This window comes from Cygnus olor, chromosome 1 (genome assembly GCF_009769625.2).
Source record: "Cygnus olor isolate bCygOlo1 chromosome 1, bCygOlo1.pri.v2, whole genome shotgun sequence".
In the NCBI taxonomy this organism is placed as follows: Eukaryota; Metazoa; Chordata; class Aves; order Anseriformes; family Anatidae; genus Cygnus; species Cygnus olor.
Window position 1 is genome coordinate 195,017,644 of NC_049169.1, and position 144,179 is coordinate 195,161,822.

The following is a 144,179-nucleotide window of genomic DNA, read 5'->3' on the forward strand; positions in this document are numbered from 1 at the left end:
ACTGCATCATTTTCATGGCAGTATGTGATTATGTCAAGCTAAACAACTGTTCTGTACAGGCACATTTATTTGCCAGAAAAGGTTAAATGTTAGCAATAGTTTTTGAATTTTAAAGAACTTCTTTTGTTAAGGCTCTAATTCATTAATCACTATTTATGATACTTGTTTATCCTTTTACTTTCTTATCCTTGGCAGAGCTAGACATCAGATCTCCAAGATGAGTACCACATATTGATCCTGTAAAGTATTCATGTAAAAGGATTCCATATATCACATTCTAAACTTCTATGATAAAATTAAATGACAAATCAAGATGCTTTGAACCGCTGGAGCAGTACACAGAAGTTAACATAGTGTCTGGAGTGAACATGTAACTGATAATGAAAACCTGTTATATTCATTAAATGGACACAGAGTAATTGAAAATATTGTATTTCTTTACGTGCATAATGACAGAAGGTAGATACGGGAAGAACTCTGATTTTGATCTCAATTATACTGATTTCATAATGCTGTACTTCTATTGATTTCACAGCATCACAGAATCACAGAATGGCTGAGGTAAGAAGGCACCTCTGGGTCCAGCTGGTCCAACCCCAGCTCAAGCAGGGACACCTAGAACAGGAGGCCCAGGACCACATCCAGGCGGTTTTTGGAGATCTCCAAGGAGGAGGCCCCACAGCCTCTCTGGGCAGCCTGTGCCAGGGCTCTGTCACCCTGCCAGCGCAGAAGTGCTGCCTGGTACTCAGAGGGAACCTCCTGTGTTCCAGTTTGTGCCCATTGCCTCTTGCCCTGGCATTGGGAACCAGTGACAAGAACCTGTCTCTGTCCTCTTAGCACCCCACCTTCTGGTGTTTATAGACATCGATGAGATCACCCCTGAGCCTCTTCTTCTTCAGGTGGAACAGTCCCAGCTCTCTCAGCCTCTCCTCATAGGAGAGATGCTCCAGTCCCTTCATCTTCTTGGTGGCCCTCCACTGGACTCTCTCCATTAGTTCTAGGTCTCTCTGGTAGTGGGGGGCTCAGAGATGGACACAGAACTACAGATGCAGCCTCACCAATGCTGTGCAGAGAGAAAGAATTGACCTGCTGGTGATGGGTAAAGCAGCCAAGATTACCATTAGTCCCCTTACCAACAAGGAAACATTGCTGACTCATGTTCAACGATGTCCACCAGGACCCCCAGGGCCTTCTCTGCAGAGCTGCTTTCCAGCTGGGTGGCCCCCACCATGTTCTGGTGCCTGGGGTTGTTCCTCCCCAGGGGCAGGACTCTGCACTTCTTCTTGAGCTTCATGAGAGTTTTGTCAACTCACCTCTCCATCCTGTCAAGGTCCCTCTGGAGGGCCCTCTGGAGGGCAGCATGGCCCCCTGGTGAGTCAACCACTCCCCCCAATTTTGAGTCATCTGTAAATTTGTCAGATTACTCTTGCTTTCATGGTGTACTTGAACTCTTGAGCAACATCCCTTTACATATACACTCTTTTTGGAAGGTTAATACTTTTCTACTTCCTTGGAAACTAGCAAGATATTTTCCACTTAATTCTATCTAGGTTTGACTTCAAACATCCTCCTACTCACTTAAAATACAGAAGGAGTATCTTATTATCTGTAGTGGAAATAGGGGCTTGATGACTTGTAGTGTTCTTTGTCTTTGAGCAGCATGCCTCAGACTTCTAGGTTGGAAACACAGTGTTTATGCAAAACCCACAGAATTATTTGTAATAAAACTGCAGTGGATTTAATGACAATATTTCACTTGCATTGACTTTTATAATGTAGATACAGTATAGGTGGGCGTTAGTGCATCTTTCAAATTTCTAAAACTAATTGACAACAATTAATTACACCATGTAAATTGAGGCAAATGTAGCATGACAGACCTTATGTGAAAATGATTAGAGAAGAATTATGTATTTTTGACAGCAAAAAAAAAAGTATAATGGCTGAGTGGGATCCTGTAAGTCATGTGTACCTGATCCTGTAAGTACATGTGTATGTGATGGAGGTGGAAGCATCCCTGGCAGTCCCCTGGCAGATAAGGATGCTCCTAGGAATCTCTGTTTCCACTCAAACTAGAGTCCTCAGTATAATTGTACAGGTAGGAACACATCCTTAGTAAATTCTTTCCTTCTCATTCCAGACCTCACTTCTTGCCCCTCTCTCTTACAGTTCCTCAGTGTCTCCTGTCCCTGAACACCCCAGAGTCTCCTTAGCCAAGGCATTTTGGACAGCTTTTGAAACATTCTTGTACTGTTTTTGTGATCCAGTGCTGGTGCTATCATTCAGGTGCCAATAGCCACTAGCCATCTGAGCATACCTCCTCTTTGAGGTCTCCTTGCAGGAAAAAGGCCCAGCTGCCATTTCTAACAGTGGTTATAGTTTGTAAATAAATCAACTGCACTTCAGTTTCAAAAATGTATCCATGCAGCATTCAATGGGAAGAGAAGGAGTACAGGTATGAGAGAGAGAAGTGACAATGCTAGGGAAGATTTTTAAAGAAAAAAGAGAAGTTTTCCTGGTGGCAAATGATTCTGTCCTCACCCACATTTAGACAAATGCATACATGAACTGTGATAAGAATTAGAAGTTGTCAATGTTTTTGTTTGTTTGTTTTGTTTTTTCATAGAGTGAAGAAAACTACTGAGTAACAATGATTGGCTTTGCTGGCCTTTCAAAAGCAAATCTTGAGTCCTACGTTGTGCAACAGGAAGGAACTCCAGCAGGCAGCTTACACATCTTTCACACCTCAAACAATCCAGCGTTCCTTTGCTGTTGAGCATACTCCTCTTTTTTCCAGAAGATGCTCTCACCCACAGGAATGACACTGCTTAGCCATGGCACCATTACACTGAATTGTTCCTTTCCTGGGTATACAAGCCTATCTTTGATAGTTTTCCCTCTTCAGAACAGAGAGAGCTAGGAAACTATGACTGTGGTGTGTGCTGGACTACCTCTGTTAGTACAATCTAGCCAGCTCATGTAAGACTTTGGTTAAACTCAAGCATCCATGCATCATTCTATAAATCTTTTAAAATTTCCTAGTTACAGGTAAAGGTTGGTGTCACTTCCTTTTTTTCCAAACAGGTTTATATTAGTCTGCAAGGGAAAAATAGAGTTGCACCTATATTTTCCTGTATGGAGATAACCTTTGTATGAATTTTTCAGTGAGGCTGAATCATGGTGCTGTTGTGTTCCACATAGGTTCTTTTGCAGCTTTCATTGCCATGGTACCCAAGTGATTTCCAGTAGTGCATTTAAGCAATGTGCCTGTCACTTGTCATGTGGGTTCACTCCGTCTCTCATTTTCTCCCTGTATAGAGAATAGGAGCTTTCAGTTTCTGTTTTTCATCTTTCTGAGCAAAATATCTGTCACTATACTTTATTGAGTGAATGATGATGGAATAGTTTGCAATGTGCTATCTGTAATAAAACCAATTAAGTCAGCTCTAAACTAACCCTTCCGTTTCACACTAAACACATCACTGCTTTTTATTCAGGGAAACAGATGTATTTTCAGATTATGTAATTACAAAGATGAACATAGTTAAATGAAGAAATACTGCATTTTTTTTTTTTTTGTGTATCATTACTCAGGGTTATAGATTTTTTATTTTAAAGGAACAAAAAGTTAATATGTGTACAAGTCAGGTAATGATTCGGAACAAACAGGTCTTCTGCCTAGTTCTGTATTCAGTCTGATTTAAAATACATCTGGATCAGAAGGACTGCAGTGAGGATCTGATAACTTTTTCTAGAACACGTACAGCAATTTCATTGTAATTCAATTTGCAGTTTAAATGTCTTATGAAACACTGCATAAACATCAATAATAGGCAATTCTGTAAAATATATCATATGTTGTTTATCTTTGAAACAGAAACACCAAGTCATTAGCAAAGACAGAATAATATATAAATATGATTGTGTTGTCGGAAGGACCTTCAGAAAGTGTAATGAAGTTAAAATCACACTCTCTGATAGGAATCTCTTTTCTTCTCTTTCACAGCAGGAAAAAACCCTTTTTTGCTTCTTCATCCCAGCATCTTGCCATCCAAAATAATTCTCTGTAACCTCATAAGCTTCCAGATACTTGCAGAATGGATCATCAACCCTAGACTATTACTCAAACATGAAGATAGATTCAAGTTCAGTCCTTCTCTATCCTGAACTGTTCAGACACAAAGGCATCCAAAGGATCATAAGTACAATACGACACATCACCTTTGGCTAGGGTTTCCATCATTTTGGGACTTTTGTAACACCCACTGACATCAGAAGATGCGCACTGGTTGACTGTCAGTAAGCACCACAAAAAATGTTGGTGTAGGCTTCCCCACTGAAGTTGGTTGATATTCTCATGGCTTGTCAGTTCTGCGGTGTGCATGAATAAAAACACCTTATTGTTTTCTTTCACTTTTCATCAGTACCATGAGGGTGATATGATCTGAAAGAAACCATGAGAGACATTGCTGCAGTTCATGAGTGTGTCTTCAGAAGTTGTGGAAGATTTAGGATAGATTAGAAAGTAAGAGTGCCTGGGGTGATATGAGCTTACGAGGCTGGAATGAGAATGAAGACCAATGAAGGCTTTGGATCCAGGAACCGGCTGAGAAAATGAGAAATGTGAGCTGGAAGCTGAGAGAGATGTAAAACTATCATGGTGAAAATGGGCATTAATCCTAGGGGCAATCATCAGTAAGCAGAACTTTGAAGGAAGCAGCAGAAGAAAACAGAGAAAGGGATGAGCAGGCTCTGAAATCAAAGCTTCTGATAACCTACTGGAAAAATAGGATTGTATAAATTTTGGAGAAGAAGTAAACATATGAGACGTTGTGCAAGGAAGAACAGTGACAAAAAAGACCTAGAACCTAGACCTGGTTTGAGACACCAATCTAGTATCAAACAGAGCAGTTGAAATAAAAAATACCTGTATTGGTATTTTGGGAATTTACAAAAAAGACCAAGGAGAAACATTTTATGACAGAGCAGGAGAGGGGAAGCGAAACTTCCATGAACAAGAGCAGTGGAACACATTAGAATTCTCCCATCACAAAGTACTCAGTTACTGGTCAACAATTTTCGTACAGTAAAAATGTGAAATATTATAAACAGCATATTTCTCAAATGCAGAGCCTGCCCATAGCTCTATATCTCTTTTTATAGTCATATGAAATAAGAATCAGTATGAGAACTATAAAATACACATTATAGCATTGGTACTAAACCTCCTACTTAAAATATTCTTAACCAGAAAAAAAAAAAAAAAAAGAAAAAAAAAAAGTTTATCAAAGAAAGGAAGACTTGTAGAACCCATTAGAGTTTAATTTTAAGAACAGTAGCTATGAGGACAAAAGAAACTTCAGAAACTTGGATCGACTGTGGAATTGTCTTTAACTGTGGGTACTTCAGAGCCTGGTCATGACCACAGACATAATATTGTAACTTCAGCGAGCTCTGGATCTCCCTGTGCATCTCTTCCTCTTGCACTTCAGTAGGTGAGATGAATCAGTGGCTCAGGCAGTCATCAAAACTAAGACATGGCAAAGAGCAGCAGGCAGCATGGGCTGTGTCAGCCAGCACATATATCTTGTACAGGATCGTGCTGGGTTAGTTGCCTGGCTAGCACTCAGACGACCACCAGTTGGTGAAGGTGTGTGTGCTCGAGGAGTACAGGGACGTATACTATACAAATACCAGCAATGATTTTGAGATGAGAGCCTGGCTAGGGATGAGAGAGATATTTTATTCAAATACATTCATTTTACCTGTACCTTTACAACATTTAGTTATAAACATTACTGTGTGAAATAGTAAGCCTATTATAATGTTACATAATGTGAAAGGTGACTAAAGATCAGATGCTATTTCTTCAATACATTTTTTCAGAAAATTTTGTGTTTAGTATATTTAAGCTATTATGATTTGTATTAGCAAAATAACACCACCACCAAAAGACAATGTTACAACTGAAACAGGATACATACAAGTGGAATGAGTTTTGCTAAACTGTTGTAACCAGAACACATTATTATTATTATTTGGCTAAGAATGGCAATATTTTGCCCCTGCTGTTATCTGAAGTTATTGGAGGTGACAAAAACAGGTTCTGTTTGAAACAGGTGAGGCGTTTATAATGGGACACAAGCACCACAAACACCGTATTTCTAACCTAAAAGAAAACAAGAAGTTCCAGCCCCGTGAAAACCGGAGCTAACAAGTCCCTGTGTGTTTGCAGTCCCGCCGAATTTCCAGGGGAACAGCTGTCAGTGCGATTTTGCTCAGATCCCCGCGGGCCACGTCGTGTGTAAAAAGCGGCTGAAGGTGAGCATCTCTCCTCCGGGGGTTTTCCTTAGAGTACAAACCCTTTTTTTTGGGGGGGTGGGAAGGGTATTTTGGAGTGATCTCTTCAGAAGACCAAGCCCTGAAAGCCAAAGGACGCAGGCCGGGCAGCCCCCTCGGGGGGTCAGGGGTGTGAGGACAGCTGGGGGTCCGAGGGGAGCCGGGGGTCCGAGGGGAGCCGGGGATGTGAGGGGAGCCGGGGGTGGGCTGGCGGCGGCGCCGGGAGACTCCGCGGCCCCTGAGGGGAGGCGAGCGGCGCCCGCCGCCCTCCCACCTCCCGCCCCTGCCGCGCTCCAACTTTGCTGCCTCTCGCCTCCCAACCGGTTCCTTCCCTCCCTCCCTCCATCCCTCCCTCCATCCCTCCTTCCCTCCCTCCGTCCCTCCCTCCCGCCGGGGGCCCGCGACGCCGTGAGGCGGCAGCCGCGGTGTGGCGGGGCGGGAAGGGCGGCGCCGAGCGGGCTCTCCGCGCTGCTCCGGCGGCGCCCTGAGGGAGCCGGCTGCCCCGGGCGGGCTCGGCGACGACGACGACCCCGTCTCGCCGCGGGACGCTATGAGCCAGGCTCAGCCTTACGCCCCGAGGAAGGGCGGCTCGCCGGGGACCGGCGCCCGGCGGAACGACAGCCAGGACTACCTGCTGCTGGACGCGGAGCCGGGCGACGACAGCGCCCTGCCGCCCTACGCCTTCTACCCGCTGTGAGTGCCGGGGCGGGCTGCGGCGGGCGGGCCGGGGCCGCTTTCCTTCCTCTCCCCCTGCAGGGCAGCTTTTTTGCTTTTAAAAGGCGAAGAAACAGCCGCGGCGAGCGCCCCTCCGACCGGCCGCAGCCCGCCCCCGGTGCCCGCTCTGCTGGGAGAGGGACCCCAGCGCCCTCAGGAGGAGTAGGAGGAGGATGATGATGGCGATGAGGAAGGCTGCCGTTTGCTGCCGAGCCCGCGTCGCTCCTCGTTAAAATTAACGCTGTGTTTGGTGGGTTCAACGTAGTTACGGAAATAAAAACTCGCAGAGTGAGCGCACATCGCGGTCGTGTTCGTACAGCCGCGGTCCTTCCCTTGCTGCGTTCTGTCAGAGGCGCGTAGCCCGCTGTAATTTGATTTTCCAAGTTTTGCTGAGTAGCTGTTGTCATTTAAAGTAGGGTGGAAGGACATATGCCATGAAAACTAAATGAAACATAAACGACAAAAGTTCCGGGAGCCGCAGTTTTTAAAAACCAGGTCAGTTAATGCTCACTGTTTACACTTTCTCCCTGGTTCTGTACTGTCAGCATGAGTCCCATAATTATCACTTGTTAGAGCTTCTGAGGAGAAGCTGTCCCACAGAGGAGGAAAATGGGTATTAAGCAATGTGAGATGAGTCTGAAAATCCCAGGTGATTACTGGAAGCTCTGTACTTTCTTTTACACAAATTGGATTTACTGCTTAACGGATGAACTCCAGTTGTGTACCTCTTCTAGTTTTTTCAGTTTTATCTAGGAGGAACTTACCAGCCATTTGTCATCTACCTGGATGTAGAAAAGGAATAATTGCAAGGAAAATGGTAATACTCACAGTGTTTGATTATTTATACGCTCAGTTAAGAACAGAGTTTTCAGAAATCACAACTATATTGCTCTTCCTAAGTGTTTTTTGCTGTAGAGTACTTACTAGTTCAGTATGATCATGTAGCTATAGGAGCATATATTATTGTACACTGGACTTAAACCCCGTGTCAATATCTATGAATGTATCTCTCTAGTGAATGATTTCCTGAGAAAAATCTAATGATGAGTAGTGCAGGGACTGCTTCTGGCTAGGTGGACTTCAGCTCTGAACTGATATGCCAATTGTTGCATTTTTTTTGCTGTGGACTCATTCAGAATGGTTGTCCAGCTGCAAGAGGATATATCTTGCTTCAGTGATTTAAATACTATCTTAAAACAAGATCTTCAAGAGCTGTGGGATGCTAATGCTTTCCCTTCAGCAGTGTGTTAGCAGCTCTTGGTCCAGCACACAAGTATGGAGATCATTTCTCATCATCTCAGAATGGCTTTGAGGAAAGCCTGCATCCTAATTAGGTTGCTTTGTAGAGCTTGGGCAGCACTAAACACAGGATTTTATCTCAAGTTGTGTCACGTCAAGGTCTTAGATGGCTGATTCTGCTGTACAGAAGCCTCTCCCTGTGGATTTTTTTTCCTACAATCTTTGAGAACAGACAGAGGCTACTGATCTGAGTGGCGGATGTGAACCTGAGGACTGTGCCCATTCTCGGTTTTTATATAGTTGCTACTTAAAAAGGTGCTCTAGGGGACTTTGCTGTTGCTGTGCTTGTTTTTTAGATGCACATTAGGCATGGGAAAGTTCATTTGGGGCTTCTCATCTTCTTCTAAGGAGCCACTTTATGGGCACCTTGTAGACATTGCCTGCACAGAACCACTTACAAACTCTAACTAAGCTGGCAGGGATGAATGCAGTGAGCACAGGCTCCTCCAGGAAGAGGTGATGTCCTAAGTACAGGCTTTGAATTTTACTGCCTAAGGTCCACGTGCATCAAGTTTTACATACCTTTTGTGCTGTCTCTTGAGCTGGAAGCCAATAGTTTTACCAGTGGCCTTCATATGGCCAAGAACAAGATCAGAGTGCTGGTGTTTGGGATATATGATTTATAACCTTTGTAATCTGCATGTGCTAAGAGCACTTTTCTCTGCTTTCTTTTGAAATCTTCAAATGACCAGTATTTCATGATGTTACGGTGGAGAGTATTATGTGAATCTTACCTTGTATCCATAGAGTCATAAGGTCTCTGAAGATCATGAAGATAGTGTTGATGAAGGCCTGCATTACCCAGACAGTTAAATTATGTGAAATCAGTTGTTTGTGTGCTGTGAAATCTACTTGGGCTCAGTGTGCATGCCTTATCAAGTCTGTCCATATGTGTGCTATTGATGTTTATTCTTTAGCTTCTTCTCCAGCAATGTGGCAGCTTGGGGAGCTGGTCATGCTGTAAGGTGCCATATTCTTCCGTGAAAGCCCATGGAGGAATCATTGGTGGCCATTGGATTAGGAGTCTAAACTGAGGGGTCTGTGGGTCTGTCTATTGAGAAAGAGCTGTATGTCCCTTGAAACTGAATATTGTGTCTATGATTCAATGCAAACACAATAAAATAACCCTCCAGATTGCATCAGTGGGTGTTTAAAAAATATTTTTACTAAAACTACTTGTGTTTCACTTATAGTATTTCCCGATGCATCCAGTTGCTAAGGATATTTTTGTCAAACTAACTGGAAAATGATATGCATCATTTGCACAGGCAAAAATGCCCCAAGAACATCTTGTGTGATGGTGATTAATGCAGAACAGGGATGCAGAGTACAGCTGAGGTCCAAAAAATCTGCAGTGTACCTCCTTTTCAACATTGTGAGGGAGTAGCATGCTTAATGGTGGCTTGGTAAGACTGTCATTTGACATGCGGGCTGATACCAAGGAATAGTTTTCTTCGAGTGGTCATTTAGAGCTGACGTCACTGCCTGTGTTGTTTCTAGAACACGTTTTTCATGTGTCTCTTTGTGATTGCCTTGAAGTAGTGTAATGGCTGGATTCTAAAATATCTTTTCTAAGAGAACCATTTTTTGTATTTGCAGCTAAAGCTCTAATCCATCAGCCACTGCTACTTTAGTTCAGTAGTGTTACTTCTGAACCTTCATACACAGTCCCTTTGTAAGAGCAAATGATTGTCTATTTAATAAAACACTGAGGTTGCCTTTTTTTTTTTCTTTGAGATGATTTTTCAGATGATTCATTAATTGTAAAACAGTTCAGTTATATTAAAATCGGAATAATTGCCAAACCAACTGTCTTGAATTTGTGTCAATGAGTTCAACAGCACTGATTGTATTGTTCTCAGGTACGTTTAGGCTGAGACAGAAAAAATACTTTCATATATGTATGTCTATATATAATTAAATAATCATTTAATATTTAAATACTAAATTACCTGTAGACTGGACAAAAGTTTGAAATATTGTCCTGTCAGTGCTAACTGACTCTGTGAGTAGTAAGAGAGCTGACAGAATTACTTACATATTTGAGGCTTTATCCGAGTTTCAATACAACGTACTGAATGAGCAGGAATTCAGTACCACTCTTTCTGAAGAACAGCTTTACTGTCTCTGAGGTAGCTGCTACCTTCCTTGCACACAAGACAGCCTGGGCTCAGCAGCCATATCAGACAGGGTCACAGGCTTTTTTTGGTATGTGTATAAAACAATCTTACTTTTATTTGCAGTGTGGTACAAAACAAAATTCTAATGGGAACTTGTGCTGAAATATCTTGCTTTTCAGAACCTCTGTTAGGGGAAACACACTTCAGACAATTCGCAGAATTTGTTATTAAATGGTTTCCAAAAGATTCGGTTACTTTCTTAAGAATTTAATAACTGTGTTTTAGAAATGTTATGTAAGTAAACACTCTTTCTAGTAATCTTCTTCCATCTAGTTATCAAGTCTGTCCCCTAATGTACCAAAAAATTCCATTGCCACATATGTCAGAAGATTGCCTGCTGAAATACAAAAGCATGGATAAACTCTTCCTCTTTTGCAAATATTTCATTGGCATAGAGCCCCTAGTTTGTAGTTTAAAAGAAGATGGGAAGTGCATTTTAAGGTGTAACCCCGAACGTGAGCACTGATTTGCAGTGGAATTTGAAAGTGATAGTCCCTGTATAAACTTCCCTGCTGAAAACATGTTATTGGAGAATAGATTGCCAGCATATGGAGATAGTCAGAATGCACTAATTCAGTCAGACATCTGGTTATATTGCTTATTTATACTTTGAAATATTTTGCATTGTGAAAAAGAAATATATTTTCTTATACATGTCAGAAAGGACAATTATGCATTAAAATGTCAGTTGTAAAGTAAATGAGGCACACAAATTATCAGATGAAAATGGGAAAGAAAAAGGTTCTGATGTGCATAACTGCCTTGAGGCGCAGATTATTCCTTGGCTTCTGTGGCTGTTAGATCAAGTGTTTCTCAGCATTAGCAAACCCAATACATGCTTTAAGCCACTTTCTCTGTTAAATAATATACTTAATAATTTATTTCCTGTCTCTAATATAGCAGTTTCTGCTGTTGGCATAACATCATTTTTATCTGCATCCTCAACTATCTTGCTTGAAATGACCTGTAAAATTATCTTCCAGACTCTTCATTAGACGTAATCTCTTCAGGGAGTAATGTGCAACATGGCAGCTGTGCTTCAGATTGCTAGTCTCTGCTGAGATGCTGTATCCTCTGAAAATCTCTTGCAGTGGTTTTGTTGACAACAAAAAGGTGGAAGAATTAGTACGGGGAAAGGGAGGTTGTTTCCTTTTATAGTGTGGTGGATAGAACACTTCCCTGTGAATTGGGACTAATGGATCTAGTTCCTACTGGGCAGAGGAAAAAAATCATGCCTGAACTTCTCATATTCTGGGTGACTGAATTTAATCCTTAAAGTCTTGGGTAAAAAAAAACATCACCATTATGACCAAGTCCCTGGCAAAACAGCTTTTAGTTCCCTCTTTATTTTGTACAAGTATCTATAAGAGAATGCTTCACTTTGAACTAGAGATATGCTTGATGTTGAGTTCAGCTTTTTTTTTTTTTTTTTTTTTTGTCTGAGTGAAGAATAACAAATACTTCCTTTGAATCAGAAGGAAATGTGTTTATTTGATATTACAGTGTTCTAATGTTTCCTGTCTCATCAGAATTTTTGTTTCTCATCAGAAATAAAGAAAAAAGAAACCAGAATCATGCTTTTTGGGGTTAGGACATTCAGTAAAAGTTTATTTTAAAAACCAGCAGAGCAGACCAACAGTCTTTATTTCACTGTGGATAGCTGAGGTCTGTTGCTAGTGAGTACTGCTGTAGCTTAACCACACAAAGTGAATGAAGCTGGTCAGGGATAGGTGGTCTTAAAAAAATTTTGGTGGTCTTCAAAATGCTCCCTTCCAGTACATCCCCAGAGCAGACTCTATTCCACAGGTGAGGTTTCCTACTGGGTTGTTTTGTGCTTTGAAGCTGCTAGAAATACAGTAGGCTTATGCTGAAACTGGTACAAGACCAGTAAATTACCTCTCAAAGGTAAGCTGAGCTACAGACGTTCATTTTTTGCTGAAGACTTACATGATTTGTTGGTTTTAGTTGCTAGGCTCTTGTGTATTCACTGCATATGTTCACTAATGTAGCAGCGAACTTCCTTTGGTCAGCTGCATTACCTGAGCAATGTCCTGTGGTAAGACTGTATAATCCGTTTTGCTTGACCTGTAGCGATATTTCTGTAGCCTTATTCGTACACATTCTTAAGAAAAAGGGTAGATCTGCAGGTCACTCTGATGCAGTTACTGAAAAAAATAAGTTACCTCCCTGTGGGACCTAATTTTATAAAACTGGAAGCTTTCCATTTAAATCCAAGCCATTTGTTGGATTTACATGCTGAAGGTGGAGTAGCGATAAAGAAATGTGTGGGATATGTACAGCATACTTTTCATTGCAAATGTTAATAACAAGTGTGCTCTTTGTCAAACACCCTCCCAACAGCATTTGCCACTGCGGAAGCTGTGGGTTATAATAACTGGCTACTTGAAGAATTCCCACAAAATGTCAATATCCCCAAGTAACAATGAATTGGCATGATGGGTCTACCTCATCAGGCTATGTTTAGGCATTTGAACTCAGCAAACATGATTAAAAGAAAATTTTGGCAGTTAAACTATATTCATCAAATTCTGCTTGGTTTCTTACATCAAACTGTGCAAGGCAATGGCTTAGCAAAGGGCTACAATTTGAAAGTGCATAACAATAGTCTTATATGTACATGTGCACATGTGCACACGTACTTGTGAGTGTAGATGCGCACATGGAGTCTTCTCAACAGGAGGCTTAAAGGATTTGGCTTGATAAGCTGAATTTAAATGTAAATTTTGATAATTAAATGTGGACAGAAAGCTTAGCGATAATTAAATTACATACAGTTTTCTCTGGAATGGATTAATGTTTTAATCTTGCAGTGGAATGGTTGTTGTTTGTTTAGCAGTGACAATTTAAATGCATAATCAAATATATCATCTTCAGCAAAATAGATATGGAATATATATGGAATATAAAGGGAAGATGACTAATTAAAGTCTGGGTTTATTTTCTATACCTGTTTCTACACAACTTCACCTTTTCATACCATGAGAACAACTGACAGCACACATTTATTATCTCACCAACATAATATGTATAAATAGACATTTGTCAATAACCAAAAAATAGGAATAAGATATGGGAGATTGGGTACAAAAAACACAAGTAAGTGGAACAGTGTAGAGGAACTGCACATCAAGAATTGTTGTCTTGGGGGCGTTCTCCAGGTTATGTGGGAGGTGTAGATGGCTTGCTTTCTGCAGCAATTGAATGTTATTTGCTTTTGCTAAAAAACAAAAGCCAAAAAACTAATTTGAAAATGGCAGTGTAGTGGATGTGGATTTGGAGGGTCAAGACTTTGCTGTGGATGGTCTACTTTCTTTTAAAGTGGAATTGTATGGAATTGTAGTGATGAAGTAAAAATGACAAATAGTAATAATGATAGTAATTGTGAACCACTGAGAAGTAGATGTGATGCCCGCCTCGTCGCTCAAACATGCCTTCAGTCGTGTCCTTAGTCATACTGCTGTTAACATTAACACATCATTAATTAAAAACAAAACCAACCTGAACTTGCCCATTGCCAGCTCAGAAGAATGTGACTGGTGTTACTCGTTTTTGCCTTAGAAATGGAATAAGTACTGGTTTTGAAGTAGCATTTACCTTAGTGAAATGATTAAAGAAGTGAGGTTCTTTTTAATTATTTGATATGTGAAGTCTTCCCATGCAGGTAGAAGGAAGGATGATGAACCACAAGATGGTGGTGGATGCAAATTGGATTGAAAAACAAACAAGCAAAATGGAATACAGATCACAAGGTTTGGTGATGCGGTACCGACAATTTTAGAGAATATTCAGACTGGGAAATTTCTATGAAACTTGTCTGCTGCTTTGTTACCAAATTTTGAATGAAACAGTGCGTCTCTTAAAAATGGCATCACATACTCATTTGAGTTAAGTCCTTCTGTCATTGAAGGTAGTGGGAGTTTTGCTGGATAGCCCAGATTTTTAGCAGGTTCACATTACAATTTTACTTTAGTTGTAAGTGAGCAGCAGCAGCTCCTGCTGGCCACCTGCAGAAATACCTGCTCAAACAGATTTATGTCTTGCTTTGTTGTGGTTCGCTGACGTTTGTGCACACAGCAAGTGGTAATCTCTGGGCTGCATGGGACATCTCATATATTCCTTATCAGGCTTTGATTAATCACTACTAATAAAGGCAAACTTTCGCTTTTGAGCCTGCTGAGTTCTTAATTCCAAAAGAGAGGGCCCTTGATTTAGCCATGACCCGTAGGGACCTACCCGATGCAAGCAGGCAGCGTTTAACACAGAGCTGGACAATACTTGTCCTGAGAGCAAGGAGGTATTTAAAAGGCTGCTAGCAGCCACAGCCATCCTGGCTCCTCTGGAATTTTTTTTTCATTTTTAATCACGTCCTGATCAGCATAACTAGAAAATAGGTATGTGCCCAACAGACTGATAATGTGGGCTAAGGTGCTGGTCTGGTGCCTCCTGTCTTCTGTCAGCACTGATAATTCAGATGATTGCTGGGTTACTGATTTTTCTCTTGGCCCAGTCTGGATTTTGCCTTTTGTGTGTCTTGGCTGGATTTAGGAATTGTGACTGGCTGCTTAGAAGCCTTTCAGAAGGGCAGATTCCCTCATCTTTGAGGAATGATGTATGTTTTCTTTCTCATCTGTAAGATTTTGTCTTTGGTGTACGTATTTCACGTATTCTATACATGATTTTTCCCTCCTTTTTTAGAACAGGTAGCCATATCTGACTGCTCAACTTTGTTAGGCCTATGATGTGTACACGTCTTCGGCCTGCCAAGTGGTAATAACCCAATACTTGGCACTTCTTGTAAAGCCCTTTTAGTGCATTGCAAACAGGCACGTCGCGCAGAGTCCAGCTGTCAGCCTTCCAGACACCGGGCATTTGGCAGCCGAGAGCAGTTCTTAGCACAACAGTGTTTTAAATCACGGTCTGTGTCAATTAAACACCTCTACAGCACCCCACATATCGCAGCAGTAAGTAAAATGCTTCAAACTGAGGTGCAGTTTGTGGACGGATTCTTTGGCAACTAGCATCACAAGGCTCAGAAAGTCTGTACTGTTGAGACTCATTGCAGTGAATGTTGCAATTATCATTTCTCTGCTCATCTCAGGGTCCCTCCCAGCTTCCCCTTAGCCCCACGCATGTGCAGGAGCACATCCATGAGGTTGTGATGGGGCAGGTGCCTGATACATCTTATCACTTAGCATCCATCCCACATGTAACAGCACAAGCAATGCTGAGCTCTGACAAGGGCTGTGTTAAGTCACAAGCCCCGCCAGATAGGGACCTAGAGCCAGGAGAGATCCAGATGTTAGCTAAAACAGTAGTTTTTGCATTTTTTTTTTTTCCCTAACCATTTGCAGTAACACCTCGTTGTTCATATGTGCCAAGATTTACAGTCACATTCTGTGAGCTTCTAATCGTGTTTAGTGATTTACGTAGGATCAGAACCATTGTACTGATCTTTTCATTTTGATAATCCTTTCAGAAAATGCAGTGAACCTCTTTGAAAATTGCTCCTAACCAGCTGTTCTTCATGTTCAAAGCCTAAAAAACAATTTTCCCTTCCATTTTGCAATGCAATAATTGATTTTCTATATTAGTTTAGTTCCGCTCTGCTAATCTTTGTTTTTATGCATAATTTCCTTAAGCTAATTTAAAATTACCTTCAATCGGAAAGTGTTTTCTTAAATTTATTAATGAAATATCACAAGTGCCTTAATTTTCTCATCGATTATCTGCACTTGTGGGGCTGGTTGCATTATACATGAGTTGAAGATATATTTCTATTCTTTTTTGTCATGCTAGATTCATTAATTTATATTTAATTGCAATAAACCTAATACGATCCAAATATATGAAGTAGAAAAAGATTTTGAAATGATCATTTAAAGCTTGTGGAATTTTTATCATGTGCACATGAGGGAGAGTAATCTTGTTAGAAGTTGATATAAATATATAGTGTGTTAGTTGCACTTATTTAAAGGGAAATCCAGTGCTCTGAGAATTCCTGAGCCTCTCATAGCTCTGACATGAAGAATGGATATGCATGTTCATGGGTTTCTTGGCAGCAGTGGATCTCATGGATCTCCACTTCCTTGCTTTTGTTTTCCTCTTTGCACTTGGCTATGGGTTTGTCCTGGCAGGAGCACATAGGCTAGGACGGCTGCTAGGAGGGTTCAGGCTCAACGTAGGCATAACACGGACCAGGGAGGTGAAATTAAATCAGCTCCTGTGCAGCAGGATACTTGAGGATATTTGCAGTAAAACTTCTAAAATTTCCACTGAGACATTTAAGTCCTGCTCTGACTAAATTATCTGACAGATCAGATGCAAAGAGCAGGCAGCTGGATGGCAGCAATTACTCTTCCTCTGTAGCTCTTCTTTTCCTCTGCCTCTAAAAACAAGTTTCCCATTAATTTCTTAAGACAGTTTAGGAAGACTGCTGTTTTCTTAGTTTTCTCAAGTGAATCTTAGAATCTTACAATGCACTATTTCATTTTCATTTCTGTCTCTATGTGGAGAAATCCACATTAAAAATGCAATGAAAATTCATAAATTGGATCTAAGTGTGGTAACACTAGCAAAAGTTAGTTAAGATAACTCCACCTTTAGGCAGTGGGGATGGGATGAAATCTTCTAAGGCTACCAGGTATTTTGTATGGCCTGCCTTCAGTGTTCTCACTTCAGGATCTTAAAAACTAAAACCACACAGCATCAGAGCCACTGGGAAGTGTGGGCCACAGTCTATGCTGCTGTCCTGAGCCCCAGTGAGGCCAGCGAAGCTGTCAGAGTCTGTAACAACTTCTGGCTGTCCAGGAAAGATGAAGGAGTTATGGCAACAAGGCAGATACTGGAGAGGAAGAACAGCAAGTATCTTGAACTGGCATCTAAGCAACAAGCAAAACAAGCAAAAACTAGACTGGGAGAGGAATGTGAGTATCTAAAGAAAAGGTCTATAGTATTTAAAACATTTTGGAGAGCACTTCTAAGAAAAAAGTCAGCAATAACAGAATTTCCAGAAGGTTTGCAGAGTGAACACTCCTTGCTGTACAAAGCAGTACAAGTGAATGTTCTCCGCTTTTCTTCAGAAAAAAATTTTAGAGGGTTAGGTCAGAAAGCTATTTAATCAGCAGCATATGTTGTGGGCACATTGGTAGGTAAACAGCAACTGATGCGATTCTGAAATTTCAGCACTGCTTTGTATGATAAAGTAATAACGATCTTACTTAACAAGTTGATATATAAAATATATACTGGGATTTCTTTCCCCACAGGCGCTTCCAGCCTAAAATCAGCAACAGCGTTTGAAAACAATGCATGCGATGAAGGGAAATGTAAAAAGGAATCTAGGCAAACATTGCAGAGACAGCAAGGCTAATGGCTCTAGTCTTACAAAACTGCCTGAGGATCTTTAATGACCCAAGGTTTCTATGTTATTGATTTTACATCAAATCAGAAAAACAACAGAAATCTCTATAGCTGTCAGTGAGAGCATTTGATAACAACTTAGAGGGAAAGAATATCCCTTGTGGACTGACCAGCTTCAGCCTGTGCAGGATTTCTGACCTGTCTGCAGGAATCAATGAGGAAATCGCTGGTACAGGGTTAGCATCACTGCTGTGCATGTGTGCCTCTTCTGACTCTGCCTGTGCTTTGGTTCTTCCTACCAGCGCACAAAGTCTTGATCTATCCAGAGGGCCAGAAACGGCACAGAGGTGCATAGTGAAGAGGAGGGGAAATAGGAAGACTCACCAAGGGGAAATACAGTGCCCTTCCCATCTGGATTTCTTTTTCACTGAAACTTGAGGAGGGTGTGAGAGGGCTGCTGCATGTCCAGGTATCTCCCCAAAGGCAGCATGCACGCATATGTGAAGGTGCAGGACCTTGGGAGCACTCCTGGTACTAATAATGTGCGAGCAAATTCCAATAGCTTCTTGTTCCTGAGTTTTACCTCTCTTGGAAGCAGATTTAATGAGTCTTGAACTGTAAGGTAAGGTGCTAGGTATTGCGTATTGTGGATCAAGCATACAAGAATTGATTGAAATTTCACACCCATCCATGGTTTGTTTTCAAATTCTACATTTAGTGAAAATGTCAGCATCTCTGACATCTTCATTTGGTTTTGATTTAGACATGGGATTTGGGGTTGGAATGTGGAAATCCTTCTTGTGTCTCTTTCATCTCTGTGGTAGTCATCAAGCTTTCCCCTTAGTTTAAGATGCTGCCTGGGTGGTGGAGGTGGCAGCAGGTGCAGGAGAGGCTGAGGGCTTTGGCTGGAATGAAGCAACTAGTCTGACATCGTGTGGGCTCCTTCCATCCTCTATGGAGGAGACAGGCCCCTTCAGAGCATAGTTCATCAGATCTGTTCCAGGACTGGGTGAATCACACTGATGACTAAAATATGGTAGAATGATTGTTGATGAATGGCACATTTATATTCCACAATGTGCAGATGTATTGCTGCTGACTTCAGTGGGATTTGAATTCATATGCCTGTGTGGAAAATATTATCCTCAGTCTTTAATATTTGTGAATATGTCTTTTTGACTGTATGTTTTGCAAAGTATGTCAACGATGGTAATTTAAATATGGAGGAGAAGATGATGTATTTCTGGAACAGATTTCAAAAATGAGAAATATATGCAGTGAAAAACAGTATGTAATTCTTTGACTAAGACTAAATTCTGACCCATATGGATAGATGTTCTGACCTTTGAATACTGAACTATGCAACATTTAGATTGACTTTTTTGGGGGGGAGAGGAGAGAATTAAGAAGAGAAATATTTTGCATGTTAATTGTCTGCATTGCATTAGAGAACAGAGGTAGGAAGAAGAACAGATACTAATGGGTTTATCTTGTAACAGAAATATTTTTTTTTCTTTCTAATTTAAATTCAAACATGGGCCAAGCAATATCTTTCATTTTGATTAGAAAGTTAGCTTATAATATGCAGAAGTATTAAATCTAGTTATTTCAAAAAATAATTATAACAATCAATTCCATGAGTGTCACAAAAGATTTTGCAGAATTTCAGTTCCTCTCTTTCCCAATTTTCCTCTTCATTGACATCGATAAAGTAGAACTGGTAGTGGTGGTGTAACTTTGTCTCAATATAGAATTTCTTACAATTAAGGCTGTTTACCAACATTCTGTGATATCAGACCATGTTCTCCTCTCTGAGTTACATGCATGACTCACTGATATCACCTTTAATAAATTTAATGGTTTTGCAGTCTGCATGCAGCCTAGCACAGGCTGGATTTGAGAATGTACTTTGGTTGTAACCAAGATTTTGCTCTGCAGTTTTTAGAATGGTAAAGCATGAATAATGTTTACACAAAAAAACGGAACATTTTCTGTTCAAGAACAAATAGAAATCTGCTTTTTCAATATGTTGGTCACCCGTGTATTCATCCAAAATTCTTGTCGTCCATCCACAAACAATTTATATGGGAAGGTTTTTTTTCAAGTGACTAGCAACTGCCCTGGGAATTTAAGGAAGGATCCTGCCCACTGATGCTTGTAGGAGAGCATGCCATTTTCTCCTCAAGGCACCAGAGGTGAACGAAGAACAAAGACGAACAAAGCTAAGACAGCTTTGGAGAGTCTGGATTGCATGAGAGATGCAGCAGCAACGTATCTTTTTTGAGTGATAGGTAATTTCTGAATATATATAGCTTTATCTGGAACAGTCCTTTCGAATATATCAATATTATATTGTAAGGGGGAGAAAGTTGCCCCAGGTAGGAATTACTGGCCAGACATCCCCTGAACAGCAGCACAGTATGGCTGGCTGCATTTCATTGTAAGAAAAACAGTACAAGTTTTGAAGCATATCATTCTCAAGTTCACAGCCTCATTCAGCAGCACGCTGCTGCTTCTTGGTTTGGAAAGGGCATGGGGGTGGTTTTTCTTGGGGTGTTCAGTGGAGCGTCTATCTGCTGAGTTTGTACTGTGGGTGTTTTTTTTTTTTTTTTTTTTTTTTTTTTTTTTAAATTTATGACCTGTTAGCATGAGTGTAGAAGACTGTCATTTCATCCCATGGGAATCTGAAAATTAGAGATGTCACTAAAGTTCTGAATAGATTAGCATGATCCCATTTGGCACAATCTGGTAATCTTTTATAGCCTGGGCTGAAGAGTTATATTGAGATCGTTTTACCTCTTGCTCTGCTCAGTAAGCCCTGAGCTCAAGGCTGGGACACAAGATGGAAGAGAACAAGAAAGCATCTACTGCTGCTGTGTATACCAAAAATGATCAGTTCTGAGAATATAAGAGACAATGGACACTAGAGCACCAAATTATGACTGCTAGTTACCTTACAGAAAAGGCAGGGTGCTAGAAAGAATATAATTTGAAGGAATATTTCAAAGGAATGTAGAAAGTTAGGGGTATAGAAAATGAGAAGAGTAACTCTTATTAGCACCTGTCTCCAATAATCAATCAACATCTTCCTAAAAATTCATGGTAATTTTCAGAAAACAGCAAAGCCAGCTGAAGCTGCTGCATCTTCTTCACCCTGGAATGGAACTTCAGTTTGCCCAGGAACTGGACGTGGCAGAATGGGGAATAAGGACAGTGAAACTATTTTCATGATATTTCTCATGTGCAGCATCTAGATAAGCGATATGTTGACTAGGCTAGCTTCATATCCCAGAGATGATTTCTGCATGAGAGCAACTTGCTATTCCCTGCTCTTCTGCACTGACTGTTACGTATACTGACAGTGACTGGATGTATACCACTTACAAGAGGATCAAGGGGAGAAAAAACTTCCAAGTAAACAACAATTGCAAGTAGGGCAAACACTTTATTTATTTATTTGTTTGTTTGTTTGTTTGTTTGTTTCATTCTCGGATATCATCTTGTGGACTTTGCCAAAAAAAAAGGGAATATGGTTTTCCCATTTTGCCAAATCCTATGTAAAAGTGAAAGCTTAGTAAGTTTGGAATTTCTTTTCACATGATATGTCATTGTTTTTGTATCTGTTTTCATGCTAGAATGGTTAAACAATTAAAATCCCCCCATTTTTTTCCTGAGCAACCCTTAACAACTCTCTTCTCAGAAATGTTCACCATTTACTCTTTGATCAGATTGTTTCTATATGTCTGAAGTAAAAATGTTTAGTTTGGGTTTGTTGAAGCCACCTGCCATCATACACATGTCAAATCAATATTAATTGCTTTTGTTTTTCTTCCCCGTGGCTGATTGTATAGAGGACAGTTTCAGCTCTCCCACAGCACATGTGATGTGACTGCTGTGGCAGATGGCAGAATTCAGAGTGTATCTGTGCACTTGTGCATGGCGGAGGGCATTCTCTGGGGATACCAGCCCCTGTGAGACCGTGGTGACCAAGACCCCAGATCTGTCTCTCTTCATCAGGAAAATGTAGTGAAATGGTCTGTGGAACTGATGCAAAGTGATACACTTTTCATCAGTTACAAAGCAGCCCTCACAAGGCTTTCTTGTCCACGATATTAGGGTTTGGATCCGAATAACATCTCCCCTGCTCCCTTCTCCCCTTAATTTTAATGTATTTAGTTAAAATCTGAAAAGTGAATTTGGACAGTTTAGACAAGCAACAAAAATACCTACTGAAAGATTTTGCTTTTCAGAACCTTTATTTGCCACTGGATAACGAAAAGGCCACTTTATTTCTAACTTCTGATGGCTTAGCTTTTCTCCATCAAAAGAGTTTCCATCCACCCCAAAGAACCAATGTCTTAAGGGTCTTAACTCTACTACTGTTTGTGGGATTTCAGACTAAAAAAATGCCTTAAATTGTTATTCTGCTTTGATTCACCAAATTTTCTGGATGTTTGTGTTAAGTGATAAAGAATGATGTCTCTGCATAACTAAAAGTTTTAATTACATTATGATTCTTCTGTAGAGTATGTTGCAAAAAAAAACAAGAATAGAATTTCTCTTGACAACAAGAGGCAAGCAGGAAATAGGCTCAGTGGGTATTTGCCATTGCACATAATGTCGGTGTTCCAAAAGCTGTGTGTTAATGTGTCAGTGTGAATAAATGCCTCTTAGGAAGATTTCTCAATTCTTTGTTTCATCATAGCAAATTATTCATTGGTAAGCCACGTACTTGGGATGTCCAAGACTGAGTTGCAAGTCCTGTTTCAAGTCAGGCAGAACAGAAATCTCAGTCCAATGGGAACTGGTGTGAGTGGGCAGATGCTTCTTCAAATCTTACTGATCTCAGGAAGATATTCCGCAATTATGAAGTTAGCTATTGTCTCATTTTATGTCTTTGATATCTCAAATCGTGTTTCTGTTTTACATTGTGCCATCTATTGGAATCCTTATCACACCTCAGGTCTGAGAAAGGCAAGCGATCTTTTCATGCTGGAATTTGTTGCTTGACTTGCTACCAATTCTGTATTCACTGAGGTCAGGATGGCAAGTACTTTCTTTCCGCACAGCAGGGAACAATAAACATCGTCATTGTTTCTTTATTCTTACAAAGTAATTATTTTTTAATAACAGTAATTACAGTGATTAAAGTAAAACAAAACCATTACTTTTAAAAAAAAATATTTTTCCCTTTTAAGTAAGCACATATTGAAATGGAAAACATTTCCTCAGTAACACTTTATCCTGAAGTTATATTGCACTGTTTTTAAGTAGCATTCTCATTTTTTTTTAAATAAAATGCATGTTTCTTCAGCCTACTTTGTACCAGATAATGGGTAACATCTACAGAAATAACTCTGTTCCGTTCTTGTTTTCATGGAATTCAGTTTCATGCTTTTTATCTATTTTTATTTTTCTTGGGTAACACCAATCAGCTGTTCCTTCTGTTGGATATCACTGTGTTTTTTAAGCACTTGTAAGGTAAATTCTATCAGATGCCTTGCTTCTTATTTCATATAATTAACTATACATCACATTTGCATAGTAAAGATAAGACACATGTAATTCTTTTCCCACAAGCGGGGGAGGAAGAAATGTCTGCTGTACTGAAACTATCGAGGATTTTTTTTTAATCCAAAGAGGAAGAATTGGTTTAGATGTATTGTTTTCTCTGAATTTGTTCAAAAGCAGAACTCTGGGAAACAGAATATCTGGGAAATTCTCATTTTTGTAGAAATACTTTTAGACAAACATATTAGCTGATGGATGCATTTCACTGTGTTACAAATTATAATGAATTAAGAAGTGGATTAAGTGGCCCTTAGTCAAGCAGTCAAATATGACTGCCAGAATAATCATACCTGCCATCCTTTTGGAATTCTCTTTGTTATATTATTGCATATCTCTTTTATCTCTGGGCTAATTTCTGTCTTTAGTATAATTAGATGCAGGTTTTTAATTTTTTTTTCCCCCGAGCATGAATGACTTATAGTCTGTTCTTCCTCAGATACTGAGTAGAGCACGTTCTTCCTGCTCCTGCAGAAAGGAGTTCTGTGCCACCAAATTCTAGTCACTCCTCTAATGCCAACAGGTTCTTGTGTCGATACTTCCCTTTTACACATTTAAAAGACCTTTAATGCTTTTTCCCTTTTTCTTAGTAGTCCTGAGGTTGTTGGTTTAAAGGTCAAGATAAGTGAGAGATACTCAAAGGAGGATATCTTGAAAGATTCTATATTTTTAAAAAAGAAAAGAATCTGAATGATATATGAGGATGAAAAGCTCTGAATTTAGGGTCTATACTTAGAAATTTATGCTCCTCATTAATATTTTAGGATTGTTAAATTTCATATCTGCAGTACTCTGAACAATCAAACATCATCCATGGAAGTGATGAGCAGATTGGAGTAATTTCAGTTGCATTTGGTGTTGACAGTCAGATTTTCAAGAAATAAGAAAAGACTGAATAAATCTCTTGAGTAATCGTTTGGTTTTTGGTTTCAGTCCAGAAGGTGACAAATATGATTAAATCTCAATTTATTCCCTTGCTGGAGCATTAGCTCAGTGCTGACTACGAGGCATGCTGAAGTTCTGCCATGTGAAAGTTCACTTCTTTGTGCCATACACCACAGGTTTTATGTGTAATCCATACAATTGTGTTTCCCCTCATTAAATTAATCACTTTTTGATTTTCTTCCATGCTTTGATATCTTCACCTGCATTGTAGGTGAAAATACTGGCATTGCTCTCGTCATCAAATTGTCACTTGTCTGGAATTCATACTTTACCACATGATGTTTTTTATTGTCAACTCTGTGCTATAGAAAATGAAAAGTATTCTGCTGAGGATTTTAGTTTTTATGCATGTTTTTCTTGAAAGATGCCCAGTAGTTTCAGCTTGGGAAAAGCAATAGAAAAGATGCTACCAGCTAAAATTAATCGTTTTACAAAAATAAAATTAAAATATCTTATTTAAACTGCTAACCTTTGGCAAGCATGTCTCTGGCCAAGTAGCACAAGAAGCAGCTAGCAGAACTGCTGGTCTTCTCATGTCTTATTTAGACTTTTTAAGTTACTTTTAACATCCGTTTTGTGATCCTCTCTAGTTTTTCTCTTGGAGATGATTTTTCTGTTTCTCTGACCTTTTTGATGATACCTTACCCTATTGCCTGGGACTACAACTCTGAATAATAAACTGTGGTAAAGGTAACGATGAAAATTGGCTCTGACTCATGCCAGAAGTAATTCACACCACTAGAACAGGTAAAGGAAGACAAGACAACCTTGTGAGGTGTCTTGAGGAGAATTCTGCGCCAGTGTTTTGCCCTGTGCTCCAATCTCACTGTGCAGTTGTTGAGCAGTGGTATTATGGTTGGGTCTAGACACCCCAAAGACTGCAGTGAACTCATTAAACCGCGCTCTGTGATGTATGTTTGTTTTCCCTTCATTTATAAACAGATATATAAACGTATATCTGCGTACACATTCATATACATTCCCTTTCCACTTTTTAAAAACAGATGGCATCAAAAGGAATTTAAGGGAATTACCCCTTGTCATTAAATGATCAAGGCAGTGAGAGCTTAGCAGAGCTCTTGGCGGCTGGAGTTATTCTGTCAGCATAGCGTCATTTTCTTCCTTATCTGCTGGAGAGGTCCGGGAGTAGTTGTGGCTACCCTTACATGGGTATGGATTGTGGGACAGGAGTCATGCGTGGCTTCTCCCGTCCCATTGCATGGTCTTATTGAGGGGGGTTACAGCTTTTCAGCTGTAAGCATTTCCTTAGCAATAGCAAACACTACGGCGCTTGCCATAATATGGCTAAGTGCCGTGCGCTAGCATCTGGCAAGTAGTTGCAAACATAAGCAGAGCAGTTGAGTCAGAGCACGGCATTTTCAAACAAGGCCCTACAGAGCTAAAGACAAATATTTACTGCTTGAGCTTAAGTCCATTGTCCGGAAAGAGGAGAAGACTCTTGAGATTTTATGTTCAGACTGGGCATAAGGTTGGCTAAGGAAAAAGCTAGAGTCTTAGTAAGTGTTACCGCAGATGGCTCTTGTTTGCAAGCCTGAAATGCATTTTACTTCCTCTGTTTCAGTGTATACTGGCTAATATTTTCATGCTTTGTTGTGGTTGCCAAACACAAGGTGTTATCTATGCAGCTCCCCGGGTTATTATAACTGGGAAAGGGTAGTGCTCCTTAGAGCTCACCTACTGCTGGAAGGTGATGACATTAATGGGACAGTTAAAGTAAATACTGTTTAAATATTGGAAAATAAACATGTGCTGAAGATGTAGACAGCTGAAGTATAAGAGATGCAGCCTGTGATTTTTTTTTTTTTAAGACAAACTTACTAAACATGGACCTGCAGTACAGACAGAATGCTATAAAATCCAGTTTGATAAAAGCAACTGTAGCTTTATAGCACAAATGTTAAAAAGAGAGAGCCACAATTGTCCATCTGGCTTGGCCACTTTCTGCAGTCTGCTTAATCACAGATGCCAGCCAGAGAGTTTTGTGTCTGGGGAGTCAGGAGCTCAGGACTGGGAAGAGGGCAGGCACTGCTAGAGGAGGTTCTGCCTCTTCTGAGGCTGTCTCTGAGTATGGGGGCTCCCTTCAAACAAAATGCCGCTTCATGTCCAGCTAGGAAAACTTGAACGGATTGTTAGTAGTTTAAAAATATGAGAGGACTACAAGGCACTTATTTATTTCTTTTTTTACATTAATCTGAGGTTTAAAACAACTATTAGTTTTGACAAATGTGATTATGTGTGCTTAAATCACAGCTCCATCCAACCTTCTTTTTCCATACACAAAAGGGGTAAGGAGCAGTAGAAGTAATATGAAAATATAAATTACCTAAGCCTCTCTGTAAGGTTGAACACACACTTAAGATTGCTTCAATTCAGCAAACACTTGAGCAGGCAATTAAGTCTTAATGGTTTTAATGGAGCTAAAGTGTATTCTTAAGTGAAAACCACAGAGCCTTTTTTTCTTTTTTTTTTTTTTTTTTTTTTTTTTTTTAAACTGGATTTAGGCTTTAGCTACAGACAAGGAAATGAAAAGAACCCATTCTAATATTTCACTACTTTTATGCTCCTACAAAGGTATTTTTTTCTAGTTCAACATCTGTATGGTATTTTCATTGTAGAGTTTAAAGAAAAAGATAATTTTAAATATGTTAAATTAACTCTTTTTTAATTTTCCTGGTGTATATTTTACGTCACATTCCTGATCATGATTCTGGAATTGTGTACTAATATTTAATTATGCATTTTTATTTTATGATCTGTTAAATTGGAAGCAATAAATTAATTTTTGGCAGTATTTGTTTGAATAGTGATTAGTCGTTTGTCCAAATTCATAATAAAAATGAGTTAGAAATTTCCAAACATAAAAAATTAAGTTCCTCTATTTAACATCCATGAAAAGTCTTCATGTGGTATGTTAGAATGATGAGTAGAGAAAGTGATACTATACATACATATATTGAAATAACTTGTTTGTATATGTTCATTTGATAAAGCATGTTATAGTGCTTTAAAGCATTTGTTAGGTTTTCAAATATAACAGGGGTTATTAATGTTTATGAGTTATTTGCATAAATAGAGATTGAAAGATGATTTGGTATAGCTGAGTGGTAGGACTTCATCTGCTAAGAGGTTCTACAGGTTGTAAGGTATTAGAATGAGAAATAATTTTACACTGATGATTTCTTAGAATCATAGAATCATCTAGGTTGGAAAAGGCCATCAAGATCACCAAGTCCAACCATCAACCTGGCCTACTGTGTCACATCACTAAACCATGTCCCTAAGTGCCATGTCCATGCATCTCTTAAATACCTCCAAGGATGGGGACTCTACCACTTCCCTGGGCAGCCTGTTCCAATGCTTTGCCACCTTCTCCATGAAGAAATTCTTCCTAAAGTCCAATCTAAACCTCCCCTGGTGGACTCTTTCCTCACATCCTACCACTTGTCACCTGAGAAAAGAGACTGGCACTCTCCTCAGTGCAACCTCCTTTCAGGTAGTTGTAGAGATTTATCATTTCTCCCCTCAGCTTCCTTTTCTCCACACTGAACAGCCCCAGTTCCTCAGTTGCTCATCATAACTCTTGTTTTCTAGTCCCTTCACCAGCTTTGTTGCTCTTCTCTACACACACTCGAGCAACTCAATATTCTTGGCTGTAATCAAGTGGGGAGTGTTTTATTTTGATTTGAGAACCTTAAACACTTCCTCAATTTATATTTTTAGCAATGAAGGGTGATGGGATAATTTGTACCTGAATTACATGCAAAGCTACAAAAAAAAAACCTTTGCTTTCTACCCCAGTGGTTTCTGATTCTCTCTGCTAATTACAATATGAGTGTGTCGTTTAGTTCATGTGCCTTTCCCACATTGTACTTACTTATATATGATAGTTAGGTAACCGTATAACAATGAAGAGCATGGCATATCTCAGTGGTGGTGTAACACTTTAATGTATACATTAGTCATGTTTAAATTCATCTTTCAGGGAAATTAAGCATCATATCTGAACTTGCATAAATTTATTCCAGCTTCCCAATAGGAAGGCTCTGTCTTGCATTTTTGTATGAATAATGAAATTTCAAGGTATCATGTAGGACACTCATCTAGGGAATCCATTAAAATCAGCACCTCTTTCATCTTTAAACAAGCTTGAACATCTTAAGTATGCTTAGTAAGTAGAACAAGGCCTATAAGAGGCTCAGCTCTACCATTTTTTGATCCATTATGTTGGCTAAAAATGGACATACTGAGCGGTGTCAGTTCTAATATAAACCCTTCATAATCTTTTTTTATATATCTTTACATTTTGATTGTGAATCCTTGCTGAATAATTCAGTCTTTTCTCTCTCTCTCTCTTTTTTTTTTTTTTTTTTTTTTTTTTTTTAAAAAAATTAATTGTGAAAAGAAGCCCAATTGCAAACATCTTCTTCAGCTGGAGGTTAGTGAAGATTGATGTGAGCAGTACATTAACTATTTTGGGTTTCCTAGAATCATCCGCTGTAGCTTTCCCTTGTGGTAGAGCAGTGGACCAAAACTTGCCTTAGTTCCTTGCTTTCTGTTAATGTGTTTTGGAATAATCTCTGACTACTCTTCAGGCACCTTCACAGACACCTTCAGTCAGTTGGAATTTCATTTTGTCCCCATGCTTTATGCTTTTGTATCCGTTTTGGTCTTTGCATTCTTTCTTAGCAAGCTGTGATAGTTTCTCTTTCCAGTACTTTGATGTATTCAGAAAGGCACATGGTTTGGTCAAGATCTATTAATCTTTTGATCTTCCACAAAAGAAAACCTTATATTTGTCCCCATAATATTGGCTTTTCTTACCTCCTAATTCTCATTAACTCCTTTACTTTTAGATAATTTTCCAAGATCTTATTTACACTTTCTCTGAGTTTCTTGAAATGTACTTTGTTATATTCCACTATATTTACTTTGCAGTTATACTTCCTTCTCGTATTATAACCATTTCCCTTTTCAATTATTGTCAAGGTTCTCATTTTTTCTACTCAGGCAGTTTGATCTGAAATACGTAAAATTAATTTCCTGTTGCTTTCCAACTATTTTGTAAACAAACAAACAAAAAAGGATAGATGATTGAAATGAATTTGTGAAATATGATTGATAAAAATAAGCTATATTTCAGTCAGATATAGACTAGCAGAATAGTTACAAGACTGTCTCTTAAAATGAAATTTCATGTAGGTATAGGTGATTTAAAACATAAAAAGAATAGGGAAACTATTACAACCATTTTTTTCCAAGGCTAACAGAAGCTTTCAGTTTCTAAAGGCAATCTTTCCTTTACTATTTCAGTTCTTAATAGGTCTTTCAAATAGGGGTGATATTTCATAACTGATGAATGATAGATGTTCTAAACCTGATTTAAGAAAAATGTAGCGGAATGGTACACAAAGTTTTCAAAAAAAAAAAGGAAAAAAAGTCTAGACAAATTGAAATGCATCACAGGCTAATAGAGGACTATATGAGTAAGAAGGACAATAAAGTTAATTTATCAGAACTCAATAAAGTATTTGATATAATGCCACATGGGAAAATATTTGTTAAATAATGAGATTGGTTTAGTTGAAAAAAACAGGTTTAATGGAAGGCAATAGCATGTTGAGTTCTTGTTGCCAAATGTCTAACTTTTACAGCTTTCCTTCATGTAACTTCTTGCCTAGTCCAAGGGAAGAGTTACTCCTTTCCTCTCAGATGCATTGTCTGTGTGAAAACATTTTTGTAGAGCAGAAGCCTTCCCAAATTGAGAACAAACAATCCAGTTCCTTCTGTCTTTTCTCAAGAGCTCTTTTCTTGGCCTCTATTAATTTACTGCCACATTTGCCCATGATGTTTGCGTCACTTTTCAATCCTTTGCAAAAGAAATTGACTCTAAGAGTTCCTGCTTCTTAGCTTTCTATGTTTCCAGAATATACTCATGTGTTCATTTTCTAGGTAGAAAGGTTAGGCTACCTCTGCAGTGGTAAAGGAAGCAGTAAATGAATTTCCAGTTCCTGGAAATGTTGCTGGGTATTGGAATGCACTCATTTAACTTATTACATTGTTCGTAGTGTCACTGAATCATAGAACAGCATGGGTTGAAAGGGGCCGTTGCAGGTCATTTAGACCAACCCCATCCTCAGGGAAGGTCCAACTAGAGCACGTTGCTCATGGCATTGTTCAGCTGAATTTGAATGTCTCCCAACAGTGGAGATACCACAAATTCTCTGACCAATCTGTGGCACAATGAGGAATTCTTTCTTTATACCAAATCTTAATTTCCTGCTTGTAGCAACTTCTGCCTGTTACATCTTTTCCTTTCAATGTGCACTTCTGAGATGAGTCTGGCTCAGTTATCTTTATGTCCTTTCAGTAGGTTGTTGAAGAAAGCAATAAGATCTTCACCTCAGCCCTTTCTTTTCCAGGCTGACCAAGCTGATTCCTTAGTCTTTGCTTTCATCTCCTGTGCTCCAGCACATTGAGCATCTGCTGGACTTGCCCCAGTATGTACCTGTCTTTTTTGTCCTGGGTAGTCCAGATGTAGATATCACACTCCAGATGTCTCCAATAGAGGCTCACCAGTGCCTCTTGTAACACTCCAGCTGATACAACACACTACATGGTTGATTGCCTTTCCCACAAAGGCACATTTCTGAGTTCTCTTCACCTTGAGGATCTTCAGATCCGTTCTGGAAAGCTTCTTTTTATCCAGTAGGCCCCCAGCCTGTTGCAGGAGGTTAATCTATCCCAGATATAAGACTTTACAATTGTCTTTGATGAAATTCATAATGTTCCATCTGGCCCATTTCCTCAGCCTACTCTTCAGTGTATCAAACACTCCCACCATCTTGATATCATCCAGGGACTTGCTAAAGGTATGCTTTGTCTTATCATCCATGTCATACATTAAACACTATTGGTGCCAGTATCATTCCTTGATGGTAACCAGCTGCAGTTGGACTTCGTGATGCTTATCACAACTTTTTGAGCCCAAAGGTCCAGTCAATTTTCTGCTCAATTTATCATGTTCCTTGCCAAACTATATCCTGGCAATTTGTCTGTCCCACTGTGAGATCATGTTGAAGGCCTTGCTAAAATCAAGATAATTGGTAGCCATTGCTCTCCCTCAGTGCAGCGAGCCCGTCATCTTGTCACAGAAGGCAAGCAAGTTGGTCAGTAAGTGTACTAAGTTGACCATAGTAAATCGATGCTGGCTCTTACCAGTCACCTTGTCCTTCCTGTACTGGAAAGGTCTTCCAGGAGGATTTGCTCTAAAGCCTTCCCAAAAGTTGAGGTTGGGCTCATTTGCCTACAGCTCCACATATCCTACTTCTGGGGAAGCCTGCTTTGAAAATAGGTGTCACGTGCCTTTTTGTAGTCATCAAGACTCAGGAACTTTTCTCAATATCCAAAACATTTCAAAAATACTAGAGGTCAACATTGGGATGGTATTGGCAAGCTCCCTTACCAGCTTTGGATGTATCAGATCTGGTTGATTGGACTTGTATACCCAATTGGGTTAAATATTGCCCAACTTAATTTTCTTGTAATGTAGGTAGTGCTTCACTCCCTTCGGACTCTGATAGCTGGCTTAAAGATTTGAGGAGCTTGATGGCAAACCTTGCTGGTAAAGACTGAAACAATCATAGGATATAGAATCATAGAATCATAGAATATCCCAAGTTGGAAGGGACCCATAAGGATCATCTAGTCCAACTCTTAGAAGAAAGCACTGAGTATCTCACTTATTCATGTCCTTGGTCACTAGTTTCACTGTCCCATTGAGTAACAGCGTGCTCTTTAGACTTCCTTTTGCCACCATTGTATTTGTAAAGGCCTTTCTTGTTGTCTTTCACTTCCTTGACTAATTTTAAGTTTACTCGAACTTTGGTTTCCTTAACTCCATCCCTGTGTGGTTGGACAATGTATTTGTATTATTCCTTCTTCCACTGATCATTTCGAACTTCGTTGGTCATCCATGCTGGCCTTTTATCATAGAATCATGGAATGGTTTAGGTTCAAAGGAACCTTAAAGACCATCTAATTACAACTCCCCTGCCGTAGGCAGGGACACCTTCCACTAGACCATGTTGCTCAAAGCCCCATCCAACCTGGCCTTGAACACTTCCAGGGATGGGGCATCCACAGCTTCTCTGGGCAACCTGTTCCAGGACCTCACCACCCTCTGAGTGAAGAATTTCCTACTAACCTTTAATCTGAATCTCCCCTCTTGTAGTTTAAAACCATTACTCCTTGTCCTATCACTACACTCTCTGACAAAGAGTCCCTCCCCAACTTTTCTGTAGGCCCCCTTTAGGTACTGGAAGGCTGCAATGAGGTCTCCCCAGTGCCTTCTCTTTTCCAGGCTGAACAATCCCAACTCCCTCAGCCTGTCTTCACAGGAGAGGTTCTCTAGCCCTTTAATCATCCTCGTGGTCCTCCTCTGGACTCATTCTAGTACTTCTGTGTCCTTCTTGTGCTGGGGGCCCCAGAGCTGAACGCAGGGCTTCAGGTGGGGTCTCACAAGAGCAGAGCAGAGGGGAAGAATCACCTCCCTTGTCCTGCTAGCCACACTGCTTTTGATGCAGCCCAGGATACCCTTGGCTTTCTGGGCTACAAGCACACATTGCCAGCTCATGTTGAGCTTCTCATCAACCAACACACCCCCGTCCTTCTCCTCAGGGCTGCTGTCAATCCATTCTCCACCCAACCTGTGTTTGTGCTTGGGATTGCCCTGACTCAGATGCAGGATCTTGCACTTGGCCTTGTTGAACTCATGAGGTTTGCACATGCACACCTTTCCAGCCTGGCCAGGTCCCTCTGGGTGGCACCCTTTTCCTCCTGCATGTCGACTGCACCACACAGCTTGGTGTCATTATCATATTTGCTGAGGGTGCACTCAATTTCACTGTCCACGTCACTGACAAAGACGTTAAACAGTGGCGGTCCCAGTACTGTTACTGTTACAACACCACTTGTTACTGATCTTGACCTGGACATTGAGCTATTGACCACAACTCTTCGAGTGAGACCATGCAGCCAATTCCTTACCCACTGAGTAGTCTGTCTATCAAATCCAAATCCATGTCTCTCCAATGTAGAGACAAGGACATTATGCGGGTCTTGCTTGCTCAACTTTCTGCACATTACAACAGGCTGATTTCATATTTTGAAGAGGCAGTCTCTGAAGATCAACCAGTTCTCCTTGACTTGTTTGCTCTCCTACAGGATCCTGCTACCAGGTCTTTGAACAAGCTCATCTTTGCTCTCCTGAAGTCAAAGGCTCTAATTTTGCTGTTTGTCTTGCTGTCTTCTCTCAGAGCTTTGAGCTGCATAACCTCATAGTTCCTGCAGAGAAGGCTGTCACTGACTTTTGTATCTTCAACCAATTCTTTGCTTGTGAATAACAAGTTGGAAAGTTCGCTGGCATGATTTTTGCCTAAGCCACCTGCAGTCTCCCAAACAATTCCCCTCACAGTCTGAGAATTAAGAGTGATGCTGGAAGTGTTCCCAGTAGTTGGTTTCCATGCACCCACTGTTCTTAACATCAAGAGGTTTTACTGGAAGTGAGCATAGCATCATGGTTGTGGACCACTAGTAGGCATTAGTGACCTGAAGCGTTCCTGGGCATTTTTACTAGTGTGGATATAGCCGAGGAGTAGTCCTATAGGCCTGAAATGCAAACAATTGACTAAAACTGTGAAATACACCATACCAGTTAGTACCAATGAGAAGAGCACATCTCTTTGTTCTGCAAGAACAAACTTTCTTTAGCTCCAAGAAGAAAGATGTAGAACAAATGATTGAGAAATGTAATTGTTTCTGTGCGTGTGTACATGGTACTTCAAGCACAGTCATCCAGCCCTGACCTGGGAAAGCTGTAAATACAGAGTCCCTTGCTAGTAAGAGACAAGTGGTCTGTCTGATATCCCAGTACCTCAGTTGCTCTACTGTTTTTTGTCACTCCCAAAGTCTTCCATTGGACTTCAGTTTGCTCTATGCTTGTTCTGCAAGAAAAGCCTAAAGAAGTTGTTGGTACTCTTTTAATATGTCTAAACTGGTCCATGAACACTTCCAAAGTCCCGCATCTAAACATGCTCTGGAAGCTTCCAGGGTCATCATATTTAGCCTTATGTCCTTCTCACCCCCCAGTTCCCCACTTTCTGCACACCACACCTGTCTCCATTTGGTTTTATAGAAAAGAAACTCTTAAATGCAGTTTGGGAGGATGCCATAATCTCCAGAGTTTACTCAATGCTCAGTTTTAAGCTTAATAAATAGATCTCCCATGACAGTTTAATTTAGGTGTGTATTATAGCCACAATACAACCATTGAAAAAAAAATCATCTCTGACAATACAATGAAAGGGAATTTATTTATAGTTTTATGATAGAAGAGTAAATGTGTTCTTGAATCCTAATACAATCAAAATGTGTCATCGTAACAAAAAAGAGAAATTATCCTGAGAAACACTTAAGAATTTAGTGTATGATGATATTTCATTGAAAGATTATGCACGGTGTTCTGGGTTAAACATTTTTTTTTAAACTGTTTGTAGTGTCTCTAGTGGATATTATAATTCCATTAACTCCTGTATATGATACTTCTTAAAACAGTAATATGGCACACTTTCTGTAAGTTTATTGAAACTACTTAGAAATTTTTTGCATAAGTAATGCTGAAGTTTAAATCTGTGTATTGATGTGGTTCTGTAGCTCCACCTCAGCCACGTCAGTGTGAAAGGAGGTGTCCTTCAGTGCTGTGGCTTGCACCGACCTGGAGCTCGTAAGCCAGGACTTGTGCAGAATGACCATCTCGGCACCAGTCAGCAGTGCTGGACAGAGATAACACCTGGATACTGTGTGTTATGTACATACTGGGCCATATTTGCTCCATTGCTGAAATAAATTATTTCTCATGCGTCCCAAAGTGCTGGAACATTCCAGGAGTCCTGTGGACTCAATAACTTCAGTTTCTTGCCAGCATGGTAGTGCTAGGCTGGCTTTGTGTAGCGCAAGCTGTGTGTCCCTGCACCATGCCCTCACTGTGCATATTGTCACAGCTTTTCTTTTATCTTTGTAATCCAAGAACACCATTACACTGCTAGTAGAAGGCTAGCTGCATTAACCACGTAGAAATACTGGTTTGCAGAAAACTAAAATTTCTTCTATGCAGAGGAATGAGATTTCCTGCAGCAGCTGATTCATGTCTGAATGATGGATCATCCACAACTCAAGGTGCATGTGAGGTTCATGAACTGTTTCTCTGTGTTTTACAACAGTTTCTTATGAGAATTTTTGCTTGTCGAAAACAGATTATCTTGTTACTCTTGTGCGTCATATGGATTTTCCCCTTGTTAAAACAGGTAGAACTGAAAATATTCTGAAAGGGGATGTAAAGACACGTCACAATTAAAGTCTGCAAATATTAACAGAAACTAGGCTTATCAGTCTAATGTTCAGTTGATCCTGGAGGATACAAAAACTTGCTGGATGAATAAGGGTGAGTCTTGAAAAGCCCCTTGAGAGCACCGAATTAAGCCAACTAAAACAAAAAAATTACCCATCTTATTTAATCTGAAAAGTAGATGGCTGATGGCTATCACTATAACCAACGAACTTTAACAGTGAAAGTCATCAACTTCCTGGATGTGGCAGTTTCACACTGATGGGCAGCTGAACTGCAGCACACCACTCTCACTCCCTCTCTCAAGGGAAGAGGGGGAGAAAATACAATGGGAAAAGGCTCAAGGGTCAAGATGAAGACAGGGCAAAACAGACTCAGCGTAAGGGAGATTCATGTAATTTATGGCCTATTACCACCTGCTCCACCGGGGGCTCCTCCACGGGCTGCAGCGTGGAGATCTGCTCCATGTGGGACCCGTGGGCTGCAGGGGGACAGCCTGCTCCACCAGGGGCCTCTCCACGGGCCGCAGGGGAACTTGTGCTGCGTGCCTGGAGCATCTCCTGCCCTCCTGCTGCACTCACCTTGGGGGCTGCAGGGCTGCTTCTCTCTCAGTTCTCACCCCTCTCTCCCAGCTGCTGTAGCACAGCAGATTTCCACTTTCTTCAATCTGCTCTCCCAGAGGCCCAACCAGTGTCGCTCATGGCTCGGCTCTGGCCAGCGCTGGGTCCCTTTTGGAGCCATCTGGAATTGGCTCTGATCTGACCTGGGGCAGCTGCTGGGCTTTGCTCACAGAGACCACCTCTGCTACCAAAACCTTGCCATGTAAACCCAGTACACCTAATCAATGACTTGCAATGTTACTATCAAAATTCAGACCAGTAATAGAGGCATGGAGGTGAAGAAGGAAAACACAGAACTTAAACTGCAACATTTTCTGAAGAATATAGGGGAAGATAAATTGAAGATAAGACAATAACTTTTAATATCTAGTAAAAGCTACAGAGCAGATAAACAATATTCTGTAGAAGAAGTAAGTGGCATGATGTGCCTCCAATGCAAGCTATGTATTCTTTTTGTTCTGCTTTCAGAATAGTATCTGGTAGAGAAGATTGCTATGATGAGGCTTATATATGGCTTTCATATAGCCATACTGTCTGATTCCTTTACTCTTCTTGATCTCAAATGCTGGGTGCAGTGAGTTGTTGGATCATGGGAAGGTTAACCATCAACCTCTAGCACATTGGATTCTGAAGAGAACAATGGGCTCCAAGTGCCTACAGTACAATTAATTTATCTTGAAGATGCTGATTCCTCCCTTTTAATGGTGAAAACAAGAGTTGGAATAATTATTTTATGCTCAGAAAGGGACATATTATTATGTAAGTCTATAGAGGAGCAATGGCACATGTTTTCTGCTGCATGCTCCATCATCCTGGTCCTGTCACTGTCCAGACTGAAGACCTGTCTGGAGCATGCTGTGGTTGCCTTCCAGCTGGCACAATCATTTTCTTTTCCTGGAAACTCGAAGATGTTGAAGCAAAATTTGAATAAAATGATGCTTTCTTGGGTCATGTTCTGATATGGAGTTAGAATCTCAGTGGAATGCACGTCTAGGAAGTGGGAAGAGATCTAAGGCTGTATCTACACTAAAAAATGAAGTGTGCTGGGGCCACTGAAGTGAATTGGCACTGAACAGTCCATTAGCATTTATTAAATGGTCATGTTACCAAAACAGGATGGCAGTGTTCAGACTATCTAATGGAAATTTTCTATGGCCTGGGTTAACTCCTGAGTACTGTGGGAATATTTGGGAGTGCTAGTTGGCTGAGTCCAAACGCATACCAGGGGGTCTATGCTAACAAATTAGCCATACAGACTGAGTTCTACTACCCAGGAACATTCCCTGGCACTTACTCATTTATTAGTACAGACATAGCCTAAGAACTCTAGTCCTTGAACAGGAGCCCTTCATGTGAGATGCTGTCCAGACACCTAAGAAAACATTGTGCCTTTGTGATCAACACGTTTACAAAGGAGACTCAAAAATATAAATTTCATTGTGATATCCAGCACCTATTGATTCTGTTTGCAGGTGTTTTGTGACACTCCGGAGTGTTTGCAAAAGGTTGGAAAAGGCACACTGGGTCCTGAAAGAAAAACGTGGAGAGAACAGATGCCCAAGAATAACCCTAATAAAGCTCTTGTGTTTCCAAAACAAATAGTAAACCTTGCATATCCCAGGAAACATGTCTAGTTGCATGACAAGATTTTGTTTCTCCATATATTCCCGAAGACAAGCATGAAACAGAACAAAGAGGAGGAAAGAATGCTCTGGTGGTATTGATGGACTTGATAGGAGAGGGAAGCAAAAAAGCCTGAGGTGTTAAAGTCATTATGAATGTATAATGTTCCCAAAATCACAAATTTTTTAAATCTACAGTTGTTAAATTATACGTTAACATACTTTATGAAAAGTAGAACCTAAAAAACTAGTTGGAAAACTGCAGTTTGAAATTAAAGAAAATTTAAAAAAAAACAGGATGAGAATATTTCATAAAGTATTTGAAAACCTCTTCTACGGGGCTTGAAAGAGGGTATTAGATGGCTTCTCATAGTGGAGGTAATAGGGTAGTGGTAGAACATGATTATTTTAAATGTTAACAAAAGATAGACAAATTGATTGTTTCATTGACAAAATTTTTTCTCTTGCTGATTTGTGTTAGCTATCGGATTTTAACTTTTGTTCCAAGAAGTCACTTGGAATTTGTCTGCTGTCTTTGCCTCCTGTGGAAATCTAGTGAAATACATGCCAGTAAGGCATTTCAAATCAGTAAAACTGTTAAAGCTCCAGTTATCTATGAGCATTTATAATTGAATGGCAGAGTTGAAGTCTAGCATGCAAAAAGGCAATATGCAGAATTTTTCTAAATTTACACAGATTAAATTATATTTTACATAGTGCAGCAAAGCAGAATGCATCTGTTTTGTGAGATTTGTAATTCTGATCATAGCAAGTCAAACAGTGAAATTCCATCCTCAACAGACTGAGCAGCAAAACTTTGGATGGTGTGAGAGTTTTATTCCCCCACCCCCCTTATTTTTATTTTTTTTTCACCTTGATGTTCTAACACAGTGTGGTAACTAAAGTAAGATGGCCGCTTATTTTAATAGTGATTTGTCTCTTCCTAACAGATAGTATTACTTGATATCATCACAGGACTTTTCAGGCCCTTTTTGACCATTAAAGGTCCAGAGCAGTTCCCACACAAGTCAGTAACACTTGGATCTGATCCAGAGATGTTTGGCTTTATCTAGCTTCTGCTTACATGGTACAAATGCAGCTGCCTGGGGGTTTTTCACAGCATTATTTGACCTTTTGCCAGAGCTTAGGCTGAATATCAGAAAACTATGCTCTTAAGAGGGCATTTGTTCATATTTGAACCTCTGGGATCCATGCTTTAAATCTAATTTCTGATACAACTTCAAGCGTAATTCTCTGTATCTTACTTTATAGACAGATGTCCAATTTGAAAAATGAGTATACTTCGGGTTCCAGAGGCAATGTTACTATAGTCAGAGTGATTTAAGAACATTAGCAAAGATCAAGTGTGTAGATCTTTTTGGACCAATTATTATAGACCTGAGTAGGAGTATGAAAAAGTCTTTGATCATCTCAGGTAACTTTAGTGATGTAGATCTGGTATCGACATCTTAACTAGGCATGCTTAGCCCATTTTATAATTGGTGGAGATAAACAGGCACTTCTAATAAGCAATTCAGTGTAGATATTTACTTGGGGCATTGAATCATGCTGTGGAAGGGCTTATTTCTGTCCATCAACTGTGGTGAAGGTTTGGGGTGCCTCACTCGGCTGCAGATGTCTGCATTGTGTGCGTCTATATTTAGTCAGATCAATCCCATCTGATTGTATCACACATAATGGGTATGATTAGACATTATCTTATTTTCCAAGTCAGTTCTGGTGTCAACATGAGTAAATATTCAGTCTTCATTCCATTAAAAGTCATCAGATTATTTTCTCCTGTGCTGGTGTTTAATTTTATTGAGGAAAACTGCACCGTACAGACACAGAGTATATTTCTTATTAGGGGATTTTTCGTGCAGCTGAAGTTAGAAGGCTTGAGTGTAGTAACATAGACTGCACACAACAGGAAACAGCATGTTTGACAGTGGATTTCCCTCCAGATCTCTTTAGTAGTAGAAGCATGAATGAGTCACTGTTCTGAGTCATTTCTGAGAGGATTTGGAGATGCCTGCTGCATTCTGCTCGGGTGTGTTGAAGTCTGAGGACCAGTATGAGGACCAAAGGCTAATTTGGTTCTTTCAGGTGGAGTCGCTGCCATCCATACTGTCCCTCAAAAATTCTGCAACTGTTCAAAACAATGTGAGTAAAGATTAGTTTGATAAATGCTATTAAGGACATGTAACAAAGAAAATTAAGTCAGAGGTGGTAAGGAACTTGTTCTTTGGGTTGTAATAGAAAAAAAATGAAGCATTAATTTAGAAATAAAATTTATGAGTTTGTGGACTTAATCATAACAAGCTCTGTTTAATCAAACTTGAATTTGATTATGTATTCAGATGTTTTTCCCAGATTATTGCCCAGTGTCTGGGCTTTAGTGTCAGGGACCAATGCAGTACTTGTTCCCTAGACAGCAGCTTTACGCCCTGATTCTTGCAGGCCCTGCTAACACAAATGCATACGCATTGCTTTCTTGTGCATCTCCCCCATCTAGAACTGAAAAGGTTTTAAAGAAATGAAGTAGAATTCATTGTTGAACAGAATTTTCCTATGACCTAAAATGTGTTTATGTGATAGTTTTAGCAAGGAGTCTTTCTCACAAAATGAGTGAATTTTATTTAGTTATGCATAGTATTTCCATATAACTTTCATCATGTCATTGCCTTCAGTGTGCATTAAATCAATATGAGTTTTGATTCTGGTGTAGTGACCAAAGGGATTTCAGTGCACGCAGTGGTAACTGAACATGTCTGCCTCATGCAAAAAGCGGTGGCTGCCCACCACAAAAGCGATTTCAGAAAAAAACCTGTATAATAATAAAGGAAATAGAACATGAAAAGTGGTGTTTTATAAAGTATAGGAGCCTTATTACTTTTTTACCAGGGACAGCACTTAGTACATGCTTCTTTAATCCTAGCAAAACAGGCGATTTAGGAACATTATTTAGCTTCTGGCAACGTTCAGCAAAAAGCTGCTCTAGACATAGCAATGCCTACTGCCACATAGATGTAAGGGGTTACATTTTTCCTCTGATTTGTTTCATGATATTAATTATTCAATCTGTAATAGTTTTGCTTTTGCAAAGCCTGAAGAAAAGTACACTGTTGCTCAGGGTTCTGGTGACACAATGACACTGTTTCCAGAAGTGAAAGCAGGCAAAATTTAATCTCATTATGTCCGATACCAAGTATGAGATGCTAACACAAGACTTATTTTTCCTTTTAAGGTACAAAAATAGTAATTTGGAAACAAGCTTGTGACCTTGAAGATGGGAATTTCAATGTATCCCTTTGACCCCAAGCAAACCATTTAAAACATTTTTAGGCTTTGCATTCATGGGCCTGCAGAGAATTCCAAGTTAATTTTCAGGTTTTGCTCCATGCCTGCAATCTCTAAAATTTCATTTCATTCTCTTTCATTTCCTCACTAATGAACTTCAGGATGAAAAAGGAGTTCCCCAAGAAAATAAGCTGCTTCATCCTTTATCTTCACTTCCTTTGGTCCTATACAAAAGATGTTAACACCGATGGGAATTTTTCCTTTGTTGCCTGCAGATTTTGGATTTGAGTTGCTACTGCTTAAAGGGAAGCAGAATCAGATTAGCTTGTTACTCTTTTGACAGAAACATAGTTATCTAACAGATAAAAAGCCTAATGGATTATGGACATCCAGGTCACTTTCAAGTAGTGATATCTACAAGTTTTTTTCTGACAATTTACTTACTTTTTTTATTCTTCTGAAAGACTAATAGAGCAGGGAGGTCAGCTTGAGGGTGTCCAGTGTTTTTGTGGAAGTGTTAGCAGGTAAAAGAAACTTTTCCTGGGTTCAAGGTAATGTGACTTTTGGGAACCCAACATGTTCAGGCTGTTTCCCTGTGTGTTGTAGATGTAGCCCATGATTTCTTGGGGAAACAATTACAGAAATCCTTCACTGTGTGCTATTTCACCTACTATTTTGTGCTGCACCCAGCAGAGAGACCCAGAAGGGTAGCAATACAGATGTAAGTGAGCTGGCGTAATACTTTTATACAAGAGCGGGGACTGAAATTTCAAACAGGAGCTGTATATTCATTCATTTTATTGCAGTCCATTCATCCAGAGGGATTCCTGCATGCCTGTGCAACATGGCTACTGGAGAGTGGCATTTCAAAGATGTACAGATGTGTAAATCTTGCATTATTCTGAAGCAAATTTAGGAATTCAAGGATATAAAAGAATATAGAATATAGAATATAAAATATTTTTTATTTTTTTTTCTTTGTAACTCTGTGGCTGTTTGGTGGTATAGTGTGAGAATTCCCAGTGTTCTGAATATGCAGGTGTGAGGAGTTTGGACAGGGAACTTTCACCAGCATTGAAATTCAGTGAAATGCTTTGTAGGGCATAAGAATTCACAAAGGAACACAAGAAACATGAGGTCTAAACAGAACAGACCAGGGTGTTTTTCTTTCTTTCTTTCTTTCTTTTTTTTTTCTTTTCTTTTTTTTTTTTTTGTTTCTCTTTGTTGAAAAATGTTGATTTGGTGATGCAAAACGAGAATAGGGACGTGCAGCTGGAGAGGGCCAGGCACTGTGCTCTCCTGGAGTGTGTATGATCCAAATTCAGGCCATCTGACACCAATGGATTTTAGTTTTGCAGAGAAACATCCAAGATCATATACTGCTTCAGGAAACTGTGTTTGTATTCTTGAGTAATTTCCTGACCTGAGGTCCTGGTTGTTAACTTTTCCTTGAATTTTCTCATGCTCTCCCCTATTTAAAGAACATTTTTCCACTTTGGCTCAACTGACTGCCATCTTGTCATTTTTTAAGTGCTTTAAATAATCCAGGTGCCAGCATGAGATGTATGTTTATAAGTCAGATTTCTTACATTATTTTCCTTCTTGTCAGCAGTGTTTCCTGATACATCTGTGGAATGATAACACAACCCTTTTAGGTCATTCAACCAATTTTTTTGGGCCAGTCCAGCAAGTCCTACTCAGAAGACTCTGACTTCATTCAAAGTTTTTTCTTTCTCTAGGAAAAACTCTCCAATCAAGACTTAATGTTACTGATCTTGTTTCAGTGATATTTTTCGATATTTGATATTATTTATTTTCATATTTTATTTCAAATTTAAAGTACTTTAGAAATATTTTTCCTTCCCTGACTTATTTTATTGTTTGTTTCTACTTTTTGTTGTTGTTGTTTTTTGTTTTGTAATTTAAATAATTCAGATCAAAATCTGAAAAATTATGCCTTAGGGGCAACAGAAATGAAAGGAGACGTAGTCTCTGTCTTGGGATTGTTTTTCTCCTCTCGTTTATTTGTAATACGGTTAGCATCCTTTCAAGAAGTTCATTATTGCTATTGTCAAGCTGTCTTCATTGCTCTAGCAATTACTTGTAAGCAACAACTTCAACACAGGTACAGTGTACATGAAAAGTTATGCAGAAGAACACTGAAGAGTTAGACCATGTTAAACATTGTTATGGTTGATGATACAGAGAAAGGGAATGTAACGTACTAAATGTATCTTCTCCCTGCTACAGCAATGAAAACACATTGATTTTCTTGGAAAAGCTGAGGTTGACACAGAATATAAGCATACCTTTCTTATTACTGACATTTCTATAGAGTGAAATAAACACCAAAGAAACACAACAAATTCAATTAAAGTCCCTGGCCTGAACTTCAGAAAGTTTATAGGACTCACAGTTATAGGCTGATGTAGAAAAGATAAATAGAAGGAACAAAGAGTACAACTTGTACATGAAGGCTTGAGAACAAGGTCCCTACATTTTGTATTTGTAAGTAATTCTGCAACACTGTGCTGTTCTCCATAGAAAATACGGAGTTAATCGGAACGAAGGTAAAATTCAATGAATTTTTATGAGGAATACTGAGTATTCATTTCTTTGTGTCTATTACTTCCATTGTTTCAACTTTATTTCATCCTTTCCTTTTATTCAGTTTTGAAGTTATTTTTATTTTGCTCTTAATTCTTAATTCTTCTTAATTCTTTAACTATTTGTGGAAATTTTCTCATAATGGACAATAGAAGTCTCTGCTTTTTTGCATGTTTCTTCTCAGACTGTCTCATAATGCCTGCCTTTCTTTCCCAGTAATCTATTCCACTATTATTCTGAGAAAGAGAAAACACAATATCCAAATCATGCAGACCCTAAAAAAAAAAAACAAAAAACAAGAGCTGATTTCATCCATCTTATTTTTAACTTCTGTTAATGCCAGGAACTGCACAGCTTTAAGGGAGCACAAAATGTGCTTGAGTAAGAAATGAGTTTATTCTGAAACTAAAGGTTGCATTAAATGAATCTATCCACTGTTTTGGATAGCTGAAGTAGTTTTTGTACAGTGAACTTGGCCCAGATGCTTCATATCACTATTACTTATTTATAGGTAAAATGTAAAGTGTTAGAGAAAAGAAAAAGCTCATTCTTTGCTTACGGGAATTCTTTATTTAGGTCACATAAAAAGAAGGAAATGGGAAATTTTATACAATATACATGAAATGTGGATAAGGAAATGTAGTTCTGACTGTGTTTCCAAAGATACGACTCCACATTCAAGCTGCAATGAAATTTGTAGCAAGTTAAGGAGAGGGTAGCACACCAAACGCTAGCTTCTTTCAACTAAATTCAGCAAAGCTTTTGGTGATCTGGATTGCTTTTTCTACTTCCACAAACAGAATCATTCGATAGTTATTTTTTCCTTTCTGTATTAAGTACTCCAGTGCTTTCACTTTGGTATTCTGAGTAGAGATCATTCTCTGAGTAATGATATTGCTTGTCTTGTGTGTGGAGATACCAGACATTTCTATAGAAAGGTTTTCTTTTGGGCAACATGCAGTTGGTATATGACAAGATTTTGATTTTTGGCATAATAAACTAAAGTTTCGACTTTGGGATGGTTTGCTTTCTCTGCTTGCTGCCAGGATGGGGAATTTAGATGGATCTGGGCAAGTAAATAGCTTAAATAATGTAGAATGAGTCAACTAATTTGGTTAGATATCTACTCAAAGTTGTCCAATGCATTAGCTTAATATTCTTTATCAGTGGGGAAATGAAGCGCTGCACAAATTCCTAGAATAAAAAATCAGAATTTTTTTTCCCATTCTCTCTTAGTGGAATTACACTTTATTATTTAACCATGTCAGACTGCCTCCCATCCATTGGTTTTGTAGAGTAAGGAAGTTGAACCAATGAAAGATTCACAGATTCACAGAACTGTAGGGGTTGGAAGGGACCTCAAGAGATCATCGGGTCCGACCCCCCTGCCAAAGCAGGTTCCTTGGAGCAGGCTGCCCAGGTATGCGTCCAGACGGGCCTTGAATATCTCCAGAGAAGGAGACTCCACAACCTCCCTGGGCAGTCTGTCCCAGTGCTCCATCACCCTCGCTGTGAAGAAGTTCTTTCGCATGTTGGTGTGGAATTTCCTGTGATCCATTTTGTGGCCATTGCCCCTTTGTCCTGTCCCTACAAACCACTGAAAAGAGGTTGGCCAAATCCGTCTGTCTCCCGCACTTCAGGTATTTATAAACATTGATAAGATCCCCTCTCAGTCTTCTTTTCTCAAGGCTGAACAGACTCATGTCTCTCAGCCTTTCCTCATAGGGAAGATGCTCCAGGCCTCGTATCATCTTTGTGGCCCTCCACTGGACTCTTTCCAGGAGATCCCTCTCTTTTTTGTACCGGGGAGCCAAGAACTGGACACAGTACTCCAGGTGAGGCCTGACCAGGGCAGAGTAGAGGGGGAGGATCACCTCCCTTGACCTGCTGGCCATGCTCCTTTTAATGCACGCCAGGATCCCATTGGCCTTCTTGGCCACCAGGGCACACTGCTGGCTCATGGCCAACCTGAAAAGGCCAACCAAAGCCAAAGCTCTGTGCTCAGCAGGTCTGCCTCTCTGGCTTCTGCTCAAGCCACGTCTTCTGAGGGGAGAGGTCTGGACCTGTGGCACCCCTCTCCTTAACGGAACCTTTCTAAATATTTAAGACCATGTTTGGTGAGAGCTTCTATGAACATAATCGCATTACTTCATCCCAGTCTGTTACATTATTTGTTCAATTGTGGATTTTTTTCACCATTCTTGGCCCAAAGCATAAGTTCACATCTTTATTTATTCCTGAAAGATCAAAATTAATGTAGATTTTAGGTGGACTTATTATTTGTATTGTGAGACAGCTTTTCAGTATATTATAGAAAGAAATTCCCTAAGCTGAACAAAGCTGGAGATAAACAGGAATTTAGTTGTTCTCAAACACAGTTTAACCTTGTCACAACCTGAAGTACCTCAGAGAGCCTTTTGCTTGCACAGGTGACGTTGAAATAATTCTTTTCAGTCTCCATATGCATATTTCATCCCTATATAAGCTGGGTGTTCACAAAGTATGTTCATGATGATGATAGGTAAACTTGGGAAGATCCAACTAAAGGCCTGTCATGTTCTGATTCCTCTGCATCACGTCATCTGTGAAAGCACAGTCAAAAAAAGCAAGAACACTTCATATTTTTCAAGGAGTGTAATAGGAGTGGATTTTTTATAAACTTAATTAGTTCTGAGCAATATTTAACTGCTTGAGGTGGTTACTAAACCTGATGAAGACTGATGTTTGTGGTTCTTTTTTTTTTTTATTTTAAATTTTTACTCTGCAGAGAAAGTAATGATTGGCTGTGCTCAATACAGTATTACCCATGTTATTATGTAAAACAAATGTTAGTTGGTCAAGATTACCTACTCTTTTAGTGGGCTTAGCAAAACTTGCTATAAAACGGCTGAATGCAAAGTTAGCACTCTTGGGAATAGAAGGTGAATCCAGACTCCATATGGCAAGTCCATCTAGGCATATACTTTCTGTTCCTTCTGTGTTACGTCCAGGTCTTGTATTTCAATGGCCATCTTTCATTCTGTTGCTGGTTTATTCAAAGGGAAAGAATGTGGAAGAGTAACTCTATACCACATATATTATATATAATTATGGTATTTCAATTTGATAAATTATTTGTTATATGAAAACTCTGAGCTTTCTGTGGATTGAGGAATCAGAGAATCCCTGAAAATAAATGATTTATCTATCAATAGCCAAGAGAGTTTGAAAACAAGAGAACAAGCCCTGTTAATTTTCTGAAGTTCTTTTTAAGTACCATAAAAATGTTGCATCAGATAAGTGATAGTCACTGGAGTATTTATATTTTCTGAAATCATTTGACAAGATTCTTTGCTGAAGATTATAAACTGTGGTAAAGTGTTGTTGAGTGTAAGATGAAACAGGATATTGGCTAATTCCCAGGAACCAAAGAACAGCCATAGATGGATCTTTTCATAATGGAAAGGGATAAGAATGGAGTAATCTAGCAGCCTATTCATGTGAGAAGAGAAATTCATTACACTGCTGGGCTTCTCCTTGTCTCAGAGGTGAAAGACAGTTGGAAGAGTGGTAACAGCACAGAGAGGAGATGCAAACAGTCTCCTGTGTCCTGAAAAAAAATCATACCATGTGCTTTGGGAAAATAAGCTTACCCTTTATATTTAAAGAATCAGAAATTAAATTGGTAGATGGGCTTTTTTTAACCCAAAATCCGATCAGGTCTGGATTGTCGTCTGATTTTAGGGATAAAACTTCTACATTTATTTCTTACAATTACAAGGCAAGGGATTTTGAGCCCTGATTTCCTGGGAAGGCAGTTGTCTATCTGCCGGAATCTGGTGTATCTCTTTGCACTTTGTGGATCTTCTCTGTGCATATTCCATGGGGAAGTTCAAACCAGGCTGCCCTTGCAGTATGTTCTAGCCTGGTTGCTTGGTATCAACATCTGTCTTTTAAGCTCAGACCATGTAAAGTACAGTCAATCTCTGTCCTAAACAGCTTGCATTTTACATATAACAAACAGAGAACCTAAAGGATTGGGAAGAATGACGGATCATTTTTCATTTTTTATGCTAGTATTTAAATTTTATTGTATATTAATATTTCCAGGCAATTTATAAATATCTGCTGGCAGATTTTCAGTATGGAGAAAGTAGGTGGAAATATTCTTTCTAAAGAATATTGATTTAAAAATGAATGAAGGAGGAGTTAAGAAGGTGCTTGGGGAGAAGCATTTAACAAATGAGGTTAATTATCACATATGTCAGTAAGCAGAGTTCAGTTTATCAGAATAAAACAAAGCAGAATGAACACAGACTATGATAAAAGGTAGAAAGGTACATTAAAATTAAATAGCAATATTAGCAAGATTATGGAGTTTCTCTGCTTTTAAAATGTCTTCTTGAATGTGGCAGCTTTACAAGCTGAAGTGAAATTAATCTTTAAACAAGCAGTTCCACTGTTATCAGAAGACCAATGCCTCAGGACCATAATAGGACATCTCTTCATATCCGAGGCATAACTTAAATATATACTTCCCCAGCATTGCTTGAATTTTCTGCACTTTCCCCCTTCCTTTTTTTTTTTTTTTTTTTGTCAACAGTATTCGACAAGGACTTTTTCTTGTCCTGCTGTGCAGTCTCTCACAGATCTGCCTGTTCTAGCAAACAAAGAGAACACTGTGTGAGCTAATGTTATTGAAGGCTGCTCAGTAAAGTTTGTCCATTATTTCACAGATTTAGGCAGTCTTTTGCAAGTTGCACCTACCTATAGTGTCCAGCTATGGTCATCTAGTGTCATGTCCCCTGCAGTTCCACAGCTGGCATTTTGCTGGAGCTTATAAATGCTTAACTGTACTCTCTCTTTGCCCATACTCTTTGCTTTGGACATATGAACCAGAGATCCCTGGTAGTGTTACTCCCCTGGCTGCAGACAGCCTGAAACTACAAGAAATATGAACTGCCCAGTTATTCCAAATTAGATACTTGAGTTTTCCGGCCTTTTTTCCAAGGTCACGCAGTCCCACCAGCATTAAGCCTTACAAGTAGTAGAGCTATTAAATGGGATTGAAATGGGATTAAATGTACCTCACTGAAATCTCATGTGGTTGAATCTTTTATTTATTTATTTATTTATTTTTCTTTATTTATTTATTCTTTATTTATTCTTCTTATTTATTCTTATTATTTATTCTTCTTATTTATTCTTATTTTCTTTATTTATTTTTCTTTAAAGGTCAAAATACACTATGCAAAGTATTCTTCATACATTATTATGTGTGCTACTCAGAAGAAGGTAACTACTTTCAGAAAAAAGGTTCTGAGCTATGCCATCCAATACTTTAAAGGACTTGAATTTCAACCTGGAGTTCTTGGATGACACAGAGGAAAATCTTCCTCAGCTGTATTTTTTTCAGTTAATTACTCTCATAGAAGTTAATCAGCTACATCAGAATCATCAGTCTTACGTCAATGGTTTTCTCCAGCTGTGAGCCATAGTTGTATAAAGTTTTGCAAAGGCAAGAAGGGTTGGATGTGGAGGAAGATAGATGATAATAAAGTGAATTAGTGTTGCTTTAGAGCTTATGTGTGGTTGCTGCAGCTTCAAGAGTTCACGCTATTGAACTTTGACATTTCAGCTCTGGAATTTGCTAAAGAAGAATACTGGGCCGCTACAGAGCTAATCAATTAATGGCTGATCTCCCTGTCTTTCTGACACATTGTACTCAGATGTACTCAGATGCTAAAGTATTTTAAACCTCTTGTTTAATTTCAGACATTAGAAAGGAGCCTAAATTATGATCAGCTGTATGAACATGTTAGTCCTTCAAATTCTAAAGAAAAGTTGCATCTCGAGCCAGCTAAGTATAAGTCCTTATACTTATGTGCACTAATCTCTTCAGTGTATTTTTCTCTTAAGCATGAAGTGGTTTTATAAACATAAATCCATTACCTATAAAGTACCACTATACTAAATCCATTCCATGTATCTATGGTAGAATTGTGGCTTTACTCATAGAAACAATGCAAATACAATTTTGTCTCAAGTGTATAGACGTACATCCTGTTGCCTAATTTAATTATCTTTATCCATACTCAGGTTTACACACTGTTCATACAGAAAGGAATTTTAATTAAGCTATGCTGTTACAGCATGCACACATTTATGTGATACTTACAAATATAAAAATTAGTGAGCTACATCCCAAACTATTCTAAATCCTAGAATGAGAGAAGAAATAGTTGTTTGAGGAGGTTCCTGTGCTTTTCTTATCTATGGGGCATCAAAGGAATGTTGTTTACATGTCAGGGTAAGCTCAACAGTCTCAAAACCCTAGAAAACATGTCATTGCTATGTGCTCTTTACTATTGTGGGGATCAGAACAGATTATAACAAAAGTTGTTGGAATCTGCTTTGGGCTTTGCAAATGTCTATGGGTACAGGAACAGGAGTACCTTTACTGAATCTTTCTGCCCAGTGTAAAGGATTGGAAAGACAGACCTTTAGAATCAACTAACTATATATTATTATATATATGATTATATTTGTATACGATTATAGATATAAAAATATATATACAGTGGTTAAGTTACAGACCTCGCAGTATCGTGTCTCCAACGGGGGCCTAAAAGAATATGACTCAGGAAGATGATGAGAACAGTGAAAGGAAGAAGCCATACTTTCCTAGCTTCCTGCAGTTACTGCTCAGAGACTTCAGAAACTGTGCGTTTAATACCAATGGTGGCTTTAAGTTCTCTGAATTTCTTTAATTCCCTGTTGAATCTATTGTTAACTGTTACCATGCACAGCATTGTGGGGTGGGTTCCACATACCAACTATGCAGTATGAAGGAGTACCTCCTTTTGCTTGTTTTGGAACAATTATCTGCTAATTTCACTTACTGCTCAATTTTCTTCAGTTTCTTTTGTAGGGGAGAGTTGCAGGCTCTGCTTGTAGTTATTCTTGGGAAAAAAAGGGAGAACATGCAGTATAAGTCATCGTCAGCTGTCTCTCCAGTGCTATTTAAAAACATGCCTATGTGTGGTCAAAATAAAAGCAGACACGACAGAAGGAAAATACACACCATGGAAGTGCAATGTTAAGTTGCCAGACAATTTTAAATATGTTGTTCTGTCAGTTCATAAGCATATGCTCTCCAGAGGGAAAGTGTTTGTGTGAATGGGGATTTGCTCTTTCCAGTCTCCTCCTGATCTTTCCTGTGTATTGTCAGTAGCAGATATTTCGTCTGTTTATGATGAAGCAGAGGTTTGAGCAAAAGACCTGTGCATGAGCAGTCCTGGGGGCAGGGAACCAGTTAAGGGAATCACAAGCGTCTGCACTTGTGAACTGTGGAAACTGAACAGATAGTAAAGCATGAAACACTGAGAAAATATCCTGGCCCTTCTGGACTCATAGGTTTCAACTTGTTTTATGTTAAGTGAATCAGAACACAAAACTCGAGATGTAATTCCTTTCAGGCTTTAATGCAGATCAGCTAAGGGACCACCATTAATGACTTAAATAAGAGTAATATAGCCAGGTTCTGTTTATGACATGGGCAACCACAATGCAGAGCCTGATAGAGAAAATCCACTTGAGATTACATTGTCTGCTTTGCTTTTCATCTGTCTTCTAGACCATCTGCCTATTCACTTCATCATCACCACTGATAGATCATCATTGCTGAGTGAATACAAAATGTTGATTAATACTTGTATATATTTTCGTCTTAGCCTACTGTGCCAAATAATACAGCTCACAGTATGGATGTGAAGTGAAGCAAAACAGGCTGGTGCAGTGGACAGAGGGAGATCACAAGGAAACAAGGAGGTCGTACTAAGCAATGTGAGAATAGTTTTTGTGGCACAGACCAGTATAGCTGTAGATACTTGTTAAGCAGCCTTAGTCTTAAAAATAGTAAAAAAATAGATTTCCTTACACTGCAGTGTGACTTTAAAAAGCACTGTCACCAAAAGGATCAAGCCTCCGTCTCTCCTCATTCCCCATTGCTTATTCCTTGTCCTCACACCACCTCCTACCATGGGCTAGCACAAGTGTTTCTATCTGTATGATAAATTGGGTTGAGGAGCTGGGCTTAGAGTAAGCATTTTTATTCAGAAATATTGTCCTTTGGTTAAGCTCCTTGATTAAGGTCAGCCTGGAGTTGCCCCAGCACTTATGTCAGCATAACAAATGGCATGGTGCGGGAGCAGAGGGCAGGAGGGTTTCTGCAAGAATGTGCATGAAACATCCTGACCTGATTCACTAAGTGGTTAGCAAAAATGTTGTGTCAAATAAATTGCGACAATATAGGAATGAACCTGTTAAACTGAATAGAAGTCAATTTTAACCCTTTTGAAACAAACAAACAAAAAACCATCTGTATTTGTCTCCATGAGATCAACAACTTTTGTTAACCAGATTTGGTGTGGAGAGATGAAACACAGAACCTTGTCTGTAATTTATACTTTGAAAGTCAATGTCTCTTTAAGAATCTTAGAGTTTCTACCAGGGGAGTACCAAGATCAAGTTGGTTGTATATCATAGCAGATTGCTTTGTTTGTATTCAGTTTTAGCATTGGTACAAGTATCCATCCTCTATTTTAAGTGCTTTTATTTATAACCAGTGGGACACAGCACTAAGGCACATACTAAGCAGTAGCATAACATTCCAGAGGTCTACACAAGAAGTGGTTTTTGCTTTTATTTGAACCTCCAAAAGAACTGTAATAGAATAACAGGGGATATCTTGTTGATGTCTGCTACATCATTACTAATGTGATAATGTTTTGTTTATAGAGGCATGTTTGTCATGGGCAGCCAGCTGTGTTTGCATTATAGCCATTTTAGTGATTCTGAAAGTTCTAGCTGGACAATGCTGAAGCTTCACTTAAAAAAAAAAAAAAAAAAAAAAAGAAGCACAACAATATGACCCACTAGCAAAAGTGATTTTAGTGCAGAAGTCTACAATTCATCAAGAATAATATTATGATAGTAATAACAAAAGAATATTAATAGGAAAAAATGACATTAGGAGAGTCTGGGGAATGTCAGTGTTGGACCTGATATGAACTAGATAAACCTGTTCAGTGGTCTCAAACCTAGGTAAACAAATGGATCCTAAATTACCATCTCAGGCAATGTCAGACCTTGAATTTTTAGATTGCTAACTTATTATCACAGAGAAGCTTGCTTGAGGCAGCAATCCATCTAGCAATTGTGAATCTAGAATAGTCTTCCGTGATAGCAGCTACTGATAGTCTACTCAGAATGAGGTGAGTAATGAAAGCTGATAACTCACCACAGATAGCAGAGCAGACAGCTTGCAAAACCTATACACTGTACACTATTAGTAGCTTTGGAAAAGGCACAATTTGAACTGGACAGTGAGCACTTGACCAGAAGACCGAATTTCCCAAAGGAGAAATAGTTTTCAGTGCTTATAGAGGAAACTGCAGAAACAACCATCAACCACAGTGACGAAGTCAGACACTGCCTAGCTAACTGAGGAGTAAACAAGACACAGGACATTTAATTTTGCAAAGCATACAAGCTCAAATAGGCCTATAAAAATTGTTTAAGGCTCAACTCCAAAGGCATATAAATACCTCCAGAATCACAGAATTACTTATTTAATCTGAAGATAGCTATACATAAGGCTGTAGGAATAGATACACAATTTACATAGCCCTCAAGATATGCTTATAGTAAGGTATGAAAAGCATGGCAACATAGTCAATGATATACCTTAGGTGTCTCAGAGAAGAAACCCAAATCAGTTAGCAATGTAGCCAGTTATGAAATTTACTTCAAAGTCTTTTTTTTTCCCTATGTATTTAACTTGCTTTTAATCTTTTTTTCCATTCATGTAGCTAAAATCCTAGCTTTAATTTGAATAATTAAGACTTTTTGATTGCTGTTTTGCTATTGTATAGTATTGCTGAAACTGATAAATTTTGGACTGTACACGTCCAGAGAAGCAGAGGATGTAAGAAAATTATGTGGTGAGGCCCCTAAAGACATTTCCAGGAAAACGTACAGAACTTGGAGCTGTGAAATTGTTTTAAGAAGCCAAGAAAGTTGGAGACTGATGTTACCAAGTGCCAGGCTTAGTAAGGAGTTCCCTCTGGTGGGCACATACCCTCTGCAAGAAACAGGAAAAAAATGCACTTTCTGGCTTTAAGCATCCTCAGAGTATTGCAGTGAAACTGGACAATTACACTTTAATTAAAGTGTATTTCAAAGGGTGAATGCATTCAGCATTTTCTTACAGTTGAGAAAAAATGTTTTAGCAGATATGCATAAATACAGATCAAGTTTTGTAGACAGATGTTATTCTGAGCAAGAACATCAAGTACAATTCAGGTTTTCAGTGGTGACCCTAAAATTAGACTTCAAAGCTTATATTTAATGTCCAGGCTTACCGTTAAAAGTTTTCGGCAGCCAGCATGAAATTACATATGTACTCAGGTACAACAGGATCTTCAGTCCTACAAAAAGCAGTTCCATGGTAGTCATCTGAAGCTTAAAATTACACTAATCCTCAAATAAAAGGAAGATAAAAATAATAAGCTCTCTTTTGTCACACTATCCTAAGCAGTCTCAACTCATTTCTTAGTGTCATCTGTCCTGCCTTACCATCTTACAGTGTTTAATCTGCTGTTTTCTTTGCCTTGCAAGTATATGGTATTGTATAAGTATTGTATATGAGTTCTAGGCTGGTAAAGCACTTGCTTCTCTCCTTTTCTTAGGAAGGAATTAACATCCCCTTTCTTCATTTGAAAGCTACCAGCAAGCAGAGTTCTCTAACCTTGTACTTGTTGTTCCTGACAAATCTTTAAGCAGATTCAATTAGTTTTCCAGATTGCCTTTCCTCCTTAGACCATTTTTCTGCAGACACTATTTTCTTAATAATTTCCCTAAAGTTTTCTATTTCCTTGTAATTCCCTTTTCAGTGGTGGGCATCTTCTTCATCAATAATAATCCAACTTTCTTATTTCTGTAGTGAAAGAGCCAGCGAGAAGCAGGAAGAATGACAAATTAAATGCGGAGCCTGGGAAATGGCTGCTCTGTGTTGTGTGCTTTCTCTACATCAGACATTGAATTGCCACTGAACTATTTTTCAGGGGAGAGAGGAAAATCTTCTGCTGTTCCCTGAAGAAAACGTTAGTCAGACCATTACCCTTTCAGTTTCGCATCAACAGATTTGAACTTTTCACCAAGCCATGGACAAGGAAATACTTTCTAAAATCAAATCGTTTTTAACTGCTTCTGTACAAAAGCATTTGCACAACATAGTAAAGCAGAATAGAGAATTGCAGAAGGTGCATGGCTACCGAATAACATGTTCTGAGGGGTTTGTCTTCCCTCATAAAACAAGTATGTCCCTGTTAATGACTTGCAGGGCAAGTGGACAACATGGCTAGGAGAGACATGGAAACTGGACATCTTATCCAATTCCTCTTCACCAAGCAAGGTCAGCTGTCCCATAGCCACTCCTACCAGGGCTTTATCTTAGCCGTTCTTCAAGACCTCTGGTGACTGAAAACTCAAGATTTGTACAAATGTTTGTTTCCAGCCAGTAGCTGTCTTTACTTTTAAAATTTTAACCTAATATTCCTTTCTACAGCCTATCACTTTCTGTCCTGTAGCATGGTATAAAATACAGTTTCAGACAACATGTCTGTCTCAGCTCACATCCTATCTCTGGACTAAGTATATAATATTTAATATTATATACATATTATATAAATATATTTTTATATGTGCATTATGAACTGCATATTATATATTGTTATATACCAGATATGTTTATATTTACATATTTTATATATTCATATGTATAATAAGGGAAAGTAGAAGAGTAGAACATCCAAGTAATTCTCTCTTCTCTAAATGCCTTCTCATCAACAAGTTTTAGGGTCTTCAGAGGTGCAGGGTGCCTACCAATTCCAAACCTAAATAGAGATAAATTATTCCCCCCTTACACCATAATTTGAACACTATCTAAATTCTTTCAGTCTTCTCAAGATCAAACAAAACCTTCTCATACTTTATTTCACATCTTCCAGGCTTTTGATCGGTTCTGTTGTCATCTTCTAGACTAATTCCAGTTGGTCTATACTGTTTTTTATTTTAGACCACTTCTTGTCAGGCCCATTCAAAATCCTGGCATTGCTTTCCTTCTGTTTTTGATTCCTCCCAGACTAAGTTCCTGTGAAAATGTAAAACATGGAGTTTCTACTCTATCATCCAGGAAATTTATTGAAAATACTAAATAATACCACATCTAAGTCAGATTTTCCGAGCAACTTGTCTTTATAACCTTGGATTGATAACTACAATTTTCCAAGGAGTTGTGCTCCCTCTTCAGGGTTTCATTCAGCCTCTTTCTTTAGTTTGCATTTAGAATGTTATGTGTGACAGCAATGAAAGTCTAAAGACCTGCAGCATATACAAGGGTCCTGCCTGGTTCAAGATGATTTATTCTTCGGTGTTTGCTGTTGATGGCCTTATTTGGTGCTACTTGTATGTGATCTTGTAGCTAATTACTAATTATTGGAAGTTCAGTAACATTTTATGAAAATCTGAAAATGATTGATTTCATTTACATCACCTTTTATCTTTGTTGTTGATTAAAAAAAAAAAAAAAAAAAAAAAAAGAGGCCTGTGGCTCTTTCAGGTTTTCTAGAAGCTCACCCAGAGAGGTGATTCAGAGATGATTACTATGTTTTTGACATTGTTTCAGCCAGTTACTTGAGTTTCAACAAGGAGTGGATAAAATTCTCATGCTAAGTAATTGGCTAATTTTCATAATTCTTGAATTTAGGACATTGAGTAACTTGTAATTAAGCCAATGCGGCCACATACTGTACTTCTTCCACTCCCTTTGCTCTGAGAGTATTTATGTCTATAATATTTTTATTTAGGATGCTGTTGGCAGTCGCTACCCTCTTTTTTTCCTTAGCCATGCTTCCAGCCCATAGATTTGCATTACACATTTATTTCCTCTTCATGAGAACTATGATCATTGTGTCTGTTTGTGCATGAATTTACTTAAGTTAATAGCTTCAGTGTAATCTCTCTCACTAAAGCATGGTCATGAAGGCAGAGACATAATTGGATTTAGTAAGTTTATATGTTCTAATTTCCTAAGAAGCTGTATAATCTTACTCCAGAGGTAATAAAATTTTGAAGTTAAGCCAAAGCCCAAGTTAAAATGAGTTAACAGAGTACTCTTACACAGTATGTAGTTAAGGTCTTCAAATTTTTGAATATAATAAAGCCTTTTACATGATTGAATGAAAAAGAGGAGGAGGCTGTGCTATCACCACCCAAGATCATTCAGCCTTTAGCTGCTATTACAGACTCTCCTAAAATGCTTTTTACTTTGAATTATGATGCTGGAGATGCTCACAATTGTTTCCCACCCCCAGACTTTCCCAGCTCGACAGCTCTTCATAGGGAAAGTCAGTGTCCTTGAAAAGAGTTGTGGTTTGAAATAGGATCTTTCAACACAGTTCTTTCAGTTCGTAAATTAAACTCTCACTTCCTGAAAGCTGATTAAGGAAAGTCAGCAAAGGCAGGAGACTTATCTCTGTCCTCCAGAAGAGTCATTAATGCCCATATGATGTCTTGGATGTAAGTGCACCAGTGAGATAGCCAAAGATGCACATTTTAACACAAAATGGTTGCTAATCATTTTACTGCAAACATTGATGTGGGATTACTGTATGGTTTAGGAACGTGTCATTGAGTGGGGTTTTATTCTGTGGCAGGTTTAATGCATGGAAGTAGCAGGAAATGAGATTAGCTTGATTTAGCTCAGCAAAATAAAGGTTGAGAGTGTGTATGATTGCTTTGTATTTGTGTCTTGCAAGTAAACATTGTCAGGGGAAAATGCTACTTAATTTGAAAGACAATTCTGGTTTCCAAACAAAACCAAATAGATATAAATTGGCCATTATTACATTTAGACTGAAAATTAGATGAATGTTTCTAACTGCAAGAACAATCAAATTCAGGATTAGTTTTTAAGTGGGATTAGTGAGAGAAAATAAAACCCCAGCAAAACAGCAATTTCCTTTAAGACAGAACTTGATATATTCATGGGAATTTTTTGAGATGGTTTCTGTGCTTCGTGGCTTTCTGTGTATGGACTTGACTCCATGATTCTTTGGTGGTCCACATTCCTGCTAAGTTATATCCATTAAAGGAGGCCTTAATCTCATCTAATCAGCTAGGATCCTTTTTGAATAATTGAAAAGTACAGGTATTCCGCATGAATATTTATGTTATCCTAAAATAAATACTAAAGGTAGACAGTAGAATTGTCTCTTCTTTATCTAGAGAGTAAATCAACATTAATCTATAAAAGAATCCTACTGTTCCTATAGTAGACGTAAGATGAGTTGAATATGACCCTTTATAATTCACAAAGTCAACTCTGTTTTGCTTTAAGTGAAAAATACAGTGAAGGCTGTGTGACTCTGCTCTCTTGTGTTTCATTTCTTATTTTATAGGACTCCTTCCTGTAATATGGTACCTAAAATGATGCAGGTATTCCAGGCTTGGTCTTGCTGGCTCTCAGACATAAGTTAGTACTGTCCTTTAGACTACATTCCCCCAAAAGTGCATTAATTATCTGTTTCAACTAACAGTCATTCAGTATCTTGTAAAGGCTGATATTTCATGTTGCTTCATGAATTATGTGGCCAGAGTCTGTGCCAATAGGTGCTAACGTAGGTAACTTCTTGATAAAATTTGAATGAAAAGACCCTAGTAATGGTGAAATAAATTTAAGAACATCAGAGCATAAGACTGAACATCCTCTTCTCAATCAGCAAGTTCTTCTCCCTGCTTTTGGAGGCAACCAAGTATCTTATACCTTTCTTAACAAACTCCTGAATTAATTTTTACTGTGTGCATCTAATTAAACAGAAATAATAAAGAATAATAACTTGCTTCCTCTGTTACGATTAAATATATTTAGAGTCTTGTGCTACAAGAACCAGTTTTAATTACAGAGCCTTAACTTTAATTAATTGCAATTGCAAATGGGCAAAACAGGAAATTTACTTCATACATATAAAATATATTGATGCAGGGAAAAGCTATTGAAAATGGATAACACTGAAATTCTAGAGCTCTGCATCAGAGATGTGCTACAGCGAACAATACAAAAATATTCTATTTCAGTCTGTAATAAGTTCTGCTCCAGAAGATGAGCTACTGTCTAGGGAATGTATGTATTTAACTTCCCATTTAAGCAGTGATTTTCTTATAAATTCAGGCAAGGAAAGAGGAAATGATGCTGGACAAACAAGCTGATTCTAAGTATTCTTTACTAGCAATGATTACTCTTTGTTTTGATAAATCATACCGAATGTGTTGCTGGAATTGAAACATAATCAGTTTCTATTATTTAAAAAATGAAAGTGTTTAATGAACTGTAGATTTTTGACAGTTAACTGAAGTTCAGTTAGCCTGTCAGTAAAAAAATTGGCCAATCCTGTAACTCAAGGGGTTGTTTCCTTTGACTTTATAAGGATCAAAAGCTAGCAACATCATTTAATAATGGATTATTTTTGCAAGGCAGGTGAAAATATGTATTTTAAATCAGTGATATAAGATGCAGTAATTTACACTGAATATACCTCTATTTTTGAAGGAATTTTTAAAATTATGATATTTTATTATGGTCTGAATTTATTGTCTATTCAAATAATGTAAGTGTAAATTATTTAAATAATGTTTAGCAGAAAATGATGCTGCACAGATCAAGAAGAAAGAAGTAATTCAAGACTAAGTATCTAGATTCAGTTTGCCAGAATGCTGCTCAATAAGATGGCTTATATGTTTTCAGATTTTTCTGCTATTGCAATTCAGTGGTTAGCTTATCCAAAACTGAAAAGCCAATGGGGAGGTAAAAAAGTTGTCAAACTTGTTTCCTATGAATAAAAATTCCTCTAGTCACTATGCACTTTGAGAGATGATAGAGAGCAGCTTTGCTATGACATCTGTCAGCTCCCTCTGTCCCCTGGATGCAAGGTTTCAGGATTGATGTATATCTACATCGCTGAATGTAGATAATGCTGCTTGGCTTGTGCACTTTCGAGGTCTAGGCACAGACTTTCCTGGTAAAAACTGAAGCAGAGAAAGCATTGAGTACCTGTCTGACCTATGATGTCCTTTGTCACTAGCTCTACCAGCCTATTCAACAGTGGGTCCACATGAATTCTTTAGCCCTCTTTGTGCTGCTATTTATTCTTAGAAGCTGTTTTTGCTGCTCCTCAATCATCCTTTGCTACTTTTAACTCCAGCTGAACTTTAACTCTCCTAATGCCCTCACTGTGTGTACATTTATTCTCTCAATGTTTCTGCCAAAAGATAGAATCAGAAGGATAAGGATAAGCAGAGGAGATATATTATCATGACTTGAGCAGATGCAGTGAATTTAGGCTATTTGTCTTAGGCTAACATAAACATAACATATGTTATATGAATGATGATAGCTATGCTATACTCAGTACATCATCTATGAAGAGATGAAATTCGTGCTCTGAATCCTTGTGTAATGGTTTCTATTTACCTTTATCGATTATAGAAGCTGAAGTGTTTAAACTTATTAAATTGATCTTAGTCTTTGTGAACACTTCCCTTGATATACAGGAGAGGCATCATGTCTTTTTGGATAGTAGATATTAGCAGGAGGAGTATTCATGTACACACTTGCTGCACATATGGAAAGAATGAGAGAAAAATGGATGGAGTAAGGTTTGAGGAAGATACTGTGATACCAGTTGGAGCAAAACAGCAAATATTTCTTAAAAGAGTGTGGTTTGGGTCTTTAGAATGAATTGATGTAAATTAAGATTTACATCAGAGAATGTGAGTCCTCTGGCAAATTCTAAGGTGAGAGGTGTTGCAGTGATTGTACTTAGAAGATGGTCATCACTCGTAGTAGTTGATATGCTGACATATATTTTCATTAAATAAAATCTCTCAAAATCTTTCCTTTGCTAAACACAAGAAATAGATTAAAGATCAGTACACTGTAGACACTTGTTACTTACTGCCTGCTCCTGCTGCCTGTTGAGTCAGGCAAAACTTGCACTGAGAAAACACCTACGATGCCTTTTACTGAGCAGAGTAAAGAAATAAGAAAGGGGTTAAAAAACTGCATGGTTTCAGGACTGATCAAAATATTAGAGAATTTTTACTTTAAATTTGTTAATTGGTCTGGAAAATCAAACTTATGTAAGGTATAACTAAAGTGCTCTATAACGTGTGTTGTATTTCAGTCAGAGTTCTATGAATCTGTAACAAATACTGAAAAGAAGTATGTTTAATTTCAATAATAAAACTTTCATTTTGTTATTTTGAGCACCTGGTTTCTCTGCTTAGATGTTTCTTTTCTACCAGTTATGTCCTGCATTCAATTTAGCACACACATTTCCACTAAAACACTTGCAGGTTTGTCAAAAAACTGTCCTCTCTTTAGTGAATTTCTGTTTTTAGCACCAATATTGTCAACAATGCCAGTTACGTTATCATTATTTTAGTTTTCATGTTTTCTGTGAAACCTCTTCAAAGGTGGACTTTTCAACACGTACAAATATATACATATTTACGAGATATCTGGAAATATGAATGGATTTTTTTCAATCAGCAATTCACCTATAAGACATCAGCGTATATATCCATGCTCTCATGTATGCTTTGAACCAAAGGAACTGAGACAGTCCTTAACAGAGATCTCAAGGAGTAGAAGAGGATGGGGTCTAACTCTATTCCATATCATGACATATACTCAAGAAAGGCTATAAACTTGCGATTGTAGTACATTATCAGTACTGTCTGCATATTGAACAATGTTATAATTGTCAATTTTGAGTTACTCTTTATTCCATACCTCTAATTATCTTGCAAAAGAAATTGCTCTATTGGATTTAAGATAATGACAATTCAAAGCATTTCCAATGATGGGAAGGACTATATCTCTGGAACAGAGAATGTAAAAGGCAGGAAGGAAATGTATAGCAAGGTTAAATATAAACAATCTAGAAGATTATTATTAGAAGATATTTTATAATTTTACTTTTTGTGAAGAAGTTTTGAGTCACAGATTCAAGTGATTTTTTTTTTTTACTCTGTCATTTAAATACTCAAATTCATATTCATTGGTATGTATTTAATAAATAAAATGTTGCTTGCGGTTATTATTTTTTGGAAATATTGAAAATACTGAAGTGTCTGTGAGCTCACATATGTAAAGAGTCATAAAGCTACCATTCAAAAAGGAAAAAGATGAAGTTGTAGTGAATATTGTGTAGTTTAACAGTAATTTCAGGAGAGAAAATGACTTGCAATTGAATTTCTGTTGAGGATCAGGATCTCAGTTCTGAGAGTGTCATGAATTAGATTTTCTTCTTGTTAAAAAGAGTGTATCATATTTTGCCCTGAAAAAACACAGCAGGTAATTCAACATTCCTCAGCAAGCTTAGTTTTGAAATTGTTCATTTTATGTTTTAATAATTAAATAGTTAATGAGTAAGACAAGTTAAGTGAGGGGTGAGGGATTCAATGGTAGAAACAAAAGGATGGTTCACATTTCAGAGCTGTCATTAGGCAAGAATTGGCAGGATTTTAAGGCAAGCCACTAAGTGGATGAATTAATAGGAGAATATCAAGGTTATGCACTGTAATAATGAAAAGGATTGTGGAGATGTGGACGAAGAGATGTCATACAATGTAGCAGATACATTTTTGTTGTGTAGAGATTCAATTTATGACTGAGCAGCCAATTCTAGATATCATAAAAACATCATCAGGGCAAAGAGGAGAAATCAGGCTCAAAATGTAGGCTAGACAGTAGTACTATTATCAGTAGTACTGCTGATGTAGTGATGGCAATAAAATAATAAAAATAATTGAAGTCTGCCTGCCTGCTTTTCTGAGGCAGGTGGCACTTTGGAAAATTTCCATGTTCATGTGTCCTGCTGTGTTGTGCAATCCCTCATTCCATGGCTGCTGACCCCTTTCACACCACAACTTAGCTTCACTCTGAGCTGTGACCTAGCACTAAAGTAGACCAAGAAAAGAGCTTGGGGTGAAATGGCATTCCAGGGGACTGGTGGCTTTCTGAAGGGCCACCTAGGGACACCGGGACTGGTGGCTTTCTGAAGGGCCACCTAGGGACACCTGTGTTCACTGGGACTCCTCCTACCAGCTGAGCAGACAAAGGCTATTTTCTCTACAGTGTGCTGTTGATACCATCAGTGTCTGAACTGAGGCAGTCATTGCACGTTACCTTTCATCACTGTTCTCCAGGTCATCTCTGTATTTAAAATATATGCATTTAAACAATGAACTTGAGATCTGATATTCTTTTTTGCTACTGAGCTGTTACAGTGAAGGTCCTCAAAATATCCCCACTAGGGCAAGCAAAGATGTCATAAAGTAGTACATTCATCCAGCAGAATGTAATTTTGCTTTTCTTGAAGCAATTCACAAACTTAGCTGAATGCTTTCTGGTGAAAATATTCTTCTAGCCAAAAAGTGAAATCTTAGCATGTACAAATGTTATTATAATGCTATCTTCTTTTCTAGATTGAAATAAGAAGCGCTCTTTTCATGAAGTGACTATGCATATTGGAGGGAAGCGTGGGATATGAGACAATGCCGAGAAGATAAGTTTGTGTAGATAGAAAAGTACGAGAGAAACAGAGGATGGTTTCTGTGTAAACCTGGAAAAGAACCTTGCCTATAAAACTGTTACTCTACCTGTGTAATAAAAAGCACAGTCCAACTTCACTGAAGGTTATGCAACAGATGTGGAGGAAGAAATAAAAAAAGAAATGTGCTCTTAAATGACGATTGACTAGGGCTTTCTCTTGTTGAAAGAAAGTGTAGCTCACTATGGATTCCAGATCTGTGTAGTGACAGTGGTTACAAATGCACCAAAGTCAGGATTTCTGGTCTTCATACTGCATAAAAATATGCTGCAGATAAATGATGAAAAATGTTTTTATTAAATATTATTTAAAATGGACATGCCCTTGCATAAAGCAGAATTAATATTTTCTTTATTTCCACCCAGCAGAGGCAATGAGAATAGACTAGCGCTACGACGACAAACCATTCTCCGGGAGAAGGGGAGGAGGCAGGCCAGTCGAGGGCCAGCGTATATGTTTAATGACCGCTCAACAAGTCTTTCTCTTGAGGAGGAGCGCTTTTTGGATGCAGCAGAATATGGAAATATCCCGGTGATTCGCAAAATGCTGGAAGAATGCCCCTCACTCAATGTGAATTGTGTGGACTATATGGGGCAGAATGCCTTGCAGCTAGCAGTTGCCAATGAGCACCTGGAGATCACAGAACTTCTACTGAAGAAGGAGAACCTGTCTCGGGTTGGGGATGCCTTGCTTTTGGCTATTAGCAAAGGTTACGTTCGGATAGTGGAAGCCATCCTAAACCATCCCGCATTTGCCGAAGGCAAGAGGCTTGCATTAAGTCCAAGCCAGTCGGAGCTCCAGCACGATGACTTCTATGCATACGATGAAGATGGAACACGTTTTTCCCATGATGTTACACCAATCATCCTGGCTGCTCACTGCCACGAATATGAGATCGTCCACACTCTTTTGAGAAAAGGGGCTCGGATCGATAGGCCACATGACTATTTCTGTAAGTGCAGTGAATGCAATCAGAAACAAAAGCATGACTCTTTCAGCCATTCTCGGTCCAGAATCAATGCCTACAAAGGTCTGGCCAGCCCTGCTTATCTGTCTTTATCCAGTGAAGACCCTGTAATGACTGCCTTAGAGCTCAGTAATGAACTGGCTGTGCTAGCCAATATTGAAAAAGAGTTTAAGGTGAGTAGAGTGATACCTATTCTGACAGACACAGAATTATGAAGTTCAGCCAAAGGATTTTCTCCTGTTCCTTGAACAGGAAGACATTGGCATCTTCATTAATCAGAACAATAACATGAGGAAATGTGTAATTGTTTCATGAATGGAACATTTAAATTTCTGGGAACTTCTTTTTGCTCTATGCTGATTGTAATTCATGCTGTGTATGTAGAAGGAGTCAGTGTCACACCCTGTCAGGCAGTATAGTAAAGGAGGCTAGTAAAGGAACTCAGTGAAGTTAAAGGCTTTTTAAGTGTTATACAGAATTTATAATGTTACACAAATGCATGATTTTGAAAAATAACCAGCAGACCCACAGATTCAATGCCCATTAAATCCTTGGAGCATGAGTGTTCCTTTTTTTTTTTTTTTTTGCGTTTGTGTGTGGATGCACTGGTGCACAGCCTACAAAAATATGTACAACAGTTTATTTCTGTTATTTAAGACAGTAAGAATCACAGCTTTTTGCTTTCAGTAACTGCCACATGGGCCTTGTTTGAACATAAGGACTGTTAATTTTGACTTACTGTTGTGGTTTAACCCCTTTGGTTAATTAACTAACTAAGAACCAGCTAAGAACCCACAGGCTCTCTCTCACTGCCCCACCAGTCAGATGGGGAGAGAATTGAAAAAGGTAGAAGTGTGATAACTTGTGCACTGAGATAAAGACAGTTGCATAAAACAGAAAGAAAAATAAAACAAAGCAAAGCAAAGAAACAGCAAGTGATGCACAACACGATTTCTCACCACCAGCTGACTGATGCCCAGCCTGTCCCAGAGCAATGGCAGCTTCCCCGGCCAACTGCCCCCAGCTGTTATTGCTAAACATAACATCATATGGTATGGGACATCCCTTTGGCCAGTCTGGGTCAGCTCCTGGCTGTGTCCCCTCCCAGCTCCCTGTGCACCCCCAGGTACCTCGCTGGCAGGGCAGTACCAGGAGCTGAACAGTCCTTGGTCTGTGTGAGCACTGCTGTGCAGCAACTAAAATATCAGTGTGTTATCACCAATATTTTCCTCCAAAATCCAAACACACAGCACCATACAAGCCTCTATGAAAACAAACAAACAAACAAACAAACAAACAAAAAAACCTCAATCCCAGCCCAAACCAGGACACTTAGATTAACTAACATCACTTGGACTGGGACCCTGTTGAAAGAAGGTGCTAATATATAACTGTGACACAGCAAGATATCTAGACTTCTCTACCAGGAGATCAAACCCTCTCCAAAGCATTAAGAGAATCATTTCCAACATTGTGTTAGGAAGAGTGTGAAGTTGTCATGATCAATATTTAATGCTAATCTTTTAAACACAGCTTCACAGCTTTTGAGCACAGTTCTCAAGGCCATGAACCTGTATTGGCTCAGCTAACCTGAGCTGAGATGCTGCAAATCTGAATTAGTTGCTCCTAACTCATGCTTGCGGTGTGTCTTTGTGGCACCAATCCATATATAGGAAGCTGAAATCTTTAAGAGGGAAAAAAAGGAGGTGGAATGTGCAAGGGGAGCTAAAAAACAGGAGCTAAACTGCTGGATAGGAACATGGGTGAATTTTTATTTTATATCAATAAGACCAAAGTCTGGAAAGAACATTTCAGCCTAATGGAGAGGATAAAAGTCTGCCCCATGAAGTCCCTGGTAGAAATTGTTAGGACCTCAGGACTGACATTTTATCCAGTGCTTGCATGTACAGTTTAGAAAAGAGTATTTAAACCACATACTCTTGTTTCTTTTGCTTTAGCAGCTGCTGAAGATATGAACAAAAGGACTTGATTAACTTAAAGGGGAGTAAATTTAGAACAGAAGAGAAAAACATTTTTATACACCATAAATGCAGCCAGTTAAGTTCACAGCTATGTTGAGATCAATGGCATGTCTGATTTGTAGGGACCGTATAGCTCCGTTTACCACAGTTGGAGCGACACAAGTTAAGATTGTTAAATAAAATCATCATCTGGAACTGTCAGCAAGAATTGTTCTTCAAATGTGTGCTGCAGTACAGAACTGACGGGATGAACAGGGGACACAGTATTTGTCCCTGGTGCCACCAGGGCCCGGAAATGCAGCACAGGTGTGAGAAAAGATGGACTGGTTCAGACAACAAGCTTCTGCAGCCTGTACTGCTGTGCCATGAGGAGGACCTTACTCCATGTGACATGGCTCAGCCCCGAGTGACCTTTAAAAAAAGTTCCTCTTTTGTTGCTGTTGTCTTCTTTAAAATTAGAGCTCTGCTTACAGGATAATGTTGTGTGAAGAATTGCAAATGAGATTTTGAGGTACTGTCACTCAACAGAAGCAGGAGGCTGGACAAGAGGCAGAGCAGCTCCATATTGCTGAGCATACATCAGCCAAGCTCTGCTGGGGACACATATGGGCTTTAGAATAGGGTGAAAGTGAATAGGAACAGTGAGGAGCAGGTGCACAAGGCAACACAGAAGTTTAAGTCTCTGTTAATTTAAGGTTTAACCAGGAGCAGTCAGCTGGTAACATAAGGTCTTTCAGGAACATTTTTGTGGAACGTTTTTGTAAGTACTAAAATCATATGGCCATTCTGGATAAATATTGAAGACAGTGGAATATATTTATATGTACACTGACAAGTGTTAACATTTACACTGTACATAAGTAGTAACATTTACAATATCTAGACAACATGGGGGCTTGACTGCAAACTACCTGGCTTAGGTTCAATGCAGACAGTACAAAGGTTTTGTTTACAAAGCTGCAGGAAATGGACACCGTCATCTATTCTGAGTCTGGGCTGGTCTGTGATCCTGCCAGCTCATATCACTGCTCATATCCCAGCAATTTATCTAAAAAATTGTTACCCTTACTTTCTTCAGGAGTTGGCTACAATTGTCCAGATAGACTGTGAATAAAAATGTGGATTTGGTTAAAATGTGTTACACATTTGTGTAATCAAAGTATATTTTCTATGCATGGATTAGCTGGACATGGTAAATCTTTAGCTCCACCTAGGGTTTACCTGAGCCATTTGAAATATTCAAAAACTTTCCTAAATGAAAATTGAGCTCACTGGCAATGCACTGTTTTAAAATTCACCTATTTTTCAGTGCTGATGGAGTATTATTTGAGATAACACTGACCATGAAACTGTGATTCAGACCCAAATTCAAATCCCATAGTCAGCAGAAAGCACTATTCTCTGGAACAAACTCCTTTCTTTGCTTCAGACATCTGTAGGAATTGTCCTTATACATGTTTTGGAGGATAATTCTTTAAATACAGAAAAAAGTAGAGGATGACTGTCGAAGAAAGAGTAACTAGACTGTTGTGTGTAGTATTTCCGTACCAAGCACACAGTTAATTTAGGCTTCCCAAGTAATTTTGAAATCTGCAAGATTTTCTGAAAGCCATTTAATTTAATTTTGTACAACATAGCTAAGTGAACAGCTTCACAAGGTTTGATAGTATATGAAACCTTCTTATTTGGGGGATTGTGTTCATATTTTCTTTCATCTAAATTCTTTGCCCACCCTAGAGCTAATATCTCTGCTCTGTTCATGAGTATGTAGATGATATCTGACAAATGTCCTGCAGAGATGTGGCCTGGAGTTTTGAGAGGGACAGCTGTGGCCCAGCGCTGTTCGAAAAGGATGAGATTTGCATTGCATGCAAAGTTCTCTGCAGCTATAATGGCAACACACTGTTTTATTGTATAATGTGATGGAGTGGAAAACCATATTTTTTTCAATAAATGTAGATGCGTTGCTGTTTGGTGTAAATTAATACCCCAATAAAGTCTTCTGAGTTTTCTTTCCTGGTGAGAATCAAAATCCAAACTATCATCTCAAAGCCCGATTTTCTGTTTGTTTTCAGTTATACAACCCCTGTTACAGAAATAAGGTCCCAAGTCTTGATTCTGGGTATTCTTAGCTCTTTTAAAGAAAAGTTACCATCACCTTTTAGAGATGAAGACCTGAGACATGGAAGGGGTAAAGGCTACATTTGTAAGGGGGATAATATGTTTGTCTACCTTCTTAGATGCCTAGGCCCAACATTTAGGATGCACTTGTGTTAACAAGGTACTGGTAAATCCTAAATCCACCAGGAACCAATGACTTTTCACAGGAGGCAGTGTGGAGAGGGCTCCTTTCTTCTGGGAGGAGAGGCTGTGGTGATGCCAATGGTGCTGTCCTGCTCATGGGGTCAGAGGTGAGGCAAATGGCTGGCCCAGGACATGGCTGGCCCAGTGGCCTCTTTGCTCACTTACTGGGGACACCAGGACAGGCAGCCAGGAAGGACAGGTGACATCTCTCAATGGCATCCACTGCCTCATTCCTCTGCCACCAGGGTCCTGTTCCCCCGATCCCTTTTCCACAGTGCTCACCCCAAACCTTCACCTTCCTTTTGCAGGGTGGGAGCAGCCTGGGGTGCTGTTCCCTCAACCTTGGTGTGCCAACGTTTGGCAAAGTGGAGATTTTCCTGAACTGCAGAGAAGCCCGGAACCAACTTTGGCACATACATAAAATAACACACCTACCTGCTTACAGAATTAGGGGCTGATTCTTTTGAGCCTCTAAATGTAAATTAATTGCAAACTGTCTTTTTAAGTCTTGTAGGGCTACTTTTTTAATTCATTGTTTACAATTTGCAGAAAAAAAAAAAAAAAACAAAACAAAACAAAAAAACCTTGTGGAATTCTCTATGTGCCATTGGCTATTTTAGAAAGTGAGCTAAGCCAAACAAATTACCATTTTCTCTTGGTTCACATTAATGGTAAGAGACAGGAGAACTGGAGGGGAAGAAGTGTCTGTGCATCTGTGACTGAGACAGTGAGACGGTGAGAAGCGTGTATTGCAATTAACCATTTCGGCTGTTACTACGCATTTAAGTGGACTGAGGAAACAAGGGACACAAGGCAGCCCACGCAGCAATCTCTGCAAGTTAGCAGGCCTGATTTCTTAGAGGTGAAGTTCCCTGGCTGGAGCCACCTTCCCTTGTGCTCAGAGGCTGACAAATCTTCCTGCAGCAGTTTAAGACATCATCCCTCCTGTCCTCCATAATCTTCCCTAAGAGGAAAAACTCTTCATAAGGGAATATATCTCGAGACAGCAGACTGTGAACTGGAGTAGGGCCGTGTGTCGCCTTTGACTGGCTCTACCGTGTTACAACCCTCTTGTGCCATGGTGGGATGGTGATGGTGGTGTTTCATGGGAGGGGAAGCTGCTTTATTGCTTTTGCAAATGAGAAAATAAGCTGATGGAGTTTACTGATGAATTTATGGGGTGCTAAAATATATTATGATACTGTGTGAAGAGCTTATATTGCAATGGGACAGTTCTGCAAAGTATGACTGGGGGTGTCCAGCTGTTTTCATGTGTCCATTTAGTAGACATTTTAGTAAAAGAAAAAAAAATATATTTTTAATTAGAGTAAAGAATTTTACTTGGAGAATGGCCAAAGGCATTGGAGTCCACCATGGGGTAATGGTCTCCTCACATACTGTTTTGAAAATCTATATCATATCTCAGTCACCAGAGCTGGCAAGTACTGGTGAAGTATGTGCTTGACTGTGCATGTATATGTATTTATCACATACCACAAGATATGCACATACCAGTATATTACGAAATAGTTACTTATAAAGACTAAATTATTTCATTCATAACTTTATTTTAAAATACTCATTTTTTTTCATTTGATGTTCAAGTGTCAGATATCAGCCTAGAACTGTTCATTGTAACTAATTGTAAAAAGGTATATAGGTTGATTTTTGTTTTTCCTTTGCCTGGGAATCTCAAAAGGCTGCTTTTCCTCCAACTCTGAGAATATTTCAGTATTAAAATGATTGAATAGTAAGTCTTATCTTAGCCACCAGTACAAAAATGAAAGCCAAAGAGAAGGTGATATATTACTCTCAAGAAATGTCTTTCTATGTTGCCAAGAAGTTGGGATTTTGGTTAATCTCTATAGTTATTCATTTGAATAGAGGAAAAACAAATAATACAACAGTAAAATATACAACATGTCATGAAAAAGTTAATTTTATTATTTCGTTTCTGTCTTCTCTGCAGAGAAATGCAAAATTCTCTGACAAATCTGAGCTATCTTGCTTACATTACATTATTAAACATATAAATCACAAACACTTATGGAGTCCTACAGTGGTGTATGTATGCGTCTATGAATGTTTGCATCCGTATAAGTGAAGTGAAATGTAAAACTCAGATGCAATCCTTTAATATATCCAAGTAATAAACTCCTGCTATGTTGTTATGGTTAATAAAGAACAAATATATATGAATTACACTCTCAGCAAATAAATTAGGACATTCTGCATACTACAGATAATGGTTTGTATTCCTGGCTGTGCATTAGTTGGCAGTTAGTATAAGGAAGTATTTTAAAAAGGGACTAAACAGAAAGCAATAATGGTAGAAGAGAGAATTGTATGAAAACCAGACCAGAAGAGGGAGAAATGTTCCACTGTAATAACAGTGTTTGTAGAAAGCTACTTTGAACATGAAACTAGAGACTGCATGAGCACTTCTGTATGACTTTTTTGTTGTTTTTTGTTTCATTCTTTTGTTTGGGAAAAATGTACAGTAGTTACATCTTTTTAAGACTTCCTAAAAATCAGTAAAAAATAGTAAATTAAAATTATTAAAAAATTATTAAAAATTAAAAACATCAGAAGATTGTAACATATGAATGAGAAAATTTCTCAAAAGAACTAAGCAGGGGGTAATAAGTCTATACACATTATTTAGCTTTAGATTTACATCTCTGTCTGTATGCATCTATCTACGTAGCTACCTAATTTAACTTTTTTGACCCAAACACAGCTGCGAGCAAGTAGTGGTTAATGAATTGTGGGTTACAATGATCTCTTTTCTGTTTTGACTTACACCTTTTGGTAAACAGTGACTGAGAAAACTAATAGGTAGTTAAAGCAATAACCAGCTGAACTTGCCATTACAGGGCAACATTTTGGCTGACTCACCAAAGTCTGTTGTCAGATATTTGATCTAGAGAGTGTTGAGTTGAAGTTAGAAATGTGGTATCATTGTGCTGTCTGTACCACTGCTGGAAAACAGTGATGAAGAACTGTGTTTGCAAGGTGAAAGAGATGTTGGAAAATGAGAGAGAGTTCAGATAAGATTTCAAAGAATAATTCAAGACTTAAGGAAATTAAATATAACTGTGTAATTCTCAAGAAGGTTGGGAAGTGGTTTAGTCTTGCTCTCTATAGGACACTCGTCCAATTTTTAATATCTACAGTGTAACTTTCTACATTTGAACTAATTGTCTAGATTTCTGTTATAGTGAAAAATCATTTCCTCTGTGCTATTAGTATCTCAACTTGAACTAGTCATTAAAATACAGTATTTCTAAAAGTTTTATTAAACTTTTGATTGGCTGTAAAGCAAGTCTTGAGAAGTAACTTAGATGTAAAACTTGATGATCTAAGTGACCAACATGAGATGTATCCTAATCATTGTGAACATTCAGGGGAAGTAAATGCTGGATAGAAAAGTGCTGTTAACCTACCACAAGAAAGCATAACAAGTTGCGAAAAAACTATTGATGCTCAACAAATGTATAACTGGAATGCAAAAGTATTTCTCTGTTAGTTCTAAACATCAAGTCACTTTCTTTCTTCCTTTCTTTTCCAGAATGATTACAAGAAATTGTCTATGCAATGCAAAGATTTTGTAGTTGGACTCCTTGATTTGTGCAGAAATACAGAAGAAGTGGAAGCTATTTTGAATGGTGACGTAGAGATGAGCCATAATAATGGAGAACATGGTCGCCCCAGCCTTAGCCGCTTAAAACTTGCCATTAAGTATGAAGTAAAAAAAGTAAGCAATTATGTTGATGAAACATAGATGACATCATGACGGCATTAAATTGTGGGATTATTGAATGTTTATGGTATGGTAGCTTCTGACATTTAAATGAACATTTGGGCCCTTCTACCAACTGTATATTACAAACAAAAGAATACTCGCCCCAAATAGCTAGCAATATGAACAAGAAGCAGATATGCAGGGTGGATACTGGCCACAGTGAGTATGCAACTTAATTGTTCTAAGAAAATACTAGCTGTATGCAAATTTTTTAGGTATTAACTTGGTTTTAGTTTTAGTGTATTTACAAAAATAAAAAGGTGGAAGAAACTTGTACTAATTCTGAAGCCTGGGAAAGTATAAGATTTAATAAAAACCAGAGGATAGCACAGCAGCCTTGTGCTATTGATACCCGTTTTTGGTCAGGCTGTTATGACTTAGAAAGTTGAGAGAACTTAATGAAACTATGTGTGTCACAGAAAATGTGTATTTTTCTGTATGGATGATTGGAGACACAATCTAGGAGTAAAAGTACTACAGTGGGCTCTAGGCACCAAGCAGTGTTGAAAATATGACTTATAATCACTTCTTTGGCTGACTTTCCATTTCCATTGCCAATTTAAGACTCTGGTCTGCACTTGAAATGTACTCAGTGAATAGGATCAAGCTGAGTTAGTGGCTACACCCAGACCTTTGAATTACCCAGAAGCTTCTTTTGGATAATATAGGTTGATAAGTTCCAGGTGATGTATATATGTGAGCCAGGAGAAATTATTTGATGAGATTTGTGCAAATGAGGGACACAAGGATTTAGTTCAGGAACGGACTTAGAAAGCAGGTTAACCAAAAGTAGGGCTATCTCATCTCAGAGCAGAAAGATATTTGATAAAATTTCTATATAATGAAACAAATCAGATCAATACAGTGAAAATAATCAATTTCTTATTTTAATGAAAAAATAGAAATGGAAACAGAATGCTTAAAAATCCAGTATGGACTGAATATACAGATATAATTGTGCGGGAAGAGCTGCAAATTTTTTTATGGAAATGGAGTTCACATCTCTGGGGCAAACCTTAAAAATTGATATGTGAGCAATATTTACAGTGTTCATGAATGAAAGAAAAGAAGAAAACCTTTTTGACTGAGAAGCACCTACCAGCAAATGAACACAAACATGCAAAACATTAGGAAAGCAAAGTTACTAAAGAGACCTGAAAAAACTTTCAAAGGGAACATACAGCATTGACCATGTCCTTCACAGTGTTTGAGTCTTTATCCTGCCTTAAATGGGAACTTGCTCTCAACACTTTCCATTGCCTGTTATATGACATTTCTTGCACCTTCAGCCAGTCACATAAAAGACAATAAAGAGAACTCTTACAGAAAAATCTACTGGATTCAGTTAAACTTTTAATTGTATTTCCATGTCGAGACTTAAAATTTAATGCACAGAAGAATCCACCATTTATTAATACTACCATTTTAAGATGCTTCTTATACTCTTCAGAAGTTTTGACAGAAAAGAGGTTTACAGGTCAAACTTTTCAGTTTTGCAGTGTATATCTAAAAGATTCCATAACCAAGTTACAAATAGCCCTTCCTCGATTTCCTGCAGAAGTGGCAGTGGTATTCTTATGTCAGCTGAAAAAGTGATATTTTCCATCGTGGCATGTGAAAATATGGTGTATTCTTTCTTTCATAACTGAACACTGTATAGCATCGTTTGCAAAACAGAAAGACTTAAAGATTTGGAATTTCTGAGGTAGCAACATGAAAATTAGAGATGTTGGAAGCAAGTGGAGTTTGCACAGATAGAGTTGATGGATAATTATGCTTAGATGGAAATTAGTTTGTGATGGAACACTGTTTTTAAGTTAATGTATTTATTGTTGCTGATAGCAACAAGCCAATTGCTGGGAGATTATTCTCATCAAAAAAACTTTTTCTTATACCCCTGTTAATGCTCCTTTGAATATTAGCTGAGTTTTTGCTAATCCCACAGTCCTAAGACACTTCACGTCTGCTATTTTAATAAAAGGTATTCTAATAATAATATTCTTCTGTCATGTTTGTTTTCTTTGTTATAGTTTGTAGCACATCCAAACTGCCAGCAACAACTTCTCTCAATCTGGTATGAAAATTTATCAGGTTTGCGGCAGCAGACCATGGCAGTGAAGTTTCTAGTTGTTCTCGCCGTTGCAGTAGGACTGCCCTTCCTTTCAATGGCTTACTGGATTGCTCCTTGCAGTAAGGTCAGTTGATGGAATCTTATAATGGCTGTTTATTAACATTTATAACATCTCCATGTAGATTCCTGGCTGGCAAAGATGAAGCATGGGTATATGTATAAATTGCTGATGTGTTCAAATAATGCTTCAGAAATGTGTTATTTTAAAGCTGAGTTAAAATGGAATGGCTACAGTATTACATGTTCTGATAATTGTGACAGGTAACTGTATAGTGTTAAATGCAAAGTATATTAAGTTAAATTACCATAGTTGAACAAGAGTCATCTTGTAGAAACTATAGAAACAATGAGTCAAACTGTTCTTCATTTAGTTGCTGCATTAGTGGTCAAGTGCTGACTACTAATCCTCATTTTCCATTTTCTCAGAGATAGACTAAGTTCAAGCTATGGGTTGACTCTAATTACCTCGAAGGCAATTTTATTTTTGACGATTGAAAATAAGTAGATAAACGTCACAAAATCATGAAGCCAGAAATTAGCACAATCATCATTGGTTTCCTAGAAGTCAAGGTGAATTTTGTTGATGGTGCTGAGGCCCATTGTATTCCTGAGATTTTTAAAGCAGCCACACAGCCTCCCCTGCATCCATTTATAACATGATGTTGTTTGGATTTGGGTGCTACCACTTTATCTCTTTGGGTGACACATATACTGTGGAAAGCCTTTCCACTGCGGACAGTTTACAGTCTCTAATCTCTCCAAACTTTGTGTTGAAACTCTGTTTTAGTTAGTTACCACTATCCATTGCAAATGGACACTGATGGAAGCTTTCCTTTGAGAGCATATTAGAAGGAAAAAAATGGGATCCTATAAGGATCTTACAGGACACAGTATAATATTTTGGCAGGCTGAATCCAGTGTACATATGATTCCAGGGAAAGAGGAAGGTTCAGAGAGCATTGAAGTCTTTTTTTTTTTTTTTCTTTTCTTTTATTGTTCTGTGAGAGGGAAAAGGTGGGTCTTTTCTGTTTTGCTGTATTTTTCATTTCTTTCAGTATGAACAATAAAAAATCAGTTATATCATTTTCACTTTTCTATATAGTGACTAGGATTTTTATGAATGTTTTTGTCTGAAAACACACCCTGAGATTCAACACTTTAGTAATTGTTTTTCAGCTATAGCAGTGACTTGTCTATTTGTCATTTCCCTTTTTCAATGATTTATTGGATCTTAAAGTCATTTTGAACAATCGTACATTCTAGAAAAGCTATTTCAAAGTAGCTTTTTAAAGTCAAGTTTCAAGGGACAACATCCATTAACATTTCACTTCGTCTGTTCCTTTTCAATCATCTCATCCTGTGATCTATATATTGGATGTTTCATTATATTCTGCAAATGTAAAACTTAATCCATCTTTTTCAACAGCTGCAATTTCTTTTCTTGTACTTCACTCATACTTCAAAATCTTTTTTTTTTTTTTTTTTTTTTTTTTTTTTAAAGACGATAATGTTTACTGTTTAAGTTCAGGATAGGATTGCTCCAATAAAGAACATTATCTATATCAATGGAGTTCATTCTGTGTATGAACTGATGGAATTTTATAATTCCTTTTTCCTACCAAGATAAATTAGCCATACTTTTTCCAGATATGGAACTGTAGGGCACAGTGACAGAAGGAAGAAAAGACGGTATGTATGGTGAAAATAACAGCTGGCATTGAAGTTATTCTGATACGTTTCTTTAAATTCACATGCCATTCTTGAGAAAGGCAAAAAAAGGTGCAGCCTTATTGTCTTTGCAACAGTTAACAACATCTCAGACAGTTACTTGTGCAGCTATACACTTTTCTTTCTAGGAAAAAAATAATTTGAGCTTGACACACATATTGTGAGTTTCACATCTGGAAGAAATTTCAGAGAAAACTGTGGACAGAGTCCTGTTGATTTGGCAGGAATTCACCAGTGTTAGATTTTGAAAGGAGTAACAAATAGCCTCTTAGTGAGAGATCCACTCACCTTAGCTGGTGATCCACTTGGAGGCACTTCACAAGTTTTGTGAACTATTTGCTCTGGTTTTCTAGCTGGTAGTTTAGTTTGACTACAGACATAATTAACCCAAACCTTCTCAAATACTATTTAATCACATGACATTTTGAAAGACTAAATATTATTTTCTGTTTTCTAGAAGAATCTGTCTGAGCTGTTCAGTTACAATTAATAATAGAATTTATATTGATAATTTTATGAATTTATGCATAATTCAGTCAGCCCCTGGCCAAGATGGGGATCTGAATTTGAAATTCAGTCTTCTTTCCCAGTTCCCAGCCCGCTGGTGTTGGGATTTCTGAAGAAGTAAATTCGTCAGTCCCTATGTGTTTTTAGAAGCGTTCTGAGGGCTGTACATATTCTTCTATTTCACTGGGTGGAAGAAAAGAAATTGAGTGTTATGTCCAGTACATGAGTAGCTTGGAAAATGTTCCCCCTTAAAAGTATATGCATTATCCCTTTTTGTTACCAGGCTTTTTTCCTTTGTGACAGATGTGCTACCCAGAGTCCTATTTTATCTTCTCTGTATCAATGCCATACTCCATAATGTTATGATATAGACTGTTCTTGCAGATTCACATGGAAGGAATAACATGAATCACTGACTTCAGTCCTCAGACACTTCAGGTGACCCTATGTATGGGGTATATACAATATAACTAACCATATCTTGTCCTAGAATCATAGAATCTTAGAATGTCCTGAGCTGGAAGGGACCCATGAGGATCATCAAGTCCAGCTCCTGGCTTCACACAGGGCAACCTAAACCAAAACCAATATATAAAAGTCTGTCTAAACCATAGTACAAAGGATCAGAAACCATCAAAAGCACTTAAGTTTAAAAAAAAAAAAAAAGAGCATTTAGAACATCATGTCGTTGGTCTCTGCAATGGGAAGGAATTTATTAGGTCAAACTGTTAAGTGAAAGTGTATTAAAGAAGGACTCTAGCTTACAGAAAAGTCTCAGCATCCTGAAAGATCATGCAGTGTTTTATATTTTTCTCTTTCTTGCTCAGAGTCCTATTTTCTGACCTATATCCTCTCCATAAAGAGATTCAGGATTTAAAAAGTGCCATTTCAAAATTTTCTTGGATCACTTACGTGTACCAATGTCCTAGTAACTTCCAGCATTTGTGTGATCAGTCAGCTGTGGTCAGTTCCGCCTCCAGGGAGTTTTTTACTACATTATTTTGCTATTTTTTCTGTTTTGGAAGGGGTGGGGGTCGTCTAGGAGTTCAGTTTGTGATCAGGAGGTATATTAACACTATTTTCCTCAATATTTTTTCTTTTTTTCTGGCTATGACTCTTTCTGGCATCTGTCTCCTAACCCATCTTCGTTTGTGAACACAAGGTTAGTGCATTTAAAAGGACACTGTCAAGGTACTTTATCTTCCAACTCTGCTTTATTCCATGTTGTTTATGACTGTTCCTTGCTAGACTGAAACAAAGTATTTTCTCATGACAAATATCTGCTCTTTTTGTAGTTAACACAAAATAATTGGTTGTTGAAGATTGTCTCATGAGGCTGAAGGAGTATTTTATTAAAAAAAAATCAGTTTATTGAGTGAGAAAAAATGAATGGCATGGGTTTGCAGAATAATGTATAAAGGAGAAAGAAGATCAAATGTTGTGCCTACTAACCTTGACAGTGTTCCTTTAAGAGTACCTTCTTTTTATATTTGTCTAATTTTCTTAATGTTTTCTGCGCCTGAGACCTTACCATTGCATCCTCTTATTCTTTGTTTCTGTAAAAGCTGATTGTAAAGTTGGCAAAAATCTGATTTTGATATTGAAACAAGTGTAGCAAAAATACTTATGCCAATAATTCATCTTTCTGCGTTCCCTCCTTTTTTCCAGACCACAAATAGTCATATATTTCACCTGGGACCTGTGACACTTGCTTTCAATTCTTTCCATAAAATTTTTGCCAAGATGCTATAAGAGTATTTTTCTACAGCTGCCAATTCAGTGAACTAGCTAAGACTTTTGCTATTAATACAGGCACTCTTAAGACATCCCCTATAGTAAATAACTGCTAAAAGTTCAGCCTTGTGTGAACTTGTATGGAACTTTTTGGTTTTTTTAAGTGCTGCGCTAAACTGTTTTGAAGTCATGCTTAGTCATCACAAGGTTGAGGATGTTTCCATTAAAGGAGTCAGGAAGGAAATTAAGACACTACACAACTATAAACATACCCTCCTGAGGCCTAACGACATTTTTTAAAAAAGGGAGTAAGCTGGAAAAACTGCAAAATAGCTGTGCTAAGTGGAGTATCATGTCAGTCAGGAAACAGAATTCTTTATTCATAATGCACTCCTGGTGATAATTTAATGCCTTTAGCAAGTGTCAAAATCCCATTTTCTTTGCTGCCTCATAAAGATCACTGGAATGTAAATCTGAAAAATATTTAACAGCTATAATAAATATTTCTCTTGATTACCTATAATAGACATAAAAATGCCCCAAAAGAATTATAGAATTATTTCTAAACAGCGAGTTAAAAATACATACATGGTGAAACTGAGAATCAAAATTATCCCTCTGAAAACAGCAAATAAGCAGAAACTTTTAAATGTGATTATCAGTATGGCATCATAGTACAATTTGTTTCCAAGTCTTTGTTCCTTTGTGTTATTGAAACATATATTTCTCTGTGTTTCTGTTCTTTTTATACATTCTTATTTTGGAAGAAGGCGATGCAATATCTTTTTGTTTTATAACCTCTGTTGCAGCTGGGGAGGATAATGCGTGGACCATTTATGAAGTTCGTAGCCCATGCAGCTTCTTTCACCATTTTTCTTGGTCTGCTTGTCATGAATGCAGCTGACAGATTTGATGGCACCAAACTCCGACCTAATGAAACAACAGGCAATGTCAAACAGCTATTTAGGATGAAAACATCCTGTTTCTCATGGATGGAGATGCTCATTATTTCTTGGGTAATAGGTAAATATTAGTTTTTGCTTAAAATTGTCTTACTATGATTTCAATGAGGCTGGACACAATTTAGTCCTTTGCTATTAAAGTTACATGTAAAAATTGCATCAAAGGGAATTTATTCAGCTAGCTGCATTCCCACATTGGCCTCGTGTTTCTTACTGGATGTCAGCAGGCCTTCACATGTGCTTCGTTACACATATTCAGGTTAATCACAAATATTTGGGTTAATCACAATCACAAATATGCAGGATAAGGACGTTGGCGAAATCTGCATCATCTGAATACGAATGAATGCAAGTTTATGAATGTCAAAGGAAATTGTCTACAATTTTTTTTTGAGTCAGACGGAGTGTCAGCTCTCAAGGGGAAGGATTTCTACATCATGGGCCAAGGTTTTTGTATCCAGTTGTCTCTTTCTGATAAGATTTCCTTACTTTGCAAGTATTTCTTCAGAATTAATGGTATATAGCTTAGTGCATTGTTATTTGACAAAAGAGAAGCAGCATATAGATCCCTCAGTATTCAGCTGTAGATTTTTCCATCCCAGCATAGGGATGAAGTGAATACTATGAATAGTACTTTGACATGACCCATTCAATGCAGCAACTAAGTATTACTCCACATAACTTGAGCACAGACCCTCAAAAATATCTTATCTCTATGATTCCTATTTGCAAGTCTAATTGCATTTATTTCAGTGAAGTTTAGATTCCCAAATATTTTAAGGATCTGGGTTTTGGTTGTTAGTTAAGTCAGTAATATGTGAGTTACATTCAAGCTAAGGAATCTGCTTCCAGCTTATGCATTTAAAAATTTTTGCTTTTATGAGCTATTTGTGAATTGGAGCCATTTGCACATCAGCTGAATCATACAGCTTTAAAAGACATCGACAATTGTTATTTATTCCATCAGATAGCTGTATAAATGAATATAATTGTGTATTGTGGCAATAATGACACTTAGATTTCCAAATATTCTATAAATATGAATGTTTTAATCTGATAATAAGGGACTAAAAAATATTTTTCCAATTTAAATGTATAGTTTGCTAATTTAAGCTATTCTTATTTATTTATTCTTATTTATTTCAGCATCATGCAGAAGCAGGTAGTGATTTAAGAAAAATTAATTCAGTGCATACAGATATAGCATTGAATTTAATTATTGTAATTAACATTATAATTGTCCTTATCTGAAAAGTGATGAAAAGTTCTTTCAGATGATTCGATAAGTACAAAAAACGGTGACATTACAATTTGTTTTTCTCTTATTAGCTCTCTTAAGAATTTGAGAAACTTAGTTTATGATTAAATAAATTTTATCTTGAAAAGGAAAAGGATTTGCTCAATAAAAAGATGCCATAAATGATACTGTATTCCTAGATCTTATTATTTTTATTTTTATTTTCTATTTAATAATTAATATTATTGATTAGGAATCAAACAGATACCTTTGCCCTGTTGACAAAGTATTGGGTCTGATTCCTACTTGCATGCTCATTTATCATACAGACTATATACCCAGGGTCCTCTGCAAATGGGAAAATGTGACTTCTGCTATGAGTTGTGCTACTGCAATACAATCATGCCAGAGCATTACTCCTCTTTCAGTCTCATTCTGTGTTTATAACAGATGGGAATACTCCCCGTTCTTTCTTTGAAATCTTTTGGAGTTGAACAGGCAAAAACAGTATAAAAGATTGTTATGATTACTCACATGAAGTAGAAGTAGTGGCATATATATATGTTACATATATATATTAATTAGCAGGTTCAAGGATTTTAGTGTGTGTGTTCAAAGTCCCAAAGACCAAAATGGTTTTGAGTTTGACTGAAACCAAGAGCATATTCTAAACATAATACAGTATCACATAAAATGAACATGAAGCTAAAAGAACATACTGCTTTTTCTGTTTTGTCTTTCACAGGCATGATATGGTCTGAATGTAAAGAAATTTGGTCTCAAGGTCCAAAGGAATACCTTTTTGAATTATGGAATATGCTTGATTTTGGCATGTTAGCAATTTTTGCAGCATCATTCATAGCAAGGTTTATGGCATTTTGGCATGCGTCCAGAGCCCAGAACTTGGTTGATGCAAATATGAAAGACCTGTCAAGTCCAACACTGGAGCCCAACATAAAATACTACACCTTGGGTGAGTTGATTGCACATGGTTAGAATGTATTTCTTGGGCCAAGAATTGTTTTTCTGTAATTAGTACATTAGTTCCACAATGTAATTGTTAAAAAAATTCCCATCCCTGCTTTTCTTTCTCATCTCTACTACTTGTTCACAGTTCCCTTGGCTATGCTCATACATCTCTTTGGGGATTATTCTGGGCATCAGGCACTGAAATCATTTAAGTTCAAAATAGCCCCACTGTCATCACCCCACCCATAAAGATTCTCTTCAATATCTTTATCAGTGATCTGGATGAGGGAATTGAGTACATCCTCAGTAAGTTTGCAGATGACACCAAGCTGGGTGGAAGTGTTGAACTGCTTGAGGGTAGGAAGGCTCTACAGAGGGATCTGGATAGGCTGGACTGATAGGCCAAGGCCAGCTCTACGAAGTTCAACAAGGCAAAGTGCCAGGTCCTGCACTTGGGGCACAACAACCACATGCAACACTACAGACTGGGAGATGAGTGGCTGGAAAGCTGCCCGGTGGAAAGGAACCTGGGGGTATTGGTTAAGAGCCGGCTGAATATGAGCCAGCTTTATATTCAGGTGGCCAAGAAGGCCAACAGCATCCTGCCTTGTATCAGAAATACAGTGGTCAGCAGGACTAGGGAAGTGATTGTCCCTCTGTACTCGGCCCTGGTGAAGCCACACCTCGAGTACTGTGTTCGGTTTTGGGCCACTCACTACAAGAAGGAGCTGGAGGTGCTAGAACGTGACCAGAGAAGGGCAATGAAGCTGGCGAAGGGTCTAGAGAACAAGTTCTATGAGGAGCACCTGAGGGAATTGGAGTTGTTTAGCCTGGAGAAAAGGAGGCTAAGGGGAGACTTCATCACTCTCTATAACTACTTCAAAAGAGGTTGTAGTGGAGTGAGAGTCGGTCTCCTTGCCCAAGTAACAAGCGATAGCACAAGAGAAAATGGCCTCAAGTTGTGCCAGGGGAGGTTTAGGTTGGATATTAGGAAAAGTTTCTTCTCTGAAAGGGTTATGAGGCATTGGAACAGGCTGCCCAGGGAAATAGATGAGTCACCATTGCTGGAGGTATTCAAAAGATGTGTAGATGGGATGCTTAGAGAATGGTTTAGTGGTAGGCTAGGCTAATGGTTGGACTTGATCATCTTAGAGGTCTTTTCCAACCTAAATGATTTGATGATTCTGTGATTCCATGATTATTTTAATCCAGGTCATTTAAACTGTTCAGTCACACAATGCTATCCTGCAAACATTTGCGTTGGCACAACTGAGAATGTGATGTATGGTAACGCAGGGGCAGAACTAAGCATTGAGATGCAGAAACTTCTTAAACCTTCTTTGCCAACATAACCAACGTGTTTTTCACTACAGCCTAAATCTTTGCTCATAGACTCTATTGTATTATTTTAGTACTTCTCAATCCACTTTCTTTATCAGTAAGAGAGAAATATGTTAATAAACTTGCTTGTCATATATGAGAAGTGAGTAGAAGCTATTTCATGTGTATGCATGTACACCGAAGCCTGCTTGGAGAACATCTTTGTATGGTAATACTAGCATGGATAATATTAATAGTTAATATTTAATGTCATAGGTTTTGTCATAGGCTAGCAAATATAATACAGCTCATCTGGAGACCTGAAAGACATCTGACTACTAACCCATACTGAAACATCTGCTGTCTTTGCATCTAGTTATCCATGAAATCTGAGGTAAAGCTAACACAGCTATGTCTGCTTATAGAAAAAAAGGCACAGTATTTTGCCATACAGACATTTTCTCATTTGAATGTAGAGTGTAGTTTTTCAGTAAACAAAAGAATATGCACATACCTACAAGAAAAGCATAGTGGCTAGCAAGACAATGATTGTGCTAACTCAGCCTTGTTATGCCTAAAACCACAGTCATTCATTACAATGTCATGACACATGAATACTGCTATGGGAGTAAATTCCTTGAAGAATAACATTTTCTGACATATGATGAACATTCTGAAGCATTGTTGCTCAACATCACTGTATATGGATATAATATATTGCTGTTCAAATAACTGACTTGTGTTAAATGGTTATTTGTTAGTTAACAGCTCAAAATAATATTTTTACAAAAGGCCAGTGGCTGCCTTCATTGCAGTATAAATTATTTGTTTTATTTTCTGGCATTTACAGTAGAATAAACACAGATGACAACACTCCCTTGGGATGTAGGAAAGCCATCCCAGGTTGACCTGTTCTGTTTGCCTGAAGCACAATCATGAATTGAACTTAAGCCTCCCATCTCATGGGAGAATGCCATAACCTCCAGCTAGGAAGCATCCTGAAGGGTATTACTTTAGGTTTCTCCTTCTGACATTTTTCTATAAAGATTTCTTTGAGTAGAAATTCAAACCTGAATGTTTCCCCTCTTCCGTTGAATATGTTCCCTATGAAACAGCAATAACTCATTCACTCACTGATCCAAATGACATTCAAGCAATTTATCCAAGTGAATTAGCTTCAAAAGAAGGGATTGGTAGACATGATGATAGAAAAGATGATGGAGATGGGTGTTTGGTATGTACCAGGAAAGAGCCATTACCATTTTACTATGAGAGATGGAGTAAATAGAAAAACTAGAGAAGCATTACTGTTCCCACAGTTCTGGAGTTACGGAGGGCACTTGATTTTAGATGCCCAGGTTGAAACAGTTCATTTTAGATAGTTCAAACGTACCCCGTTCCTAATTTAATTTGCCAATTTTTTATCACTTAACACTATAAGCTTAATTTTACTTAAATTCACTTGTGATTCAAGTCCCAGAAATTTGCTTTAGTGATATTGCAGGCCATTTTAGTTGCTTGCTTTTCCTTTATAATCAATGGATATCTAATCAGTATAAGCAGAGCCATGAAATGGAGGTAGCACTACCTGGCTGAATGCAATTGACCAAACATAAGGGACTAGTGCCATTTGAGTTGCCTAAGGTTTTCTCCCTTGACTCCAGCTGCTGCCCTAAAAAAAAGACCTCTATCCTATATCTCGGATAGCCTGGGCATCTCAAATAGATGTCTTTGTTCAGGTGTCTGAATTGAGCCCAGGCATTCACTAGGCTGCACTGATTGTACCTCCTATTTTTATACCTGTTTGCAGCCATCTTAATTTCAAAATGAATCCCATTCATGGTTTCTTGCTAATAAAATGATACTTCTGGTGAAAGTGTAAAAAGAACAGAATAAAACACTAGTGAAAAGGTAAAACATTTCCCCACTCCTGAGCATAGGAGATGGACTAGTATCCCACATCTGTGTCAGTCTTAATGAAGTATCTTCCCTTCTTTCACTTTAATTTCTGTCAGCATCTTCATGTAAGAAATTTACTGAGCACTGGGAAGTAGTAGGCAACCACTGCTGGCACTATTTGAGCAGTTATACTTGGCACAAGGAAGTCAAATGAATATCTAAGCACTTCACTCAAAGGAGGACATTGTTTTTCTATGTGCTTTTTAAGTTCAAAAGGGTAAAAATTAATGGCTCCTTACTTTTAGGCAGCAGTTTTATACCTTTTTACTAATGAAATAGTTCAAAATTCATGATGCAACATACAGTAAAGGAAAACACGTGCAGGATGTACTTCGACTGTTTCAGATTTGCATAGCTCCACTTAACTCAATTCTAACTTACAATGACTTTGGTTCACTATTACCTCTCCCCTAAAGACAGCACTTCTGTGAACAACCCAGGGTGGACTTCAGAATGCTAACAGAAATTCTTATCTTTTGTTTCTAGCTAGAATAAACTGGGATCCGTCCGATCCACAGATCATATCTGAAGGCCTGTATGCTATTGCAGTAGTATTAAGTTTCTCCAGAATAGCCTACATCTTACCAGCCAATGAAAGCTTTGGACCACTGCAGATATCACTTGGCAGAACTGTGAAAGACATCTTCAAGTTCATGGTGATATTTATCATGGTGTTTGTAGCTTTCATGATAGGCATGTTTAATCTCTATTCCTACTATCTGGGGGCAAAACAAAATGAAGCATTCACAACGTAAGTACTACTGATTTGACTGTAATAATTGTGAGCTATTTTTATGGGAAGATAGTTGCTTGCATTGTATGTATTAAGTTTACTAATAGTTTTATAAGGTTTATATCTTTTAAAATACCTCTTTGTGTTGTATTAAGTAGTAATTTTTTTATCATATATATATATACATACATACATTATATTATACACTTGAATCAGCAGATGAGCTCCTGATCCCAACAGTACTATGATAAATCGTGAAGAACAGGCTGGGAAGGTGAGGAGTAGTTGCAATTTATGTGAGTGAGAAGCAGGAATGCCTGTGCGTCTGCTTAGGGATAGATATGAGCCAGCAAGAATTTACAGGTCGGGATTAGAAGGTAGACCAACATGGGTGATTTTCTGGTGGATGTCTGCTGCAGACTGCCTGATCAGGAAGATGAAATAGATGTGGCTGTCTTCAGACAACTGGGAGAAGCCTCATGCTTGCAGCTCCTGGTCCTCATAGGAAATTTTATCCACCTCGATATCTACTGGATGGGCAACACAGCAGGGCACAAGCAATCTAGAAGGTTTCTGGAGGTCATCGACAATAACTGCCCAACATAGGTGACTGAGGATCTGATGTGGAGAAATTTGCTACACCCGACTTTTACAAACAGTGAAGAATTGGTTGCGGATGTGAAGGCTGAGAGTAGCATTGGCTGATGAGATGGTGGAGTTCACGTTCCTGAGAGGAGGGAACAAGGCAAACTGCAGGACCACCACTGTGGACTTCAGGAGAGCAGACCTTGTCCTGTACAAAGAATCTCGTATGAAGAGGAGGTCCTGGAGGAAAGGGAAGTCCAGGGGAGCTGTTTGATTTTCAAGAATTGCCTCTTCAACACTCAAGATTGGTCCATAGTACTGGGTAGAAAATCAAACAAAGGTAGCAGAAAGTCTATATGGATGAACAAGAGTGACTGATAGGTTGTAATGTCACTCAGAGGGACCTCAGCAGGCTGGAGGAATGGGCTGACAGCATCCTCATGATATTCCACATGGGAAAATACCAAGTCCTGGCCCTAGGGTCATAATAACCCCAGGCACCAGGGCAGCCTAGGGCTGAGCAGCTGGAAAGCAACTTGACAGAAATAATTGCTATTGATGCTCTTATGATATCTTCCTCTTTGTGTTCCTGTTTATCTGAAGGTCTGGTCCACGTTCACTTCCAAGATTCCTGAGCGACTGGTGTTTCCTATTCGAGCCTGCTCAGTAATCAGTGCAACCCACTTACTCCATGTAGCATCAGTTGTATGCTTTTTTGATTCTCCCACCATAAGAAGAGAAGTTCTGAATTTACTCTGTCAGGAGTTACTTGGTATACATTTGTCATGCCATCTTATTGCTAGCCATGATTTTAAGATAAATCACCTGAGTGGATACTCATTCTTTTCCATGCCCTGCAGTCCTTGCCCACTTAATTTCTGACTGTCATAGTATTTAAACTATAGCTGTTATGAGGCTTGCTCAGCCAGGAAACAAACTCGGCCAAGAAGGAAAAAATTGCTACTACTTTTCTTCTTATTATTAGTTCACACAATAGATAAAGTACCTAAACCAATTCACAGATGGTGTACTGATAAAATATTTTATGCAGAGAGGTAGATTCAGAACTATAACTTACCAGTTTCTTTTGACTTTTTCTCTTAATGATAATGCAATAAAATTGAAAATGTGCTTTGCAATGCTACTACATTTGGGTCATGGGGAAATAAGTTCTATTCATCAAAGCAAGAGAAAATATGTCTACAAGGAGGTGAAGATAGGAATAGAGTCCCCAGACATTTGGACTTATGTTTATGTGTGTGTATGTGGAGACAGAGAGAGAGAGAAAGAGAAAGATATATATATATATATATATATTATCTAATTAAGAGGAAATACATGTATTGAAAAGAACTAACCTGAAAAAAAAAATAGTGTCACAACACCATGGCTTATTAACTTTATCCTGAATTTGTGGGAACAGTGAAAACTGAACTTCAGGATTATGGTCTTGAAGCATTTTTGAAAAATGTTGCTTTGCAGTCAAACAAGCTGCTTTTTTTACAGTTTCAGAATGTTGATCATATTAATGGTATAATACTTAATAACAATTGAACTATTTGTATAATTATAATGAAGTATTTACAGGTTATTTTTTGTTATTTACATTCACATTACAGGCAAGTATGTTGCATGTAGAATAAAGTAGTTTATAGTGATTCATTGTTATATTCTTCTGAGGCTGTAAATATAATTCCTAAAATGAATCAGATATTTTTATTTTCAGTCCTAAATATTAGGACACGTATATTATGGAACAACATATACGTGTGAAATTAGATAGTCTACTTCTTCTGCACAATATTGCTCTGGTACAGGTGTACATTATGACAGTAGAAAATTTTGTACACTGTGTAAAAATGGTTGCTGGCAATTTATACAATAAGACTATACAGTTCTTGTTCAGTAGCATATGCATGTGTTCAATTTCTCCTTTTAGTGTTGAAGAAAGTTTCAAGACATTATTCTGGGCTATATTTGGACTCTCAGAAGTTAAATCAGTTGTCATCAATTATAAACACAAATTCATTGAAAATATTGGCTATGTCCTTTATGGAGTCTATAATGTTACCATGGTCATTGTCTTACTGAACATGCTTATTGCAATGATCAACAGCTCATTCCAGGAAATTGAGGTAAAAATTCCATTTATGATGAAATATCACCTAATTTAATGTTATATCTAATTGTCTAAATATCTTGGAAATCCTGTTTTCTTGTCATCTTATATAAGCAAAATAACACAGAGAATTTTGGAATATATTACCAGAAAATATTCATTCCACTGTTCATTTTTATTACAAATTACCTGGCAATTACTCAGCTGTATGTGCTCGCAGTAGTAAGAACCACACTGAACCAAGAAACTGCTGCTGACCTGTCTTATGTTCCTTATAATGATATGCTGTATTGTGTGACTTCATGAATCTTTCCTATATCTTGTTTGTAGTTATTATTTGAGCAGTGTCCCTCTTGTGTCAAGGATGTTGTCATTCCTATGCCTCTTGATCTTGGAAGTCTAAAACACGCTGTTTTCTTATTTTTATTTAAACAATCATTGCTTTAGTCCTCTGCATTCAACAGAAATTTATCTGACAAAGTAATCAGCAGGGCTACAGAAAATCAGCATGAACTTTTCATGCCATGCAATACAAAGGGCTAAATCATTATAATTGATTAGGAAAAAAAGAAAGCAGAGCTCCAGAAGCTAGGCCATCCCAGGCTTTCCTGGGTGATGCCTTACCACAAAGCAGCAGACTCAGGTTGTTTGACACTACCAGTTTCTGGGCATTGGCTTGGGGTCACAGCCATCATCCAGCTTGATTAAAAGCAGTGCACATTCTCCAGTGCACATTCTCCAGATTCGGATTTTTCTGACTGAGAAGACCACAGAAAAAACAATTAGGTTTAGAGCAACGAAAACTACACTGTTATCCAAAAGTATGGTGACTGAATACAAACAGCTTCTAAAAACAGCTACAGCATATTTGAGCCTGACCTCAGTCCTTTCTGCAGAATTGACTTCCCTTGATCTTTACAGGAATGAGTAGAATGAGCATTTTGGCCATTGTAAATGTTAAACATAAACCATGGCAATGATAGCATACCTGATTTAATCATATATTAAATCAAGTGGAAGGAATTTGATAAAAATCATCTAATCCTCTTTAACATCATGTTTAAAGTAATAAAGTAAAATTCTTATTTAAAATTCTGATGCTATTTCTTTTTCAAAAATAAGATTATAGATGAAATTAATTGCTACAAGAAGAGATCAGTAAGATAAGAAATCAAAGCTTGTAGTATCATTGAGGGATTTACCTTTTTGTTATGTTAGAATAAGATTTTTCCATTTTATTTACTGAGCATGACAGTGTTCCATGCAAGTGACTACTTGACCAAGCCTGAGAGGATGAATTTGAATGTTGCCATGAAGCTTTACATTAGGCATTGTATTGCATGCTTTTAGGTCACCACCATAGGATTATTAGTCTCATCACAAAGAGCACAAGCCAAGAAGTCTTTGTGATGCTGTATTGCAGACTATTAGCACTCATTCTGGAGTAACTAATGTCTAAAGCAAATCCACTTTGTCCTTCTGTAATTGCATTGTTTTAAATGGATTAATAAGAACAATTCTATTAATTGAAATGTGGTTTTCACAGATTATAAACAAGCTCTTAACCTGTTTGAAATTAACTTCAGCCAATTACATCGAAAGCACATATAACATTTAGCTAGAGCATCTTCAGTTGTCCAGATGCCATTAATAGTGTATTAATAGAAATGTTTCTGCTTTGCAGGATGATGCTGATGTAGAATGGAAGTTTGCAAGGGCTAAACTTTGGTTTTCTTACTTTGAAGAAGGGAGGACTCTTCCAGTACCCTTCAACTTAGTGCCAAGTCCAAAATCTTTGCTGTATCTCTTACTCAGAATCAAAAAATGGATTTCTAAACCATTTCTGTGCCAAAAGAAAAGCTTTCAGGAAGATGCAGAGATGAATAAGGTAATTTAACAGTGCATATATTAACTACTAATTTTAAAAGATAAAAACATGTTTAACTTTTCATTGTTAGTGTTGACCCATTTTTCTAATGAATTTCCTTATCTGCTTAGTCCAGACTGAAATCAGTCACTAGGTACAGGTTGAAATTTACTTTTTTTTTTTTTCTAACATAAATATTTGTCCACATCTGTAATCAGTTAAGTTAAAAAATATCGTTGTAAATTTACAGTTCTTCCTGCTCCCTGTCACAGAATCAGAAAATAATTTAGGTTGAAAGGGACCTCAGGGGTCTCTTGTCCAACTGCTTTCTCACAGCATGTCAGCTCTGAGGTCAGACCAAGCTGCTTAGGACGTCATTCCTGTCCAGTCCGGAAAACCTCCAAGGACAGAGACTTGACAACCTGCCTGGGCAGCCATGCCATTCATTGCATTACTGTTCTCAGGGGGAAAAATGTCTCCTATCCAGGCTGAACCTCTCTTGTTTCAGGCCAAACAAGCCCAGCTTCTCCAGCCTCTTCTCACAGGGCAAGTGCTTTAGCCCCCATCATCTCTGCGGTCCTCCACTAAGCCTGACAGGAGTATACTCCTGCATCTCCTCCAACATCTGGTCATTGATAAAGATACTGGAAACCAATAATGAGTGGTGTCCCTCAAGGGTCCATACAGGCACCAATGCTATTTAATATCTCTATCAATGATGTAGATAGTAGAGTTGAACGTACCCTCAACAAATTTGCAAATGACAGCAAGCTGGTGCTGTTGATATGCTAGAGGGAAGGGATGCCATCCAGAAGGACCTTGACAGGCTTGAGAAGTGGGCCCATGTGAACCTCATGAACCTGGTCTGGGGAAATCTCCAGTATCAGTACAGTTGGTGATGAATTGATTGAGAGCAGCCCTGCAGAGAACGACTTGGGGATACTGGTAGATGAAAAATTGGATATGAGCTGGCAGTGTGCACTGCAGCCCAGAAAGCCAACCATAATCTGGGCTGCATCAAAAGCAGCATGGCCAGCAGGTCGACAGAGGTGATTCTCCCCGTCTGCTCTGCTCTTGTTGGACCCTATCTGGAGCCCTGCGTTCAGCTCTGGGGTCTCCAGAGCAAGAAAGACAGGGACCTGTTACAGTGGGTCCAGAGGAGGACCTCAAAAATTATCAGAGGGATAGAATACCTCTCCAATGAAGAAAGGCTGAGAAAGCTTGGGATGTTCAGCCTGGAGAAGAGAAGGCTCTTGAGTGACCTTATAGCAGCTTTTTAGTACTTAAGGGGGGTTTATAAGAAAGATGGAGAAAGGAATATGGGTAATGGTTTCAAACTGAAAGAGGGTAGATCTAGACTGGATATATGGACGAAATTTTTTACCTTGAAACACTGGAATAAGTTGCCTAGAGAAGTTGTGGATGCTCCATCTTTGGAAGTGTTCGAAGTCAGGTTGGACAGGGCTTTGAGCAATCTGGTCTACCGGAAGATGTCCCCACCCATGGCAGAGATGTCACACTAGATGATGTTTAAAGGTTCTTTCCAATGAAAACCATTATATGATTCTGTATTAAAAAGTGCAAGTCCCAAGACAAGGCCCCTTACTACCCTCTGAGTACAACTATCCAGCCAGCATTTTGCCCAGTTGTCCAGGCTAACATCCTAAGGTAGGTACAAGAATATTTTGGGATACAGAGTAAAAACCCTTACTAAAATCAAGATAGATTACATTCCCAGTTCTTCATTCATCTGCAAACCCAGTAATTTTATCACAGAAGGCCATCCGGAGGGTCAGGCAAATTTTACCCTTTGTAAATCAACACTTACTGTTGTTCTCAGTCACCATCTGCTCTTCCATGTGCCCAGAAATGTTCTCCAAGAGGACTCAGTCCATTGTTTTCCCAGTTACCAAAGTGAGGTTGAGTGGCTTGTGGTGCCAGCATCATCATTTTGGCCTTTTTTGAAGATGAGTTTGACATTTGTCTTTCTCCAGCCTTTGGAGATCTCTCCCAGTCTCCACGATCTGTCAAAGACATTATCATCTTTGCAAGTTCTCCAACTGCTCTCATAACCCATGGATGCAACCCATCAGATCCAATGGACTTGCCTGGGCCAAGTTCTCTCAATTAACCTCTGACTTAACCCTCATCCACGGTCGGTTGTTCGAAACCCTCCTCAAACCCCTTCACTAAGCACAGAGCCCTGGTAGACTGTTGGTGAAGCCTGATGGAGAGAAGGCATCAAGTCTCTCAGCCTTACCTGTATCCAATGTCACTGAATACCCTGCTCGACTGAGCAGCAGGCCCATGTTTTCCCTGGTCAGCATTTTACTGCTATTGCAGTAGTAGTTCTTATTGTCCTAGCAAAAGTCAGCTTAAGGTGAGCTTTGGCTTTCTTAACAGCACCCTCACATGCCTGGGCAGTGCTTCTGAAATCCCCTTATGCAGCCTGTCTCTGCATCCACCAAGAAAGCAGCTTCCTTTTATTCTAAGCATTCTGTTATGTTTTATACAAGTACAATAAAAGGCACTTGAGTTTATTTATTGCTGTAACTAATGGTTTTATTTAAGGAGTTTATAGTCAGTCTGTTTTTCTTGCAGTGGTTTGGTATAAATTAAATTAATTGCTTTACAAGAACTAGGGCTTAGCACATGAGTTTACGTGGTGGTAGAAGTGTAAAGACTAGCACTGTTGTAACGCAATATGGAAGAAGAGCTTTGCAAGACACCTAATGAGACTTGCTAAGTAGAAAGGTGAGCATATGGTAACACTCACACACACAAAAAAGAAATTACAGGTTTGTCTGTGTGGCAGAATCAAATGTGTCATTCATGGAACTTTAAAAAGTGAAGGGTCGCTGTTAAAATAGGCAGCAGACTGACCAGAGGCCTCCTCAAGGTTAGTAATTTTTGAGACGGTGGCTATAGTCGTTAGACAGGGGGCCTGTGAAGAAATTACTTGCCTCTGTCAGTTCTCAACCAATCTGATAAACACTTTTCCCATCACAGTTATCAGCTGAAGAGTAAAAGAGAAAATAAACTCATTACTATCCTAGAAGGAAAAAATGGACCTATATGGAAAAATAGTGTGCCTCTGACAAGCCTCTGCCTCTGGTTAAGTTCATAATGGTTTATAAAAGGAGACAGAGACATTATGAACACTGCCAACAAAGTCAAGCATGTTATTAATTTCAGATGTCTCGTGTGTGCTACTGATAAACTTTCTAGCCTTTCACAGACCTCGTGTCATTTTATTTGGAAAATCTAATACTAATGTATTTAAGACCCATCAGAGATAATATCACATTTGCTCGAATTTTCAGTGACTCAATATTTTCAAAACTTTTCATCAAGCTGCTTGATGAAAATTGATTTCACAGCTTCAGTGAGTGATAAGGTCATCCTGAAAAATGGACTTTAAGGAGATGCATGCAAACTTCAAAATGGGTGATGGTGAGAAACATTTGTGACTTTGAAATGTGCATAAGTAATTTAGAAGCTTATTTTTAATGATGGTTTTAAAAATGAAATTTCTGATCCAAAACAACTTAGGTACACTTGAAAATCTCATTCTTGCAATTACAATGGATTTTTATCATTCCTTTCCAAAATTATGTTCGTACATAGCAATTGAGATAGCTAGAAAGGTGCTTTCTACTAGCTGCAGATGGTAGAGTAACAAATGCTAAATTATATGTTCTTACTTTGCAATCAAAGAAGCTATAAAACTGCAAATCAAATTAAAAACAAACAAACAAAACAGTACCTTACACTGAAAACCATAATGCAGCTGGAGTTGCATCTATTCTTTTCTCAGCCTTTCCAGCAAGGTGATTGATATTGCCAGCTGATTACATTCTTCCTTCCCTTTTGCCCTGCCATATGCCACAGAGCTGACTTTATTTGGATCTGTCATGTGCTGCCATCCTTTGCACTTCTAAAAATAAACTAAAATGTTTTCATGTCCACTATTGATGATACATTACTGTAAAGTCTGTTTTATGGCATCGTCTCAAAGAAATTCTTAGGCTCTGGGGCTTTTAGTTTTGTTCTCATCCCTGTGTTAGGTATGTTGTTCCAGCTGTGGCTGCCAAGCTGGCCATCCTTGCATGAGGAGCTGCTGGAAGCACAATGAGCTGTGTGAAGATCAGAAGAGATCTGGCAAGAGCAGACCCAAGATTTGGTGGCTGTGGCTGTGCAAATGCAGGACTCAGGGATGGCTTGGCCCTATTCAACTAGCTTTGCCTCCCAGTAGGGTTGCTGCAAGTGCTTGTCCCCAATCTGTTCCAGTTGCTAAACTGCAAGGGAGAGAGTGAGTTCCTCTAGCGCAAGTCATGCTGGGGAGGTCTCCGAAAGTTTGCCGAGAGATGCCTTTACATTGCAGTGCCCAGAAATATTAATGCACGCTTGAGTTTACTGACTCAGGCCCAGTCTGAGGATCTTTCCCAAAGCCAGTGTCTTCTCGGTGCAAAAGCAGCAGCAGCACCAGAGTGAGTGTAAAGGTGAGAAGGAAGGTGGGAAGGGGGGGATTCTGCCCCTGAAGCTAGCTCTGCCTTTATTACTGTCAGCAGAAAACAAAGCCAGATGCTGATAATGCTAAATGGCTAGTATGGATAATATTAATTAACATAGCTGCATTCAAAGTGTAGCACACCGGAAACATGTCTTGAGACATGTCTACATATAATAATGAAGACTGTGAAGATGTTTTCTTACAAGCTGTTGTTTAAGACCTGCAGATTTCTGCTGTAGGGTAGGATTGCTATTTTAAACATCAGATAAACAAGAAAGAAAATCCAAAATAAATAAATAAATAAATAAAATAATAATAATAAAAAAGGAGTTTTAAAGAAACCTTCTTGGAGTTTTATTCTAAATCAAAACAGTGCCTTAGGAAAGACAAAGTTTATGTTTTAAGAGTCACAGAACCTGTTCATCTTCCTGAGCAAATAGTGGCAGATAACCTATATAAGGCATTTTTTCAAACCATGACCTTTCAGAAAAGAAATAAGGAACTAATTATTGAAATAGCTTTAAACCCTGACTCAAACAATGAAAAAATATGTTACTTTCTCTTTCCTAGAATAAAACAGTGATTCTGAAATTTGCACGAGGGACCTCTGGTTATGAGAGCACAAACTGAATCATTTTCTGGGAACCCACACTCCTGGTCTAAGCACATGCAGTTTAATGGCATTCCACTAAAGTCATCAGCTGCTTCTGAAAATTGGGATTTAAAGACATTAAGAAAGTGCTGCACAAAACAGCTACAGTCATTATAGATGACTGTTATAACTGATTGCACTGAAATTTAAGCAATACTAGAGAAAGATGTGATGTGAAACAAGTTTAAACAAGAACATTTTTTTCTAAGAGCAGTGCTTCATGCATGCTGCATTTTTCTTTCACACAACACTCCCAGAGGAGAGTTATTTTTGTTAGGGTTCATATGATTGTTGTATTTAAATTACTTTTTCTTTCCTCTCCAGTTACTCATGTGTGGATTCTTGGTAGATAATAACTTAAAAAGACGAAAACTATTTCAATCATTAAAGTGACAAGCTGAGTTTACTCTATTAGTTGTTTTCAGGAGAGGACAAAGCCATACAAATGAAGCTTAAAGAGTTTACAGATTTTGTGTAAAAATGAAGTTATAATGAAATCTTGACAATCTCTGCCACCAAGTGGCCACTCAGCAGTGTACAATAAATGTACATTGTGTGAAGCACACAAATGTGCTTCCTGCAGAGGAAGCAAACTCTTCATTTTATTCTACCACATTATTTCCAGAAATTAGGAAACCAGAAGCTGATGAAAAAGTAAGATTTTTTTTTTCTCATTTAGTCTAGTAATGAAGGTGAGGCCCAGGAGAATACTTGTTAGTTTTAAAACCCTCAAAGACATATTGATTACACAGTCATGTAAAATCACTAGCCACTATTTTTTTTGTTATAAATCTAATGCATATTTTAAGTTAAAATATATTTAGATAAGCTTATGTTTTCCAATGTATATTCAAAGAATTTAAGGTAGCTTTATTCAAGAAAAAAAAAAAAGGCAGCAAAAGATTTTGCACATCTTTAATTCATTTTCCATCCAAATTCTGCTTAATACGTTACATAAATATTAATTGTGCTATGTATCTCTATATCTTGTGAATTTATTTTTGCTTATTTCAAGTAAAAATAAACTGAGTTAATGTTTTTAAAAATATGTGTACATATATAGAGAGAGAATCTTTCTAATCAACAAAAGGAAGTTCTAAATTCAGCATAAATTTGATATTAATTTTAAATGAGTATGCTGTGCCAACAAATGTGATGTTTTCTTCAGGAAAAAAATACCAAAGTACAAGTGCTAAACAAAATTTTAAAATATTTTAATTATTCCCTGTTTACTGATTTATTAAAACTTATTTGCTTTACTGTAATAGTGAAAATAAAGTTCTTGGGAATTCTGGAGAACTAGAAGACTTAAAGAGCAAGATCTGCAGCAACAGGGAGAATTACGAATTTTAATTGATGTCGTCTTTGCTGATTATGCACCTGAATATTATGTGTCATTTAGCATTTTTTTGTACGTATACAGTTCCCAAGTTTTTGGTTTTTTTGTGTTAATACATGTAGTGTAAGTTAGACCAAAGCCCCAGTAAAGCTCTCTCCTGAGAGCTTTAACCTTTTCTAATTGACATCTGGTGAATATTTACCACGTATTCTATAATCCTACTCCCATTTACTCTCAAGTTCAACCACAGGAAATTCTCAGTGTACCTCAGGAGGTTATAATGATTTCTGTTGTACGAGGAACAGCTACATGAAAGCTTCAGCCTTCATTGGCAGCAGGTGTTGGAGTGTGGGCTGCTTGCTATGTGACATGGCTGTGCAGCTGCACAAGCATCTAACCCTCCCCTGCTTTCCCAGCTTATCCCTCATACCAGGCTTCAAAGTGCTCTATTTTGCTTAGTTGTGGGTGCTCGATGCGTTAAGACACAAAATAACCAACAAAGGGAACCTCACTGAAAGTGTAGTGTGATCCCACAGGATCTGAGGTATTGCACGGGGAGCCTAGTGTTTTAAACCAGTGAAAGTCTTATTGTAACTTGTCTACATGTGGAGAAAGCACTTTTTAGTGACAGTCCCACTTATTTCTCCTCCAGATCAATCACAGCTTATATTTCACACTTTTTTTATTTCTTGCAGTACTGCTCTTTGTACTGTCCCCATATCAATCAAAATTCATGTAATTCATTTTGGTTTGAGACTCTTAGTGCAGTCCAACCATCCAGCTGGAGCCCCCATTCATAATTTCCTGAAGCTTTAGTCCTTATCAAAGATGTAAATCACAAACAAAGCCTGCAAGTTGCATCCTCTGGTTTTCATCGGGGTGAAGCCCTTTGTTTTAGCACGTGTAGTAAAGAAGATGCTTTTCAGAAACACCAGCTGATAATTTTGTGGTTCCTGGCAGGAACTGCAGAACTGGTTACATTTATTAATGCAAGTGAAGGAAAAAACAAACTCGCTGCATATGTTGTGGTAGTGGGGATCCTATTAGTTACAGGCGAGTGCTACAAAAGGAAGGAAGGGCAACTTTGCCACCTTGCCTTCTTCTCGACTTCCACATGCTGTGTTGTGTCCTGACTTTCCTTCACTCATTGCCTACCGAGCTGCTCTGCCTTCTGCCTCCTGACATGGACCCCCTTCCCTGCTTGCAGACCCACAGAGATGGGGGGTCTGCTCTGGTCCCTCGTGCACAGTAGGAGCCGGTGAAATGCAGAGGAAAGGGAAGAAATCTCCCAGTTCCTCACTGTCCTATCACTGTCTGAAAGTGTTTGGTCAACTCCTGTGATGGAGTTCTGCACAGGTACAAAGACTGCCACGGTAACTTCATACTCCCAGAATTGGGTTCAATAGTTAATGTTCTGTCATACAGTATCTGTGTGGGGCAATTTAACTTAATATTGTTCTTGTATTTATTTTGTATTATAAGCAATGATTCCATTTCAGCTTGGTCAAAGGAAGCAATCAAGTATAAGAAGCTCTGATGAAATCCACTTAAATAGTTTAAACAATCCTCCAAGACAATACCAGGTAAAAAGCACTTTATTTTTGAACTAGATCAAGAAGTTGCACAACTCGTAGATCAGACTGACAACATAAGGATAGTTTGAATTTAAGTTAAACAACAAGAATCAAGAGTAAATTCACAGACTTTGTATATATCATAAATAAATGCAATGATTTAGGTACTTACAGTAAAATTTCAATTTTTATCTCTTTTTTTGGTTGTTGTTGTTTGTTTGTTTGCCCATATAGTGCAATATTTAAAGTGTTTTTTTTTTTTGTTTGTTTTGTTTTGTTTTTTTTTTTTTTGGTTTTACACACAGGTTGAGTCCTCAACTGCACAGCACAGATTAAGAAAACAAAAAAGAAAAGCAAAATATTCCTGGTCTGTTTGCTGAAGCAGCTTAGCTTATTGTGCCACATTTCTATATTTTAATACCTCAAGCACTAGAAATATCTTTCAGCCTGTGTGCTATCGATAGTCTGTTTGTCCTTTAGTTCCTAGACAGCTTCAATGAGCCTTCATGCAGTTAAGCATGAGGAGACCCCAACCTAGTCCGCCTAAAGCACGGTTGCTCTGGGCTTCTTTTCTTCTGGAGGCTGCTTCTTTCCTTCCTGCAATGCTACTAAGCAGGCAGAAAGGAACAAGCAACTTGGGCAGCAGAACAGGACCAGGACAGTCTGTACACTAAAGGGCATTGAAAACTGTGGAATTAGGCACCGATACCTTTTTTTAACCATAAGGCAAAAACAAGTTGATTTCCTTGGGTGCCACTGTTACGTTATGCAGTGTCTATACAAGTCTGTTCCAAAAACTCTGACATTTTCACAGCCAATTTCCTTGCAATGCACTGATAGATATGAAGATTATAAATGTATCCTGTAAACTTGAGGATATGTGGCTTTGTATTTGAAACATTCTTGGATTATTAGAATAAACAGTACGGCTGCTGACCTTGCAAGCATGACTGTAATGATGGTCTGGAACCACTGATCTAGGATGATTCACTTCTCAGCCACCTCTGGTCAAAGAGGAGACAAAAGCAGACACATAAAACTATACGTATTTTCTATCTTGTAGTGAAAAACAAAAAATATTGTGTTGTCATGGGTTACATTCTATGAAAATATTAAAGCCAAAGATAGATCTTCAAAGGTAGTAAGATACCTTCTTCCATATTCAAGTCATTTGAACTAGTGGGAAAAGCAGGGTCAGGATTTGTTTCTCCTAGAAAGATAAAATGTACCTCTCAATTTGCTGGCCTAGGTCCCCTTTATTGCTAGTGGACAGGGCAGTCGTTTGAATGGTGTGCTTCACTTGCACAGTTTTAGCTGTTCGAGATGAACTATGCTCTCAGATTTGCTTTTTCTTTCCATAAAGGGAATTATGGGTGACTGCCACAGATACATATATTTACATTATAAAATATCTGTATTTGCTAAATGAGTCACAGCTGAGGTGCTTAAATGACTCTTAGAATGGGGGTTCCATTTTTTTTCTGACTTTCACATTGTGAAAAGATAGCTTATCAGTTATAATACTAAAAATAGATTAAAATAAACATTGCAAAAGGGTTTAGCAATTAGCATGGCTAGTCAGGGCCATGGTCATCTTTTGGTAAAAACAGAAGCTAGATATTTTTGTCTATGTGTAGATCAAAGCTGCCACTATATTAATAATTCTTGTAGACTCTAGTAGTGGTACAAATCAAGCTTCATGAATGATAACATCAGGATGATAGGCTTAGTTTTCTAACTTTCATATACATATTCGTATAGAACAATAAATTTTACATAACTACCATAAATGAAAAAAGGTATTTTTACGTTACATTCTTTTAAGCTGGCAAGTCCTACACTGCAATGTCTGAATGCAAGAAAAGATAGTAGAGCTCAATGTTGAAATTTCATAGCAACCCTAGAAAGTCCAAGTAAGATTTTTTTTTTCTTACTTTCTTCTCTGTAGAAAATAATGAAGCGTTTGATTAAAAGATATGTACTGAAAGCTCAGATAGATAAGGAAAGTGATGAAGTCAATGAAGGTGAGTATGTGCATGTTTATGTCTAATCAGAAAATCAAAACAAATTAAAATGGTTACATATGCAACTTGAAAAAATAAATGTTTCCAAAATGCTTTATCCACTTGACATATTTACAAGTGCAAAATGTAAAATTAACATGAAATTGAAATTAGGGAAGAGATGTATCTTTCCCATCAGAAACAGCTCTGCCATCAGATCTCTGCTGTCCCATCAGAAGCTATCACTGGTCCGGCACCTTCTTAGAATCATAGAATCATAGAATGAAGAGTGATGCCACTTCTAGTAGAGCGCATGCATTTCCTGCAGGGAGGCTGCATTTAATGCAGCAGCTGGCTGGAGGCACTCACATATGATATGCTACTTACTATATCACGTTTGGATATGCTACTTTTTCCTTCTTTTCTTAACAGCGTGGTCTTCTAATGTCTCTTACAGGTGAACTGAAGGAGATTAAACAGGACATTTCAAGTCTCCGGTATGAACTCCTTGAGGAAAAATCTCAAAATTCAGAAGATCTGGCAGAACTTATAAGGAAACTTGGGGAAAAATTGTCAATCAATTCTAAGGAAGAAGAAAACAAAAGATAACTAACCTAAACATTTAAGAAATGCAACAGAATGTTAACAATCCACTTAAAGCCATATTTCTGTTTTTCTCAAGTCTAGCTCACATTTCTACTACAGATTCAGAAATTACATCATTCCAACTCTATTGAAAAAACAGAGTCGCAAATCCTCTGTGTCTATGGTAAAGATGAAATACCACTTGAGTAGAGATATTTATTTATTCTTTACCTGCTGAAGAATAGATAGTTTTAGATCATTTTAATATTCAATTTACCTCTTTTAGAAGGTGAGTGGAATCTTGATAAGCCCAATTGTGAAAGATTAAAGACATAAATCTAAACTTTTCCTACATTAGCTGGTTGTTTTTCCAAATTTAATTTTATAGGCATTCACACTATATTTTAATGAAGCAAAAGAGGGAAATTGTGGGTTTTTACATGTTTATATCAAATGCTATTTAATTTTTCAAACATTCCCAACTAGAAAAAAAAACGGCAAAAAAAAAAAAAAAGTAAACTGCCTTTCTTAAAAATGTGCAGGTTATTAAAGTAATTTATATGAGCATATCCTTATTTGAGAGTTAGGTAGCAGAATTCTCAGAGGTCTTTCCTACTTATCTCTATCACTAGATAAACTATCATGAAAGATTCCTAGGTTCCAATGGGAGCTGGTGCATTAAGAAAGAAATATTTTTCACCAAGCCTATTGAAGAGCTATTTCTGGGGCCTGAAGGAAATTCCTTTAATCCAGAATAATTAATCCTTGAAATTCTAATCTGTTCCAGAATTCCCAAGTTCTCCAGCTTTTAGGTCTTGAACTAAAACCCACAAACTGCAGGGAAGTTTGATTGTAAAGCAGGTAACACATTAAGTTGGAGAATATTACAATAGTAGGTGTAAACCCTCTGAATTCAGGGATTGGGGACCATGTTTCCTCACAGTTAAACTTCTTTAAATTGTTGAATTTTGCTCAGATATATCTTTAGCAAAAGAAAAGGTGTTCCAAAAGTATGAAATCTCCTGTATAGATTTGCATCCCTTGTCCTTTTTTTTCCCTGAAGAATTTCCTGCGCTGTATCTCCTAGGACTTCATCAATGAAGAATCTACTCCATGTCATCATGAGTAGCTTCCCACACTTCAGTTATGCCTACTGCAATACTCCTATGTCTCTGTTTAGCTGGACAAGAGGTACAACAGGTAGACATGTCTGGTTGATTGTTTAGATGCCCCATCCCTGGAGGTGTTCAAGACCAGGCTGGATGAGGCCCTGGGCAACCTGATCTGATGGGTGGCATCCCTGCCCATGGAAGGGGGGTTGGAGCCAGATGATCTTTAAGGATCCTTCCAAACCAAGACATTCTGTGACTCTATGAATCTATGATTCTATGATAGTTGTGTGACTCACCAGCTAATACCTACATGCAGGATAGTTGGTTGTTTTCTGTTTCTCCAAGTGGATACAGGCTAAATGTCATCTCATTTTTTCCCTCAGTTAATGCAGTAAATTGGTTTCTCTCCCCCAACAATCACCCATTCTGTGATTGTTACAAGCATATATTGTGTTGGAGAACTTTACTCCTCTTTAAGCTTTAAGGTTGAAATTAGTGAAAGGGCTGTGAAACTTTGTAACAGGAACTTCAAGATGTATAGTGTACCTGTAAAAACCTTGCATGTTTTGGAAACAAGGCTAAAATGACTTGTCAGTAATTACTTTTAAATTAGCTTTGTGAAATTTATTTATTGTGGAATGTATCAGAATCTTTCCACCTCTCCCTTTTAGGCTGAAGGTGTAAAAACATTGTTTTTAATCGGTTCAGACTAGTTTCTAGCTGAATTTACCGATAGCCTTTTTAAAAAAAACATTGGTGAAATCACTGTGTATTTTCAGGGAAAAAAAGTGTGACTGAGAACTGGTTTTGTAATCACATAGAGATACATAGAGGCGAGGGGTTCTGTCCTGCCTGGAGTGCAGTCGAAGTTGTGGAGGTTGGCCTTTGACCAGGTTGACTGCGTATTTACTGTGACCTGGGGGAACTTCTCAGCCTTATGCTCAGCCAGTTAGGTTAGCCACAAATGGAGCCTGTGGGATAATCCCATGTACTGTGGGCCTCAGGCATAATGAACTCAGGGTTTAGAAACTTTTAAGGCCTCTTCTTCTGAGGGAGGAGAAGAAAATGAGACTTTTGAAGGTACTAGAACAGACTGTATTAAAATCCACAGTGTGTGCGACTGGAAAACTATGAGCTACAGAATAGCCGATTTAATAACTTGCCTTTGGTTATTAAAAAGCATTACCTCATAACCTGCAGTATTTCCTGCAGTAGTCAACAGGGAGTACTGCAGACTCTGAGATGGCCGTACTGGTTGGTCTTCAGCAGAGATGCTCTGGTTTCTGTGTCAGCCATTGTGTGGAAACGAAGGCAGCTGGCGTGATCTCCAGCTGGAAGTCAGCATGAAGCTATCTTCACTGCCGTTTGGCTCCTGACCATCTCCCTGGGCCAGAATTGGTCACTGATTTTGAGTTCCCCCTTGAACATTTTGGGTCCGGTTTACTGAAGCAGTAAGCACTTATTATGGCTCCAGCAAATGACCACATTAGGGACCACACCACACAAAGATTTTCCACCTTCGAGAAGCCCTTTGGAAAATCTGTTGGCCAGAACTTTTGGTAGCAATTACAATTAAAATTTGCTTTCACTAGTAGGAAGTTTTTGATCATTGTAATGTGCAGTTTGGATCCACAGCCCAGTGCTAGATGTTGGTAAAACTCAATCTCCATAAATCCAGTGCAAGGAAATGGCACTTAAGGAAATGTGTAAACACAGTTTAAGATCCAGGCACTTTTAAAGTGAAGATTTTTATTACAGAGGTAAAATGGACACTGTGAACTTGTTTAAGCCCAAATTTTGACTTACCTTAAAACTATAGCATCGTAATGTATATATTGTATTTCATGAAAAAAAATACATATGGATTTTTTTAATTCAATGAAGATATTTTATATGTAGTTATTACTCATGGAACAATTTGTTAAATATATTTGAAGAGGTCTATTGCCAAATGTAGTGTGACAAACAATGTAGTATTTAAAATGAGCACAATACCAAATATATTATTCTGATAAAAAATTAAACATACCAGACTAAAAATACCTTTGTGCTGCATTTTATAATCACATTAGTCCTTCACTGCTGGGAACCTTTGGCTACTCTTGTTTGGAAGACAAACACAGAAGAATACTTCAAATTGTGAGCAATTCTACTACAAAAAATAATAATAATAATAAAAAAAAAACGTTTCCCAGAAGGATAAAATGTCTTGTCCAACTTGATTAGACTCAGGATCTGTCTTGCCTTCTGTGACTAAGTGTCACTGATGCTAGATGTTTCAGAATGACCCTGCAATAGGTAACGTAATTTCATCCTACATGGTTCTACTTCTGTTTTCTAATTACAAAAGACTATAAGACTGATATAACTTTGATGAGGAAGTGTTTCCAGATTTTTTGTTAATTATTAGGATAACAAGATAGTCTTGCTACCTACTTTAGTGTTCTTTTAAATTTTTTTGAGCTCAGCAATTCACAGTTTCTGCAGCAGCAGCTTCCATGTCTAAACCAGACCTACTAAGAAAAAGTATTGGCTTTTATATTTTTTTCCCATGAATACCTCTTAAGTTTGAATTATGAGACATAGTGAGTAGAATCCAACATCTCCATGACAGTCTTCTCTCTGTTCATACAAACATATTTCACTAAAAAATATAAGATGTTGTTGTGGTTTAGCCCGGCTGGCAGCTAAACACCACACAGCCGTTCGCTCACCCTCCCCCCTCCCTCTCTGGGATGGGGGAGAGAAACAGGAAAGTGAAGCCTGTGAGTTGAGATAAAGACAGTTTATTAAGACAGGAAAATAATAATAATAATAATAATAATAATAGTATTAATAATAATAATGTGTACGAAACAAGTGATGCACAATGCAATTCCTCACCACCTGTTGACCGATGCCCAGCCTATCCCCGAGCAGCCGGACCCCCCACCCCGGCTAGCCACCCCTATATATTGTTCAGCATGACGTCAGATGGTATGGAATACCCCTTTGGCCAGTTTGGGTCAGCTGTCCTGGGTCTATCCCCTCCCAGCTCCTGCTGCACCCCTAGCCTGCTCGCTGGCAGGACAGAGCGAGAAGCTGAAAAGTCCTTGGCTTGGTGTAAGCACTGCTCTGCAACAATTAAAACATCAGCATGTTATCAGCACTCTTCTCACCCTAATCCAAAACATAGCACCCTACCAGCTACTAGGAGGAAAATTAACTCTGTCCTAACTGAAACCAGGACAGATATTTCTTAAGAAATTCTCAACAGAAGAAAGTACTTTCAAAACAATCCCCAAATTAACAAAGGTTTGCATGGAGGTTTCTCTCACTATTATTGTTTAAACCAAATCACACCAAGCTATTGGGAGGAAACTTTATACATCATGGAGGAACACAGATACTAGAGAGTAATAGTGTAATGCAAGTGTACTGTGCTCAAGATTTACAGAAGCAGTTCTTGGGTAGTTTTCTCCACCAAAGGGTTTCATGCATAGATTCAGATATTCCAGGCTAAAATCTGCTTTATTTCACCCCATTTTTGAGCACTTCAATGCCAAGTTAATGTATCCTACTGGTTTTGGAAGTGAAATATGTAGGGTCACCTAATATTAGATGGATGCCAGCCATGAAGACTTCTGCGTTGGAGCTCATCTAGAGTTCCTTTACATGCAGTGAATAGAAATGGTCAGTCAAAGGTGTGATTTTGTCTCCTCTCAAGGTAGGCAAGCATCCTGGATGAGTCATGTATTAGAAGTGACCATTTCTCGCCAGTTACTCTAAAGAAGCCACTATAGGTGTTACAGATGCCTATAAGCAAGTGTGAGATGTCCCTACTTGCAGAAATGAACACTGCGGTACACTGAAGAGCCATGAACCATCACAAAGCCTCATCTGCTTAGAAGTGCTTGAACTGATGAGACCATTCATTGAGAGGAGCAGGATCCAACCTGTCTGCAGAAGAATCTAACACATTTTCCAGGGATAATGGATGAGTATGGTCCTTTATTACTCTGAAGCAATATTACATTTTTTCAATAGTGTAAGTGTGGGTAGGCATAAATGGAAATATCTACTAACTGCATCTTTCCCAGACATAAGAAAAACTGTAGCTTAATGTGCACTTGGAAACTAAACCCTAATTGATGAACCAGGAACTTTTTGAGAAAGAGAAGTTCAAATCCTATGCTTTATTACACTATGGTGAACATGTATTTTCAAGATTATGTCTTTAAAGTAAGGTTTACAAAATACAATTTGATGTTGGCAGTACTTCAGCTATAGCAGATGTATCATATAATTTATTAAGAACATGTTCTCATGGCTGCAGTGTCCCAAAATGCAGTTTAGTCCAATGAAATCTTGCATTTGCCTCTCATATACTTCCCTCAAGCTTGAAATTTGTAGCTGAACATAATAATTAATACATTATAGACAACATAATGTGCAACTGCACTCATTCACAGGACAGTAGAAACCTTCCTTATATTGAAAATGGCTCATTTTTCATGTAAATATTTAATGCTTTTTTAAATTCATTAGAAAATGCCTAGTGCAAATAATATTTCTTATTTCTAAGCACTTATGTTCCTGCTTAAATTTTAATTTGGTCTGTGAATACAGAACTCATGAATTAGAAAATTTCTGTTTGGAAAAATGGAAAAATACTTGTACTTCATGATCTCATATCAAAAGAGGAGTTAGGTGAGGCTGAGGAATTACCTTAAAGTACGTGCTCTTAGCAGGATAGGGAATACCATGGGATACAGTGCTTTACCCTGGGGTATATGACCCTGAGTAGCTCAAAATGCTGCATTTATTTTATTTTTCCATTGCTGCAAAGCCCAGCAGACTCTTGTTCCTCTTTCTGTTCTTGTCACCATCATTAATGTGACAGTGCAGAAGTGATCACAGGGTACAATCTTTCAGTGCTTTCTATGTCCAGGCAGCTATTCTAGTAGCATCTGGTTTTGCTTTAACCTTTTCATTATTCTATGATTCAGCTCCTTGACATTTACTCTTTGCTCCTTTAATCGATGGACCTCCAATCAAAGTAATTGAAAAAGATTAGACTGCATAGTCTGCAAATACAGGTCATGAGATAAATCATTATGAACATGAATAGCAATAACTATATACACTTTTATGTATAAACACTTTTACATCACTTTGATATTTCATTGTTCTTTATAAATAATGAGTGTATTCTGATAGGCTTGCACAGTCTGTCAAGAAGGGTATAATTAAAACAACAATCAGTACAAAAACCTTTTGCTGTGGTGGTTTAAGGCAGATCAGCACCACCACACTGCTCTCTCATCCCCAGTCCTGAAAAGGACAGATGGATTAAATATGATGAAAAAAGCTCAGGGTTTGAAATAAGGACAGGGAGGTCACTCAACAATTACCATCATGGGTAAAACAGACTCAGCAGAGGGACGTTAATGTAATTTATTGCCTACTACTACCAGACTAGAGCTGAGCGAACTAAAAGCAAACTAAAAACACCTTCCCTCCAATCCACCCTCCTCTAGGTCCTACACGCCCCCCCCCCCCCCCCCCCCCCCCCCCCCCGAGTGGCGCACGGGAGGGGGGGATGGGGGCTGCGGTCAGTCCCTGATGCTTCGTCTGCGCTGCTCCTTCACGGTCACTCTCTGCCCCTGCTCCACGTGGGGTCCCTCCCACGGGATGCCGTCCTTCCCGAACTGAGCCTGCGGGGGCTGCCCACAGGCTGCAGCTCTTCAAGAACTGCTCCCACACGGCTCCGTACCACGGGGTCCATCCCCCAGGAGCAAACTGCTCCAGCACGGGTCCCCCACGGGCGGCAGCTCCCCCCAGACACCCTGCTCCTGCGTGGGCTCCTCTCCACGGGCTGCAGCTCCAGCCCGGGGCCTGCTCCTGCGGGGGCTCTCCATGGGCCGCAGCCTCCTCCAGGCCACATCCACCTGCTCCACCGGGGGCTCCTCCACGGGCTGCAGGGGAACCTGCGCTGCGTGCCTGGAGCACCTCCTGCCCTCCTGCTGCGCTCACCTTGGGGGCTGCAGGGCTGCTTCTCTCTCAGCTCTCACCCCTCTCTCCCAGCTGCTGCTGTGCAGCAGATTTCCCTTTCTTCAATCTGCTCTCCCAGAGGCCCAACCAACGTTGCTCATGGCTCGGCTCTGGCCAGCGGTGGGTCCCTTTTGGAGCTGTCTGGAGCTGGCTCTGATCTGACCTGGGGCAGCTGCTGGGCTCTGCTCACAGACCTGCAGCCTCTCTGCTGCCAAACCCTTGCCACATAAACCCCATACATGTAGGCAAAACCTACTCACCCTCAACTGGTGAATGGATTCTTACAATAAAATGTACTTTCCCATGACCTTTGTCAAGCCAATTCAACTCTCTGTTGAACTCAGCTTCCCTATTTGTGCCAGGGAAGAATGACAGATTGACACTAACTGATGTAAAGTTCTGAATACTGTTGGTGAACACGTTTGAATAATTAGTTTGAGGATTTTATAAAAGAGAAAATTTCATCTTTTCCTCAACGGGACTATTTCTGTGCTTCCAGAAATGATTTTGAATAACTATATGCAGACCTGCAGTAGTGTTGTCCACCGCAATAGAGCAAGAAAGTATGGAGGATTTAATGAGGTTGATGTCTTCACAGCAAAAGGCATTGCTATGGGACTGTTCATGTGAGCTGCAATTCTAAAAATGCCAGTTAAAACACTTACTGAGCCTGTCCTGTGTGTAGCCTGATTATTCAGTCCCCATCTCATCATGGTAAACTGGGGCTCTGCATCTGTCTCATAACACACTCACTTTTGAATGGAAAAAAATCAAGAACACAGTAAACTATTTAAAATGCCATGCATTGTGAACAAGTCTTCCTGGTGAACAGAAAATAAAGTACGTAGCAGGTTGCTATCAAACCATGTTGGTAGTAAAATACTCAAGACTAAGTTAGAAGGCTGTGCTAGAGCACATATGAACTCCCCTGAGGTGGTTGTTCTATTTTTCAAATGAAAATACTTGTACGAGAATTGACCTTGTGCTTGAATTCATCAGCATCATTTAACAATGCTGTGAGCTTCTTCCCTCTGGAGTAGACCTTACACTTTGCTTTATACTTTAGTTGAGGAAACTAAGCTTCCGTATACAGCCACATCCCTTCAGCAGAGACTTCTCTTTGACCTTACAGGAGGCCATTTACTGTAGCAATAAGAGTATTAAAGCTAAGCCTGGCTGGACCAAGAAAGATTTCTCTGTATCTGAAGGGGAGGAAATAAAGAAAAAATCAGAGAGCCTAAAGTTCTTTTACCATCTGAAGTTTGCATGTAACCACCCATGGATGTTCCATGTGTTTGGTGATTTTGTCTCTTCTGTTTTAGATATTCGGAACATAGATAACTCAGCAAGCCATCTAGGCTCCTCTTCTAGTCTCTGAAAAGGAACAGAAAATTCTAGGGCACAGTTTTAAATGTCTAACATACGCCAACAAAAACATTCTTTCAAAACATCTCTCTCTCTCAACTGCTCAGGTAAGTCCCATCCACTGTCACAAAGCTCTAGTTGTAAATGGTTGTGTGAAAGCAAACACAGGCCTTCTGCTTCAGGGGCCTTACCTGGCACAGATTTCTATTGCCTGAATGATGCTTGAGAGGTAAGTCTTGGCTTAGAGCACAGACCTGACCTTGGCCCAATCTATTTGTAGATTAATGTCTTGAGAAAATGGGAATACCTTGTTGGGTGACCAATGAAGTCTGCATGGAAGTAGTGACCCAGACAAGAACTGATGGCAGTTGCCCAAATATGTTATGTTTTTCTCTGCAGGTGGTTTCACAGCTTCAGACAATGTACTTTAGTAAAACTTGGATATCTGTATTAGATAATTTATTTGTGTCTTTTACAAATTAATCCCCCTTACACTGGCTTTCCCCTGTAATCCAGTAGTTGTGGTTGATCTACTAGCTGGTCATTCAACCTCCTCAAACTTATCTAGATGTTTTTTCTTCATGCAGGTAAATTTTCTAATCAACTCCCAAAACTTAATCTGAAGGAGAATGATGAGGAGATAGGATACATGCTGATTATCCCAGATTATTCACTCTGGAGTGAATACTCACAGCCCTTCCCTTACTTTATTAAACAAAAGACTCAAAAAATTTGGAAGCATTCTTGGTTACTGCAAGGCTGATGTGTATATGCATCTCCAATAAACAGTTTCTGCTGCACTTACCCCTTCTGTTATTCTAAAGCTTCTTTTGAAAAATAGATTGTTGAGCTTACTCATTTAGCTTTTAGGTTTATGGGTTTATATATTTGGTTTAGGCAGGAATTCAACTCTGATTGAAATGAATATATTTCAAGTCAACATTTTCAATGTCCATAAATTTTATAGTGTTGTCATAACATAGTCAGCAGCTGCTAGCCAATAGCTTGTCATACCAAGCTTTTCCCATGTAAAATGCATAACATCTGTTAGGTAAGCCCTCTGTGTACCTGCAGACCACAGGATGCATGCCAGAAGAAGACAGATGTTGGTAAAGATCCATCTTATTTAACGGGCTATGGCTAAGACAGCCCAGACTTTCTGGAAGGTAAATGATGTGTGAATTCATCAGGGCACTCTGTAGCAGAGCTGCTACTCCAGACTGTTCTGTGCCATATTAACCTGTAGTTCTTTGTCCAATGTAAAGTCAGTCATAGAGCAAAGGTGAAAACAACCTGGAGAAACTAGTCTCTAAATAATGTCTTAGGTATTTTTCAAGTCAGGTGACTTGGTGGGTAAGAGAGAATGAGAGGAACAACTAAAATCAGGACTGAGTTACGATAAAGTCTCTGACGCTGTGGTTAGGCTTCTGGAGCTCAGCAAGGTTGATTCTGGAATATTTACTGACAGGCTTTAGGAGATAATGTAAATTCTTACTCCTAAAATTATGAAACAATAGTTATATAGTTCCTATATAGCTTCTAGTGACCTCAGAGGTGTATGATCCACCATATAATACTTACAGAATTATAGAATGGTTAAGGTTAGAAGGGACCTCTGGAAGCCATCTGGTCCAAGCCCCTGCTCAAGTAAGAACACCCAGAGCAGGCTGCCCAGGACCATGTCCAGGCAGCTTCTGAAGATCTCCAAGGAGGAGACCCCACAGCCTCTCTGGGCAACCTGCCAGTGCTCCAACACCTGTATAGTAAAGGTGTGCTGTATGATGTCTAGATGGAACCTCCTGTGTTCCAGTTTGTGCCCATTGCCTCTCATCCTGGCACTGGGCACCAATGAAAATAGCCTGGCTCTGTCTTCTTTGCACCCTCCCTTCAAATACTTACAGACATTGATGAGATCCCCCTGAGACTCCTCCAGGTGGAAGAGTCCTAGCTCTCTCAGCCTCTCCTCACAGGAAAGGTGCTTCACTCCCTTCATCAGCTTGGTGGCCCTCCACCGGACTCCTTGTATGCCCATGTATGTTTTGTACTGGGAAACCCAGAACCAGACACAGGATTCCAGGTGAGACCTCACCAATGCTGAGTAGAGGGGAAGGATCACCTCTTTTGACCTGCTGGTGATACATTAGCCTTCTTAGTAGCAACGGCACATTGTTGACTCATGTCCAACTTGGTGTCTACCAGAAACCTCGGATCCTTTACTGCAGAGTTGTTTTCCAGCTGAGTGGACCCAGCATGTCCTGGTGCAGGGGGTTGTTCCTCCCCAGGGGCAGGACTCTGCACTTCTCCTTGTTGATCTTCATGAGAGTTTTGTCAATCCACTTATTCAGCCTGTCAAGGTCCCTCTGGATGGTAGCACAGCCCTGTGGTGTATCTGCCACTCCCCCGAGTTTTGAGTTATGCATCCAGAAGTCCCTTCTTTGTAACTCTGTGACTTTCTAACATTGTCTGTGTAAGTCCCTCTGAAGCCTATCATTTGCTATGTTCATACCTGTAAATTTCTTAATTCAGTATGTACTTACATGAAATATCATTCTTTTTCCAATAAGGCAAACATTTTAACAACTTTATTTCCCAACTGCAGTTCTATGTTCCTGCATCTACGCTTTTCCTAAGTTTCAATGAACTTGAAAACAATAACTTCCCACAGCAGTGCCTTATCCCTGCCAACATAAACTCATTATACCATGGCCAGAGACTTGAATTAACAAGTTCAGTTAGGAAATACATGTATTGATTGGATAATGATTATACTATAACCTGCTTATCTTCACACAATACATTTGTCAAGGTCATGGCTAGCTGCATTAAATGCATAAGCTTTCCAGAAATCTTGGTATAAAAAAGGATGATTTCAAAAAAAAAAAGCTTGTCTGAGCAAACTGAATTCTGGAAAACAGAGTTACTGTCCTCATTCTTCTTTTTTCTTTCTTTCTTTTTCTTCTTTTTCTTTTTTTTTTTCTTTTCTTTTCTTTTTGGTAATGTAAAAGGAATTGAATATTACAATGAGGCCGTTACAAAAACTGGGAGTTGTCCTTAGCATTCTGAAAGGCTGTAAGCAACTGTAATACAGGTAAATCCTTTTCAGTGAGTTTATATTTTCCCCTATAAAAATCAAACTTTATGGCCTGGTTCATATTTTACTTGCATGCTCAGGCTGCTGCAGCTGTGATTGCAATGATGAGCTAGCTGGGCATCAGTCTAAATTAAACACATCAGCCTCTGATGGTCTGGTGTCCCCCTTTCTGTTCCTACAGTCATGAGCTCTATTTTCCTGGGAGCATGCATGCAACCTGCCAGCCAAGCATGAAAAAATGCTTTAGTTCAAGCTACAACTTGACTCTCACCCAGATTATTTGGATGAAGGTGTTAATGAAAAGCCAGGCATGGAGGCTGAGCCCACACATACCTTCAAAATATGTTCAAAAAGTATTTCTAGCTATAGTGTATATGGACCTGACACAGGAATAAGATGTTTGAGGTCACTGTTGTAGCACTCACAATGCATTCATTTGACTCCATGTGACTCATGCAGGGCTGATAAATTGGCCTGAAACCTTCTAAATCAGGTACAAGAAGGTCTTATCAATTCTACAGGTGTAAGAACAATTTAAGGGCAGTAATGATGCACAGGGCATGTCAGCACACATGCTTTAGGTGATACATGACTGTCATGGTACTTTTCTATTCAGGAATAAAAATAACTGGAAAAATGCCCTGTGAATAGGGTGCCTGTCTCCGTGAGGTCCCTCAGGCATGTGGAGGCTGATTGTTCAAAATCAGAAGGACAGACATTGCTTCCAACAATCATTCTAAAAAATCCGCACTGAACTGTTTTTATATATTTGCAGTTGCAGTGGGTGACTTAAACAAAAAGCAAAGCATGAAATTGCTGAAGCTGCTTCCTAGTGCCTCATTAAAAAACAACCCCATTACCTAAGGTTCACGCAAACTGCCAGCACAAAGTGAAGCAAAACTCTGTGAATCCATATCAGTGGCAAAAGCTTCGAGGACAAAAAGTGAGAAAAAGTTCAGTGAATCGAAGACCCGCAATTTGAAGGGAGCGTGCAAGGAGACAAGCCACCACGCTGGGGCAGTACCTCCCCGTTGATGCTCAACGAGGAGCGTGCATGACCCTACCCAACGCCCGCAGCCTGGGTGCTGAGCAGGGCGTGGGAACACCCCACCTCTGGCACTCACAGCACACAAACACAGGCGTTTATGCATATATAAAGATACACGCGTCACGTACATACTCATATATACATATCTATATATTTTATATATGTATATATTCTACATATGAACACACCAAACTTTCTTATTTGATTTTTATGGTACCTTGAGCATTCATATAAAATGTTTCATATAAAAGCAGATGGCCAAACAAGACTCTGACTTCAGTGAAACTATCCAAATGCCACTGCAAATGCTTAAGGAAAAAGTTTCACACTTGGCGAGCCTACAGTTACGCATCTCGATTGCATGAGGAGAATAAGGGGCAAGGGACACAAGATGAGAGAAGGAAAGTTCAGGTTAGATATTAAGAAATGCATTTTCCCAATGAGCATTCTCAAACACTGGCACAGGCGGCTCGGCGGCTCACAGATGTTGTATTTAATGCTTAATTTTTGGAGATTTTCACAAATCTGAACAAAACCTTGAGCCATCTTCTCAGGATTGGATTTACTTTGACCAGGAGGATTGTCCTGAGCTTCCTTCAAAACTGAACTGTTCTGTAATTCTCTGATTATAGTATGGATGCCTTTATACACATTTACAAGACTCAGTGATTGAAAGTATTATGTGTATTTATCCAAAAGAACTATTTGTGATCCTGGACCAGCTGTATCTGCAAATTTGAACTAATTTATAACTTAGCCTTTGCTTTGTATACCTGTAGTTGGATGAATGCAAGAAATCTGAGATTTCAACATTGCACTTTTCCCTTGGTGAGTTTGGGAAGTGTATTAATTATTATGCACATGACTTCTAGACCTATGATTAATCACTTCCTTCTCATCTAAGCACAGCAATTTTTTCTGTATTTATTTTATTTTCTCAGCCAAGGAAAATAAACAAGGAACAAACAACCAAGAAAAGCCCGAGGCAGACAAACCAATACAGGCAAACAAATATGGGTGCCTCTGTACTTGGGAAGGCTGGAGAATGCAGAATGTATGTTTTTTTTCTCTAGCAGAAAAAAATATTATTCTAACCTGATATAACAGAGTTAAAAGTTGCTTAGAAAATTGTCTAACAACTCTTTAGAAAGATATTGTATCGATTCTTTATAGCATCATCAAAATGAAACTGTATAAAGGAAGTCATACCTCAAATATCATTCAATATAAATGTTTTAAATCACTGAACATGGAAACTTTAAAGCCATAAAATATACCTGCTGCCACTCATCAGGCTAACACTCCAAGCAAGAAATGGGTAGTGTTCTACCTACCTCAGCTATTTTCATTTTATCCTGTTTCTTTTCCAAAACCTTTTTCTTGTTCTCTACCTTGCACCATTTTAATTTATTTTTTAAGGGTGTTTTTTTTTTTTTTTTTTTTTTTTAATTTTTAACCATTAAATACATAATACATGTTCATCAATGTTTGACATGGATTTTGGAGTAGCTGGGTGGAGGTGGGGGCCTGATGGATCTCACTTGGGTTGGCAAGAACCACGAGATGGGGAATCAGAGAACCTGCTCTGGTTCTACAGCAGTAGATCAAATGATTTGGACTTTTTGTATTTTAATTGCCATGAACCAGCTTTAATGGGTTATAGGTAAATATAAAATATGTCCTGATTCCTCTCTTCTTTTGTTCGTGAAGCTTTACTAGATTTATTCAGATTCTGTAGAAGGAAGAGAGGCCTTTATGTTCTCAATTTTCATTCAGTGTTTCTTCATCAATGCAAACATTTCTTAGCTCAAACAGCTAACCAGCATTGTAGCTCTGGATAGGTCTTCTGCTATATTTTTCTCACACGCAAAGAATGGATCCAGGTTTCTTATGAATGCCCCTGTGTAGAAGCCGTCCTTAGGCATGCATCAGCTTGAAGAATATTGAATATGAGTGGGGAACTAGACACAGCAGCCCTGGAGCCCATGCCCAGCCCAGGGATGGGACTCATTTCCTAGCTCTGCATCTGTCCATTGACTCTTCCTTGCCTCATTTATAAACACGAAATCTCATTTTAATGTTCATTGTCCTTGTGACTTATATTTATTGGTCTCCTGTCTGGTTTCTTCTTTTGGGCCTGGCATGACTGCCATCCTGGTAAGGTCACGAGGGTTGAATGACTTCAGTTACCGAGCTTTATTCTGCAGAGAAGTGATTAGGTTACACAGCCTTGTGCCTATTCACTTCCTTCCCTTGATCTTGAGCCTTGAGAGCCTGAGGAGTGATGCAAGTAAATTAACCACGAGTTTCCAATGCCTCCTAGAAGCTAAGCTGAAAATGCTGGTTACTTGGAAAAAACACGGTGATTTATTGCTGTATCTCACTGTAACCCTTTTTTTTTTTTCATAAATCATTTTCATCAAAGTCATTGCTGCAATGCTCTGCTCATTGCAGCTCAGAAAGAAACAGAGACTTTTCATGGTTTTAGTGATAATTCTTCAGCCAAGCAGGTGGCCTTTTGGCAAACAGTAGGTTTTCCATAATAGGTCATATTTTCATTCCCCAGAATTTTTGTATCTATCTGCAGACAAGAAGGCCTGTGGAATTATGTGGGATCTAAGAACTCAGAAGTAAATACATTCTCACTTTATGGTTGGGAAAAGCTCTTGTTTCTGCTGCTTTATTTTTTCTTTTTTTTGTGTGTGTGCATGTAGGGCAGGTAGGCAGTAATGCTGTCTGAAAGGTCTGTATAGCTACTTTACAAGTCCTAAGGGAAGCAGGTTGCGTGGAACAGACATGATGAAGGATGTGTTTTCCCTTCCAAAACAAACAAACAAACAAACAAAAAAAAAAAAACACCACAAAAAACCACTTCTTTAATCTACATCAGATGGAACAAGGCATGAAGGTCTCATTGTTGTATACAACACAAGACCAGTGTGTGGAAAAAGCAAAACCACACCCTCATCTATAAATAACAAGGCTGTAGAGTCACCTCTAACCCTGAGATAGAGCTGGTTTTGTGTGTATCTGGTGCTAGTACTTTGTGATAAGCAAAATAACGGGCTCTGGAAGGCTTTCATTGTGGGGGCAGAAAAGATATCCTTCTACTTAAAAATAAATAAATAAATAAAAATGCTCTGCTTACTTGGAGGTTAGCCCAAGGTATAATGTGGCCACCAACCTCTGCTGTCATTACTGCTTGTATGGCTGCCTGATTTCTAGCATCAAAAAATGCACTTTTTGTATTAGAAATGCACCAGGGATGGGTCTGTGTGTCCCCACCTTCAAACAGGATCCCCAGCAGAGGCGTCTATGCCTGTGGGATGCTCCCCAGCACTGCTTGCCCCTGGGCTCCAATAGCTCTCCCATGGGCTGCCCCCAAACACTGTGCGCTTCCCAGCCTACGGGCCCTATGTTCCATGCCCTGTGTGCAACCCCCTCCTTGTCCTTTGCACCATCCAGGTTGGGATGCCAAGCTGGTTTCACATCCCCTCCAACAAGAATCCCCAGCACTTCCAGTGATCATTCCCATCACCACCACGTCTCAAGCTCCAGGCACTGCTCCCAGTTCCCCCAGCCAAGCCCTCACTGTCAACAGGAGCCACCGAGCTCTGACACCCCCCCAGCTCAGCTGATACACCCCCTCACTGCTTTACACCTTCAGCTCCCATGTGAGCTGTGAGCCAGCCCACCTCTCCTGGCTGACCACGGCTGCCCTCGCAAATGCCAGGAGCCACTGGGGACAAGCAGGTGACAGTGCCCTGTCCCCTCATTCTCCCTGCACATCTAGATCCTAAATGCCATGCTAGCTCTGGACTTCCAGAGTCTGAACAGACCAGACTTTCTTGTTCTGGGCAGTCTACGAGGCCATAAAAATAGCATATTTTTAGGAAAAAATAATAATAATTAAAAAAAAGTACTACTTTTTTCACTTATTATTACTTGCTGCATCGTGATTTACTGCACTTTTACACAACCTTCCTGGAGTTTGACCTCAGAAAGCATCCAAATGACAAGGGAGGGTTTGGAATGACAGCCTGCCAGTGCTTTGGAAGTGTTCGGTGTGCTTTTACCATGAAAAGGGATAAAGTAGGCTGAAACAGGAGCCCGAAGGTTTCCTATTTCTCTTTTTCATAAGTAGGAAATGATTCTTTTTTCCCTCCTGACCAGCACCACCTTCTATTGCTTCTGTACAGGAAAGGACAGAAACTTTACTTTCTTATAAGCAAGTTTATAACTGCACTGGATCAAATTCTGTATTGTGAAAAATCCACTTTTTTCCAAACCTCCTATCTTACTCCTCATATCCTCATATCCTCATGTCATTTATATATTTAGAAACATGCATATGCAATAAATGTGTATGAATACACATACCCTATGTATATTCTCTGTACATATGTGCCTATAAAATGTATTTTTTAATGTATATATCCATCTGTATCCATATTAAAACATTATACAAAATGCATGAAAATTCATATAAATATACATCCACACATGCACATATAAACACCCACTTTTAATTCAATTGAATGCCAACAGCATATACAATATTAGGGTGTAAAATTCTGATAAAAAATCACTGGACTTGCCTCAGTGACTGTGAATGCCAAACCAGCAGAATTTTCACTTCGCGGTAAATCCAGACCCAGGAAAGAATGTGTTTTCCATTTTTAGTATGAACTAAAGGAACTATGAGCTCAGTCTCCTGTGAGTAAAGGGTTTGACAAAATGAATCTATCTTTTAGACCCAAAATGTCACCAAGACATTTAGCTCACAGGATTCTGGCACTCCTAGGCCTGAGCTGCCATTGCTTCACCAATCTCATTCACAGTCATGCACTATTAATATAAATTAAAACTCAAAAACCTGAATTCCATTTTTTTTTTTAAATCCATCACTATAAATCACTAATCCAGGGCAAAACTGCAAGATACCACTTCAGTCAAAAGGAATCTTTTATTTATTTATTTATTTACTTTTCTTGACATAGATGTTATTAAAACTGACTGAGACCCAGAGGATACAAAGTGGTAGAAGTTGTCAGAAAAAAAAACCTGCCATTAATTTTCTAAACACAGTTATAGCTTCTATATTTTGTGCACTAAATAGTTTACGCTTTGATCTCACTCTAAAATAACTGTTAGATATATTGCAACTAAAAAAAAAAATAAAAATCAAACAGGAACAGGTTTCTTCTGGTCTGAAACTCAAACCCTGTAATTTCTTGAAATGTCTTAGCTTTCCCTACTCAGCTTCCACTAAAATCAATGGCATCACTTTGCCATGCCTGAAGAAATTCCGTAATTGACCACCAAAGTTATAACTGCTCAGGGAAAAAACAAGCACGCTTCCTAGCACAGGGTAAAAATGTATTTATTGATTAAACTGCCTATGGTGTTTTTTTATGGAAATGGCTTTAAAACGTTGTTTTCGGAAGAGAAAAAAAGAAGAGATGGCTGATCAGCTAATATTTTCAATGGAAGTAGATTGAGCAGGAAAGAACTTTTTGGTTCTTAAGCTGTTTGAGGGTCTTTCAAGTTGCCTGGCAAACATATTTTACATTCATCGTGCCTTTCAAGTACACATAATTTAATGATTTAATGGGACAGCATAGACAAAAAAAAAAAAAAAAAAAAAAAAGGCAGAGATGTTCCTGCAGTTACACAGCAAGACGTGGAGGGGAGTGAGCAAAGTTTGCTTCCAGCTCTGGCACAGATGTCCCATCTCAATGCAGGCTGTGCCTGCACTGCAAGCTTGTTGGTGCAGCTCAGGTTCAGTGCTTAGCACTAATCCGGTGAACACAAACATACATTTCAGGACAGATGGGTTGCCACAGACACCTAATTAGATAATTTAAAACTAAACTTTGTGTGCCTGCCATTGTAGGAGCTGATGCACCTTACGCCAGCTGCAGTAACCTGATGTTGCATCCAGCCCAGTGTGAAGCTGCCACTGTGGCCCCCCTGCCTGCTGCAGGAGTTTGTCAGCTCACTGGAAAGCATAGCAGGGTTTCACATGGAAAGCTGCACATTTAATGTTTCTGTGTCTGTTTCGTGTCGGTATGAAAGAAACAATAGCAGTTTATTTCTCACTCCTGTCTTGTCTCTTTAGCTTATAAATTCTTGAGTGAAGGTTTTATTTTGTGTTTTCCTATGTCCAGCACAAGTAGAAATCTACGGGGCTGCACTAACAAAAGCAACAGCCACAAAAATAGGAATAACAATTAAGTGCAACACTGTTACAAGTCAACAATCCAGCCAGAAAAGCTTCATCATTTTTATTTATTTATTTTTTCCATTCTTGTCATTTTGATCCTCCAGGCTGTTTGCTGGGGCTAGGATGAGGGAATCGCTGGCAGCTGCACCAGCAGTTCCTGTCAAGACATGGTCAAAGAAGTCATAAGCCAGAAAGAGGGAGGTTTGTTTTTCTGTCTGTAATTTGTTTTCTGATCATATATTTCCTTTGAACTTTACAGGAGGAGATATGTGTTTGAAGTGAAATGTTTTTTCCAGTACTCCAAACCTCCACTAGGATCTTCATCAGATCTTCCTTCTCTCTTGATGAATTAATTACTTTTCTTTTTTTTTTTTTTTAAATCTATAGGGTCACCCGCAAGTTCCTGCAGAGCTCAGTGGGAATATGACTGATAAAAATCTCTGAAATCTACTGAAAAAACTGCCTCCATGGGGTCAGGCTCTCACCCATTTGTTATGTGCTACAGTCAGATTTGCTTTAAAATAGTGCTTTCTGACAGGAAAGGACTCACAACTATTTTAAAATGCTATCTCCGTTGACGGTCAACAAAACTAGCCAGGAGTCAGCCTGTTCTTTAACAAACCCATTGATAAAAAGGCCTGAAATGAAATTCAGAAGACCACTTCTCAACCTGAGATGGGATCAGCGTTATAGATGTCTGGTTTTTAACACTCAGGTGCTGGTGGCTCCACAGCATCCACAACATATACTGATGCTTTGCAGTCACTGAAGGTAGATTTTTCTTTCTCCTTTTCTTGTGATCTGAACCTTTCTTGCTACCTTTTAAAGCCTTACCAACCCAGCACAGAGAGCTAGAGCAGTTAGTTTTCTTCTCTTTGCTGCAGCCCCCTCCATGCATTTGAGGACTACTGTCATTTCAGACATTTTCTTCAGAACTAAACACCAATTATTTGAGTTGTTTTCCTTAAAAATCACATTTTCTAGTTTTTCCTCATTATTTTTTCCCTTTTCTATTTATTTATTTATTTATTTGTTTGTTTATTTATTTATTAAGTCCTGTACTAAATGTGGCTCTCCAGCTGAGACCCTGCCAACATAAAACAGAGCTGCAGTGTCTTTCTCTTACAAGCTGACCTTCAGCTTGCACTGGTCTTTTTCTTGAGAGCATGTCACAGCTGACTTTCATTTCATTCCTGATCTAACATAACCCCTGGATCCATTTTTATTTATTTATTTCTCATAATTCCTACTTAGTGTGTTACTTCCCAGCACAAATCCACAGCTAAATGCAGATTTCTGCTCATGCTTTCATTGAGGTATATTCTACCAGGAGTGTTTCCTAGATCATTTCTCTAACTTGTCCACATGATTTTGCCTTATTCTGCCTCCCAACATACCTGCAGTCCTTGCCAACCCTGCTAAAGACCATCCTTGGCTGAACATTCTGCTTTTTGCAGTTTATGTCTCAGGACCTTCCCGAGTCCAGGAAAAGCTCTTCCTTGCTGTAATGCCGTTGACTTCAGCTGAGGCCTGCTGTTCCTCACGTCATCAGGCTCAGAGCTTGCTGTGCATAAATCAGGTTTTGTGGCAGCTCTCATGGCACAGCCGTTCAGCCTGCCCAAGGAGCTCCTCTCTTCCCTTACAAGGCTGGAGAAAGTGCAGCCAGGGGGTCAGCCAACTTCTACTCCAGCATGTGAGGTGGGCAAAGTATTTGGTGCGAAGTTAAAGGCACAGCAATAGTTCAAATGCATATATGTGGTGATTTTGCATGGTTTTGTATGCTGATGCTGCTGTTTGAGGTTTTCATAACTTCTTCCTGGTTTTACTGAGGACTTTTCCCTGCTTTTTTTTTTGCTGTTTTGGAGATGCATGCTGGTTCCTGGGGACAATGACAGAAGCCCCAGGCTGGTCTATGAATCCCTGATCTCATTTGCTTGTATTTATTTACATGTGGAGCAGTTCCAGTAAAATTTAAGGGATTTTTGCTTGACTAATGCCACCTTGATTGGAACAAGAAGGTCTGACTTTTGCTGAATATCTAAATAAACAAAAATGAAATAAGTTTCTCCATCCTCTCCCTATGTTAACTCAAGTTACTTTAGAGATCACTTGTAATAACAACAAACAAAAACAAAACAAACAAACAAATCCCAAATTTTATGTTTTATTTTCTCCAGGTTCTGTTGTAGCAGACATCACCTCCTATGCTGTCTGCTTTTGAGGAACTACTAAATTCAGAGCATTTCACATGACAAGCCTCCTGTTCACTGCCTTACGGCAGGAACGCGTCGCAGATTTTGAATTCTTTCAAGGCTGCTCTTTACAAAGCAGTTTGCATACACATTTCCAGCAGCACACATGGAGTGGCAAATTTATAACTTCTATCATCACTCACCAACTGAGCCTTTCTTATTTGTCAGGCTGATCTAGCTCCATCCACCTTCCTGAAATAATTGGCTCATTCACAGCTCTCTTTCTGAGCCTTCCAGAAAAACCCTAAGTGAACAAGACACCAAAGCAGGATGAAGACAAAATACTAATGGCTAAATCCCAAACTGTCATCAGAACACCTCACTATGCCCTTTGCTTTCCTTTCAGCAACCTGAGGAGTCCAGAGAAAGTCACCTGTGAAATTCATACTTGATAGTCGCAGCGTTGCAGCCCTTTAATTAAGTTTCTAGTGAAGTCTCCTGTCTTCATTGGAGTATTTGGCGCCTAAACATAGAAAGGAAAGGTTGTCTCCACTCGACCTCTTTACTCTTGAAGAAAACCTTCTGATTTTGCCTTTTACTTTGGGTGATGAGGAAGATGGAGATGCTGCTCCTTCAGGCAGTATGGGTGAGAAGAAGGACTGATGGAGAATTTTCTAGTACTGATATTGCAAATTAACATCATACATTGTTTCTGCTGCCTTCCTGCAGTTTCTGGGACAGATGATTTTCTTGTACAGCAAACACATAAAAGAATCTGATATCATCTCTCTTCCACCATCAGGGGAGTGTGGAATACAAGAGAGTTTAAGCTAAGTGATCGTAAAAAGGAAACACTGGTCTACATCTCAGTGTAACTATAGCATCCACAACAGACTTTATGGGCACTGTTCATGAATTTGTCTTGTTGTGTGTAGTATTGCCCCATCTCATCTTCTGTGGTCTTTATTGCTCTTCTGCAGGGCAGTAGCTGTATTTTTCAGGGTGCACATCGCTGACTGGTGCCTTCCTAGTGTAACTCCTCGCAGGGGTCTGCCAAGCCTGTTGTGTGCATTGGTCTATCTCTGTGGAGTTCTCTCTGAGCCACTCTCCTCCTTCAAACACATTTTGCAATCTTCTTCAGTTGTCTCATCTCCCCTAAAGCCATATTTAAGGCCACTTGTCCATCATGTTCTATACTGTTTCTCTGTGCCCTCCGTTCAACTTGACGTGAAGGGAACTAGCACAAGATATTTGTCTCTCTCACACCAACACTTCCCAATTGTTTCGCCCTTCTGTGCACCTAGAATTTTGGCCAAAAGCCCAAATAAGTTGTTACAGCTCTAGTCTGGTTACCTCTTTCCAAATCCAGGTCATTTACTGACGGAATGGACTATGCACGTATTGCTAGAGAAAATGAAAAGGTAATTTAAACAATTAGATCACTCAAGAAGAGTTAAATATAACATGATATTTTTGCTGAGGGAAAATCTTTGCAGCAAGTCTGGTGTTTATTCACCTGTGACCTATCCCTGAGGATTCCCAATTTGGCAGAAGAGAGTGATCTGTGTAAGAATCATCTTGTCTTCCTCTGGACGTCACGCATTGATTTTCTTCACTCTTCTGAATGAAATGTTTCTTATCATTCTGATAACATGAGCAACTGTTTTCCTCACATACCCTCATATGTTGGGGAAAAAAATAATTTTCTAAGATGGTTAACCCTTTCTGTAGCCTAGTTGCACAGATATTCTGTAATACATTTATGCCAACTTAACGTTATTTTTTTTCCCGGTTGTAACGTACAACAGTCTCTCAACATTTGAAATCTTTTAGGATTTTCCTCTCTTTTTACTAGTTATAACTAGTTATATTAACAGTGTGGAGGCCTGACCTTGGCTTCTGTGGCCCTTTCCCTTTGTTGGTTGGTTTGGCAGGTTCTCTCCCAAGACTGTATGTTAATTCTGGTGTGGGCTTTGTGTGGTGGTGTCTGTTAGCTAGATGTTAGTACCATGTGTGCTTGACACTTTTTCTCCACTTATTGTAATGGATTATAAGAAATTCAGCTTCAAGTGACTCCCCGTTTGCAAATGACAAACTCCTTGGTAAATGTTCAGCTTGTAAATTTACATGTAGATTTTCCATAACTGTTGCATTTTTTAAGTTCTGGATATAATGTCCTAGCTGTTAATAAACTATGTAAGGAGCTTGATTGGCAATTTCTCCAGCCAGTCATGATGATCTTTGAATTGAGGAGTTAACTTAATTTTCTTAGAAACAAGCCAGACAGCTGAAATGTTTGTGGTTGATGCCGGATGAAGCTGGAGAGGAGGGGGTGAAGGGGAGAAGTATGATACCGGGGGCTATCTGGGAACTGTGAGTGGTCATAATGCTGCCACGTTTTGCTGCTCAGAAACACGCCTGAGAACTATCAGAAAGTGAGACATCATGAATACAGCTGTGTCTGTTCTCATGTAAAGGTTTTATAACAGTTGGAGTGCATTCAGCTCTGGGGTCCCCAGCACAAGAAGGATGTAGACCTGTTAAGCGGGTCCAGAGGAAGGCCATGAAGATAATCAAGGGGATGGAGCATCTCTTCTCTGAAGAGAGGCTGAGGGAGCTGGGGTTGTTCAGCCTGGAGAAGAGAAGGCTCCAGGGAGACCTTACAGCAGCCTTCCAGTACCTAAAGGGGGCCTACAGGAAAGATGGAGAGGACTCTTTGTCAGGGAGTGCAGTGATAGGAAAAGGGGGAATGGCTTTAGACCAAAACAAGGTAGATTTAAATTAGACATAAGGAAGAAACCCTTTACTGTGAGGTTGGTGAGGCCTTGGAACAGGTTGCCCAAAGAAGCTGAGGATGCCCCATCCCTGGAGGTGTTCAAGGTTAGGCTGAATCGGGTTTTGAGAAACCTGGTCTGGTGGGAGGTATCCCTGCCCATGGCAGGGGTTGGAATTAGATGGTCTTTAAGGCCCCTTCCAAATTAAACAATTATATATTTCTATGAATATTTACGGAGGAGGAAAAATGATGCAACTGTCTTTCTATGCTCATTCACACCTTGGTTGACTTCCTTTCTAAGAAAAATAGAAAAACTGCTGGACACGTGTGCAGCAAAAGAAAGTGTAACTCTGCAAGGGATGGATATGGTGTTTGGCTGACATGGCCATAACTGCGAGCACTGTTTTACTGCGCTTGATCTCTAATACTAGTGAATCTAAATGCACTGAGACTCTAGAATCAGTGCTTACTTAGCAGCTTCCTCAAGAGTGCCTTGATGCCTCCCCATTTCTGGAACTGGTGGTAGCATGTTGTGTCCTAATCCATGAGCTTTTAGTAGAAAGAGGACCTTTTCAAGATTTCCTGCTTTGAGTTGTCCAGTCAATTAGCTAGAAAAAGGCAACTGCTCTTCAGAACAGCTCTACATTTGCAAAGCAAGTGCAGAAGTACTGTAAAAGCTGCATTTATCAACAGTGTATGACCAAATTATTATTTAATTAAAAGTAATCATAAGCTAACCAATAGTGGCAACAACCACTGCTTAACTTGCTTGAGCTTCTACATAATTAAAATATAAAGAGTTTCTCTTTACTTGGAAAACCATACAAGTTCCAGCCCAGAACTTGCAGTCAGATTTATTTATTTATTTATTTATTTTTCCCTCACTATTTCTTGCAGGGCACTTTTTGCTTTTGAGGCCGTACATCTTGGGAAACGGATGGAGGTGTTTCCCAGGTTCTCACCAGGTGCTATGTGGAGATCAGGATCCTTGATTCGTAATTGTCCTATTTAGTCATTAAAATTGCAGTTCAAGTAAGATTCAAACTGTAGGATCAAGTATGCAAAATATCATTGACAGATCTTGTACAACTTTGCATTTCTTGAATTAAAAAATAAAAGAAAATCTAGATTATATGATCTTAATGTTGGTACCATGTCAGCGTTTAACACTACTTATGACAGTATGGACATAGCTGTGTACCACGGGAACTAATGAAGTCATGGATAGAAAATAACAAGGTAGCTGAGCTGAAGAAGAAAGCGATCCACCCAGGGGTTTTTGCCAGGGTATATATCACAGTTACTGCTGAAAATGGTAAGACGTCAAACTTCTGTTTTTAATTATATATTCTAAATACTGTATTCTTTAGTGATGGTCATTCTTTTGATTTTCAGATGCTCTGCTCCTTGAACTTCTTGCCTCCGTTGCTGGGGCTGCGTTGCTTGTAGGAAACACTTTCTCCCCACATGTCCCCACCATGTGATGGTTCACCTCAGAAAACTCCAGAGAGATCTTCTCTTGGGAACTCTCAGGACTTGACTTCCACATGACATGGAGTAAATCCTTTTTACTCCTGTGGGGTTAGAAATAATGTGTATGCAGTTAGATATGCTGCTGTTAATGTAAAAATACATCCTACTGAGGATGTGAGCACCCTATCTACTGCCCAGTCACTGAATGAGGAGGACAATTTCCCATACAGGCCTTGCTTTGCTTGCCACATGTTGGATATTTCTCATGTTGATCCTCTTTGAGATACCAACTTATTGGTCCTGTCTGTCTTCCTGGCAGTCACACTATTTCATTTATAGTCTTTGGAAACAAAGGTAGCTTTCCCAAGACAAAGTCTTCCTCCTAGGATATATTTCATGTTAGAGAATATTTCAGTGCAGGACAACCATAAATAACTTCTATGGCTAAACTAGACTTGTTTTATTTTTATGGGAAAGAAGGCGAAGGATTTGTATGTATTTCTTTGTGTCAGGTTGATTATGTAATTTCTCATAAATGTAAGAGTAAGAAGGATTAAATGCTCTCTTTGATTCAGGAATAACATCTCATCACTTCTCATTGCCCTTTACCATGTGCGTGCATAGCCATGGCAAGAAAGTGAAGAAGAGTTGTTGAGATTTGCTCTTGACATGCTAATTTGTGATATCATGTAACTTCTAGACCTGAACAGCAAAAGTGCCTTTTCAGAAGATGCATGGAATGAAAATACAGTGTTTATTTCAGCTGCTGCTTCTGACCAATTTAAAAGGTCATTGCCACATAACAGAGACAAACCAAACACAATTCTGTGGTCTCTTTTTGAATAGCTTTTTCCTGGAGAAATTACGTGTATCAAATTCAACTTCAAGGTGGAGTCTTTTAAGTAGGCAAATTTAAATAGCTTCCTGATTAAAGAAAATTTCATGCATTATTAAGTTTTAAATTGAATATATTAAACATACAACCTGTGCCCTTTTCTGGATTAAAAGAAAAAACACAGCAACTTTAGAAGATATTTCTCTAGATCTTGCAAATATTTTAAGAACTGTTTCCTAAAGAACGTGTTCTTACTCCATGGTTGTTTCCCAAATGAATTTTCATGCTATTGTTATCAATAATGCAAAAGGACTGATGTAAAGCAAGCAGTATTTTAAAGAGAACATTCCTTTCAGTAGGCATAGTAATAGCCTGTGTTCTGTGAAACATTAGAAGAGACTGAACATCGAGCTGGTGCTTCCATACACCTATTTTATCATTTTCTGTTTGCTGTTTTTCTCCTTCATTCTTTGGACACTATTCCAGAATTAAACAACCTTTTCTATGGTTGTTCTCCTAAGTATAAGTTCAAACATGCTGTGAAATTACTTCTTTTGGATTTGAGATTGTTTTCCCAATACATTCTTGGCATCAGCAAAAACTATTTGGCTGTCTAGAAAAAAGTTCATTAGCTGCCACATTAGCTTATGCTCTGTTATGCAGTGATCAATAAAAATTGTTTTTTAAAGTTAATTTTTAGTCCCTAATACCATCTTTAATATCATCTTCTTTCATTATAAGGGAAGCTATTCTTGGCTGAAGACTATGGAGCACCTGGAAAGAGGTGACTCTTGCACAGGTTCCAGTAGTAGCTTATTCTTCAATTTGTACCCTCAGTTTTGATGAAGAATCACCCAGATGGCAATCACGTCTCCATTGGTTCACACCAATTAAGATTGGAAAAATTATCAGAAGCTAAAGGAAACTGGATTCTCCCATGGTCTTTGCTGACACAGGTGATTAGGTAGATGTGATCAGAGAGGTAGGGCAGGACACCTTACAAAGGCTCAGTTCAGTCCCTGTAGACAAGGGGGCATCTGATACCTCTTTTTTTTTTTTTTTTTTTTTTTTTTTTTACAATAAAGGCCATAATCCAGGTATCTTGGATAGTTTCAGAGGTTTCTCAGGATCAGTTCCACGAACATCTAATTCTCCCCAGCACTGACTGACCTAGAGATGGAAATACCCTGGGTTCAGTGCACCTTGATGTCATTCATCTCAGTATTGCAAACCTTAAGTACATTTAGGATTTAGCCCTTAGTCCGTCTTGTCCATTCATTCCTCAAAGAAATAATGAAGTAGCTACTTCAAAGACACACGGTGTTCTGAGGAAAAATGAATTCTTGAATGTTCGTGAAGAACTCAGTTACTATAATAAAGGAGATAAAAGTGGACAAGCAGATAGATATTGTAGTATAGCCTTCTACTCCAATAGCACAGGGGACTGCATATATGTTAAAAAGCACTTTAATTTATCTGAGGGCAAAAAGAGGTTGAAATCAAATCTATTGAAAATTCTACCACACCTTTTTAACAGAGAGAGCTATTGCAAAGAATCCAGTTTCATATTTGATCAGGTCAGCTTGACATGGTTTCAGGAACTCAGAGAAAAATATATACAGATCAGCTACAATAAAAGATACTTAGGAAGCTCTTAGAAGAAAGTTAGACTGACAAAAACAGCAGCAGAGCACTTGAAATCTCAGAAGTGGACTGTAAGACATCACATTTGTCATGACTGCAAGCTTCAGTTAGGAATTTGAAAAGCTTAAAAATAATGCTAAGAAAAGATCTTTCTTTTTCTTCCCTTTTCTTAATTTTTCTTCCTTCTTCTTCCTTCTTCACTATTTTTAATGAATGAAAAAAGTGTCAAATGTGGTTTTGTGTATTTATTAGGCTCTGAAACAATGTAATTGCTTCTTATACAATGCTACTGAGTCAATTCCCTTCCCTTTGAATACCAATATAGGACTCAGAAAAAAAAGCTGCAGGCTAAAAATACCTTTAGATAATGATAAAAGTGACATAACCGCATGTGCCTCACAGAGCTGCATCTAAAAAGTTAAAAACCAACAGAGTAGCTTGGTTGTTGACATTAAAATAACAGGCAGGTAAGCAAGCATAATCAGGCTCATATTACTTGTTACATGATATCAGTTGTTCAATGTGAAGAAATTCCAAAAATATTTCTGGAAATTGGTGTGCTATTGATTTTGTTCCTTGTGTCTTTCAGGACACTTTATGGGGCATTAGTGAAGTACAGACAAGCGGTCTGCCCTGCAGACTGACTGATTTGGGCCCAGGCATGGCACTACAATCCTGCCTACTTCAAATATTTGCTCAGAGGCAGGTATGATCAGCCAAATTCTCTAGTGGAAAAGGTGTCTTTCATTTGCATATCTCCATGCCAGTGATGCAGGTCTGAGGGTCCAAATTTGGAGTCTGAAATGTACAGTGGGAGCAAGACTCCAAGGAGTTGACTCAGCCCTTTTTCCACCTGGCACTTGATGAGTTACTCCAGGCCATTGAGGAAGACTGGACAAAGTAGCAACTGGGTCTTATGAGTCTCACCCAATGTTTTGATCATTGAACCATACTTAAAAAAAATAAAAACAACAACAAAAAACAACCAACCAACCAAACAAACAAAAAACCACAAACCAAACAAAAAAACACAAACAAAAAAGCAACACACGTACCATACGGCTGATGAGGTACAGCAATCAGACAAAGCAAATCAAAAGCAAAAGAATAAGACATACATTTAGTTATCTAAGCTAGAAATACATCTTAACCTCAGATTTTATCAATTTGTTGAAGGACTTAAACGTTCTGAAGTCTTGTGAAACAATCAAATGTAAGGAGGTAAAAGGAGAAAAAGTAGTTTTGTATTTTCCATGCAGAAAAAAATCAAGAAAAGGCAAAACATATCACAACTGAATGTCACTCATATCTCAGTGTAATAAACCATGACTTGGTAAATTTTATTGAACAAAACCTGCCTCCTTAAAATGACTGCAAGAAGGATAAGGGTGAGAGCAAATAAGGATAACTAAGGCACAACTTTCAGTGCAGCATTTTTAGGAGTCAACAATCCTCATCATACTGTCCTGAAGTGGGTGGAGGAGACAAACACTTTTAAGGTTAAATGCTTGCTTGCCAAATGCACAGCAGGCCACAGACATGCAAAGTAACAACGAAAAATTAGCTTGTACAACTATCATTCACTGCTAGAGTGTTTATTGTATTTGATGACTACAAATGATCGCTGGGCAATAATCTCCGAAAGTATTGCCAAGTGAACAAAGTGAGTGTTCTATGCGTGCTTCAGAAATCTCATCCTCTAGCTGACAGGATGATGCACAGATGCGCAGTTAGGCAGCTAAACCAGAGTGACAAGAGCATGTGTGTTTTAAGGTCAGTGGCATTTAATGAGCCACAAATCTAGTTTGTTTTCCACATTCTCCTTCTTATGTTTCATGTCATATAATGTGATGATTTCAAGCATTTTTCTCAGCCTTCAAATAATCCGTATAGCTCACAGCAAACAGTAACATTCCTCTGGAAGGAAAAAAAGGAGGACACCTCTGAAAAACTGAAATTCACTGGAAATTTCATTAACAGAACACCCCAGCTTTGTCTGTGTGTGCAGTTGACCCCTTCCTTAGCTGCTGGAATTACAAGAGCCTCACTTGTGTACACAGCTGCGAATGTGCATGGGCCAGTATTGGTTTGAGCAACACTTGATGGAGCATAGTCCACTGCCCTCAAGAAGCTGATATAATCGCTTTGATAATATCTGTATTACACGAGACGTCTTCTGGGAATGCTGCCTCAGTGGCATAATCTCTTCCTTATGGCAAGTTACCTGTACAGTTTTATACTTCATACAGACCACTGACTATAAGTTATAGCTAACAGTGTGTGCCAGGGATGCAGATGGACAAATGGAAAGTTGCATGGCTTATTCAATCTGAGGGGTTACATTTTTGCAAGGTCCCTCATATTTGACTTGCCACATCAACGTCACATGGCTCACCAGGCAGAGACAATGATGTGGTTTTGCTGGCAAGGCAGTCACGTAAACAACAGCAGGCTGCTTGCTTCAGCAAGGGCAAGTCATTTGACAGCACCTGGGCAAAGCATCTTGCTATATTTGATTTCTTGCACAGAAGTTCTTGAGGGCTTTTCTATTTCTTGTTCAGCATGAGGGTAGTTGGGTTTTGGAGAATGATTTTGCAGGATGACTCCAAACTTGTTGATGGTCTAGGGCTGAGCAATTTGTGCATTTTTAAAGAGACGACCCCCAGGAGATGCTGCAACTGGCAGAACACTTAAGCACTTTATGTGGGAGATTGAGCAAATTTGTTTCACAAAAACTCCTATAGGAATGAAACATGGCAAGTGTGAGTGAGAAAAGGCACGGGTGAATCAAATCCTAGGGACAAGTTGCACTAAACAAGTAAGAGCAATGCAATCCTTCTTGTTCTTCATAACAGGCACTTTCCAGAGCCCAGCGTGATGATGTGGAGGCTCATCCCATATGCCTGGGCATGGGGCAGTGCTCATGGGGCTGTGGATGTGGTTCCTTTCAGAGCCTAATCCTCTTACTCATGATGGTGGTCTGTGGACATTTGTGCTAGCAGTAGCCCTGACTCAGCAGCATTTCCCTTCCCTATGTCTCTCCCTCTCATGTGTGACAACAGCTGTCCTGGGGGCTGTATGGTGGAAAGGGTCAGGGCACAGAGCTAAATAAAAACTACCTTGCCAAGTGTGGAAAAGAGAGGAGTGTTATCTGAGCCCAGATCAGTGCCAATTCATGGCACAAACTAGCACACTGATGGAGCGCTGCTGAATCTGAAGGAGCAGGTAGGGATGAGAGGACAGAGATGTTGCTGAAATGTTCTTTAGCCACATTTCTGTGTGAAGCAGGCATTTTGGGTTCAAAATTGTCTCTGCTGCTTGGGTTGTTTGCATTCAAAGGCAAGGAGGCAGGCACATGACTGTAAATGGCAAGCAACATCAGCAGGGACCTGCTAGAGAGCATCAGAGCACTGCCAGCTGTGGTCTGGGGCAGAAGGCAAGGGGGATAACCTGCAAATTATTTTAGGGAACACTTATTCTGATGTGAGATGAATTCCATTAAATTTCTGGCATTATGACTGACAGGTGAAGGTGAGACTGTTTTGTTTATTCATCGTCTTGGCACAGAAGCAGAGAAGAACATGCCACCTGCAAGGTGATGTTAGCAAAAGAAGCTCCAGTCTCTGGCTGCTTGTTCCTCCTGCTGCCCCCCTGGCTTGCCCCACTTTTATGGCTTTGCCAGTCTATTTTTGAAAGTAACCTGGATCAGGAAAACAGGTTTGGGGATTTTTTTCTCAGACAAACATAAAATTAAGAGAGAACCAAGTCCATCATATATAATGACAGCAAATGTTATAAGATTGTTCTAAATTAGAAATTATGAAGGACAACAAGGTATCAGGTAGGAAAATGTACTAGCAGAGCTAAGTATAACATAAGCCTATTTTTAAATGTGCAAGGGATAGAAGAAATCCTAATGCTAATGTTTGTAAGGAAAAAGACAGTAATGAATGACACCAAAAACAAAGTGAAAACAATAATTGGTCTTCCTGTATGCCTGATTAAAAACAACAATAACAACAACAACAACAGCAACAAAACTAAACAACAACAACAACAAAAACAACAACTGAGTTTTATACCATTCTAGGCGGTAAGGTACTTCATTTACTGATGGTGATAGTGGACAATATCTGTTAAATTAACATTAAAGTGGTTAGCTGTTTATATTTTTTTGCCTCCATTACTCCCCATGGTAGGTTATGCCAACTCCCCACTCATAATCAGTGACATTCTTTGAATTTGAGGACTATAAATATTTTCAGTGAATTTATACCTATGTGTTCTTGTACCTATACTGCCTTTTAGCTTAGTTTTTCCCCAAACTACATTTATAAAAACAATGACTTTTTCCCTCAGCTGTTGTTTAACTATGATGAAGAAATGAATCCCTTCTAGTTCTGTCCTGCAAAAGGCTCTCCATTCCCTACATCAGCCTCACAATCCTTTCAATTCTTGATGAAAATTCGGTTTCCATCAGAGATAGCAGCAGTGTCTCATACACTATCACATACATTTTAACTGATATTGAAAACTTCTACATGATATGCTTCAGAATACCATTTTCTTTCTATCCCATTATAACACATTAATGAATTAAGTAAAATGTGACCATTTAATATTCTGAAGTCTTTCCTCTTCCAGTCAATGTATTCCCACTTTCCAGCAATTTTTTGTGTGCTTGAGCCTTTCATGACTGTATTTTTCTGCTAGTACATTCCCTTTCTGTCCTCAAGGTACTATATCATGTATGCGTCCTCCTGTACTTTGACAAATCTTTCAGGACTTTAATAAAAAAAAATACTCTAAAACAGCTCCTTCAAGAATTTCACCTTTCATCCTCCTTAATCTTACATTTTTGTTTGATGCCCAGTCCATAGAGTGTCCACTTCGGTTTATTCCTGACAATTTTATAGTCCATGATCTAAGCTCCACCTTTTCCATATTAAAAGCTGTCTTTGCAGCGGTGTGTCATCTTGTTTAGGTAACACTACTAGACTGGTGCATTTTGATGCAAAGGGGATTACAACATTCTTCCCCTTCAAATATTTTCTGTTGACTAGAATAATAAAAAAGTCAAAGTGAAATCTAGCTGAAATTTTCCCATTTCAAGAAATTTAAGTCATTATGAAACTGCAACTTTTAGTCTTTAGTCCATGCAGGTAAATCAGTCAAAATTCCACTGGAATGGGACTGGATCAGGAAATTCTGGAGAGAAATAAAATAGCTAAATATTATTTGATAAGAAATTTGCTGTTTATGTATGATCTAGTGCATAAATCTATATCCTCCCCAAAGCAAATGTATCTACATATCTTAATTAAACAAGAGATGGTACGGTGGGATAGTAGGAAAAAAAGAACAAAAGAAAAAAAAAAAAACATTTTCTGAAAAGGAAGCAACACAAACTCTCCTTGGTCCTGTACTGTAGTCACAAACCTGTGTAGTATACTTTAATTTACAAAATTAAATATTCCAGACCAGATGATTACTTATGGAGGAATGCTTCATCAGTCAATCAGACCCTTTTACCAAGTTCAAGCCTGAACTGGATTGCAGAATCTTTAAAACACCTACCTGGAAGCTAACAAGCTAAGACAACAAGCATGGGCTGGCTTTGATGCATTTTTCTTTAATGTTATATTGCACGAGCTCCACAGTACACACACTTCCTGACTGTGATCCTCTTGTACACCCTTGCCCTGGGCAGCCCAAGGCCTAAATAAAACCTCTGCCTGGGCAGGGAGGTGGCTGTACTGCCCACGGGTGCCAAGTGCAGGGCAGCAAGCCCCCAGCCTGGCAGAGCTGGTGCTGCAGGAGATGGGTGGGCAAGCCAGGGTTACCCCTGTGCTCAGGGGCTGGAGGGAGCTGGCCCTACACAGAGCAAAACTTGGGGAAGGCTCCCTGTCTATGGTTTTGTTGCTATTCCTTTATCACTGATCCAGGGCTGGCTGGGGTCTGTCTGCAAAAAAATTCTCAGCAGCTTTGCTTCACATCAGCTGTGCAAAAAATTATGATGTGGGTAGGCTCTATTCTCATAACAAATACTGTGTCCCTTGTGCTGCTATAAAGTTGTTCTCTCTTTAAGCATAGAATCTTCAACTACAGATCCACGTGGTCTTTATGTCCCTTTTATTAGGCAATAAAATAAAAAATTTATTAGGAAACTGCATACACAGATTTATTCAAGTGACCAAAGTGCACAGTACATTTCACAAGGAAAATATGGAACACAGTGACCTGGAAAGCTTTGTGTTGGTAGCCAGTAGATCTTCATGGCAAAACATCAGACAGAGTGGGTGTTGTTTTTTTTTTCTTTTTTTTTTTTCCTTCTGTATTGTTAATAGTTTATTACATATTGCAGTCCCTTTCCCAAGCAATATCAGAAAGACAAAATGAAGAGTATTACTAGGGTCTCATCAGTTTTAAAGTGGCATCCAATTGCTATTTCTGTTAGAATGGTTTCCATTAGGCCTCTTCTGTCATTTTTTTTCCTCCTTACTTTAAGGTGTATTCAAGTCATGCTCATGTGCGCAATGTTTGTTCTGAGGTTAGGGAAAGCTCTGAGCAATGATCTGTGCATAATTGCCCAGTCCTTCAAAGGCACTGCCCCCCCTTTCCACCCCTTCCCCACCCCAAAACAAGGCACGGAGAGAGAAGTAGAAATTTTCTGTTGAAGATGTGATACTTCAAGGAGAGAACTGAAATCAGCTGTTATCTCCTTCCCCATCTGCTGCAGGCTGGCAGCAAGAGGGCTTGCTAGGTCTTGCTACTGATATTTTGGTGGTTTGTGGAGCATGTGGTAAGAGGGTTTCTTATCCTCTCGGTCTCTTGTACAGCTGTGTTGTCTACATCACACTTTAACCCTGAAGAATTAATCTGCTGCTTTGTAGAGGATGTTCAGGAAGTGAAGCTGGCAAAGAGTAAATGTCAAATGAATTTATCCTACCTACTTACTGAAACAAGGTCAGAAAAGGATGAGAAAGTGATTAATTTATATAGTCTGGGAAAACTGAGGTGCCATTATAATTCATTGTTCTAATGTGTTATTTTTAATTATATGTCTATAAGCACCTATGTTATGAAATTAAAGAGGGTTGTAAATGCAAAGTCAAGACATCCAAGGAATCGAGTACCTTGATACAGACTGCACACAGACCTTACACACAGATACAGACCTTACACACAGACTGCAATGCTTGCATTTTGACAGAAGCCCATCTGTGTGCACAGGGAGATAAGATCCATTCCTGGTCTCTTTTCCCATTGCCTTTCCTACCACATTATCTATAAAAAGGACATACTTCTAAAAAACTGTCTTTGCATTTGAGCCCTGATACCTTTTAAATGTGCATTACTTACTGCTATTATGTTTGAATTATGTCTGGGTAAGGCCCATCTACACCTTCTTGTAAATTCACTGCCAAGGGCTGAGTGATAGCACACCAGGGTTTTGTTTCTGTCTGTACACAAGGCATGGCACTAGCACATAGACCTTTTGCAAGACCTTTCAAACTGTCCCTCCTGCCCCTCACTTACCAGTTTGTAAGCCCGTCATGTTATTAGAATCATAGCATTATAAGCCTGCATCTACCTCACTGTGGCTGTGCCTAGGAAAGCCCTGACTTTCAAGATGACACTACACAAGCCGTGTCCAGAGTGGGCCTGCAATGTGAGAAGAGGTACACAGCTTCCAGCCTCGTGCTGCCTCTTCTTCCAGCAAAACAGGGGTTCCATGCATGCAGCACCCTGACCTCTCTCACAAGATACGACCGGAGAGTTCACTGTGTATCTGCTTTTCACCTCAAAAGTGGATGAACAGGTGATATCTGCCTTATTTTAGTTGCTAAGGACAGTCTTGAGACAGTCGTCCACAAAGCGCTAGCTGAGCCAGTGCCAGCAGGTAGCAGTGAACATGGAACAAATAGCTGCTTTTGCTTTTTAGTAAAACCTTAGTGTCTGTCTCGACCCATCATCTCCTGGCTACTGACATGTACTTTTGTCTTTTCCCTTTTTTTTTTCATGTTGCTACTAAGATTTGCCAGACCTTTTGGGGACCTAAATCTGATTGCTGAATGGCTGCTCATTGCATGCCACTGCAGAGGTAGTTACCTGTCTCTATAAAACATGGTCAGTAAAGAATTCAGTTCTGGAAGGCCTACCTAACCTCTGGATTTTATGCTTAGTTTTGAAAGTCTTCAGGTGTTTTAAAAGATTTTTAAAAATTGAAATAAAGTCATAAAGATTTGGAAGGAGAAACTTTTTTTTCTCTCTTTTTAGATCAGCTATAGTTAGAGTAGACAAGTACTATAATTCCATTTTCATTACAGAAAAGAAAAAGCAAGGGAGAAAATATTGCTATATTTTTCAGCATCTCTTAAAGATGCTTGTAAAATGTTTGAGTTTATCAGCTAACACTGAGTTAAAACACAATCATCCTGTTTCTGTTCACTCTGCACAGCAAAGTTCTTTGAAATCACTTTGTCCTTAGCTGATGCATGCATTCATTTTGATGTCTCATAAATTTGCAAAGCAGTGAGTCAATTCCCAGATAAAAAAAACTTCAGATATTGCCATCATAATCTGAGATAACGCAGTTTATCACCTCTGACTGGGGAAACAGCAAAGCAAAGGAGTGACATAACAGCTACACAAAATTTAAGATGCTAGTACTCTAATATAAACTGGATATTTAAACTGCTAAATCTAGGAATTTAAGAAGATTTTTTTTTTTTTTGTCCGGCTCCCATCACTGCTAGTGTCCAGGCCTTTTCATAAAGGCTTGAAGCTATTCTCTCTTCTAGACACCTGCTGGCTTCTGCACTCAGCAACATCCAGGAATTCTGGCACACTTCAGGAGAGATCAGCTTTCTATATGCAAGAGGATAAAATTGACACAAAAGAGCAGTCAGTGAAGAAATGTACCAAACCATGCAAATAGGAAAACAGCAACGGCACACACTGATATAATCAAATGATGAAGCAGAAACCACAGTGGAAATAGATCACCATCTTATTGAATGAAATATCTGCTTGGCAGCCACCAAAAACATGACAGACTGTGAGAGTTTAGCTGGAAATAACTAGACTACAGAGCCAAAACCACTGTTATGCCACTGTCTAAATAGTGACAATGCAAAAAAGTGTATTTCAGTGCAAGAGGTCAGACGAAATCTCTGAAGACTAAGTACACTGCTTACACTTCCAAATTTTAAAAGGCTTGATTTTGAAAAGCAGAAATTGGGAAAAGGTTGTACGTAGTGTTTGTGAAACTGTCACTAGATGAGAATACAATCAGAATGAAAGGTCACACAACTGTTTTTAAGTCTGACTCATCTCAAAACACACTTTTGATAATTGCCATGCATTAGATAAATTTATGTACATTATGTATTGCTGTTATAATTTTCAGATTTACTCAGGAGTCTTTTCAAGAGCCAATGGGGGGAAGCTTTTGTAAATACACTTTTTGGATTTTAAACTTGTTAAACAAACAAGAGAAATTAGACAAATGTCCTTATTCTAATCTCAATAATCAATGCAATACATTCACATTGGAAAACATACAAAAAACAAACAAACAAACAAAAAATCTTCTAATTATCACAGAAGCTCAGAGAACAAAGTGAATTAAAATTGTAAGCATATTTTCCAGTATGGCTTTAATTTAGAAGGTGAGTAATAAGTAACACAAGCAATAACAAACATATGTTTGGAAATGTTCCTTAAAATGTCAGACAAAAAAAAAAAAAAAAGATATGTAGAAATTCCAGGAATACTTCCATTGTCTCGGGGAATGGCTTGTGCTGCTGGACAGATAAGCTGTATATTTTATCTATAATCCATTACTTGTTTTCAGTAAATTAGGTTTGGAAAATAAATTTGAAATTTACTCCCTTCCCTTCCCTTCCCTTCCCTTCCCTTCCCTTCCCTTCCCTTCCTTTTTTTCTGGTATAAAACAGCTATTCAAACTGAAGATCATATAGCCAATGTCCACATGTTAGAGTGGATTCAAAGGATGACCTTGACTTGATGCAAGATTAGGGCATATAATATTGTTTGACTCTTGAAAAGAAGGTTGAGAAATGTCTTCAATCCTACTCCATAAGTATTTTCCTTTTTCCCAAGGATCATGTAGAATTTTTCAACATCATTAATAGATACAGGACAAAATACTGTCTCTGGATGTCAAAGGTAAGAAATTTAGACTAGAAACACAGAAGAAGAACAAGAGGGTGAATTTGTCACCACTTAGCCATTAAAAAAAGGTCAAATTTTTCTATCAGATCCTTTTTCTGGAAGAAGTTCTGTATCCAATGTGCATCCATGCAACTGCATGTGCAGTTACCTGAAGTTAAATAATGCTTCTTAAACTCTGCGTACTGACTTTTAACTCTGTTAAAACCTCATTTCTAACATTTGATCAGTGATATGGGTTATACCATCTGTTAGGTTCAGTGGTTGGGAAAATCTCTTCCTCAGATCTGAGATCTTGAAGTAATTTTGTTTTCCTCTGTGCTTCATCTGTTATCAGCAAGGCACACTTTATCAGCTATTTAAGTGCTCCAGATTAACAGCATCTTTCTGTCAGGCAGTAGCACAATTCTGCATCCTAATGGCTGCATTATTTCTCTAAGTCTTTACAAAAGAATATTTGTACAAAACACATTGACTTATAATGACATAGATCAGAATAGAAGATGAAGTACTCCCTCATGGATGTAAACGATGTGCAGTGAAACATTGCTATGTAATGGGTTTTACTGAAAAAGTATCAGGTGGGTTTGAGTAAGAAGGTTAAGAAATGTCTTATGTCATATCTTTAAGGGGCAGTGTGACTCTTGTAGTTAATGGAAGCCAGAACAAATATTTTAAAATTGAATGTACATTAAGAGAAAATATAAAAATAAATGAGGATGTACTGACCCTACCATGAGTTACTATTTTCATTGAACATGTTACCTTGAAAAAAGAATGGGAAGACTCTGGAAACCAGTGATACTCACACACCAGAGACATCTTAAAATAAATAGATATAGATAACTGATAACCACTGCTCAGTCTCAAAGTACAGAATTGGTCACTGTGCCCTTGTTCCAGTAAACCACATTTAGGAATCACCTGCTCCAGACATGTTATTACTCCCTCAAATGCCTTTGCTGGCCTGTTTAATCATTAGCCAAGAGTAATTGCTGTCCAATTAAATATTTTATAAATTAGGATAGAATGAGATAGAAATAATAGGGCAGCTAAGAAAAATTTTAAATTTTTAGTTGTTCAGAAGCATATAATTCATTTAAAACACATAAAATAAGCAAAGCGTTTATGTATGGCCAGACAAAATGTTGCGCTTGTAAAGATCTGTATCAACATAGAAAAAAAACTTTCTCTAGAGTCATCCAAACATTAATCAGCTGAGCCCTCCTGACAGGAATAGCCATTACAGAAGTACATTATGCAGCAAACACTGATGGCAAGGCTTTGGTAGCAGGAGGCTGCAGGGGTGGCCTCTGTGAGCAGAGCCCAGCAGCTGCCCCAGGTCAGATCAGAGCCAGCTCCAGACGGCTCCAAAAGGGACCCACCACTGGCCAGAGCCGAGCCATGAGCGACACTGGTTGGGCCTCTGGGAGAGCAGATTGAAGAAAGGAAAAAAAAAAGAAAACTACTGCGCAGCAGCAGCTGGGAGAGAGGGGTGAGAACTGAGAGAGAAGCAGACCTGCAGCCCCCAAGGTGAGTGCAGCAGGAGGGCAGGAGATGCTCCAGGCACGCAGCACAAGTTCCCCTGCGGCCCGTGGAGAGGCCCCTGGTGGAGCAGGCTGTCCCCCTGCAGCCCACGGGTCCCACATGGAGCAGATCTCCATGCTGCAGCCCGTGGAGGAGCCCCCGGTGGAGCAGGTGGATGTGGCCTGGAGGAGGCTGTGGCCCATGGAGAGCCCCCGCAGGAGCAGGCCTCGGGCCGGAGCTGCAGCTCGTGGAGAGGAGCCCACACAGGAGCAGGGGGTCTGGGGGGAGCTGCTGCCCACATGTGGGGGACCCGTGCTGGAGCAGTTTGCTCCTGGGGGATGGACCCCACGGTACAGAGCCGTGTGGGAGCAGTTCTTGAAGCAGTCCCCACAGGCTCAGTTTGGGAAGGATGGCATCCCGTGGGAGGGACCCCACGTGGAACAGGGACAGAGAGTGACCGTGAAGGAGCAGCAGAGATGAAGCGTCAGGGACTGACCGCAGTCCCCATTCCCCGTACCCCTGTGCTGCTCATGGGGGAGGACACAGAAGAGTGTGGATGGGGACAAGGTGTTTTTTTGTTGCTTTTCATTCTCACTGCTCTAGTCTGTTAGCAGTTGGCAATAAATTACATTAACGTCCCTCTGCTGAGTCTGTTTTACCCATGATGATCATTGTTGAGTGACCTCCCTGTCCATATCACCGTCTGTGAGAGCTTTCTCATCATATTTTCTCCACCTGTTCTTTTGAGGAGGGGGAGTGAGAGAATGCCATGATGGAGCTTAGCTAGCCATCACAGTGAAGCCATCACAACAGCATAACATTAGCATGAACAGGGGATGGTGCTGTGACTGAATCCACCATTAGCACTGAGGTTAAAAGAACCTCCTGAGGATCAGTATGTGTTTGACATAATCCTTATTCAAAAACAAACAAACAAAAAACACCCACGTTTGTAACAGGAAAATTTACACCTCTGCCACTATCTTACTCAGAGACAGCAAAACCTATGGAAGGCACTGGAGAAATGGATTAACTCTCTATTAATTCTTTTCTCTTGAGAGAACTGTTCATCTGACGAGCCATAAGGAACATCTAATGGGCAAAGTTTTGGGGTGGATTGAATCACCTCTGAGTTACACAGACTGTTTGGCTTGATCTGCATCACCTGTTGTGGGAGTGTAACTGCTTAATTTCTATGCAGTTATCCACCTGCATACACCCACATATGATATTTAAAATATCAAACTGAACCCAACCCAAGCATTTCAGTTACAGCAGAACCAGATTCATTTTATAGAATCATAAAACAGTTTGGGTTGGAAGAGACCTTACATATCATGTTGTTCCAAACTCCCTGCCATGGGCAGGGACACCTCCCAGCAGACCAGGTTGCTCAAAGCCCCATCCACCCTGGCCTTGAACACCTCCAGGGATGGGGCATCCACAGCTTCTCTGGGCAACCTGTTCCAATGCCTCACCACCCTTATCATAAAAAAGGTTTCTTCATTATATCCAATCTAAATTTACTTCCTTCCACTTTAAAACTGTTGTCTCTTGTCTTCTCACTACAGGCCCTGGTAAAAAGTCTTTCTCCAGCTTTCTTTTTAGCTCTCTTTTATATATTGGAAAGCTACAGTATGGTCTCCCTGGGGCTTTCTCTTCTCCAGGCTGAACAACCCCAACCCTCTCTGCCTGTCTTCATAGCAGTGGTTCTCAAGATCTCTCTTTGTGGCCCTCCACAGGTCCCATTCTAACAGGTCCATGTCTTTCATGTACTGTGGACCCCCAGAGCAGAATGCAATCAGATATTATAGTCTCTGAAAGGCACCAAAGGAAGTTTGAATTAAATGGGTGGTACAGAATATTGGCAAAGTTTTCCTCAGCTGTTTGATTTCCCAAGGGGAGAAGAGACTGCACAAGATGTGGGTCAGGCAGGACAGGGAAGAATTAGAAGCTGATACGCATATTAAACTGGCAGCCTCCTCAAACTCAAAGTAAAAAAGCAGTTATGAGTATCCAGCAGCTGTTTGGTATGGAGCCAACCTGGGATATGAGTAGTCATTGTGAGGAAAAGAACCTGTACTCTATTGTAAAACAGATGTTTGGTCTGGGCTGTATGTAGGGCTGATAGTATCAGACTGTCTTGTGAGCTGCTCAGCTCTAAGAAGAGTCATATAAATAGCCTCTTGCCTATACCAATACTGTGGCAGCAATAGCACGGGGACATTTGAATTAACGAACCACTTGGCCTTCCACAGTCTTAGTCTTTGACAAGTCCCTAATTTTTATTTCCTTCTGTACTTTCTGACTTTCAGCACCTTGACTCCAGGATGAACATTACACCACGATGTATGTTATCCTGATTAAAGTAATTTAGAAGTTATCTCAGTAGCACAGGGACAGCAGCTGCTCCCTTTTCATTTTTCTCCCTGTGCTATGCTAGCCTGGATTCTCAGGTACATCCAGCTGGATGTAGCCCTACATTTAAAGGAATTCACCCACTGATGATTGGTCCCACCCTATGTTTGATTCCTGATACAAAATGATAAATTATCAGCTTTACATAGATGTGTGGTGGCTTGCCAATCTCCACCTCTGCAATTTAGCTCCCACACTGAGAAAAGCTGTCGGTGATAATTCATGGTATGTTTTCCTGGTGATTGTTCAGCATTCACTACAAACACATGGCACTCTGCCAGGCATTTAAAATATTTCGCCTCTGAGCCACGGTCCATCATGGGATCTTTGCCCTGCTTTGTAGGCATATCATATAGAAGGATGGGTAACTTGGACCAGCAGGACAACTTCTTTGGCTTGTGAGTAGCAGAAAGGCAGAATATGGTGGGGTGGCCCTGCACACCAGGCAGGCATCTCACCCATCACCAAAGTTAACCCTCACTGTCAGAGGTTCTGCACACTGCCTGGCTGCCTACCTCCAACATCAGTTTGACACCCCTGGGGCCAGCTGATCTCCATCCTACCTACATCAGTTTCACAGCCATGGGGCCAGCTGATCTCTCCATCCTGCTGCTTGCCAGGCCACAGCTAAGTCCCCCAAGGTAGTTTGCTGCTTGCTTGTCCTGCATGAGGAGCACTGTGCTCTGAGCCAAGAGCAGTCTAGTCCTCTCTTACATAAACGATGTGATTTAGTTTAGTTTTATCAAGTCTGTAATCATCCATACAAACATATATTTCTCATTCAAATGAAGGGGTTACTTTGCAGAGATACAACATGACTGAAGAGAATGAGTCACTGTATGCTTTAATGTAGCCATACTTATAAGTCACTTATTTCCTGCATTTGGAAACTAATAAATGCTATACATTTTTTCCTCACCTTACTTAGTGTCTAAGTTAATGGATTTTAAAACCAC

General features: G+C 38.9%; 1 protein-coding gene across 2 annotated transcripts; it reads left to right on the top strand.

The window, feature by feature from the left end:
* The first annotated feature begins 6,695 nt into the window (after nt 1–6,695).
* Nucleotides 6,696–104,438, top strand: TRPC6 (transient receptor potential cation channel subfamily C member 6). Of its 2 annotated transcripts, none has more exons than XM_040544180.1 (12): nt 6,696–7,032; nt 64,077–64,851; nt 72,536–72,721; nt 74,800–74,964; nt 79,679–79,892; nt 81,814–82,041; nt 85,803–86,067; nt 88,574–88,769; nt 90,438–90,641; nt 98,624–98,707; nt 100,647–100,722; nt 101,159–104,438. In XM_040544180.1, the coding sequence occupies exons 1-12, from the start codon at nt 6,890–6,892 to the stop codon at nt 101,308–101,310; spliced, it is 2,688 nt and encodes an 895-aa protein (XP_040400114.1). In that variant the 5' UTR covers nt 6,696–6,889; the 3' UTR covers nt 101,311–104,438. The 2 variants fall into 2 exon arrangements, with proteins under 2 accessions (XP_040400114.1, XP_040400115.1); XM_040544181.1 differs by having other exon boundaries at nt 64,080–64,851.
* Nucleotides 104,439–144,179: the final 39,741 nt, after the last annotated feature.

Bases quoted from the DNA above. Each gene is read 5' to 3' on its own strand.
- TRPC6 (XM_040544180.1), top strand. From the start codon at position 6,890: ATGAGCCAGGCTCAGCCTTACGCCCCGAGGAAGGGCGGCTCGCCGGGG. The intron at 7,033-64,076 runs GTGAGTGCCGGG...ATTTCCACCCAG, and splicing joins CCCTACGCCTTCTACCCGCT to CAGAGGCAATGAGAATAGAC. The intron at 74,965-79,678 runs GTCAGTTGATGG...CCTCTGTTGCAG, and splicing joins GGATTGCTCCTTGCAGTAAG to CTGGGGAGGATAATGCGTGG.